This window comes from Talpa occidentalis, unplaced genomic scaffold (genome assembly GCF_014898055.3).
Source record: "Talpa occidentalis isolate TD23 unplaced genomic scaffold, MPIMG_talOcc4v2.1 talOcc4.12, whole genome shotgun sequence".
Taxonomy (NCBI): domain Eukaryota; kingdom Metazoa; phylum Chordata; class Mammalia; order Eulipotyphla; family Talpidae; genus Talpa; species Talpa occidentalis.
In genome coordinates this window covers 3434748-3561588 of record NW_023601212.1, presented here as the reverse complement: position 1 = coordinate 3561588, position 126841 = coordinate 3434748, and the positions used below count along the sequence as shown (strand labels likewise).

Here is a 126841-nt window from a genome sequence, read left to right as displayed (position 1 = left end):
TTATCCCTCAAATAATAAATACTTATAAATTTAAGTAAGTCTTTATGGAGACTGGGTTGGTTAAAATAGCAACAAACGAGAAAACAAGTAAACGAGTTATTGCATCTTCAAACAGCCCTTTTAAGATTACATGAAAGAGAGTTAAAGGTTTATAAAATTATTTAGTAGATTTGCAAGGAATATAGAGTCGTTCATGCGTGGCGGGTTCATTCGGAGTAGCTGGCCCAGTACCCGTGTCACTTCTCTCCTTGAACTCAACAGAATCTAGATTGAATGTAACACCATGGTTTCTTCAAGGGCTGGGAAAGGTTACTTGGACTGGGGAAAAATAAGGGTTGGAGACGTCTAAAATTCAGAGTAACAGGAAAATAGTACTAAGGTAATTACAACGCACAGAGTATTTGACAGGGCCTGTTGCTGTGGAGGGGGCGGAAGGTAAGTGAAAGAAACACAAGTTCATCAATGCTTAGAAAAGTCAAGATTAAGACTGTGATGCTACTGAGCTGACATGGGGAGTCTGTTTCTTTTCATCTCCATCTAAAATATGTCAGTAAGTACAGATTGCACAACGCAAGTGGCCACATACGTGTGTGTGCGTGTGTGTCTGTATACAGAGGAGGTGTTACATCAGTTAACCATCGGGTCTCAGACTCTACAGGCCCCAATGCCAAGGTGGTCTACTTAAGCATCCGAAATCTAAGCCTGCCCAGTTGTGGCCACGGTAGGGCATTTACCACTGTCCATCGTGCTCTTTCTACTTCCAAAAAACTAACATGTAAACTAATAGTACTTCAAAAAAATTTTATTTTCAAAGGTTTAACTTGTAGAAAGCTCAAGGTTATGGATGAAAATTCTAAGGACAACCAATCGCAGCCAACCAGGCTCTAAGCAACAGCCAATCTAGTGATTTTCCCCCTCTGGTGGCCCTTTCTCTGTGTATTTTCTGAGTTCTCTGTCACTTCTGGTTTGGAGCTGCTGATTGGAATTTTTTGCTCAAACCAGCACATAAAATTGTTTGTTTGTTTGTTTTTTAAATAACTGTCCATGTTTACTGAGGATATTAACACACAATCTCCATCCAACAGTACAGTCATCACCTTGTTTGAATGAGACTGATGGACTCTTACAGGAATGGATGAAAGATGGAGCACTATTAAAAGTCAGTGATCTGTAAACGTATCCTCCTTTTATAAACAGCAACACAAGATTAACAACATGACAGACATTACAAAACAGATAACCTGATACGCGAATGTTTAACCCCCTGGCCTGAATTCTCAGTTATCAATCGTACTTTCGAAAAGGTCTTTGGTGACACAGTAGAAGCATCACCCTCCAGGCTTATGACACAGTGCTAAAGAAACACATGTTTGCTTACGTATTTATTAAGCCACACTAAAACACAGTGTTTCTATTTCTTTTATAGTTCCACCAACAGTAAAGTTTGACCTCGAGTTCTTGGACAGTTTCATTAGAAAGTCTGCAGACAGTCTCAGAATTAAAGGCTTTGGTGTAAGGACGATCAGTACCTTGAAGTCCTTAAAATATTTTAAATGCCTCATTTTATGGTCTAACAAGTCATATATATGGAACGGGGAATAGAGAAGCGTGGGAAGTGGGGAGGTAAAGGGACAGAGCAGAGGCAGAGACACCTCCCCACGCCGAAATAATTCTCTTCGTGGTTTTGCTGCCAGTTCAGTTTGTCACCACAAATCTGGGGGTGAACGTGTGGATGAGAGCAGGCACTAAACACGGTTGCAGAGGAAGATGCCTTCACCCGGAGGCTGAGTCCAGCCGAGGTGTGAGGAGGGCTCTGGGCATCCAACAGCTCTCAGCCCTCACCATCTCCTTCCAGAGACTCACTCACAGTGAGAAGGGCTGCGACTCGACTTCTGTGGGTCTTTGACACCTCTGCTCCTGCAGGCACCTTCCTCCATAAAACATACCAAAAAGAAAAAAAAATGAAGCTATATGACTGTGGTAGTTTAAGGAAATAGCTATCTGGCCAAATTGGTTATTATCTACTTAGTATTTTCCTTGTTCTTCAGATTTCAAAGCTCCGAAGTTCACTTCCACAGCTTGGGCCGCTCTCGAGTTCTGGCTGGAGGCACTGTTCCTTCTGGGCCTAATTGTTAGGCTCCCTTTTGAATTTGAGATGCCTTTTACCATCTTCCTTCTCCCCCTCAACTTCCCAACCACCACAGGCCACCTTTTATGGGGTGACCGTGTATATTTGGCTCTACCCCCAGATTCCAAAGTTTTTTTTTTTTTAATGTAATTTTCTAATAGAAAGTTCCCTTTCTTCAGCAGGCAACCTTTTAATTTTCCTCTCTCAGAGTCATCAGCCTGTTATACATTTATCTTCTCAAGCAGTGCCTGGCTTGATCAGAAAGCGCCTATTGAATTGAGAGAGGGTGGTTTAATATGCTCTGAATGAGAGCAGGTGCTAATATGCTCCTTGTGCTGTTACTTAATACAAAGGAAAAGCCTGCTCTTTCTCCTGCAGTCCTGAAATGATTTTAAAAATAAATATGAGTAGCAATTTTTTTCTTACATTAAAAAAAGGCACATCAGGATATCTAGTCATTTTGAAAAATATTAATGTGTTATCTTTTTCTAGTTGTCAAACCAGGAACCATGGAAGCTGTTCATTACTGCAAAAGATGCACAGACTAATAGCACTCAGGACCACATCTCAATTTTGAGAACCTATATATGCTCCCCTCTGGCCTAGACATGGGGGCTGCACAAAGCGTGAGGACATCATAATCTCTGTCCTGGAGAAATGTGAGGTCTACATAAGGAAATAAGCAGAGCGATAAGTACTATCAATAAAATTTGTTAAATTCTATAATGGGAAATACATAAGGATGAGCATCATGTAAGCAAAGCAGGTGTCACAAGAGTCCTGGTGGCCGTGCCTGAAGGTTGTTCTCAATTGGTCCTGAAAAGATCGATGATAGACTGTAGATAGATGATTAATAGATGCATAGATAAATGATAGATAAATAGATATTGATAGATGATAGAAAATTGATAGATGATAGATAATTGATAGATGATAGATGATTGATAGGTAGGTAGATAGATGAAAGAGAGGGCAGATGATAGATTAAAGAGTGAATGAACAAATGAACAAATTAAATAATTAAACCAATTAAACTATAAGAATTCAGGAAATCTTGGTAAAAGACATGCAGATGTTACCACTTTCACATAATCTTGAAACTGTTTTAACAAATCATATACAATTATTTCTGTAGAAAGAATCAGGAAAAACTCACTGTGTGAAATTAAATATAAGTTTTCCCATCTTGGCAGTAGGATAACTCAGGCACAATTAAATCAAACCTGTCTCGATAAGATTCTTCCCCCAAGCTCTTCAAGATTACCAAAGATCAGGTTTACCTAGTCATGATCTCATTAATAAAAACTTTACCAAATACATGAATAAATAATTCACCAAGAAAGAGCCAGCAGAAATAAGCAATAAATTTAGAACTCTTAAAACCTTAGATATGGAGATTTTCAGATGAAGAATGTAACAAAAGTATATTGGTATATATAAAGAAAAGCTAGACTCAAAAAAAAAAAATGAAAAGAAATAATGTGTTTCCAAAAATAAGCAGGCATATTTGACAACACACAAAAGGTTCCTCCAGAAATAAATAAGTTATGATTGGAAATTGAAACTCAGCATAACTAATGGGAGAATTAGTTCACTACAAAGATGGATACCAAACTCTGTGGCACAAAATGCAGAGCTGTGAAAAGATAGAAGATAAGCAGACTAGAAAAGGGCCCCCCCAGTAGCACAAGGGGTTAAGACACAGCACTGTGAGGCTATCCACAGCCACTGCAGCAGTGAGTTTGATCCCCAGCCAGGGAGCTGACCCACATGGCGCAGCAGACCTCTCCTGGCTCACCTGCTGCTCCCCTCAGCAGTGGATTTCAGTGTAGCTGCCTGTTCTGCTCCACACTCTGTCTCTAGTGAATCCACTCACCCCCACCCCACACCTCTGGCCTGTACCCCAGTTCTTGTATGCATAAATAAATAAATCTTAAAAAAGAAGCCTAGAAAAGAAGATGAAAGAGCTAAACCTATAAGATAGAATAAAGTCTAACACAGGTTCAATCACAGAGACTAACAAAAAATGAGAAAAGGCAATATTGGAAGATCTACTGGCCAGTAATAAATCTCCTGCACAAAGTTGATCTAGAGGGCTAAATTGAAATAAAGCCTGGGCTTAGGTGCCAAAATTAATTTTCAGGAAAATGACGACAAATAGAAGATCATAGACAAAGCACACAGAAAATACTAATCTCCTAAAAGAAAAGTCACTTGAGCTGTCTTGCTCAAGTGGAGAAAAATAGCTTTAAAGTGCCAAGCGAAAATAAATCCCAAACTAGAACCGTGCCATTGACTGGCCTCCACACGTCGGCCCCATGCTAATGTATCCCCATCCGTCCAATCTGACCCTCCATGAAAGGCCACATTTAAATCAAACTTTGTTGCTCTAAGTTTTTTCTCAATTTTGACTTTTAATGTTTGGGATTGAAGAGCAGTTGCCTCTTCTAAGTCTATGAAGCCAAGAACAGTGGACTCTTTATGTTCCTCTTCTTTCTTGCTTGAAATTTATCCCATTTTTTTCTCGCCCATGTTTTCCCGTTAGTAACTTATTAAAGACAGACATAACAAGCCCAAACCCCAAAAAAAGGTTTGTTTTTCTCCCCAAAAACCCAAGACACCCATTTCATTGGCTGTAGCCCACCACACAGAATCAACCCTCATCTTTCCAGGGGCAATTTTCTTACCATCCACACTTGGATCATTAAGTTGATGCCAGCAACTCCATGTATTTTAGGTTGCTGCTACTCATCCCATTTTGAATACCGGTTTCTGCAGAGGTCAAGATGACCTAGGTAATAAAATCCCCAAATCTCAGGGATTCTTAAGATAGTGTAGACTTATTTCTCACTCTGCAGGTTGGCTATAGGCTGTTCCACACCGTGCTCAGTGACTCAGGATGGAAAGAATCCACCCTCAGGAATGACACTTGTGTGAGACACTGCCCAGAAACCTCTTGGAGGAGGCACTTTTTGGTGAGCCCCCGCCGCTCTCCTGTAGCCCCCTCCCAGGTCCTTCAGGGATGAAATTGAGGCAAATCAGGCCAGGGAGGCACTTGGCCCAGTGCAAAATTGAAGCAGGAGGGAATCACAAACTCCTAAATAATCAAGATAAAGCATATTTGAAACGCGTAAAAACATCAAATGTCTGGGGGATTTAAAAGATTCCAAATAGATCTACCATATGATGTAGCAATTCCAATCCTAGGTGTCTACCTGAAGAATGCAGAACCACAGACACAGAGAGATGTCTGCGCTCTCACGCTCATTGAAGCTCCATTTGCAATAGCCAAGTTATGGACACAAACTAAGGGTGTATCCACACCAGGGAAGCTGCCCAACCCTTACCTCAAGCGCTTGCACCAGTGGGAGAAGGAAAGCATCTCCCGCCCTCTACAGCTCCTGGCCTTACAAGATTTTGGGCCTCCCTGGTGGCACAAGGGGTTAAGATGCAACCTATGAAGATGTCCGCAGCCTCTGTAGCACAAGTTCGATCCCCAGACAGGGAGCTGCCCCACATGGCGCAGCAGACCTCTACTGTCTCCCCGCTGCTCCCCTCAGTAGTGGATTTCAGTGGATCTGCCTGTTCTACTCTCCACTCTGTCTCTGGTGAATCCTCTCACCACCCCCCCCATACCTCTGGCCTATCCCCAGTTCTTGTATGCATAAATAAACCTTTAAAAGAAAAAAAAGAAGCAGCTTTTGGTCTCCACCTGGGACAAGATGACTTGTCAGCTACTTCTCGTGTCACCCTAACTTTCTTACCTGTAGGGTAAGTGAAGAAGTATCAGGCTTTTCTGCCCTCCCGCCATCAGGATTGATGATGGATCCCTGTGGTCCTGAATGCAGGCCTGAGGGCAGGCACCTGGGGTAGGGTGTGGGCATGCATAAGTGGGTACACCTGGGCTAAGACTGGGCTTATAAGGGCGGCGTCAAGGGGACGCCAGTAGAGCAGAGAAGCAGAGAGAGCAAAAAGAGGGAAAGAGAAGAAGAGTCGCCCATTCTTGTCCCTATACCCACCGGCCAGCTTGCAATTTCTTTTCTCTTCAATCTTCGGACCTCTTGTCTCCAGGGTTTCACTAGCTAAAGAACATTCTATCTTCATGTTTAACCAAAAATCTGAGGCAAATCCTTTCTAGTGTATGATTTCACTTCTTTCACTTCTTGTGATTCTGACTAATTTCTTCTATTTGTGGACAGTTTCTTTCTTACGAGACATCAATATGATACATTAGGGCATTTTGATATTTAAGAATTGTCAAGGCAGATCAGACTCAGAAGACAGATAGTAGAATCTACTGAAATGCACTGGTAGTTCTTATTATTCTTCAGAAATATAACACTATTGCCCAAGGTCAGAAGCTTTGGAGAGCTGAATCTACAATTTAGCATTAGGACTAAGTGTAATCTCTTGCCATACCTTGAAATGCTAGCTTAATTGAAACTTTCAGCATTATTTTGAGAACTTGTCTCTACTGATTAAAAAAAAAACTAGTTTTCTCATTCCCCTTCATTTTGAATGTATTCTATCTTCTAAACACATTTCAAAGTCATTTCATCAGCTGTATCTCTTGGCAACCCTGCTGAATTCAACTTTTCGATTTCAATTTTTAAACATGAAGGAAAAAACCAAACCAAGTCTCTATTTTCTTCCTCTTGGGATTTACCGATGCTAAAACTTTAATCTTCCACTTACCCCCAGTTCCTATATTCATCACCCTGTTCACAGAAACACATCTCCTATCTTATTCAACAGCTGGAATCCTCAATGAAGTCTCCGCCTCAGATGAATTCTTTTTATCAGCTGCCTCTTTAATAACTCCCGCTCCCCTAAACCCTCAGGGTGGGGTCCTCTACTCATGGGGTTGTTTGTGATTGTTCCTGTCACAGCTCAGGCAGCATGGCATCAGAAACTCTAGTCAAAGGGGTTTGAATCTAGGCAAGACCCTAAGCATTTCAGTTCAACTCTCTAAGCTTGTGTTTTTTCCTTGAATATGAGGCTAACCCCTATGATCACATAGGTGTTAACACCGATGATCACATAGCTGTTACAAATATCAGGACACACACACGGAAAATGCCTAATTCAAGAGAGCTATAAAGTCATGCCTCCTTCCCTTTGAAGTGGAAGATAAATGAGCTCTGTTTTCGATGTTGAGTTTTTGGGGGAAGCCTGATGAACCAGAGAGAAGTCTGGGCTGAAGCTGTATTGTGATAACTTCCAAATCTACCACTAAATTCATAGGGGTCAATGAGACCACCAAGAAAAAACATGTTAAGAAAATAGAGGAGAGACTAAGAAAGGACTCTAAGGAACAGCAATAGTTAAGAGATGACTATTCTAATTTCCCTTTCTTCTCTGCTTCCTTTCCATGGCATTTCCCAAGGCTAGATTATGGGCATATTTCTCCCTCCTCCCCGCAGTGAGTCATTCATTCATTTAACAGTTATTACCTGGGACCTTCGAAGTCAGCAAGGCCTTGTTGCAGGCTCTAGAGATAAACTAGTGAGCCAGACAGAAAAAGTCTTTGCTTTCACAAGCCTACCATCTCCTGAATCAGCCAAGCGATTAACCAACCAACAATCAAAATATCAAAATAACCAACAAAGGAAATATCAGACAGCAGTGACTGCTGTGATGATAAGAAAAAAGGATGATGAGAGAGCAAATGAATCTGAGGCTACTTTTGGTTATTTATTCAGGGAAGAGATGGTTTTGGAGGTAAATTTAAATGAAATCTGAGTGACACCAGGGCAATAGCCTGGGAGAGAGCTGAGAGAAAGTGTTCTAGGAACAAAGGGCAATGAGGGCATAGGATGAAAATGAGAAGTCAGTTTTACCAGCTCAAGAATTGGAGAGGCCACACATTTAACATAGGCAGCTTGATGACCCTGAAGCTAGGAGATACCCACGAAAATATTATCACCATCTGTGCCATAAACATATCTGTCACGGTCAAGTGCTTCCTCCTGCCTTGTCTGTCTACCTATCAATCTTTCCATGTAGTAATGACACTGAATACCTCAATAAATTGATTTAAATTAAGAAGGAAAGGCTAGCAATACCAGAGATACTAAGGGGGAAATGAGAACAGACACCCATGCAGGAGCCAGAACATATTGTACCTTGAACACTTGAGTTTTATCATATTGTGCCTTATAGAGTGTGTACTTGATTCTCATGCAATGGAAAATGCATTGGAGGGTTTTAAATGGCCTAATCTGATATATATTTCTTAGAAAAGATCCATCCTTATCCCCTGTGAGATGAATGGATTGCAGAGAGACAGGGTCAAGAGCGTAATGATTAGCTATAAGGCTGATAAAGTAGCCCAGTGAAGAGAGGGGACTGCAGAGATGGAGCGAAAGCTACAGGTACATTTCCTGAGAGTAGGACAACAATGCGTGGTGATAGTTGCATACTCAGAAAAAAGAATGAGAGGACTCAATAATGATGACAGATGAGAAGAGGACTCTAGATTTGGGGTGCACGAGCTGGATAAATGGCACTGCTATTAAATCTCACATGGTAAATCTCACATCAATAGCATGCTTAGAGTGGGGACTTCAAATGTTGTATATTGGCTGTGATAAGTCTGAGTCACCTATTAGCATTAAATGTTACCAGATAAGCAGCTGGATATATCTGGGCTAGAGACAAAAGTTTAGGGACATCAGCATACATAATGATAAAAGCCACTTTACAAAATGACAAAATCTCCAGAGAGAGGTAACCAAGAGGAGCATTCTCCTCTTCAAGAGGAGAATAGGGAAGTAACCAATGATTTTGCCAACATAGAAGTTTCTGGTTCCAGGCCTCCCTGGTGGCCCAAGGGTTAAGCCTCAGCACTATGAAGCTGTCCGCAGCCACTGCAGCACGAGTTTGATCCCCGGCTGGCCAGGGAGCTACCCACATGGTGCAGCAGACCTCTCCTGTCTTGCCTGCTGCTCTCCTCAGCAGTGGATTTCAGTAGATCCGCCTGTTCTGCTCCCCACTCTGTCTCTGTTGAATCCTCTCACCCCCCACTGCACCTCTGGCCTACACCCCAGTTCTTGAATGCATAAATAAATCTTTTTAAAAAATGGAAGTTTAAGTAAAACTACACTGAGATGCCATTTCTCACTTCAGATTTTCAGAGATTAAAATATTTGGTAATGCTGTATTGTCAACAAAGTAGGGAAACAGGCATTCTGATATATACATTGCTACTAACCACACAGAAGGATTATAAAGGGATTTCACAAATTCAGTCAAAATTACAAACATGCCTGTCCTTGGATGCAGCAGTTAACATTTGCACAGACTTTACTAAAATTAGTTTGCAGATGTGAAAAATATCAGATGAGCAAAGTTATTTACTGAAGCAAAAAAGTTGGAATTAACCTAAACATCTCTTCATAAGCAGATTGTTAACTAAATTATCGTGTGTCCATATGACAGAATTCAGAGAATTCATGAAAAAGTATTATAAGTATGTTCCTTTATGTTAATATGTAACAAATTTTGTCATATTGAGAAATGAAGCAGAGTATACTACATGTGATGTTTATGTAAAGGAAAGGAAAACAGAAAATACATATCATGGAAATCTGTATTATGTCATAATATATGAAAATACAAAATATACATATATGCTATATTATACAAACATGCTTGGAATAGACATCATTACAAATGCATAAAATAATAAAGAATACTTAAGAAAACTGAAAAATTAGTTGCCTTTGAAGAGAGGAATTAGGGTGGAAATTTTCTTACTGTCCTTCCTATACATTTTAAATTTAGAACACGATTGAATTCCTAATTAATTAATTAAAATATATAAATTTAATTAGTATTTTGTCCAAGTTTATGCAAGGTTTCTCTCCTATGTGGGGTATAAAGAAAACAAGGAGACAAATAACACTAAACCAGCACACGCCATGGAAATCTGACTGTAGAATTGAGGCTACCAGAGGGGGGCATGGGGTTAGGGAGCAAAGGGGACTCAACAGACTATGGAGGAAGATTAGGGTGCCCTGGTGGGGACATATATCTGAAGAGGTATAAACATATTCCCCTAAATCATATACAGTGTTATGAAGCAACGTTACCTCAATTCAGAAAAGTTATAGGGAAAAATCAACCCAATCTCACCGTAATAGAACATATTCCACCTCCCCCATCATTTGCTGCCGCTTACAGGCAGTCCACCGTGATTTTGCCAAGAAAACTTCTTGGTGCATTCTCCAAAGTGACATTCCTGACCTCCAGCCTTAATACTCACCCTGAAAGATTTCACACCGCTCACGCTCACTTCCTTCCGTAATCTCTCTCTGCACTTACTACATCAGCTACCTTATCAGACCATGATACACCCTTGCAGAATGTTACTTACTCCGTGTGTTTATATCCTGTGTTTTCAACCAGACTGAGTGCTATGAGGTTTCCCGCCTGGACTATGTAGTGCAGTGCCACAGGCAGGACATGTCTGATATCATTGAATAAATAGATGGAAAAAATGATGAATAAATAAATCTTTGCCTATTCTTGATTTATAGTGAGATGATGCAGGTTTCTTTTCTGAAGTCTTAACCTACATGTCTTGCCTCTTTCCCATTTCTACTTATTCCAAAAGAATAGGAGCCATAACGTGGCAGCACAACCTAGAGCGTCACCTAGGCAACTCCATAATGACATCCTCCAGAATATTGGACACCTGTTGTTTCTCATCCTCTCATATGAAACATCCTATAAAAATAAAGGAAAAGGTATCACTGCGTGGCACAGTTCTTTGTTTTCATTCATGCAAATTTTGCAATATTAACATGGCTCTAGAAATTTAGATCATTTTAATTGGCTGCATGTTACATAATTCAGTGCAATAAAATAAGGTGCTGCATTTTTCAAATGAAATACAGGGGGGAAATCACTGCAATTTCTATTTTAGTTTTACATTCTTTAAACAAAATATAATTACATTGATTTACCAGCAGCAAGTGACATTTGGGAGTCCCTCAGGCAAGCTTATAAGTTGCTTTCACATCTATGTCTTCATTATACTGCTTACCAAAGTGGCAATTATGCCCATTTATAGATAAATAAACTCAAATGTATGAGGGGACTTACAGTGAGTGCCAGAACTGGGGAAAGTTCACAGATCTGAGTGATTTGGAATCAAAGTGCATTTTATTATTGTCTTTGGGCTTTAAAAGAGAGCTTCAACTAGATGTTAATTTTAACATCAGGAAAAATAAATTCTATGGGCCTAAGAGTCTTAGATAATCTAACCCCTGTCTGTTTTCTTTTGTGGAACAAGCCATGGGAATCTGCCAGGGGGGTTAATTAAATAAACTCCGAGGCAGAACTACCTGGGTTCGACGCCTATGTGCTGTAGGTTGCAGTAAAGTTGCTTAACCCCTCTGTGCCTCGAAATCCTAATCGATGCAATGGAGACAATAATAGCACTGATCTCATAGGCTCATGCAAACTGTTAAGCGCTCACCACATCTACCAGCGTCATCTCTTAAAGTGTTATTATTTTCCCAAGGATGACCAGCCTTCCATTATTTCCAGTGAATTTCCTTGATTATCTGTATATGAAGCACCAGGCATCTTTGCTTACCCCGTTCTGCACTTTGAAGTTCCTTTCTCCCTGTTTCCACATCATGTGGTGTTTAAGGATCCTTCCTCCTGCAACTCTAATTTCTTACATGATTTTAGCTGTACAAAATTTGATTTAAACAGATCACAAGTACAGTCACAATAGTGATAACTGTGCTCCATTAAAACTTTTATTTTTCTGTTTTTTAGTGAGAAAGAGGTATTAGCAAAAAAAAAAAATTACCCCGTTGTTTTGTTTTTTTTTTTTTAATGTCAGAAAGTAGTGATTCAAAAACCAGCAGTTCCTGAAGCTGGTTCTGCATCAGGAAGTCTAGAAAATGGCTATAACTAATGATTGCATCAGAGAGTCCATGAAGCATGTAGTACACTCATGTGGAACAAAATGGGGATTTCTTGGTGCTCATAGACAAATTTTATATACATTTTTACTATTCATTCTGTCTCACTGGGTTTTACTGACACCTTCTCTTTATATAGCTGATAACCTTTTCAGATTTTTGTCTCCTAATCTAAAATCAAGTTGTCAATGCTTATTTAAGACAATGATTTTTTTTCATCTTCATCAAAAACACAATAAAATGTGTTTTATATGTGAACAATGCAAAAAACTTCTGGAGACCTAACATCTGATCAGCCCAGTTACTAGCTTGTTGACCTCAACAACTTTATTAACATACCTGAGCTTTTGTTTACACACCTCATTTCTGAAAAAAAAAAAGGGTAACAATACCTAGTGCACAGGGTCCTTCTCAGGAATAAGTAAGGTAACTTCTACAAAGTCCCTCATAGAGTAACTGTTCAATTGAGATCAATTTGCCTTAATCTATCTCTGGAAACTTTGCCTTCTTCCAGTGAGACTTCTTCCTTCTGTGTTAGTTGCAGAATGGCTAGTCCCGTCAGAGACAAATTATCCCCAAATGTCAGTGCGCTTGTAGGGTAAGTCTTGCTCCCCTGAACATGCACCATCACCACAAAATAAGCAGGTCCTGGGTCACTCACTGGGCGAGGTGTGTGAGACACATGGACTCTAGAGTGAGCACAACCTGTAGCTCAGAATGCAGTTCAGCCAAGACCTTTATAAGGCCAACCACCAGTCACCCCAAAAACACAGGTATGAGAACAAATGACTTTTTCTCATCGCTGAGTGTTGCACGTTTGTTATGAAGCACTAATCGATACATCTTGTCACATGAAACACAGTATACTCCACAGACAACAAATGTACAAATCTGATTTAAACAGATCACATGTACCATCACAATAGTGACAGCTGAGTTCCCTTAAAACTTTTATTTTTCTATTTCTTTTTTTAAGGTTTTATTTTATTTATTTATGCATACAAGAACTGGGGTGTAGGCCAGAGGTGCAGGGGGTGAGGGGACCCACCAGAGACAGAGTGGGGGGCAGACCAGGTGGATCGACTGAACTGCACTGCTGAGGGGAGCAGCGGGTAAGACAGGAGAGGTCGGCTGTGCCATGTGGGTCAGCTCCCTGGCCGGGGATCGAACTTGTGCTGTAGTGGCAAAAGCTTTATAGTGCTGAGACTTAATCCCTTGTACCACCAGGGAGGCCCTTTTATTTTTCTGTTTCTTAATGAAGAAGTGGTATTAGCAAAGACTAAAATCCTCAGATTTTTTTTTTATGTCAGGATATCATGATTCAAAAACCAGCAGATCATGAAGTTGGTTCTGCATCGGTAAGTCTTGAAAATGGCACTGACGAACGATTGCACACAGAGTCCATGAAGCATGCACTATGCTTCTCCTTGGCAATGAGTCATGTGGAACAAAATGGGAATTCAATTTTCACTGCACTTTGAAGTTTTATGAAATCTTCGCAACAGAAATAACTTAATGTTTATTTATCAACCAGAATACTGCATACCAGATGCACAATAGATACTTATAATAAATGATGCTGTTTAAATTCAAATTATAATTTAGCCCTAAGAAGTATGTATTGTTTTCTCCCAGAGTTTAAATTTTCTTTCCCTAGTCACACACTTGGTACAGGTGAGAGTCAGGATGCAAACGCAGATAAGATTGACTCCAAAAACCAACCTCTCCACTGTGCCACCCACTGAGAAGAAAATTGAATTTATTTAGACTTAGGCAAAGGGGTGTCAAAACTAGCCTTACTTATAACTTTTGAAAAGTAAATTGTGTCAACTTCATATTTCACTTTGGTTAAACCTGCACTGAATATGTAAGCACATCTGATTAGCCAGAGGTCACTTTTTCAGCCGTATTTGGGATTCTGGTTCATTTGTTCATTTATTTATGTAACAGAAGGCCACTGACACTGAGGATGTTCCACACACTCTTTTGGAAACTTGGGAGATAAAAATGAGAACCCATTGTCCTTATCTGCAGGGAATTCACAAGTCTAAAGGGGAGACCAGACAGGCATGCAAATAAATAATAAGTCAGCCCAACAATAACTACATGCTAATGAAACAAGACTGATATACATTGGACTGGAAAAAAATTAAAATTCTGTATAATTCTGGGTGATAGATGTGGAGATAATGATGTTTTGCTTTAGATATGCTAAATTTGAAGTCAGTGTGCAAAACTGCAGGCTGCCCATAGACCCAAGGCATACAGCAGGGAGGGGCAGGAAGTGGGGTCAAAATAAGGGATATTGAGTCTCCGTGATGGCACAGGGGTTAAGTCTCAGTGCTATTAAGCAACTGCAGCAGGAGTCATGAGTTCTGCCCTCAGGTGAGGGAGGTGACCCACAGGGTGCAGCAGACCTCTCCTGTCTCCCCGCTGCTCCTCTCAACAGTGGATTTCAGTGAGTCTGCCTGTTCTGCTCCCCACCCTGTCTCTGAACTTCGGCACCTCTGGCCTGCACCCCAGTTCTTGTATGCATAAATAAATAAAATAAATCTTTAAAAAATAAAAATAAGGGCTAGAAGAGCACAAGGGGCTATGGTGATGGTGCATGGGGCTGTGGTGGTGGGAGAGCTATGGGGACTACACCGTAGGGGAGAAATCAGTTATTGTACAGAAATGAACAATGATGTAAGAACATTTTTAAAAAATAGGAAAAAAGGAAAAGTCAGCGTGAAACCCCGGAGGGTACAGCCAGTGAGAACTGGACAGAAAAGCTTTCGAGTTAGACGAGACACAGATGGAGGCGCAAGCTTAGTTTTCATCGCTAAATCCCAGGAGCCACAGTGAACATGAAAACAAGAGAACTAAAATGAATGGTCTCCGAGCAGAAATGTTCAAAGTCTGGGCACTAAGTGCATGCCTAAGGTGAAGGCTGGGCGAGTGGTGACTATGGCAACCCCATAGAAAAGCAGGAGGCAAAGTGCTGCATGAAATCTGCAAGGCCTGATGAAGGTTCGAGCCCAGCCCTGAGGCTGTGCAGTCCCTTCCTTTGGATCCTCCCTGACACGTGATAGTCATCAGTCCTTCCCCAGAGCAAAACAGAAACACAGGGGCGAGATGCCAAGAGTCACTGCAAAATGCCATGTGCACGTGCACGGACTCCTGGTTACAAGTAGCTGGGAAAGGTTGACCCAAAGGAAGTGAAAACCCTAGTTCAAAAAAGTAGCTGCAGCCCTCTGTCCACTGCTGCACTATCTCCAGGAGCCCAGCTCTGGACGCAAGCTAAGCACCCAGGACAGACGATGGCAAGGAAGATGAGGTCTGCGCACGCCAGGAAACAGTGCTCAGCGCTCAGAAGAGATGAACTCTTGCCATCTGTGGCAACATGGGTGGAACTGGAAGGGATGACACTAGGCAAAACAAGCCAGAAGGAGAAAGACAAACACTGGATGGTGTCACCCCAAGGTGGAATACAGAGGAACAAAGCAAAGGAACAAGCAAAACAAAACGAAAACAAGCCCTGGGTCTCTGACAACCCATAGTGGATTCCCAGCTGGAGAGAGGCCAGCCGCTGGGTGGTGATGGCTCCCTGGTGGTGGCCGTGGTGAGACAGTGGCCCAGGACGGGAAATACACTCTGGACACCAGTGTCACCCTGTAAACTAATGTGACTTCAATTAAAAAGTAAAAAAAACAAAGCTGGTGAAGGTTATTATTCTATGGCTCCTTCTCGTTCATTTCACCAGATCAGACTTTCCTAGTGTCTATTAGCTGGAGGCCACGGAGTTCATCGTGGGTGGTAGAGTGGCCGTGACATTGCAGGTGAATCCTCTGAGGCTCGCTCCCCCAGTTCTCCTGGTCTGTCTTATTAAGTCCAGAGTAAAAGGAAGAACTGCTCCTGCTCTTGTTCCAGAAAATCGATATCAAAGAGCCCTAAATTCCTTTTTTTGATTTTCTTGTCTCCTGTCTATATGACGTGTTAGCGGCTAAGTAAGAAGCTGAGATATCTTCCAGGCTCCGTTTCAGAGGCCAAATGGCATATTAAAAGTGACAAAGAAACTGAACTCATGTCTCCTCAATAAGGGAATTAAATGCCCATTGAGAAAAATTACATGGTAGATTTAATCCCGTTGACTGGGTGACTGCCATTCTAAGTAATGAGACAATAAAAAAAAATACTATAAAGCCTTGGTAATGAATGGTGAAAACACTCCAGATAAAAAATACTTGCCTCCTTCATAAAATGATGGTTATTAATGACAAGAAAAGATCTTTAATCCAATAAACTTGCTGATGTCAAGGAGCCTCTTACTATTGAAATTATGTTGCGATCAAGTTCAGGATTAAGTATGAAATAGTGTCTCCATTTTACCCCTTTTGAGTGGGGGTCGTTTACTTCTAAGAAGCCTGTCTAAAAATCACCCAGGCTCCATTTCCCCTTTGTCTACAGGAGAAGCAGCACCACAGATGGGACAAGATGCTGGACAGGATAGTGCATGGGGGTCAGAAATTGTGGGTCAAATCCCACTCCAGAAACAGCGGGGTGTCTTAGAACAAGTTCCTCTCCTCTCCCATTTTCTGATTTGCAAACCGAGGACAATACTTTCTCTGCCTCTGAGCAAGGATCCAATGAGGTAAAGTGAAGATAAAGCATTTTTGTCAAGTTTAAGACTCAATTTTTTAAAAAGATTTATTTTATTTAATGATGCATGCAAGAACAGGGATGTGGGCCAGAGGTGTGGGGGGTTGAGAGGACTCAACAGAGACAGAGTGGAGAGCAGAACAGGCAGATCTACTGCTGAGGGGAGCAGCAGGGAGACAGGAGAATCTGCTGCGCCATGGGGGTAGCTCCCTGGCAGGGGATCTAACTCAGGCTGCAGAGGCTGCAGATAACTTCATAATGCTGAGACTTAACCTCCTGAGCCACCAGGGAGGTCCAGGCCCTAAGACTAAATTTTTAAATGGAGAAACCAACACTTGGACAAATTGCCCTGAGTCAGCCGCATAAGGGAACTCAGACCCTGGATTGGGCTCAACAGTCCCGTGGCAGCCCCGCTGAGCCACTTTGGCACGGAGAGGAACCTGAGATGAACTGTGTGCAGGGGAGGCATGTGAGCTACTCCCTGCATCCCCAAGGACTGGCTGGGTTAAGGTTACATAGTGGGTGACCCCTTTTTTAAAGAGGGAGGATCCTAAAATTATAGGGTTTTTTGTTTTGCAAAGCATTGTTTATACATTTGAGGCCAGAGCTGCTCGCTGTTTGACTCAATGGAGATATAAAAGGCTGAGGGAAGAGACAGAAACCTAATGTTTGGCCATCAAATAAAGGACTTTAGATGAAAACAAAAATATCAAATGAAGAATTGCATTAAATTGTCTCTTCTGGATTATTTCACTCATATGTGGAATATAAACAAAGCAAAGGAACAGTCAAAATTAAACCAAAACACACCCTAGAAATCTGACTGTGGAATTGAGGCTCCCGGGGTGGGGATGGGAGAACAAAGCAGGGGCACAGGCCGCTGTGATAGGGGCTTCATGGTGGGAGGGGTGAGTGCCGTACACCTGAGGAGGCCTGAAGCTGTGCTCCTGGATTATGTACAGAGCAGTAAGTCAGCATGACCTCAATAAAAATGATGCAATTTTAATAATTATATTCTCTGCTTCGTGCCGTGAGATGTAAACTACTTTCTCAGCCTCACTTGAAATCTTTATTAGACACTCTCTTGCTCAGTGCTTTAGGAGGAGGTTGCTGGGGAAGGGAGTGTTTGGGAAATACTTCAGAGCCCCAAATTCTATGGACATCAGGGCTGAGGAGCAACCCAAGCAGGGGCTGCCCCCCTGGAGGGTCACCAGATACGAGGATAGAGTGAAAATGCTCAACACAGGGTCCAAAGTGCTAATACTTAACTGTGCTAACCACCCAGCTCTTGGGTCTGGTGCAGAATGACCAACAACTCAGCTTCTCACTGTTGCAATCACTGTCTAGCTCTCCAAAGTCACATGGGAACAAAAGAGACACACACATTCACTGGGTTCTGTTTCCATCATGAACCTTCTTTTTTCCTCTATAGTCTCTCTCAACCAAAATATATCTTAGCCATACCTTAGCATTAACCTTGGGCAACCAATCCTGCTCCCCATTACACTTAGTTATTCATTCTAACATGCCCGTGGTGGGTGAGTTTTATTCTTTGCTTAGTAGAGCAGCCTGATTCCATAACCCAGCCCCAGAGTGAACACTAAGCTGGACTTTCAGCTGCTCTGTTGGGTTAACACCAATGGAGGTGACATATCTTGGCAAATTCAATTCTGGCGATTTCTTGATTTGAAAGCCCACTGATTGTGGGGCCTCCCTTGTGGCGCAAGGGGTTGAGCACAACACTAAGAAGCTGTTCGCAGCCTCTGCAGCATGAGTTCGATCCCTGGCTGGCCAGGGTGCAACCCACATGGCACAGCAGACCTCTCCTGTCTCGCCCTCTGCTCCCCTCAGCAGTGTGTTTCAGGCAGTCTACCTATTCTGCTCCCCGCTCTGTCTCTGGTGAGTCCTCTCACCCCCACCCCCATCTCTGGCCTATACCCCAGCTCTTGCATGCATAAATAAATAACTTTAAAAAATTGCTTCTTGAAAGCCCACTGCTTGGGAGAAAGTGTCATCATACACATTCATGTCTATAAAATAAGCTGAGAGGGTCGTTTGCTTTTGCAAATGCTTGTCCCATCTTGACAACAGTTTTTCTATGTTAGCGGTTGTGAGTAAGAACCAAGGGTGGGTATGTTACTACAAATTGAATAAAACTATACATCTAGAAGGCTAAAGAGCAACAAGTTTGATCCAAATATCATTTGGTTATGGAAATGACTGATGACAAATAAGATATTATTTTTACTAGAGAGCTTCTCCCATATTGACTTAAGTGGTCATTTTGTTAGTGTCTATTAGTTATTTTGTAATCTATATACTGTTTTCCCATTGTATGCAAATTAAAAGAAAAATAAAGAGACCATTTCTCTTGATATTGTATTGTGTAGAAAGGCTGGTGAACAATTAGAAAAATAAAGATGAAAAAACTTCCTGGGGTGTTTTCTGTAGTATCTTGGGGCATTGGTATTGATAGCTAAAAGTTCACTTCCAAATAAAACTTCCTTAATACTAAAAAGAAAAGAAAAGAAAAGTATTTTGAATCTTAGGAGTTGCTTTAAATAAACAAGGTAAGTGGGTGAGACTCATCTATCAACGACTTGGGATTTTCGTGACTTTTATTTGAAAATAATTTTAATTCACTTTTGGCTATGCACTGCTTTGCCTGCAGAACAGCCAGCTCTACCCACTGTGTGCCCAGATGGAGATTTAATTCTGCCTTTGTATTCCTGATAAAAATCTCTGCTGGAGGTACTCAGTGGTTTGTGACATGCTCTGCAAGCGTCTTTAAGGGTGTGGCCAACAGAACTTCCTTTTCGTTTTGCCTGCAACCCAGAAATGGGGAGTGGGTGAACTTCTGAATTTGCACGGAGTCGAAGTACTACTGAACTTGAAGGTTAGGAGTGGGGAGGACCTATGCTTACTGTACTGGGAGGGGCCGTATTGCCCAAGAGAGACTAGTCATGGCCAAACACACACGCCCTCTGGAGAGCCAGGCCTGCATTTCACCAGATGCTTGCAGATCTGTGGGAACAGATCTGACTTCTTCATCTCTGAGTCATAGGAAGGACAGCCAAGACTAGACGGCTGTCATGGAGGCCACTTCACTCTGGAGATGAGTAGGGAGTGAGAAGAATATTGTCCAATCTGCTACAGCCAATCACACCGTCAGGCTTAGACGATGGTTCACTTAGCAGAGCAACTAAATAAACCAGCTCCCACGTCCACTGTTACTACCAAATGAATCCCAAGCTGACAGTTGTTTTTAAAGAGTCAACTGAGTTTCTACTTTCTGCTATTAAACCATTCAGTAATAGATAAAGCAAATAATTATTATGTTTTGAAAGGCAGAGACAATTGTAGACAATATTGCAAATCTCCTGATTGTGAGAAAGGACCATTAAATGCAAACAGATATTGACAAAGATTCTTCAGGGATATCTGGGGTCTGCAGGAAAGAGTTTTTGGTCAATTATCAAAGACCATCCAGGAGGCAGGGGGGGTCGCTCACAGCACATATTTAGTCTGTGATATCTTTAAAAGTTTTCTAAATTTCTTACAGAGTACATTATAATTTTAATTATAGAGAATCAATAAATTCAATAGCTGTAATATGATCAGGTATCATTGTACATTGTGTTGACAATGGGTGATGGATCCATTATTAAAACAATTTTAATTGTTCACTCAAATGTATGTTTTGATAGTGAAAATAAAACTATAAAGGATTAATTAGGGTCCTGAGAAAGAAAGAGATTGATTTATATATATTCTCGATCAATTTAATTATTGTGGCTTGGGGAGCACAACGCCCCAGAAACAAAGAACATTATTCTGAATCTATGATCCATGACTCATACTCAGGAGAAAAAAAATTTCTTTCTCTACAATATACATTTTCATTGATTCTTATCTGTCCACATCTGTAACTAAGGATTTAAAAGTAATCACTTTCACGCTTTTAAAACCTACTGGTTTAAAAATCCAGTGTAAGTTGAAAATTTAGGCTTGATAGATTTCCAGGGATCTAAAAATCATATCTTTCTGATTTTACCAGAAATACTTTTCAGACTCTTCAAAACCTGTAATTACACTAATTTTTCTTACAGTTTAAGTAAATGCCTGATTAGACCCATGATCATGATATTAAATGCCAAAAAGTTGCTCAATACACCGCTCCAATACCCAGTGAATTTATCAGTCTTACTGATGTTATAATAGATACAGTGATCGGGACACAAGCAAACACTAAGAATGCAGATATGCAGTTAGACTGAGAAAATATGGTGTGGGTTGGCAACTGTACATTGAAATCTAGAAGTACATTAGATTGCTGGCATTAAAAGATGGGTATTCTCCTGGTAAACTAATATACTTGCCAGTGCAAAACTCTTCCTATGGTTAGGCTTATTACACTTCTAACTATTCAGTAGGAGACTGCTGAACAACTGCCCCACCAGGGAGATGAAAATGTCATTGTCCTTATTTATTGTCATTTGACTGTTGGCCACATGCTCTACATATATCCAAACTGCTCCTGATTTATTCTCTCCCCTTTAGAATTTACCGTTTCTTTTAATCAGTCCAATTCTGTTTATCAAAGATAAAAATACTAGATCTTCAAGACACCAAGAAGATTTTATTAGGTGGTTATCCTAACATAAATAAGAAGTCAGAGACTTACAAGAAATATTTATCTAGGGATGACGAAAATTTGAAAAAAAATATGTAATGTATCCTGAGAATTATTTTGGAGTATGAAAGGAGTATTTTAACAAGGTTCCAGAGATTCTTTCATAAATTTAAAAATTATAAAAATTCATAGATCACATTGGGAGCAGTTTTTAACTGAAAGAATATAAAAACACAACCTGAATATAAAAAGAATATAAAATAAGAATATAAGAATATAATAAGAATATAAAAACACAAAATTCTAATTATGCATTAAAACCAAAAAAAAACCACTGCACTAACTTTTCAAATCCTATCTCTGACCCTGGTTTCTACTAACTCATAAAATTCACCTTAGAATTTTGGGGGAAAAGAAAAATACATTTATCTATTAAAACATCAGTAAACCAAATCCAAATTATGTGTTTGCCAGAATAGTCTTCAAATTATATCATGACCCTGGCTCATGTGATTGGGTTGGTCATAATATAGATTTTCCAGTATTCAATCAAATAAGCCTATGTTAATAGTATTGACAAAACAGTACTGGTAAGATGTGTTTGTATCAATATAATATCTTCCAATTAACAAAATACTCCCTCTGATTTCCCTTACTTATTCCTAACAACATTCCCAGGAGATTGTAGCACGGTTTCTAAGTGTGTATAGATGTATGTATAGATGTATGTAATTCCAAGTGTGAGATGTATGTAATTCCAATTCCAAGTGTGTGAATTCCAAGTGTACATAGACGCACTTGGAAATTGAGAATCCAAGCCATTAAGTGGTTTCACCAACACTGAAAGGTACAAAGGGGCAGGGCATGGAGATCAAAGAAAGGTAACCTACTTCTGGTATCCTGACTCATCACCTCACGGCTCTTACCTCTGGCACCTCCCATGAGCAGAAGATACCCTGATAAACATTGCAGATTTTCAACATAATGAAACAAAGCCCCGAGTGGAAAGCATTTCAATTCTCAGCTTGCTCTGTGTGTGTGTTCATTCATTAAGGCACACTTAACGAGTGCCAGCTATTTGCTTAGTACTCTTGTTGAAACTGAGGATGCAGCATGACCAGAGAACAGTCACAAATGTCACAAACCCTCCCCCTCCATTTTATGGTGGAGAGATAGATACACAATAAAAATAAAAGGGTAAATACATACGAGGCTGAAAAGTAGTAAGTTCTATAGAAGAAAAAGTCCTACAGCAAAGAAGGGAGGTAGGGAGTGGCGGGGAGTTGAGTGTGTGAAGGATGAACAGAGGATGTAAAAGCCTTCAGGATTACTTGGGAATGGAGTTCGAAGCGAAAGAAACAGAAAGTGCAAAGACTGCGGCAAGAATGTACATGGAGAGACAAAGGAATGGCAAGACGAGCCCAAACAGACAAAAACCCGAAGCAAGGTAAGAAAGAAAAGTTGTAGCAACAGCGGGACCCCATGGAAAGGAGCACTGTGGGTTATGTTAAGAACTCTGGCATTTACTCTAAGTGGAACCTCAGAGCACAACAAATATATTCTTCTTCAATCAGAGGTTAGATGGATGTACATTTCTAGTGTGGCTTCAGAAGTCTCGAAGCTAAGATTATGCCTCTGTTCTTCTACATTTCCCAAACTTTAAACAGGAAGGAGTGACAAGACATTGCAAACATTACCCATTAAAAGATAAATTATAATCTAGTCGTGGTTCTAAATATGGCAGGTTAGTAACTAGTAAATGTAAAAAAAAAATCCTATTTCACCCAACTTTTTATCCCTTGAAAATAATCAGATGCCCACACCCAAGGTGCAGCATGTAGTGGGAGGCCATAAGAATGGAGTTACCAAAATATAAGGAAAGGTTCAGCATAGGGGATGAGAGACCTAAAACTGAAGTCGAAAGATACAGTTTGAAGAGAGCCCAGAAATAATCCCATACACTAAATTTTATGGCAGTGGAGCAAAGAATACACAGTGAGGGGAAGGACAGTGTCTTCAACAAGGGGTGTCAGGGAAAACTGAATGAAGCAGAACCGGCACCTTATCCCATCCCCAAAGATATTCAACCTGGATAAAAAAGTTTGAATGTAAGATCTGAAACCATAAAACTCCTAGAAGAAAACATAGGCAGCAAGCTCCTTGCTAACCATCTGGGCAAGGATTTGCTTGGATTTGACACCAAAAGCAAGGACGTTGCTTGGACAGACTCTTTGACAGGCAAGAAAAGCAAAAAGTGAGTGGGACTAGGTCAACCCACAAAGTATCTGCAGAGCAGAAGAAACAATCAGCAGACGACAAGGAAGCCTACAGAATGAAGGAAATAGCTGCCAGTTTAAAAAATTCTTGCAAGAATGAGTGAATGTTTGACTTTTCCCATTTTGTTTCTCCATAGAGAAGTGGTTCCCAAATCTCAGGCTCTGGACAAGCGTGATGCTGAGTCCAAGGATACTCTGGATATGTGAATAAAGCCTTTCCCCATTAGAGGTTTTGGAAGCAAAGGTCTCATGTGCAGCCCAGAAATCTGCATTTTAACAAACCCCCAGGTGAAATTTCTTGTGCATGTTTTCCCTGCACAGGTATGACCGGCTGAAGGGTAGGCGTGGGAGCTGACTTCTAGCGGAGGCTCCTTTCTGTAAGTCAATTTTGTGTGCTCTGGGAGAAAGACAGCACTTCTGTGGGGGCTAGTGTGGACTTTCTCTGAGGATGCTGGCCTTAATGAAAAATAAGGGAAATTTACCGATCAGCTAAGTGACTAGCCCATAAGAGTGCACAATGCAAGCTGTGGAGATCTTTAAAAACAAGGAGGCAGACACCATTTGAGCATGTTTTAAAACAACTGCCTCGACATAGGGTTGGAAAAGATGTCCTTCTAAGGTCAGACCTACACCATACAATGGAAAAGTAACTCCAAGAAACAATGAAGTGTTCTTTTCCTTAAAACAATTCAGCTAAAATTCAGTTTTATCAGAGCAATAATACATCAAGTTTCAAAATGAAAGTAGTATAAGCCTCTGTTTAAACATTAACTAAGATTAATTATTCTTCAAGACTGCGTGGCAAAATCTCACAATGGGATTTTTCTCTCTACTGTACTTATTTTAAATGGCTCAACAGATCATTTCTCATATTTAATGACAGAAAACCTGAGAAATGCTTTTAAAAGCTTCATGTATTTTGACAATTTTGTATATCTGGACACACCAGGTGCTTCCAGACACCCATGCCTTTATATACGCATCCTGCGCTGGGGCAGGTCATTGCATTTCACTCCTCCAAGTCCAGCTCAAATATGCACTTAACTTTTAAAATATGTGTGGCATTGGTCCATTGCTTGTATTTAGCAAAATAAAAGCAAATCTCTGAGAAGAAAGAGAGAGAGAGACTTTGACCTTAAATGCCCCTGATCTAGGACTTTGACCACATTGACATATATTTTGCTAAAAAGGAAACACAGTGTCCTAGAAATGAAGAGTGGAGTGGACAGTCCAAGAGCAAGTTCAAGATGCCGCAGTGGGAAGCTGAGTTTTGGAGTGAAACAGTCTGAAGGATTAGAATATATGTCTGACATTTATGAATTATGGGAACTCAGGGAACTCACATAATCTCTCTCTATTTTCATTTCCATAAATTGAAACTCAGATTCTCATGGACCTCCCTTTACACAGGATGAAATTAGGTAATAAATGTGAAGGTGCGGGCCATAGCATACTTGATAAAAAACTGTTAATTAATAGCCTGGGGAAGATACTTAATATTATTAACTGGGAAGTGCCTGAGCAAACACACTTTCCCTGGATGGGGGGGAGGGGCAGGTCAGATGAGGAAGCAAGCATCTATTTTTAGCTCAGATTTCAACAGGTTACATTTCCCCACCAAAAAACAAAAAAGCAACAACCCAGACAAGATGCAGCATGAAGGATGCTGATCACTGCAATGCACAGAGTGCCCAAGTCAGACAGGGCAGCGTGGAACAAACAGAAAAAGGTCATTTCTGAATAATTCATGCCAGATACTTACGCAGAGCTGGATGGAAAAAAAGCAAATTTCCCCTACCCATAAAATGAATGAAGCTTCTAAAATGAACTTGGAGGAAATGCAGAAGCTAAGAACTAGAGGGTTTTATTGCGAACAAGTTTTATGTCAGAACATAACTGTGCCTGCACTTAGGTTGCCACCTGGTGTGAGGCTCTGCTGTTCAGGTGGGAAAGCTACCCGAGGCCCCAGACTACCTGAGGACAGTGAGAAAGGGCCGGCAGCACTGATCAGAGAGAGCCGTACATGGACAGGATCAGCCTGTCCCCTAAATATAAACACATCCCCGGGCCTCCCTGGTGGCGCATGGGATTAAGTCTCAGCACTATGAAGCTATCTGCAGCCTCTGCAGCATGAATTCAATCCCCCGGCCGGCCAGGGAGCTACCCACATAGTGCAGCAGACTCTCCCGCTGTTCCCCTCAGCAGCGTGTTTCAGTGGATCCACCTGTTCTGTTCCCCACTCTGTCTCCATTGAGTCCTCTCACTTCCGCACCTCTGGCCTGTACCCCAGTTCTTGGATGCATAAGTAAACAAATTTTTAAAAATTAAAACACAGCCCTGGCCCCCATGTGGCTACCACTAATTTCACATCATGGAAAGCAGCTAAAAATCAACATATGGGCAGTTTTCCCTATAGAATTTGCCTTCTTACCGTCTGGCAACGGTCTCGTGAGGGTTGGTCCAGTCTTTCTTGATCCTTTTCTGTTTTCAGAAAATTCAAAGTGTCTGCAGTTACTGTTGCAGATGGCTCTCTGAGCTCTCTGTCCACCCCTGTCCACTGCAGAGCCGTTTCTGACGCACAGGACAGCCACACCATCCAAGCAATGTCCCGTGAGAGGAGATGGCTCAGGAGAGAGATTTCCATATTCATCTACCTATGAAAGTCGTTCAGGCAATTTTGGGGAAATGTTTTACTTGCCAATGAATATTAATCAGGCTCATTCATTCATACCTTTCTCTTCTTTTTTAATGATTGTCAACTATTTTGTCCAAATTCCCCCATTCCTTAGGGTGAGATAAGGCATACGTAGGCACTAAGCTTTTAACACAGGCTGCGTATAATTGGCTAAAGATTGAAAAATGGCTTCTGCTCGACTCTATCTCTGAAAAAAGTGGGAAAGAAAAAATCTGGAAGTTGCCTGTAGTGAGCCTGAACTCACTCATAGAACACCATGACCCAGGGCACTGAAAGACAGAAATATTTTCGGTAATTTCTATGTTAGAAAAATCACCTGCCTGTTTGGTTTGAAGCAGTTTGTTCCTCCAACCTTGCTTCATACAAATAAATGCAGAGAAAAACTGAAGATTGCAAAGTAGACCAGAAGAAGTCTCAAAAGACTTTTAATGGTGTATGATGTGCTCTCGAAGACAAGGGTTTTATTAGTAGCTTAAAATGTTCCATTTACCACCCATCCCAGGGAGCAAGAGGCTCTTTCTTGTTTCTTGTCAGTTTGCTTCCTCCAAATCTTGACCAGCTGAACTATTTGTTCCAGGTCTTCAAACCCCTTAATAACTTAAATTCCCAAATTCAGACCTAGAAAGGATGGGTAAGATGGCCCCACCTTCCAAGCCACCGTACTATAGTCCTCAGGCCCTGACAACGGGTTGCCTAACACTTAATGAGATAATTCTGCTCCTTCAGAGGATTCTGGTAACATCAGTGCCTAGCAAACATGCAAAAATCTTTTTTTTAAAAAAAGAAAGATTTATTTATTTATTTATACAAGCACTGGGAAGAATCAGAAGTGCAGGAGGGTGAGAGAATTCACCAGAGCCAGAGCAGGGAACAGAACAAGCAGACTGACAAGGTACACTGCTGAGGGGAGCAGCGGGTGCAGCAGGAGAGGTCTGTGTGCCATGTGGGACCCTCTCCAGAGGCCAGGGATCGAACCGGTGCTGCAGAGGCTGCGGGCAGCTTCACAGCCCAGTGCTCAGCTGCTGCGCCACCAGGGGAGGCCCCATGCAAAGATCTTTTTAATTGGTAACAAAGAAGAGAGCACCTTCTCCAGAAATAGTATCAATAGCCTTGTGGGAAAAAAATATAGCCTGGTGGTTGCCTGCCCAGTGAGTCAAGACCTGAGAAAGAAGAAACTCCCCCCACACCTGCATGTTCCCACATTCCTTCCCTTCCCATACAATCACTCTCCCTCCCACATTGCCCAGGCATGCAGCCTTCTCTGAGCTCTGACTCCGCTGTCCTCCCCTCGTGGCAAAGTCCCACTGGAAAACAAAATGCTTCCATTGCGGGAACAATTTCATGGTTCACCAAATGCCCAAAAATAGATGACTGGATCAAGAAGATGTGGTCTAGGTACACAGTGTGATACTATTCAACAAGCAAAAAAGATAAACTCAGGCCATTTGCAGCAACGTGGACGGAGTTATAAGGGATCATGCTCAGTGAAATAAGCCAGAAGGAAAAAGAAAAATATTGGATGGTTTCACTTATAACAGGAAAATAGGGGAAGCAAATAAGACATCCGTGTAAAAATAACAGTACAAAACACAACAAAGCAAAAACAGACAATTATAAACCAGAGACATCCTGCAGGGGAGGAGGAGGGAGAGGGATCAGAGGGAGGGAGGGAGGAGCACAGGGGACTGAGGTGATGGTGCCCGGGTGCCTTGGGGAAGGAAACTCTGTGGGGACTACACCTGAGGGGGTGGGGGGAAGCAAACATTGTTTAAAAAATGAACAATGATGTAAAAAAAAATTAAAAAGCCAGGGGAAAAATCAATTTTTTGGGCCTCCCCTGGTGGCACAGTGGTTGAGCGCTGGGCTGCGAAGCTGCCCTCAGCTTCTGCAGCGCTGGTTCGATCCCGGCCACCGGCGAGGGTCCCACATGGCGCGCAGACCTCTCCTGCCGCCCGCTGCTCCCCTCAGCAGTGTACTTCGTCAGTCTGCCTGTTCTGCTCCCCGCTCTGGCTCTGGTGAATCCTCTCACCCTCCCGCGCTTCTGACTGTATCCAGTGCTTGTATAAATAAATAAATAAATCTTTTTTTTTTTTAAAAATCAATTTTGTGGTTCAGAGTTTAGCATCCTGAGCCCAGCAATACAGAGCCACATCATGCCGCCAGTTCCCGCAGCATAGAACTAACACTGCACATCAACACACAAAGGTACACGCTCAGCGTGAGAAGCACATGCATGAAACGTTCAGAAACGTGAAGAAGTCCATGCTTCCGGGGCAGCTAGAAAGAAGATCTTAACATGGAAGCCAGCACATGATGACCCTGTCCAGGTACGATTTAACTTTCAAGATTTACGTTCTTTATGATTTCATCCAGGCAAAAGCTGACTCGTCGCTGCTCCCCTTGGCTATCTGCTGGCCAATGGCCCTGCGCCTCTCTCTGCTTCTGATCACCTCCTGACCATAGACTTTCTCAGCACTGATTCTTAAAAAACTCAGTTCTATCGAAGTTAGTTGTGGGCCTCCCTGGTGGTGCAAGGGGTTAAGATGCAGCACTATGAAACCAGCCACAGCCACAGCAGCACGAGTTCGATCCCCGGCCAGGGAGCTACCCACATGGCGCAGCAGACCTCTCCTGTCTCCCCGCTCCTCCCCTCAGCAGTGGATTTCAGTAGATCTGCCTGTTCTGCTCCCCACTCTGTCTGGCGAATCCTCTCACCCCCCCGCAACTCTGGCCTGCACCCCAGTTCTTGTATGCATAAATAAATAAATCTTTTTTTTTTTTTAAAGAAGTTAGTTGTTACATAAGGGGGAAGAGCCTCATGGCCAACGCTGAGTGAAATAAAGCTTAAAGGGTTTCTGTTTTCTGTTTACTAGCTGGTAGGACTTCTCACAAATGTTAATGTGCAGTGTTGGTAAAATGTCAATGTACATTGTGAAGTGGGAATTGGATGAGGAGCCAGTGCTAAATGTGGAAGAACGCATTTCCCCGTTATTTGAACATCTCGTTGTTCTCATAGCAGTAAGGCGGCTTGGCCGGGAATGCTATGTTCTTTGCGTACAGGCCCCCCGCCCTTACCCAGTCTTTCCTTTTTAGGATCCTTTCGCTAGCCTCCTTAGCCCTAATTAGCATCCCTGCCACAGCCCCAACAAGTTTCTAGTGTCCTCATGCTGCCCTAGATACTTCTCACTGGTAAAGGTTAATAGATCTTTTTTTTTTTCCAATTTGTCCCACTTGGTCCTGGTCTCCTGTGTGTGGATACGTGTCGGCCATACACTATTTTCAGCCTTAACCTGTCCAAACATTGCCTCTCTCCTCTCTTCCCTTTTCTCGACTCTTATTTTCTGGCAGCTCTTCACCTTACATAAGGTCTTATTCTGTGCTTCATCTTTCTAAAACTTTATTTTGTATTTTCCAACTTTAGGTCTTTGCAGTATAGTGTAAATAATTTATTTAGGTCTATCTTTCCGTTCATGAATTTTGCCTTTACCTATTTTTGATCCGCTGTTTCACCTACACATTGCTTTGGTAAATTTTAACAATTATATTAAATTTATATTGGAATTATTTTTTAATTATTGTTTCCTGGTGATTTATTTTATTAACTTTTTGAATTCCTTACATAGTTGTTCACTTTTGGACAGTATTGATTTCTCCCCTCAGGTGTAGTCCCTGCAAATCTCCCACCACCAAGTCACCCATGAACCATCACCATAGTCCCTTGTGCTCTTCCCTCTCCTGTTTTGCTCCCTCTCCCTCCCCTGCTCTATGCCTCAGGTCTATAGGTGCCTGCAAGTTTTGTCTTTTTTTTTTTTTTTGACTCTTTATTTGGTTTCCCTATATTTCCCCTATAAATGGTGTCATCCTATATTTTTCTTTCTCTTTCTGACTTATTCCACTGAGCATAACCCCTCCCAGCTCCATCCATGTTGCTGCAAATGACATGAGTTTATCTTTTTGATTGCTGGGTAATATTCCACTGTGCATATAGACCATATCTTCTTGATCCATTCTTCTGTTTTGGGGCCTTTAGATTGTTTCCATAGCTTGGCTATTGTAAATAGTGCTGCAATAAACACAGGTATGTAGGTTTCCTTTAGAATTAATGTTTTCGTGTCCTTTGGGTAGATTCCTAGGAGTGAATTGCTGGGTCCTACGGTAGCTCCATTTTTAGTAATCTGTGGTTTAGAAACCACACAGGTTTCCACAGTAGTTGGAACAGTTTGCATTCCCATTTCTTGGTGATTTTTGAAGTCTCTCTGTGCATTCTGCATTTTACCTTTTTTTTTTTTTTAATGTCTTTCAAATTTTCATTCATAGTTATATTGCATTCTTTGTTTTGTTGATTTTGATTGTGACATACATATTCTTGGGTGTTTATAAAATCCTTATAGTCTAAACAGAAATTACTATCTTTCAGAGAGGATTTACACAGGCTTTTCCTAAGAGTTGGGGCTTGCTATCAATCTAGAATCACTTGAGACCATGTTAAAGACCCTACTGAGTGAATATCAGGTTTCCCATCTTATGTCTGATAGATCTGTTAGTCTCATTGATTTACTAATAGTAGCTTTTCTTTAGAGCAGACACACTTTTCCAGGTTGTTTTCCAATTACTGCTCACTGTTTCTACTCCAGTGTAAACACATAAATCTATTTGCACATTTGTTTATTTAGAAGCTATTCGTGGAAGTTTTCATGAACTCCCTTGAGTCAGCAATGCACTAGAAAAGTAGTATTATTTAGAGTATAGCTGATTTATAGCAGAAGTGCCTTCAGAATTTACCCTACTCCTAGAAGCAGAAATTTAAAGATCAGTATTTCAGCCCCTTGCACCAGAGAGATATTCAGATACCTGTGAGTATGTCTCTAGACACACACCCTGGAAGCAACTGCTGCCCCAGCCTGCACATCACAGGGTCAGCCCATCCTTTTTCTGACTTTCAAGCAGAAATTTAAGACTCATCCTTACTCAGTTCTCACAGATTTCATTCTCTGCTTTATCTGGAATTAAGTCTTTGCTAAAAATGTTATGTTTTATCTATGTTTTTGCTTTTGATTGCTTTTTTTATTTTGTTTTAGGGCATTTATCACTCTTTTCAAAAGGCCTTGGATGCTTGTAATAATTCCCAAAGAAAGACCCTCCCAAAACTGTTCTCATTTTTATAAACTTAAAAACATCATACCACACTTGAGCTTAGCCAAAAGGCAGAGAAGTGATTAAAGAAAAAAAACATTTAAAACTCTTAGCCTGGTTTTGTCAATCTGGAGATTAGTTCTGACTAAGAATTTAGTAATTACTAAATTTTCATCTAACAGGACATCTTCCCTAAGCTACAGTTTCCAACCGCTGTAATTAGCAAACAGATTTTAGAGAAGCTGTTTGCCACCTTGGTTGTTTAGCATATAACTAAAGGTTTATAATTATAACAGCAAAACAGTTTTGAAAAGCAAATTTAGTTTAGTAGCAATTATCAAAGAACCATTCCAAAGGAAGCTAACAACTGAGTTGCTCGTGAAATGGAAAATCTTCCAAACATGTTTCTGAACATCTTGAAGAAAAATAACATTTTATCTGATTTCCTGATTTTCTCACTCTAGCTACAGAGATAAATTATTGAATATTAAAATTTTACATGAAAATATCATAAAATGTTATTAACCTCACAAAAATGCCAAGGTTAACTTTTCATGTTAATGAACTCTCAAAATATAGTTCTTCATATCTCTGAAGGGCGAAAAAGCTAATTTCCATATTTCATTGATTATAACTTTTCAGGAGCAAAGCAAGATGATTTTTTTTATGATTACAATTACCAATCACTGCCTCTGCAATCTCCTATAATAATTTAAAAACTCCATGGTATAATCATTTTCCTGCCCAGTAGATTTCTGCCTTTGAATTTTATCTTCATCAAAATAAATGAATGTTGTATGAATTCGTCTTGATAAAAAGTTCCATTTCCTAATATAATGGAGTAACTGTTGGTGAGTTCAACCTTCCTGCCATAAACAACAAAAAAGGGCAGATCTGTGAAAAGAGAGGCCTGTGTGAACACCCCACTCACACGGCACCCAGACTCCAGCCCTGAGGTGCCCCACGCAGCGGAACAGAGTGACCTCTCCTGGCTGAGAAGGATGGAGGAAGCCATCGGAACTTACTGGGTTGTCACTTTGCTGATGAGTCTGCAATTTGGGCAGGACTCGGTAGAGACCCCTAATTTCTGCTCCTACTGGGGCATCTGGGGAGCTCCTAAGCTGTGCACTGGAATTATCCAAAGTGCCTTGTTCATTCAGACTCCACTGTTGGCAGCTGAACTGCAAGACCCCCCAGTCCTTGCTCTCACATCTCTAGAGGCCTCTGTGTTGTCCTGAGCTGGGCACTTCAGGGCAGCCAGACTTCTCACAGGTCAGTTTGGAGCCCCCAGCACATGTACCCAGACTGGGGACAGGCAGACAGAACAACCTTCTTCAGGCCAGCTTTAGAAATGACTCTGCTTCACGCCCAACACATCCTGTCACTAAGACTGGCCCAAATTCAAGGCAGGGGAATCAGACTGCCACCTTCGTGGGGGAATGTCAGAAAATGTGCAGACATGGCTAATAATACCTTGTGATCAAAAGTGCATACAGATTAGCCTTAGATGGAGACACAAGGCCAGTTTCACGAGGAAGAGCTAAGTAGATAGATTGAGGTGGGAAGAGGAAGCAGGAAGAAATGGTGATTCTCAGAAACATACTGCTGGGGTAGAAAGGTATACAGAATGCCAAGGTTGACCAGATTGCAAACTGTCAGCTTTGAAGAAGAGCAGGTTTAGCCCCAACTTGAAGAATATGGTGTCTGGCCTATGCCTTAAGGAGGAAGGCTATGAGGCCCTCAAGGAAGAGTTAGCAAGACAAACAGGAACAGCAGGCTGGGCCATAGTTCAGTGGGTACTAAGGATCTGGGGGGCAGGGAGCCAGGGTGTCAGGAGGAATTAAAGCCCAGGGGATAACCAGAGATGCAGAGAAATTCTGATGATGGAAACATCTGGTCTTGAATAATTTCAGTCTAGAACGGCCATCTGATTAATGATGATAAATTATAGGCTAAACTGCATGTATCCCTGGATCACGAGGTAGTTCTAAACATGTCGGCACATTTTTTGACATCCTAATACATATATTAATTTCAAGGACATCTTTAAGGAGAATAATGCAGTACCGAGGGAGGAAAGAAGACAAATCAGACACAAAAGGTCTTGCACTGGTCCATGTGGGTATGGAGACAAAAGAGAACAAGACAGAAAATCACATATGTGTATGCACACAGGGGAGAAAGAATAGACAAAGGTAAGCAGTACCAATGAAGTCTGATCCCTCCATCATTAAGCAAAAGAAAGAGTCCTTGAGGAAGAGGAGGGAGAAACTTTATTATCAAAAAGTTTCATCTAGGGACCTCCCTCGTGGTGCAAGGTGTTAAGCACAGTACCGTGAAGCTGTCCGCAGCCACTGCATCATGAGTCCCATCCCTCGGCTGGCCAGGGAGATACCCACATGGCACAGCAGACCTCTCCTATTTGCCCGCTGCTCCCCTCAGCAGTGGATTTCAGTGTATCTGCCTGTTCTGCTCCCCACTCTGTCTCTGGTGAATCCACTTACCCCCACCCCACACCTCTGGCCTATACCCCAGCTCTTGTATGCATAAATAAATAAATCTTTAAAACAAAAAGTTTCATCTGGAGAAGTGTAAAAAGAACTATTTGGCAACAGAAATAAAATTATAGATAAGGTTGGATTTTTTTTTTTTACATAAGGAAGTTTTTGGTTTTGAAGTTATTGCACTGTAAATATATGTTACAGAGTCTATCCGAAATTACTTGCTACTGTGGAAAGTACAAGGCCGCTTTCTAGTATACAGTAACATTACTTCAGTGAATAATAATATGCAAGATTGCAGCACAGCCATTGGCTAATGCGATTTGCTCAATATCTTTTATAAATTACACTATCATCACATAAGCCTGGATTCTAATCCTGGGTTCTGCAAACCATAAACAATCAGACAAGAGATTTGGGGTTGAAAACATTTCTGAGAGCACATTCTGAAGTGAGCTTTAAATATTTTTGTTATATGTTTATTATATATCTGTCGATCTAAAAAATAATGAATTCAGTGAAAAGATCGGTTTGCTATTGTATGTAGGAAACAAGGGAGTGTTTTTCAATTACTTATTCTGACACTATAACTTTGCCAAAATATTCAGGCACAGTTCAAAGCAATTTACACACACTAGTTCTAGGCAACACCATGAACTTCCCAGAATTAATGTTATTCTTATCATCTTGAGAACAATGAGTCTTGTAAAAATTTACTAACTACCAAGACAGCAGTTTAGAAGGGGCAGGATTTGAACCCAGGAATGCATTTAACCACAGTGACTAAGGCTCCTAACAAAATATAAAGCTGAAGATAAATTTAAAACTGGATATAATCACACACACACATGTGCACACACATGCATACCTGCAAAACCATGAACACAAAAGCATTCTAGCACCTGAGAGGATCAATGTTTAGTAACACATCCAGAAAGAGTCACTTAGGGGAATAAATTCACAGTAACAGAGCACACACACACACACACACACACACTTGCTTCTTGTGTGCAGAACAAGCTGCTTTACAAAAAAAAAAAAAAAAAAATTCCACACCATAGGCAGCCTCTAAAGTTCTCTTCTATCTACCATACAATGAGGCATGTTGCCCTTCGGTAGGATTACTACTCAAATGATGCCCAAAAAATTTAAAGGGGAAAGAGATCAAACTTTTTATGACTCTGATCTACATGCTCTAAGAGAGATATAGGCTGAAGAGGAAAGAAACAGCCTTTATACTGAAGCAAATAAGCTTCAAGGCCACATTTGCCGCCTGGTAGCAGTAAGACTCTCCTCTGAGAAGTGGAATAAATTACTTCATAAACCTGTTGGCTGGGAGGGTCAGCAACCACGTAATGATTGCACTAGAGAAGGGCATTGAAGTAGGGCTTTTAGTTGAATTCAGATGATATTAATAATAGTTCATATGTATGCACAACAGTATTTCTATAATTTAGGTCATAGCTCTGTACAGTTTATTATATCTAAACATAATGACCAGAGGATCTTGGTGATATATCTGTCTTCCTGCTCAATTCCCCTACTTCATGCAAAATCTGATATCAACTTTCCTACAAAGGACTCACCCAACTTGTTTGAACATTTCCAAGGAGCAGACCTTAGAAGGCTGAGTTTGTTTTCAAGGCAGAGATTCTTTCTCTCTCCCCCACCCCACCTCAAACCAAAAGGAGCATTAGCATTTTGAGAGACCCCTTCTCCTTGCTCCTTCAGGATAACTTTCATTAACTACGCTTCTTAGTTTTTACTTAACGGGTCTTCACATGAATTCTGGCCACTGCTAGGTGGCAGAAAAGAGGCATGACAGTAATTTGAGATTCCTCAACCCCATAACGCCTGGTATTCCTGATGCAATTCCTGTTCATTCTATCTCCTTAAAAACAAAACCATAAAACTTTCCAGGCACAATGTGTAACAGAATGCAGTTAAATCCGCACTATAAATTTACTTTTATGTCAGTGTAATTTATTCCCATTGTCTCCACTTAATTCAAACTTAAACCCATTAAAAACGAACAGATGATTCAAATGCTTGTTTTTTGAACAGTTCATTATTCACGTATGTTTTTAAAGATGAAGACAGTTATGTTATCTCCAAATTAGCACATTCAATAAGCAATATAATATTGAATATCTGAAGTGTTGCCACTATGGCAAGGTCAGATGTGGTATTTCCTACACTATTGATTCACATTTGTGACCCAAATGAGGTTACTGCTTATGCGCAGAGTACTATTAAATCAAGGTTAGACAAGACTTGTCTAGTACAAGATAGAGTACCCAGAAATTACAGAGCACTGTTAAAACTGGGATGTGTCATTCTCAGTAATCTATTACCTAGTTTTCATAAATATTAATAGGGTAGATTTTTATCCTACTGCTGAGTCCAACTTTCTAAACTATCCATATTGATAATGTGAAGATTTTTCTGTTGTAATGAACTATAGCTATGTAATGATTGACTTAGTACAATGGAAAACCTTCTTTTTTAGTAGCTTCCAGCCAGATGTATAAAAAGTAGTCTCAAGGGAAGACTTCAAATGTTCCTGTTAAAGGTAGCCAAGCCATAATTCTTTTATTTTTTTTCATTTTTTTTACATCATTGTTCATTTTTAAACAATATTTGCTTCCCCCCACCCCGTCAGGTGTAGTCCCCACAGAGTTTCCTTCCCCAAGGCACCCGTGCACCATCACCTCAGTCCCCTGTGCTCCTCCCTCCCTCCCTCTGATCCCTCTCCCTCCTCCTCCCCTGCGGGATGTCTCTGGTTTATAATTGTCCATTTTTGCTTTGTTGTGTTTTGTACCATTATTATTTCTTCACACTGATGTCTTATTTGCTTCCTCTATATTCCTGCTATAAGTGAAACCATGCGATATTTTTCTCTTTCCTTTTGGCTTATTTCCCTGAGCATCATTCCTTCTAGCTCCATCCATATTGCTGTGAATGGCATGAGTTTATCTTTTTTGATGGCTGAGTAATATTCCATTGTGTATGTATACCACATCTTCTTGATCCAGTCATCGATTTTTGGGCATTTGGGTTGGTTCCTTCCCTCACATTTGAGTCTTCACTGTCCAAATTATGTAAATAAGTGCTTGGTAAGTCATACTACCAAATTTTGCTTTAAAAAAGAATTAAGCTATTTTAAAAAGCAATGATAGATTTCAATTGATATAGATATATAGAGAGATTTTGTTTTTATTTATTTATTTTTTAAAGATTTACTTATTTATCCATACAAGAACTGGGGTATAGGCCAGAGGTGTGGGGGGGTGAGAGGATTCACCAGAGACAGAGTGGGGAACAGAACAGGCAGATTGACTGAAATACACTGCTGAGGGGAGCAGTGAGCAAGTCAGGAGAGGTCTGTGTCTTAACCCCTGAGCCACCAGCGAGGCCCTATAGAGAGATTTTAAATCTTACTATTTCAGTTATAATGAAGTACAAAGAAACATATCAAAGAAGGTATATGGAAATTGCATCATAGAAAATCAAAGATTTTTTTGTGGTCTCAGATCTGTGCGTGCTTGAAGAAATTCTTTCGCCTGTTGTTTTCCTACTGTTTTGAAGCATAACTACAAAAGTTACACAACTGGGTTTGCTGTTGAGTGAATAAGAGTCGTTGCTTTTCCTGAATCTACATTGTGTGTCACAGTGAGATAGCATTTTGCAGTGAGTTCATCGAATTACACTTGCATTGACCTCGTCTGTAAAGAAAACAGTCATGGAAGCAAATGACACACGTTGAACAATTTCATTGTTGTTTCCAAATCCTGGCTTTTCTGGACAGATATGTGTCAGGGGAGCTGCTGTGATGCCTGGCCGGCCGAGGGCTTATCTGAGCATTAGTTTCACATGGAAACCATCACACAGACCCCACCGCTATCAGCAGCTCTGTGCCAACTCTGACCCCAGGGGAATCATTTTGCTGCAGATTTTGAAATGATAAGGAGCATTTCCTTCAAGGTAGGCTGTCGTTTAATTCTCTATACCCCCGAAAATGTGCCTGCCTCTCTATAAGAGATTTTCTAATCTACAGGGACAGCCTTAATCATCTCCTTGAGTTCAAGGTCTGTTGCTGGGGTACTGCCATCAGATGCCCTCTGTCAAGCCAAATTCCATTTGTTAGAAACATAAAATAACACTTCGTAAAGTGCTGTTTTCCCTCCTTGGCCCCCCTCCTTTTAACAAGGTCAACAGCGTTCCCCTCATCCTTCAGGTTCAAAAGCAGCTTTCCTGTATTTTCTAAAATCCACTTCGTCCACAGCAGAGTCAAAACTCCCTCCCCGAGTATCACTGCCTCTGTGTTTTCATTGCCTTTTCCGAGTCAAGGTCTTCTGTTACTCACTCGTGTACTCATCAACACTAAGCTCCGTAGAAAAATCCCAAACTTTACTTTTACAAATAAGATCTGATTCCTGTTCAGTGTAAAGATCTCAGTGAAGAACCTTAAATTCCAGTATATGTAGGCGGCCCTTCAAAACCACAGTTAGCTCGAAGAAAAGAAACAGTGAAGAGAGTCAAACAAACGAACACACATTTTTTTCAGAGACAACATTATCTCTCCAACTGCTTTATTTGTGTTGAAATGTCAAATAGGCCAAACCACTGGAAGAAAAAGAATAGTATAGAAGTTAGGGGATAAGTAGAGGCTTTTCAGCGCTTTCTGGAAGAAGATACGCAGAACAAATGTACTGCAATAGCCGCACGACTGGCCTTCTACCCATTGGCATATCTCGAATCTGTCCTGCTCGCAAGTGCACGCTGGGTCTCCCAGAGCAACACCCTACACGTCCCACTCCTATGTGCAGTGTCTGTCAGCGGCTCCCTCTCACCTATAAAATGAAGTACACAGACCCTGATTTGGGGTGGAAGGCTCTCATAGCCTACCTTTGTGTTACCCTGTTCCTTTGGGTCATCCTGAACTGAGTTAATCTGGTTCTACTAACCCTCTTTTCTATCACATTTCCCCAATTGCAAGGCGAGTACTTCTGTTTTGCTCATCTTCTCCAACTCCACAGGCGAGGTGTCTCCTAGGAAAACACCACTTCGACCTATTTTCTTTTTTTTTTAAGATTTATTTATTTATGCATATAAGGAATAGGGTATAGGCCAGAGGTATGGGGGATGAGAGGACTCAACAGAGACAGAGTAGGGAGCAGAACAGTCGGATCTACTGAAATCCACTGCTGAGGGGAGCAGGGGGAGACAGGAGAGGTCTGCCACACCATGTGGGTAGCTCCCTGGCTGGCCGGGGATCAAACTCGTGCTGCAGTAGCTGGCGATAACTTGACAGTGCTGTCCTTAACCCTGCACCACCAGGGAGAGCCTCAACCTATTTTCTTATCTTTATTTACACTGAAACAGCACGTGTGTCCTGTGTTAAGTAGCCTTTGAGGAAGCTCCTGTTTCTTTTCATTTTCTATATGGAGTCCTAACGTTGGTTTTCTGCTCCTACCTTGAACTTTACCTGAGCCTGCAAACCTCTTTATTTTCTCCAAACATCTACCTTAAACATTCAGACCCAATTTAAATTTCCAGAACTAGAGTCTTTTATGTGTACATATTCATCCTAGCTGCCTTGGTTTCTTCATCTAGATTTAAGCTGTTGTTTTCTAAGCCGGAGTCACTGGCTTACTTCTCCTGACCTACATAATCTTGAGTGGGCAGCACACCACAGTCTTTCTAGAACCACGATCTGGCTCTACTGCTCCTGCCTTCCTTATGTTGTTCCCTTGAATGCTCCAGCATGACCAGTTGAAGCAGATTCTGAGCTCTAAGAAATCTAAAGCAGCTGCACATACAATAGCTCCCAGGCATCTACGAGGGCCTCATTGTGGACAACGCGACGTCATCTGGACACGTCATCCCTGGAATTCACTGGGGCAGGGAAGCTTTGGTTAAGCCCAGCTACAAAGGGCATACACTCTAGCAACTAAATCTTAAAATCTTGCCCAAACTCATCCACTCTTCCCTCCATCTCAATGTAAGTATGTTGAAACTTCTCTGGGTCAAGTAGACTTTATACTTCATCTTACCTAGTCATAAAAGAATGAGAAAAAGTCCACTACCAAGGATTCTAATTCAAAGAAAACACTGAGACAACTTTGCAAGTTTACAGTGGCAGAGACCAGGGTTTTGAGAAGTGCTTCTGACATGCAAATCACGTAAATTAAACATCTTGACCGAAAGTTGACATCACAATATGTTCACTCCCTAAAAAATGCACGCCCCAAAAAGGCTGAAGTAGCGGTGATGTAGCACTGCTAACAATATAGAATGTTCATTTTCTTGTCATTTTCCCTTTTTCTTCTTTTCTTTCCAAACAACTGCAACATTTTCCAACCAATTGCAATACTTTTCCTTTTTTTACTGATTTTTTTTAATGCTGTATAATCCTGGTTGTGACTAGATTCCTGATGCTTTCCTTTTGTTGGTTGTGGTAACATTCGGTGTCCTTAGTAACCATGGTTACACACCTGGCTCTGGATTTGACTCTGCAGTTTCTGGATCTCTTTTCTTTCTCTGACATCCAGTAAACAATTATTCTGCCTCCTTTTGTATGTTTGGCCTCCGAAGCCAACCAGAGAGCATGAGTAGTTTCTATTTTAGTGTTCTTCCCCATTTTACATCTCAATCTTACTGCTAGTTCATCCCTAATTACATACAGGTCATCTACAATTTTTTTGTAATGTGATGATGTGACTATACAGATGCTTTATTTCCCCTGTGAAGAAAACAGACACAGAGTTTAAGGATTTAACACATTTCACTGATGAATAAGTTAGAAGCATAGAAATACTGAAATAAAATCATAACTCAGCAAGTACTGAACAGGAATTGAGATATTGAGAGATTCTGGAAAAGAATTCTTTTTGGATATTGCAAATACCAAATCAAAACGATCTAATAAACTGATCTGATCAGACCGTGAATAAAATCCTCCCAGAAGATCAGTAAATATATTGTTTGAATGTTCTTAGTTGACATAAAACAGTGAGTCAATTTAAACTCTATATTGAGTAACCTTAATCACACAGGAGAGCTGTCAAGTTTATCTGTATTTTGTACATGGATGGCATCTAAGGTTACCAAAAGCTTCTTGATGAATCAGAACCTGAGACTTTCAGTTTTTGCATCCCAATCTACCTTAAAGAACCTTTCAACACTGAAGCCACATCCCCGGGACATGCATCTCCAGCAGTGCATCTAAGATGGTAACAGAGGTTGTTAAGGATGTGTTAAACCTCTTGCAGTGCTGTGTTATTGCTTCACAGACGTAGTAAACACCAATCCAAGCCAAAGATGCACTCCTGGGGCGATATTGACATGAATTTAAAAAGCTTTTAAGATTTTTCTTAAACTGACTCCATTGCTTGAAGGCAAAACTATCCAGTGGTCATTATTACAATAACTCCTAAACAAATGGATCTCTTGTGAGTCATCTATATGATAGTGTCATTACCAAAGAGTTAAAAGATATTCTTGTCAAATCTACCCAGGTGGTGAACTATATTCCTTATGGAATCAGCATAACATTTGCGTAGATGAAAGGCTAAAGAGGCAACTTTGGAACTTCTTTTCATTTCTCATGGTCTGATCACACCTTTAGGTCTTAGGCTTCCAAGGGCAACTGGGTTACAATTGTCTGCCTTGCATGAGGACAGACGTAAGCCTCATTGGCTCCCCTCTACACCTTTTGTGTTTAACACAGAGCATGGCACGGGAAAGGAACTCATTGAATAACTGTTGGGTGAGTATATAAATAGAAGGGCCTTGCAGCCAGCAGCCAGGATCTAGGTGGAAAGAGTCTCCTGAAACACCTATAGCACAGTTTCTAGATTTGGAGAATTGTAATTAAGAATTAAAATGAAAAGCCTGAGCTTTTCTCTAAGGCTTCGCCTTCTCTCCCACTAACTCTTGTTCCTCTTGTACCACCTTTCAATGTGTCTTCACATTGAAAGACCTTTTCTGACCCCTTGTCCAGGCTAGGCTAGGAGCTCATATGCTCTGTGAAAGTATCATGGTGTAGATGAGGTCTCAAAAGCAGTTGGGTATTATTTAAAGGAATGGGAGAGAGAGATGAGCTGAAGCCAGAGAGTTAAAAGGAAGCTGGCCCATGGCGGCTTCTGCCAGTGCTCACAGGCTATGGGGGACAGGAAGCTATTGAAGGCTTTGAGCAAGAATAGCATGGCTGTGCTTTGACATAATTTAATTCTAGTTGGTCATGTGGAGAAATCACAAAGTCAGAGGGTAGGGGGAGACAGGAGTAAATATATTATTCCAGCAGGCTAAATAAGAGATGAAAATGGCCTGAATAGAACAGGGGTGAGAAGAGGGAGCAGATTAAGTAACCAGAGAGAGAAAGGACCAGAAGGACCTGATAATGTTTCAGATATAGGGGGGGAGAAGGGTCATTTTCATTTATTAACTCAAGTATTTATTGACTAGCTCCTATATTCCAGGTATTGTACTAGGCTAGAGAGACAGGATGGTAACTAGGCATTACCTCTTCTCTCAAGGGGGTGATAGGCTAGTAGGAGACCTTCCATTGTTGAGCTGAGTAAGAAGGTGGATTTTGATGACTTCTAAGATCCTGACTTGGAACACTGAATGGATGATAACACCATCAATGTGAAAGAAAATATAATAGGAATAAGAAGGAGACAGGGTAAAAAACATTAAGTCAGTTACTAGGCAACAGTCAAATAATATATAAACTACAATGACATCTTTAAAATTAGTGTTTAAAACTAAATGATCTTCTAATATGGAAATTATATAACACATTAAATAAACATTACCGATGGTAAGGAAAGTGGGAACAAGTTGAGAAATTTAAAGAAAACTGTATTGGCTAGGGACCAAGAGATCACAAGCAACAAAAGACGTTGAAGAATCACTGTCTTGAGGGGGTCCATTGACAGAGAGCTCGGAGAGCGTGGACTGCAAAATGGTTTTAAAAAATGGCTATGCAGGATGGAGTATGCTCAGGAAGAGAGGTGGTCGGGATGCCAGTGCCATAACGTGGTCCACTGGACAACAGGAAGAGACTGGACAGTGGGCAGGTCCAATGTCTCATCCCACCCAGGAAATATTGTCCAGAGAAAAGCAGGTAAAAAGAGAGTAACTTGGTCCAGAAGTCTGCTTAGCTTTTATAGGGCTCTATAAATTTTTTTTGGAAAATGTCTCACTGGACAGATTCTCCTCCACAAAGAAGGCAACACAAAAGCTCAGGATGTTGACATTGACAAGACCGACCCCCAAGATCGGGTCCCCAGGAAGCAGCATAATGATGGAGGAAGAGCGTGATGAGCCTCACATCTGAAAGGGCTGAAAGAGTATAAAAGATTTGGAAAGGTCATCTGGAATACCATCACATTTGATGCAGAAGGGTTGAAGAATCAGAAAAACTCGAATGCCTATTGACAGAGTCATCAGTTACATCAAGAAATGCCAAGGTTTCCAGATGACCATCAGCCTCAACCAGAACAAAAGCATAAAACATGCTCCAAAGTAATAATAATTTCCCACAGCAACATGTCATAACATTGGCATTATGAGGTTAAGTTGAGCCAAGTTTCTTGTTTAGTCCAACCATGCTTGTTGAGAAAGAAATGGCAGTCTCTCGTGTGGCATTTTAGAAAAAAGGATAAAGTCAAGTTAATATGATTTGGATGCTTGATGTTAGAATCACTGTTGTCTGGACAACACCTTCCTTTGAAGAATGTCAACGCTCTGCAATGGCATAGAAGAAAAATGCAGATGATTTATAAAGTATCTACAAGGATTCGGGTCAGCCTTTTTAGGACAAGAACAAATGAAGCCGTGTTGACATGGGCTGTGTTGACAATAACACAAACAAGGCAGAAGTGAAACAGCTCTGTTGGACTCAGCCCAGATGGAGTCTGTGCTGGCCAGATGTATAAAGTACATAAAAGATAGTGAGATAAAAATACTTTTGGTATTTTCTAAAATAGTCATATGATACCATAAAAATATAGGCTGTACTAATAAGTCGGAAAATACCAGCTTCATGTGTATGTTTATATAGATTTAATTGAGTATCCAAAGTGTATTATGCAGTGATCTTAAAATGAAAGGGTTTAAAGTAAATGAATAAATTCAAGATGTGAGACAGTAAAACACTCTCCAGTGACTATGGAGAAACAGCGTCACCGTTCCGGGTGTCTGGCATTATATCAAAAGGTTTCGATACGATAAGTATCTTAAAATTCTTTAATGATGATATAACAAATATGTGACATGAATCCAACATAAAATACAATAACAATAAGCACACACTGGTAGAGGAATGGTACCAGACTGTGCTGATGGGCTGAGGCCGGGCTGTCATATGGAAAACGGTTTCTAAGTCCAGATACCTTGGCCCTGCCCCAGATTCAGTAGGTCTGGAGTGGAGCGTGGGAACCTGTATTGTTTTGAATCCCCAGTTGCTTTTTATGTTCATCCACGTCTGGGAGCCACGGACCTAGAGAACAGACTGAGTCCGTCAATAAATTTACTGGAAAGGTGAGTCTGTAGAGAAAATGGAGTCACTCAGGCCGTTGTCCACCTCCTGCTACCTGCAGGCTTACATTCCTCCCAGGTCACGTTGCATGTACATGATGCATGATGACGCAAGAAGCGCTTGGGAGTGTGAGCATGGGGTATGCACACGTAGGATTGAGGACACCTGGGCCGAGAAGCCAGGGATAAAAGCGGAGGATCGTGGGGGCTGGAGGCTAGAGGCTGCCTGCCTGCCTCCCTGTCTCCCTCTCTGCTGTTCAGCCTGTGAATCCAGTCTCCTGGTTCAGCATTAAAGGCACGTTAGAGATACTGAAGGCTCTAAAATGCTCTTTTCATCTGCCCGAATCAACCATGAACCTGCCCGGTCTGGAATGGTTGCACAGGAGAGAAAGTTCTCTGAGCACCTAAAGGAGGCCTCCTGGTTTGCACACTGGCTATTAACTCTTTTTACTTTTTTTTTTTTATCTTTTGCTTAACTTTTTTTTTTTTTTTAATAAGGGGAGCATAGTGATACAATCCACTTTCACCATCCATATAGTTACTTTTCCCCTATGCTTTTCAAGGTCTGATTGGAGATCCCACTAACAACATTCCCTTCCACCAATTTACCAACTCCCCTTACCACCAGTACAGGTGTTAGCTCTCGGACAGCCACCACACGCTCACTCACGACTGTGTGCTCCACCTGTGCCCAGAGTAGATGTAGACACTGCTGGCCAGGAGTGAAGCCACCTCACTTTCTCAGGTCTTTCTTGGAACCAATCTACTATCGCTGGTCAAGGTCTCAGACTGCTAGAGCAAAAATGCCCATCAGAGGGGTGCTGCGTTGGGTGGAAATGGCCTAGCCTTGACCTCACTGCCTCAACCAGCCCATAGACTTGGTCAACATGGAAAAGGGCCTCTTGCTGCTTTGCCAGCTTGATGATGTGGCTGTGCATGGAGAACTGGGCAGCACTCCAAGAAGGCCACCAGCAGGGGGTGCCAGTCCTCAACCAGGGCAGATTTTATATCATCTCTCCATAAGGTGCTAGGCATTTCCAACACTTGGACATGCGAGAAAATTAAAGCACAGCACTTATGCTGCTCACCTGGTGCTCTGAAATGGAGTGCTAATTATTCCACAGCTAAAAGCATATAGACCATTTGATTCCTCCTAGACCATCAAGATACCCTGTATGCTTCTGTGAAAATTTTTGACAATGCTCCTGGGATGACTTCCTCAATTTTCATTGGAAATATCTCCATTTCTACACAACCAATCCCTTCGTTCTAATGCCACATGTTGGATAATATCAACAAAAGTTCAGTGGCCAAGGAGCAATAAACATTCAGGCCACAGCACTCTTTTCAAGAGAAAAATAAACAGAGCTCAGCATTATTTCCATGTAACTCATGAATGGTATGAGTCTCCAACCCTGCAGAAGAAACAGAAAATTGGATTTTGAGCACGGCCTATTGGGTTTAGCGGCAGCACAAGCAGACAAAGATGAAACGTAGTAAATTACACATTTGCAATTTGAATTCCTACTCCTCTTCCTGTCATTTATCGCCCAAGAGAAGATGGTCTAAATCAACCTTTTCTCAACCAGGATCCTTCATTACACTGGCTCCTTTATCAGAACTTTCCTTGGCCCAGTGAGAACCACTCACCAATTCACAAAAATGCCCCAAAATTTCCTGCTTTTCCTGTGTTTTTGGTCATCCGGGGGCCATCAACTTACTTTCTGTGTGTCTCTGTCTTTGCCAGTTTGGGATATTTTAACCTCCATCCATCGAAACATCATTTATCTTTCAAAGTCTATGTCCATTCACTCCCTTCCACGAAGTCCTCTCCTGATCCCATCTATCAAGTCACGACCCCACACACAAAGCCTTCAGGGTGCAACAGTCCATGTATAATCAAGCCACAAGATTGGAGTCACCCCCAATCTATTAATAGAGATAGAGCCTCACCTACTCTACCCCAAGTCCATGGCTGTGGGGTGACAAGTCCTCTCGGTTTGCCAGGACTCACAGGCAGACTTTAGTGCTAAAGCTGACATCAAGGAGGTTCCTCAAGAGGCAGACCTTTTCAGTTTAAAAGCAGGACAGTCCGGGGTAACTCCATTGCCAAAGCCAGTATGTACAAAAATATTTTCCATTTGTCTATTATTTTCCTTCTTTGTAAAACTAGGCCACTTCTGCAATGTTGCAATAACCGAGGGTAGAATAAGTCATTAGGTCCTCACCACACCAGTTATTATGGATGCTCAATTTAACCAAGAGGGCATACCTTTAAAAATAGGGAGCCTGATAGCATTCCTCATTGGAACAGGGACTTACACACCAATTCCAGAAGAATCCCAGAAGAATCAGGAGCTCCATTTGCTTCTCCTCAGCCTGTCCTCTGCTCTTCCTGTGTCCCACATGAAGACACGTTTTCTATTGACATCTCAGCCAATTGGCACCTCCAACTGACAGTTCCACTTGGCGTCTCCAGTCAGTTATTCTACCCTAAAACTACTTTTTTGTCCTCTCCAAAATCTTTAGTTTTATTGACAAAGATAAAAATCAGCTTGGTAAATAAGGCATGAGGGAGAAAAGTTAGTGAGCAAGTAGTGTGATTATTAAAAGGTGTGACATGGGTGGACGGAGGAAAATATTTTTTTGTGATTAAAATCTTTCAAGGAAGTAGCTCTGAATACTGTGTCATATTTCTCTCAAGTATCTTTCTTTGATGAGATGGTGATTAGAACTGCTCAAGAAGATGAGAGTTGAAATTCAAATTGAAAATTGAAATACAAATGCATCTGCCAAGACCAATGAATCAGTTGGGAGATAAGTTATAAAGACACAAGATGCTATTTTTAAAACATTGTAAAATATCCAAAATGCAGGTATATTACATTAAAGTAAAAATAGGGGCCTCCCTGGTGGTGCAAGGGGTTAAGCACAACACTAGGAGCTGTCCGCAGGCTCTGCAGCACAAGTTCGATCCCCGGCCAGGGAGGTGACCTGCATGGCGCAGCAGGCCTCTCCTGACTCACCTGCTGCTCCCCTCAGCGGTGTATTTCAGTAGATTCACCTGTTCTGCTCCCCACTCTGTCTCTGGTGAATCCTCTCACTCCCCACAGCTCTGGCCTGTACCCCAGCTCTTGTATGCATAAATAAATATTTTTTAAGAATTGAAAATAGAACAGTAAGATTTAGTGGAATATGCCATCTTGGCAATGTTTGTCCCATAAGTGTGTGAGACAGTCTGTGTCAAGGCTGACAAGGGACAATGTGACGAGAGCCAGTGCCACGGCCCAGGAGGGGTATACTCAGCCACGGCTAGATGTCTTTCCCCGATGGAAGAGCAGCTTTCTGGCTCCTTCCCCGGATCATGGTGTCTCTCCTGGAGCTCAGTTAAGTCTCAGTCGTCAACATGGCCCATTCAGAGAATGGCAAGTCCTGAGAACATACTGTTCGAATGCCTGATAATTATTTTAAATACTCGGTTGTATTTTCTAAATACTGAAAAATAGGTATTTCTTCTGAATCACACCAATGTCCTCTATTAGTTTCCCACATAATTTCCAATGCCCACAGTTCAGAATACCCATCTGTATGTGGAACACTTTCCATGTGGCTAAGCAACACACCTCATTTGAGTAAGATCAGTACAAAAGGATCCCTTTTACTTGCTTTGGCAGTAACTCATTTTTATTTCAAAGTTTGATAGTAGAGGAAAACAGATGCCAAGGCAGACTGTACTTGGTACAGGAAAACAAAAGAATTTAATATCTGATGTCTAAGAAAGTACCAGTGGTTGAGTTCAGCAGGAAAGGAAAACCCCACTTGCTGTTGCCCTCAGAGGTTTACCCTTCGCGTTCTGTTCTCCGATAGAGTTCTCTGCTGACGGGCATCATCTCCACAGGAGCTGGCTGGGAACCGTGCTGTCCAGAGCTAGGAAGCATCCTACAGACTTTCCAGTCCAACTGTTTAATTCTTTAAACATAAGAACAGAGGACAGAGGGGGCAGAGTGGAGTGTGTGCCCCGGACAGAGCCTCTGCCCATGGGGTGAACACTCCCTCCGGATGAGATATCTCTTTCCTCTCTGCTTTCTCCCTCCCTCCTGTCCATGATCCCTTCCCCTGAACACATTCTCAAGTTGCTCTCTTCTTGCAAGAAAAGGAAAATTTGTCTTTGACCTTGGAGTTCGTACTGCATCCATCTGTTAACATCGAAATTCTTGAGTGATTATTTTTCCTTCCCCGAGTAGATGTTAGATGTGAAATGCCTACTATGTGCTTGGCCCTGTGATTAGACAGAGGGAGAAAGGGAGAGAGTGAGAGAGGATCCATATCTTTCTAAGAACATACAAACATATGTACATATATAAAAACAAGTCTGGATACCACGCCATGTTGGTTTCTAAATTTATACAATGAATTTTTTGAATATCAGTTTATAATGTCATATAAGCTTCAGATGTGCATTATAAAATGTGGCCTCTATATTTACAACTTTATGATCAACACCAAAAGTCTAGTTTCCATCCTCTACCTTGCACTCGACCCCGTCACCCAATTTATCCACCCCCTTCCCCATTCCCTCCTGATAATCACCATTTTGTTCCTATAGTTTGAGTTTCTTTCTATTTTTCTCATTCATTTGTTTTATTTCTTCATCTTCCGTACGAGTGAACATAGAGAGGATTTGAGTTTTTCCTGACTTATTTCATTTAGCATAATACCATCACTCCCACCCATGTTGCAGCAAAGGGCAAGATTTCTTATTTTTATAGCCAAGTAGTATTCCATTACGTAGTCTGCACCACATCTTCTTTATCCACACATACCTCCATGGGCACCGAGGTTGTTTCTGAATCTTGGCTACTGCGAGCAGTGCCGATCAACGTAGGGATGCATATGTCTCTTCAAATTAGTATTTTGATCTCTTTGGATAAATACCCAGAAGTAGAATGACTGGATCATATGACAGCTCTATTCTTAATTTTTAGAGCAGCCTCCAGACGGCTTCCCACCAGTGTATGAGGATTCCCTTCCCTCCACGTCCACCAACAGCTGCTACTTCTCACCTTTTTGATAACAGCCATTGTCACTGGTGTTAAGTGATAGATCACTTAACTGATTTTAAATCACTGATTTTAAATCAGCCATTCTAGGCACTTACAAGTTAATCACTCAGAGAAATCTAAGATATGTGTTGAACATTTTTCATTGAACTCAAAACATTGAGAAGATGTTTTGTGACTGCAGTGACAACAGTTTTATTAAATTGAAGTGACAGGGCTCTAATCGCGGGGTTGAGGAAACAATGGGAGGTAAGAATGTGTTCCCACAGCTCTCTGCTCCCCCCTTATAATGCTTTTAATGTCATGCCTTGTTTAATTGTTCTTGTCTCCCCTGTTAGAAGAAAAGCTTTGCAGGAGCAGTTATCTTAACTGCTTTCATTGCAGGACCAAGCACATAGTAGGCATTTAACATCCACTCTGGAAGAAAGAAAGGATAAACAGAGCCCAGAATTTTAACCAAAAAGGGGAGAAGCAGTAAAAACTACAAAGCCAAGGAAGATTTATTTCACCTTTCCTGCAGGAAGAGAGCAAAGCGTAATGTAATGTGTGACTGGAAGAGGAGAAAGCACCTGTGGGAGAGACTGAAAATCTTATGGGAAGAGGGAGTAAGACCCCTGGTGGTTCGGGGAGGAGATGGAGTTGATACTCCAGGGGGAGAAACGGGCTTTGATCAAGAATGAGGCCTCTTGCCAGGGTTAAAGTAAGGGAGCAAGGAAATCAGTCAAAGCTCAATTCATGTATTTATGCAACTAATATGTCCTCAGGACTTGGTAAATGCTGGAGTGTGAGAATGAGGAGGAAATAAATTTAAAGTGTACACAAAACACTGTTCTCAATAATTAGCCAAAAAATACCCAAGTATAATTAAATTGTAATTTGATGTCTCAAGAGAAAAGACAACTTTGAAAGGAAGAAAGGCTAACACACCTAAGCGTGATAACTCTGAGTGAAAATGTATATGTAATTATGTTTGTAGATATCACCATTGTTCTTCTTGGGTAAATAGTTCTTCCTCCATCTTCCTTAACTGCTATAAAGATTCCAGAATGTTTTGTTATTCTATATATGTTAATGATTTTAGTTGATTTTTATAGATGTTTGGTTTCATTATCTCTTCCTTTGGCTGGAGAAACCTATTCATTTTTAAGAACCAGTAGTTCCAAAGGGCACTGAAGAATAGATTGAAGAAATCAAAGAAAATTGTATTTTTTACTGAAGCTAAATAACCAGTTCAGTAGACTAGGTCATTACTGCTGGTGCTTCCTTCCCAATTCTGCCAATTTTCCCTTAGATGCTGTGAAGTATTGTCAGAAACAGAATGATACTCATGCTTGAGAGTTGTTTTAGTATTTATTTATGTGTGTGTTTATACACATTAAAATTCAAGTGGTTACTCAAATCAGTTTTTACTCATCTTCCTTTACTTTAAAGATATATTGAAATAGATTTTTGAAAAGTTACAAAAGTAGTACATAGGCATGATAAAAACTCAAACACTACAGAGCTGAATAAAGATAAATGTATCACCGACCCCACCCTATGCCACATATGATAGTTCCTACTTCCTACTTGAGCATCTGAATTGACAGCATAAAAACCCCATGCATCACACTCCTGTTTACTGAAGCACTAAAAACATGTGTTTATAGGGTTCTTCTCTTTTTATGAAAGTAGGATCAAATGTGAATGTTGTAGTAGAACTTTATTTTGGAGTTAATGGTACACATGAATATCTACATGCATTGGCCAAAAAAACTGAAATGCATTCTTCAAAATTTTATTAAAAAATTTTCAGATAAACCCCAAAGTTTAAATAATTTTATAGTAAACACTCATATATTCAATGTCTAGATTCAACTACCCAAATGTTCTAGATTTGATAGATCAGATACTATCTACCTATCACTCCACCAATCCATCTCTATCCATCCACCAAACATCTCATTTTTATTCAGTCCAAAGTCAACTACAGTCATCAGCACATTCCTCCCTAAGTTTTAAAGTATTCATATGATTAACTAGCATTCAATATTTGAATTTTTTTTAATTTTTGATGTTAAACTTACATTTGATAAATTGTATAAACTTGAAATATCTTTATTTTTCTAGTTTTGATGACTATAGACATTCATGTAATCCACATACCTGTCGAAGAACAGGATATTTCCATGACCCAGTTCCATATACACAACACTATTCTGACTGCTTTTTCCATCACAGGTTAGTTTTGCCTGCCACAGAATTTTATTGAAATGGAATCACATCTTCACTTTTGTATAAACTTTCTTTTATGTATAAATTTTTTAGATTAAATCATGCAGTAGCATAAATCAGTAGTTTGCTCCTTTTTCTTGCTAAGTAATATTCCATCCAATTAATATTTAATCCTACAATTAATATTTACTCCATTAAGTTGGATCATTTCACTAAGGAGCTACACAAACCTTCTCTCACTGAAAGAAGCGGTAATGTGACAGGATGCATGTCACAGCTATTTCAGGACTGTAAAAAGTAAATGGTAATAAGCAGGCTGGGGTGAAATAAGATGAAAATTCAAAGCATCACTGAATTGGAAGCAAGTTTCCCATTTTCATTTCAGTATCCTCCACCATGGATACTGGCAGCTTTAGCTCTACCATCAGATTTCTAGGTTTCATTGATAGTGTGGCTTTATCTGACCCTTGTTTTTCTGTAGTGCACATGTGACACCAACAGTGTCTGACTTTCTCCTTCTTATTTGGCTTTGTATAAGCCCTTCCAACTCCATCCATGTTGTCACAAATAGCAAGAGTTCATTTTATTTTTATTTTTGATTGCTGAGCAGTATTCCATTGAGTATACACACCCCATCTTCTTGGTCTACTCTGGCTTTGGACACCTAGGTAAGTTTCCATAGTTTGGCTACTGTATACAGTGCTACAATGAACACAGAAATGCATATTTCTTTTCAAATTAGTATATGGAGGTTTCTCAGAAGTTTAAAAATCAATCTTCTCTATGATCCAATATAGGTTATTCTTAAATTCTTGAGTTCTTTACAATACATATGATGTTTAAAAGCAAAAGTTATCAGTACTTTCCAATGGGATTTTAAGTGTGTATGTGTATATGTAAACATAATATATGTCATAATGTACATATTATATATAGTATATCTATGCAATACATAAGAAAACTAAATATTAAGTTTCTCTAAAAGGCAGAAAAGAGAAACATGAACAAAAATGAAGAGGAAATGGTTAGAAATAAAAGTCACTGTAAACTCCAACAAATAGTGTCAGAAAGCACCAATTCAAATAAGGAAACTGTCAGAATAATGAAACAAAATCAAAAAGCAAACAACCAAAAAGACCTGATCTCTAAAAGAAACACTTCAAATATAACAATGTAGGTAGCTTCAAAGTAAAAGTACAGAAAAATATATACTATGTAGTGTATATTCAAGAATTCAAAATGGTTTTATCATTCTTGGACAATGTGGGATACAGAGCAAAGGAAGTTACCAGAAGAAAGGAAAAAATTACATAAAAATAAAAGGGTCCTTCCATCAAGAAGACATATAATCCTAAACATGAATATACCTAGCAATAAAGTTGAAAATATATGAAGCAAAATCTAAAAAGCTAAAAGGAGAAATAGCTAAGACAACAATATAACTACAGACTACAAACTCCTCTGTCAATACCAGTAGACAAAGTATAAAAATAGTAAGAATGTAAAACTGAACATCAACTATCCAAAATATCATAGAGCCTTATATCTCAAAATTATGAGATACGCATTCTTTTCAATCACATATGGAATATTCATCAATACAGACCATATCTGAGTCAGAAACCTTAAATTTAGGAGGAATTAAATCAAAGGAAGTATGCTCTCTGACAAAATTAAATCAATCTACAAATAAGTAGCACTAATATAATCAGAAAATATTCAGATACTTTAATTTTAAACAACATATTTCAAAATATTCCTGGGTCAAAGAAGAAATCTTGAGGGGATACTAGAAAATATTTTGAAATGAAAATAGACTATATCAAAATTATAGGATACAGTGAAAGCAGTGTTTAAAGGGAGAGTTATACCAATAAATGCTTATATTAGAAAAGAAGAGTCACAGATGAATAACCTAAACTATAAGAAATTTAATACAAAGAAAAAAAAGAACAAAAATGGATGTATCATGTTCATGGTTGCAAATTATACTACAGAGCTACAGTAATCAAAATAGTATGGTATTGGAATAAAAACAAGCACACAGATGAATAGAGTAGAATAGAATCAAGAGCACAGAAATAAAGCTACACATATATTCACAACTAATTTATGACAAAGGAGTCAAGAGCATACAATGGAGGAATGAAAGTCTCTTCAATAAATGGTGCTGAGGAAACTGAACAGTCACATACAAAAGGTTGAAACTAGACCACTATCTCGCAGCACACACAAAAATGAATTTAAAATGAATTAAAAAGTTGAAGGTAAGACCTGAAAGCATAACATACATTGAAGAAAACACAAGTATAAAGCTATTTGACATCAGTCTTAACGATGTAGATTCCTCTCCAAAAGCATATACACAAAAAAGAGAATATAAACCAATGGAATTACATCAAACTAAAAAGCTTCTGCACAGCAAAAGAAACCATCATTAAAGGAAAGAGGCAGCCAACCGAATGGAGAAAGACTTTGCAAACCATCTATTAGAGAGAGGGTTAATATACAAAATTTATAAACAATTCAACAACAGCAAATAAAGTACAACCTGATTAAAGAATGTGCAGAGGATCTAAATAGGCATGTCAGTGATGAAAACATACTAATGACCAACGGACACTGATATGTTTATTTATTGCCGTAGCAACAGATTGCTACAGATCTATTAAAATCAGTAAAATAAAAAAAAAAAAAACTTACAACACCAAGTGTGGATAAGGATGTGGAAAGCTTGGAACTCCTACGTATTGCTGGCAGTTCTGCAAAATGGTGGACCCTTGAAAAAAAGAGAACAGGAACTTCTTATAAAGTTAAAGATAAAAATGCTCTATCAGCAATCCTACTCCCAGGTATTTATTCTAGAGAAATATCTATCAGAAAATATATCTTTACACCAAAACCCTAACACCCATGTCTACCTTCATAATCACCAAAAATTGGAAACAACCCAAATATATCACATGAGTGAATAGGATAAGCAAACTGATACACCCATGAAATGAAAGACTACTCAGTAATTTTATTTAAAAAGATTAATGACAAATACAACAACTTAGATGGATCTTGAATGCTGAGTGAAAGATGCCAGGTTCAAAACGTTGCCTATGTGTGATTCTATTAATTCAACATTTTGGGGGAAAATAGGAGAGAAAATAGGTGAGCGGTTGATTGCCTATGGGGAAAGTGAGAGGACCGCTGTGTTTTCTATTTTGTAAATGTAGCTGTGCTGCTTACCTTCTGCTTTTGCAATAATTGGTGTAAAAAGATGTGGCTCTTTCTAAGCCTAGATGTCCTCATTGTCAATGAATCAGTTGTTTGTCCTTTTCAATATTAACAACATTTATACATAGTACATCAGCAAAAGGTGTAATGCAGGTCCTGTATTAAGTGTAGATTGTCTTGAGGACAAAAAACAAGGAATGAATGTTCCTATGCAAAAATTCTGGGTGACTATACATTAAAACTGAAGAATCAAAGAAATGAGCACCCTAGCCACCAGCAATCAGTGCAAAGTTGAATTATTCGAGGTACATTAAATGACATTTTGAGTTGATCGTCTTTTTAAAATATTATATGAGAGATCAAAATCAAAAGTATGCATGTAAGTATGAAAATAATCATTCATACAAAATGTGAAAAGATAATTTTTACAAAGATACCATTAAATTTATTCACACGTGTGTGATCTTTTAGATTAAATATCACTTAGAATTTTAGGGAAATGAGACTTCATTATAAAGCCAGATACTCTTGGTTGAACTCCCCTCAGTAATATCCGTACTCCCAGCCGTGTCTAACAGAACCCCAACTTTGGGTAGCAAAGTACTTAGTGCAGTCGACTCAACTGCAGAGGATGATTCACAAGCAACCTAGTCACTTTCCCTTTACTGGCCGAGATGCCCCAGTCCCAGCCAATAAATCTTAGTAGGATATCCAAAGGATTGACTAATGGATAAAGTTTTCTTCCTTGAATTAAAAAAAGAAAAGATGGCAGGAGAAGGAGCTCCCTCCCTGGTGGTGCAGGAGTTAAAGACACAGTGCTATGAAGCTATCACCAGCCACTGCAGCAGGAGTTCAATCCCCGGCCAGGGAGCTGACCCACATGGTGCAGCAGACCTCTCCTGTTTCCCCGATGCTCCCCTCAGCAATGGATTTCAGTAGATCTGCCTGTTCTGCTCCCCAGTTTTTCTGGTGAATCCTCTCACCACCACCCCTACCCACCCCGCACCTCTGAATTATACCCCAGTTCTTGTATGCATAAATAAATAAAACTTTAAAAAAAAGATGGCGGGAGACACTCTCTAACTCCTATGTTTGATGCAATGTGGGATCTGCCACCTGCACCTTCGGTAGCTGTTTTTGGACATCAGGGGACAAGGAAGAAAATAATACTCAAGCTCCTGACATGAGCTGACTCGAAAGATGGAGAGCTTCAACCTGAGGACACTGCTGGGCCACTGACTACTGAACTCTAGAACACTTTTCTCTAAACTTCTTGACACGTGACATAAACATACCCACTATGTAGGTCACAGGGTCTTGAATACCCTGTTCCTTGAAGCCAAAATATATCCCACCTGCGAGGAAAGAAAAAGCAGGGGTTTGTTTGGGGTATGTTCAGTCCTTGGAGGGGCTGACTACTGTGGAGTAACCCAGGAAGGGCAGGTGTCCAGGACTCCAGAGACGTGACCTCTGTGTACACACATCAACTGCCATTTGTCACTTACAGTCATCTCTCCATAATGCGGTAAGCGCTTCCTCAAGCTAGCACGACAACTAGCTATGAAACGATGAAATTCAAGTTCTGCAAGTTCTGCAAACAATATAAAATCCCACAGTAACCAGGAGGGAGGTCTGGATGACAGTAGGGTCAATGGAGATTGGTCAGGTTTTTGCGCCCTTGGCCTCTGTGGCTATCGCCTGCAGCCTTGGATGCTTGGGAGTACAGGCTCAGAGTCCGCATGCCTCATGCCGGACACTGGGAGCACGGCGTGGGCATGCGTGGCTGCGCACACCTGCGCCTGGATGCTGAGCCTATAAGGGCAGAGCCACAGAGGACCGAGTGTGGCAGAGAACAGCCACAGGAGGAAGAGTCCAGAGAGAGTCAAGATTTGTGGGGGGTGGTGGGTGGGGGAGGCTGTCAGCTTCAGGGGGGCCCAGTCCCCCTGCACACCCTGCTGCCTGCACTGCAGTGACCGCACATGCCTTTCGACACGATTTCCAACTTGTCGACTACCCACTCCTTTGAACTGTACAAAATAGCAAAACACCACAGTGAGCCACCACTAAGAGGGCTTCGTAATAGGAAGACACGGTGACGAGGAAACCCACGATGGCCTCCTACCTGCACGTCCCATCTGACGCCCAGTGAACACACCCCATCTGCTTCCAGAGTTTTCTTCAGCCCTCCTATACCTGCCTAACTCCTTCATATCTGAAATGAGTCAGAGCAAGCCAATGGTTGGGACAACCAACTCCAAAATCCAGGAGCGGAACATGACAAAGGTTTATTTCTCATTCACATGGACCCTCCCCGGGACGTCAGCACCCAGACTCCACCTACCTCGGGCTCTCAGTCTCCTGCGGTGCTCCCTGTACCTGGCTGAGGGAACCAGTGGGGCATTAGCACAGATAAGAGCAAATGAATAATTCCTTCTTGCCATGGACTATTTAAGGTGGTGTCAAGACACCCAGGTTTGGCACCATTGCTAGCTAATGACTATGTCTCAGAACCTCCCCTCTCTACATAGTGTCACGACGACATGAGCTGCTTAAGAAGCTCAAACTTCTATTTTTAAGGACAATAATAATGTGGAAGGGAGCACTTTTGCTGAGGCTCTTATGAGGTAACACCGGGCTTATGGCCAAACCCTTAGTGATGTCTATTAGCTGCATCCCTGAGGACACATGGAAGCGCCACATGCAAACTTCCTGGCCAGGCGGAGAGAAGTTATCAACCACCTCCCACTCCCAGGGTTCTAGGCCACACGGGGACTCCTGGAGCAGGGCAGGTCGTGGTGCGCCCGCAGTCAGAGAAATCTGGAGGTACTCACATGGATAGAAGTCACCGGGGAGGGAACCCCTTCTAAACTCTTTGCCCTCGTCGTCCTTGATACTCTTACTCTAAAAGGTAACCACAGCCAGCTACCTGCCAGGGACAGAATCCTACCTCTGGTCATCTAGTTTTTGTTCAGTTCAATTGGGGATTATTTTTTTTCTTTTTCTTAAAGAGAAGGTGAAGGGTAGACGGGGTGTTAATGAGGGAAGACAACGTGTCAGCAGCTGTGGCTCTGCAGAGGATGTCTCTTTGTGCAAGAGTTCGCCAAAATTGTGACTTTTTGGCAGTGGTTTTAGAAAAGCTCCAATTCTGGGGAATGGGTGAATCTGGGGTTCAGAGGGCATCCTAGTTAGTGGTGCCTCTTTCCTCTGCCCGGTCTCAGCTCTTGCTCGCCGCGGTTCCATATTCCCCATTTCCCTCCATCGGCCCATCCTGGCTAAGCCAAATCCGACCCGGAGCGCGCGCCTCACCAGCCCCTCCCCGCGCTCGGGCTGCAGCCTGGCCCGCCGGGTCCTCAGCCTGGACCCGGGGCGCTCCGGACGCTGCGCCTGCCCCTGCACGTCCCCAGCGCGTCTCCGCCCGCAGCCGGGCGCTCCTGCTCTCCGGGCTCCCTTCCCAAGGCCGCCCGCAGGGCACGCCCAGCCTCACGTGCCCTCGCGTCCCGCCGCGCGGCACCTGCTGCGCCGAGCGGCATCTGGCCACGCGCGGGCGGCGGCCGCGTCTGGACTCGGGCGGCGGGCGGCGGGCACCGGGCCGGGAGGGGCTGCGGGCGGGCCCGCGCTGTCGCTGCGGGGCGAGCGCGGGGCCGGGGTGTCGGGGCGAGCGCGCCCGCAGCGTCCCCAGGGCGCACGATCAGTCGCGGCGCCGAGCATCGCCCCGGAGCCCGGAGATGCCAGGCGCCCGCGCGCGGCGGGCGCACCATGGCGGGGGCTGCGCCGAGAGGCCCGAGTAGCGCCCGCGCGCTCGCGGGAAGGGACGCGGACGCCGTCGGGACCGCGCCGGGACCACGCGCCCGGCACCTGTTGGAAGCGGGAGGGAAAGTCCGCAGGCGGCACGGCAGGGAACTGCGCCCCGCGCCGCCGCCCGCCCGGCGCCTGGCCGGTGAGTACCCGCAGCCGCCGCGCTGGGCGCCGGCCGGAGACCCGGGGCCACCGCCCCGCCGAGGAGGCCGGACCCCGCCAGCGCCTGCGGGACCCGGCCGCCGCCCCCGCGGGCCGCGCTCGGGGATGCGGGCCGAGGGCCGGCGCTGAGCGGCCGCGCCCCCTCCCGACCCCAAGTGGACCGTCCCCTCCGCGCGCCAACCACGCGGCGCTCTGCGCCCGCGGCGCCCCCACGGCGCACACCCCTCCTCCCGCCCCGTCCTCCGCCCAGACGCAGGGGTGCAGCGCAGGGAGTCGGGCCGTCATGACAGAGCCAGAGGCAAAGGATCCCCGGGCTCCCCACGTGGCCGGCGGCGCGCGCTCCCCGCCCCAGGCCCGCTCCCCTCCGCCGGGGCGCGCGGACGCCGGGCCCCTCCCGGCCGGCCCGGCCGCCGCGCTCGCGCTGGAGGGGCTGCTGTTCCCGCGGCCGGGGCCCGGCCCGGCCCCCGCGGACCAGAAGACCCTGGACCGGCCGCCGCTGCCCGACGTGGAGGGGGCGTACCCCCGAGGGGAGGCCCCCGGGGGGGCCGGGGGAGGCGGCCCGAGAGCCCCCGACAAGGACAAGGACGGAGGGCTGCTGGACAGCGTCCTGGACACGCTGCTGGCGCCCGCGGGGTGCGCGCCGGGCCGGGCCAGCCCTCCCGCCTGCGAGGCCCCCAGCCCCTGGTGCCTGTTCGGGCCCGAGCTCCCCGAGGACCCCGGGGCCGGCCCCGCCCCGCGGGCCGCGCTGTCCTCGCTCATGAGCCGGCCGGACGGCAAGGCGGGCGAGGGCTCCGGGGCGGGCCCCGCGCAGAAAGGGCTGCCCCGGGGCCTGTCGCCGTCGCGGCCGCTGCTGCCCGCCCCCTCCGGGGGCCCGCACTGGTCCCGGGGCCCCGGGAAGCCGGCCCCGCCGCCCGGCGCGCTGGACGTGGGCGCGGAGGACGAGCGCGCCGACCTGCCCAAGAGCAAGCCCCGGCCCTCGGGGGACGCGCCCGCCGGTGGCGCCCTGGTGCCCAAGGAGGACACCCGCTTCCCCGCGCCCCGGGGGGCCTGGCTGAGCCGGACGCGGCCGCGGCGCCGCCGGGGCGCTCCCCGCTGGCCAGCTCGGCCATGGACTTCCTCCACGTGCCCATCCTGCCCCTCAGCTCGGCCCTGCTGGCGGCGCGCACCCGCCAGCTGCTGGAGGCCGACGGCTTCGACGGGGCGGCGGCCGGCGCCTTCGTGCCGCCGCGGGGCGCGCCCGGCGGCGACTTCCCCGACTGCGCCTGCCCGCTGGACGCCGAGCCCCGGGACGACGCCTTCCCGCTCTACGGCGACCCGCAGCCGCCCGCGCTGAAGATCAAGGAGGAGGCGGGCGGCCCCGACGCGGCCGCGCGCTCCCCGCGCGCCTTCCTGGCGGCCGCGGCCGGCCCCGCGGGCTTCCCCGAGCTCCCGCCGCAGCCGCCGCGCGCGCCCCCCGGGGAGGCTGCGGGCCCCGCCGCGCCGTCGGGGGCCGCCCTGGAGTGCGTCCTGTACAAGGCGGAGGCCGCGCCGCCCCCGCCCGGCCCGTTCGCGCCGCCGCCCTGCAAAGCGCCGGGCCCCGGCGCCTGCCTGGCCGCCGCCGGGCGCCCCCCGCGCTCTACCCGCCGCTGGGCCTCAACGGGCTGCCGCAGCTCGGCTACCAGCCCGCGGTGCTCAAGGAGGGCCTGCCGCCCGTCTACCCGCCCTATCTCAACTACCTGAGGTGAGCCCGCGCCCCCCGCGCCCCCCGCGCGCCCCGCGCCCCCTGCGCCCCCCCGCACGCCCCGCACCGCCCCCCGCCCCCTGCGCCCCCTGCGCCCCCCGCGCGCCCCGCACCGCCCCCCGCCCCGCGCCCCCTGCGCCCCCCGCACGCCCCGCACCGCCCCCGCCCCGCGCCCCCTGCGCCCCTGCGCCCCCGCGCGCCCGGCACCGCCCCGCGCGCCCCGCGCCCCGCGGCGCCCCGGCCGGGGCAGCGCGGCCTGAGCCGCTTGGGGTGCGTCCGCCCGGGGAGCCTTATCCACCCACACTTTGCAAATCCGCGCCAGGCGGAGGCCAGAGCGGCCCCGCTTTCAATTGTGCAGCGTCACGGCCAGTCGGAGGAGCGGGGTGGGGGCTCCCCAACACACTCTCCGGAGGACGCTGTCCCGGACGGACCCCTGCTGGGGCTGGGGCTGGGGGGGGGGACCCCGGGAGGAGGGCAGGCGCACCCGGTGGGCCGCCAGAACCGAAAGCAGAAGCGCCTGGGGGGGTTGGACACGGCGGGCGGTTTCCCCTCGAGTCTCAAGATTAGCAAGTTTAAGGGGCAGGTGCCGGCTCCTGCCGTCAGACCCGGGGCCGTGGACTCGGCGCCCTGAGGTTTCCAGTCGCTGCAACTTTTTTCACCCGGGGTTTCCAAACTATCTCATTTACATACCGAAGAAATGGAATTTAAAAGGAAAAAAAAAGGTGTTGGTTGGGAATCTTGTACACTGTGAGCAGGCGAGGCTGTCCGCAGAATGAGCAGTTCTTAAAAATGACAGACACGTTTGCTTGTTTAAATGAACTATCATGAGCTTTTAAAACTAAAGCGTGGCTCAGTCGGATTGAGAGCATAGAGCAACTTTCAAAACAACAAACAGAAAGAAGCCTCGCAGCCTTGCTCCTCAGAGGCCACGGAGGGCGAAGATAAAATGGTTTCCTTGTGCAACTGATATTTTATAAAGAGTTTAGTAGAAAGATTTTTTCCTAAGCAGTGACTCCAGCTTCTCTGAACAAAATTATTCCTTAATTATTTATTGTTGTCTATGCTGGAGGTGCCTGGCCAGGGGTTTGCACAGTCAGGGGAGTCCAGCCCCAGGGAATAGGCCCCCTACCCTTTGCATGTATTTAAAAAAAAACTTCCTGCCACGCTATCAAGGCTGGGTGAGGGAACCTTTAATATTAGATAGTTGTTCCTCTAAAAATAAATGGAATGCTTTGTTTTGCATTTCAAGGCCTGATTCAGAAGCCAGCCAGAGCCCGCAATACAGCTTCGAGTCTTTACCTCAGAAGATTTGTCTGATCTGTGGGGATGAAGCTTCAGGCTGCCATTACGGGGTCCTCACCTGTGGCAGTTGTAAAGTCTTCTTTAAAAGGGCCATGGAAGGTAGGCCGCTTGCTCTGACCCTTTATTGTCGGTTGACTTGTACACAGTGACCCTCCCATATGTCTAGATTTTAATCCTTCCTTTCTTCTTTGAAGAAGTGGTGCTGTTTCCATAAACTTGTATGTCTGAGGACATTCCCAGCATGTTTTTATTGATCACTCTCAAGATGGAATGCAGTCGTTAGAACTGCTGCAACTGCATGCCCATTTGACTAAAACTGTCAGTATTAGACCCAAGTCACACTTGAGCACAGTGTTACTGTTGCTCATTATTAACTTTGTAGCTTGACCGTAAATAGCTTTATTCTTATCCCGTCTTTCATATTTCTATTATCTTATAGAATCAAAAGAAAAAAAAAGGTGAAGGTAGTTGACATATTTATGTGTGTGTGTGTGTGTGTGTATATATATATATATTCATGTGTATGATGCAGTTACAAATTTTTACATGATTTTGTCCTTCCCTACATGCATATTTATGAATTATAAGTCTAAACAAGTTTTTTCAATTCACTCTTTTTAGTATATTTTTGTAAGTGTTTAAGGGGGATAAGGGTAAAAGTTTATAGTAAATGAAAAAGCTGGACATCACTGTAATATAATTTCTTAAGTGGGATTTTGCTTTAAGTAAGATTTTCCTTGTTTTAAAATCATTGACATCATTTAATCAATTATAGATGGAAACTCTTTGTATGAAAGAGTTTGTTCTCAAATGCCTAATTTGCAGCACCATTCCCTTCCAGCTTTGATTCTGGTCTCTTGAACATTCCCTTTTGCATGAATATGATTCCTTCATTCTCAGAATAGTATAATTTATAAATGTATGATCCCCTTAGGATCCCATAAGGTCCAGTATATTCTGACTCTGCACCCTGTTTTTAAAAGCAGATATCTAGTCCCAAACACATAAGCTAGTTAGTAGCTGATTGTTACTCAAGTTAGATATTTTGTAATTGCAATGGTTACACATGAGAGATGGTATGTGCAAGTAGAGATGTCATACATGCTCCTTCATTCTTGGAAGTCAATTTTTAAAATGTGTGCATAAAACCGAGAGCACCCTGACCGTAAAATACAAGGGCTTGCACATATTTATCCTCCGAATTACATCCAAAATCATTTTAACATGCCCTCCAAAATGCACTCTTGGAAAGCATTTGTTGGCACAGTCCTATTTCAGACTTGGGTAATAGAAACGAAACGGCATTATTCTGTGATGGTTGCAAAGAGGTGTTGATGAATCATTCATGAAACTAGAGCAGAATTGCAAGACAATATGAGTAAGTTCATTGAGCAATTATTTTATACCTCTTATATTTGTGCCAAAGATACTTTTTCCCCAACTTTACCTCTCTGCCTTAGATATTAAATGAGGATAACAATAGCCACCTCTGTGTTTGTTATAAAGATTAAAGGAATTAATACAAGTGGCGTATTTAAAAGAAAGCCTGGCATGTTGTCAGCTTCAGGGGGTACTGCTTTTACCTGCAAGGAACTTAGAACAGAGGGTGAGGAGTTACCATATGTGTGTGTAAAATATATGCAGGCAGAAAAGAGATTCCCACTAAATGCCCAGAGAAGCCATTCTGTAAGTATTTAAGATTTGTGTGGTTTGTGCATTTATGTGTTTGGGCAGGAGGGACATGGTTTAGGATGGGATGTGTATGTTGTAGAATGATAAAAGAGAGCTGCAGAGAATATGTGAACTTCATGTGGTTATTAAAAGACAAGTAAGATTTTTGATCTCTAGGCATTGAGGGAGAGTATTTAAGAGTATGTGTTTAAGGAAGAATAAAAACGTTAAGAATACTCTCTCTAAAACTTTGTATTAGGAAATACAATAAAGATTTGTATTAGGAAATTGGAAGAGTTAAAGGTTAGGAATTGTAAGAGTTAGAGGTTAATATTTGAATAAACTGGGATCTAGTGATCAAGATAAGAGAACATCAAAAAGGTTCTGGGAGTTTTCAATAGTGAAAAAAATGACTGGAAAGACTTAAAGTTGGAGAGAAACACTAGGTTTGAAACCTTACAGTAAAGCCAGGCTGTGTGTTGAGCTGGTTCAGTGTGGATGCCAGGATATCCCGAAGTTGAAATAGTCACATTAATAAATAGCCACATTAATAAAATAAATAGCCACATTAATCAATAGCCACATTCATAAAATAGGAATGTTCATGTTGCCAAGGATATTAATGGTGATAAAAGCATTATAGAGTGTTTTCTGCAGGCCAATGACTAGTTAAGTGTTTTATGGGTTTTAATGCATTTAATCCTTATAAGGATAGTGCTTTTACTCTCACTTACCAATAAGGAAACTGAGACCTAGAAATGTTAAGTTGTCTTAAAGAGGGGATGTCAGGATTCAAACCCAACTGGGGTGACTCCAGAGTCCCTGATCTTGGCCACTGTACTTCCCTTCTCTTGATAGACAATGTGGTTTAAATTCAAAAAAAAAAAAAAAAAGACAGATTAATTTCACATTAAGGCAGCAATGGGAAAACATAACCAAGGGTATAGAGCAGATTCCCCATCTCTCCTCCAAGTTAAAAGTGGGAGAAGATTAAAACCATAAAACCACCCAGGAAAGCTGGTGAGGTAGAGAAAAAAGAAGCCACTTAGGAAGTTTGGGTCCAGGACTAAGGAGAGATCCTCTCTCCTAATCTGAAATAATCAAGTAACCAAATAGCAAAGGGTTGAAGAGCCATTGCAGTCTTTACCAAGGCCAGAGTGAACCAGAAAGTAGTCAGGAGGTACCTTGAGCCCCTTCAAGGAGGTGAAGTCATGATGGTCTGCCAGTTCTAGAAATGCAGGCTGTTGACCTGGTATTGAAAAGGAAAGGGTCATTTCTCATTGGCTTGCCTCTGGATGCCCTGTGGCCAGCCTGGCACTCAGAATACACTAGACATTCAATAAATAACTTTGCTGAGTAAACCATCATCTTCCCAGATAATGTCAAGCTGTTACCCTTGGGATGCTTTACATAGTGGTAGTGAACACATTTGATGGAATAGAGTTGGCCAAATATTATAACACAGTTGAAACCTATAACATTAGGCTATGTAGGTATTCATGAACTTTTAATTATATTATTGTCTTCATTTTATTCTAGCTTTATTGAGGTATAGTTGACAAATAAAATTCTAAGATATTTCAAATATACAATGTGATGATTTGATATGCACATGCATTTTTGCATCTATGTTTGTGGTCTGTAGGTTTCTTATTTCTTTTGTCTGACTTTAAATTAGGGGAACCCTGCTTTACAAATTCCTTATATTTTCTGAAAAAGATTATGGATAATTAGTATGATTTCTTCCTTGAATATTTGGTAGAAATCAGGCCTCTCTAGTGGCGCAGCGGATTGAGCACAACGCTGTAAAGCTGTCTGCAGCCTCTGCAGCGTGGGTTTGATTCCTGGCCAGCCAGGGAGATACCCACATGGTGCAGCAGACCTCTCCTGTCTCACCCGCTGCTCCCCTCAGCGGTGTTTTCGGTCCGTCTGCCTGTTCTGTTCCCCACTCTGTCTCTGGTGAATCCTCTCACCCTCCCACATTTCTGGCCTGTACCCCAGTTCTTGTATAAATTAATAAATCTTAGAAAAATATTTGGTAGAAATCAACAGTGAATCCATCAATGCCTGGTACTTTCTGTTTTGGAAAGTTATTATTGATTTCCTAATATATGTATCGACTGTTACAAATTTCCCTCTAAGCATTGCTTTGGTTGTATGCCACAAATTTTTATCATGTGTGTTTTCATTTTTCCTTCATTCAGATATTTCAAAATATTTCAAAATTGCCCTTGAGACTTGTTCTGTGAATTTTATGTTATTATAAATTGCATTGTTAAATCACCATGTATTTTGGGACTTTCCAGTAGCTTTTCTGTTATTGGTGTCTTGCTTAATTCCATCATGGGCTGAGATCAGATTCCATGTGAATTCTGTTCTCTGAGGTTGTCAAGATGGGTTTTATGTTCTGGAATGTTTTCTGTGTTGGTGAATGTTCCGGATGAGCTTAAGAAGAATGTGTATTCTGTTGCACTAGGGTGAAGTAGTCTATAGGTTTCCTGAAGCCCAGGTGATGGGTGGTGGTGTTGAGTTGACTTTTCCCTGCTGCCTCTCTCCACTTTTGGCAGGTGGGTGTGGAAATCATCAACCATCATCACAGATTCACTTATTTCCCTCGCATTTCTAGCAATCTTTGTCTCATGAGGTGTTGATGTTTTGTGGTTAGACACAAACACATTAAGGATGGGCTTGTCTACTTCGGAGACAATTGGCCCTTTTATTATTATTAACATCCTTATTTATTTCTGATAACTGCCCTTGCTTTGAAGTCTGCTGTGTGTGTGTGTGCTTTCAAACTTTCATTGACAAAATTCATGCATTATTTTTCCTTTCTTTAGAGTTCTAGCATGCTTTCTCTATCTTTTGTAGTCCATAAAATTATCTAGCAATCCCGCACACCATCATTTCTTTGACACATATGTGAGGACTTGAGAAGATATTTTGCCAATTACTTTTTAAATTTAATTTTCCCTCTAGTAGAGTCTACGTTAGGGCAGTTTTCCTGTTACCTTAAAATAAACTTTTAGAAATTCACTGGACTGTACTTCTAACCTCCATAAATAATAGTGCTAAGAAATCATAAATTGGATAATCTAGTCTCAAATGCAGGTCTCTGAATTTAACATTTAGTATTGGTTTTAGGCTCAATTTTACATTATGGTCAATTAAAGTAAGTCTCTATGGGAAAAGAAGTGGTTAGAAAGATAGCGCTTAGTGTCATCAGCACAGCATTCTGTTGTGTAGGGTTCCAAAATTATTAAAGCTCCTTCAGAACTTGCATCTTAATCCCACTGGCAGCCCTGGGATGTTGCTCTGCTGCTGGTGTGCGTGCTGGTGCGCACAGCTAGCATGGCTGCGTAGATGTGCATTGTTGTACACTTTAACCACTCATGTGACAACAATCCATTCCCCTTTAAGAGACTAAAACACTATCAGCCTCCCTGGTGGTGCAAGGGGTTCAGCATCAGCACTTTGAAGCTATCCACAGCCTCTGCACCACAAGTTTGAGCCCCAGCCAGGGAGCTGACCCACATGGCGCAGCAGACCTCTCCTGTCTCCCGCTGTTCCCCTCAGCAGTGGATTTCAGTAGATCTGCCTGTTCTGCTCCCTACTCTGTCTCTGGTGAATCCTCTCACCGCCCCCACATCTCCTGCCTATACCCCAGTTCTTGTATGCATAAATAAATAAATCTTTAAAAAATGAATAAATAAAACATTATCAATAGGCTTCAGGTCTCTTTGACCAGTACCTTTAATATGTTCCCTTTCCTACCATTTTTCTGTGTCTCTACCTTAGTTGTTTTTTTTTTTTAAGATCTGTTTATTTTTATACAAGAACTGGGGTACAGGTCAGATGCACAGGAGGGTGAGAGGATTCACCAGAGACAAAGCAGGGAGCAGAACAGGAAGATGGACCGAAATCCACTGCTGAGGGAAGCGGCGGGGAGACAGGAGAGGTCTTCCGCGCCATGTGGGTAGCTCCTGGCCAGCCAGGGATCGAATCCACGCTGCAGAGGCTGCAGACAGCTTCACAGCACTGTGCTCAATCCGCTGCACCACCAGGGAGGTCCTCTAGCTCAGTTTTTAATGTGTGTGTATGTAATCTGCCCTTTGGATAGGCTAGTGTACAGATGGCGTCACATGCCATCACTTCATCATGCTGAAGCTCTGTGTGTTCACCTGTAGCTCTAACTTGTTCTGTTAACTATTGCGTAATTTGTCATAGTCAGAAAATGCTGCCTCACTGAAGATGGCTTCTCCATCATCCCCTTACTCAAGACAGCATTTTCTATGCTGGCCTCCTTGGGTTGGGTGTGGCTCCTCTTTCCAAATAACAATGAAGTGTTTTGTTTTGTTTTTTTGCTTCTTTTTTTTTTAAGATTTATTCATTTATGCATATAAGAGCTGGGGTACAGGCCAGAGGAGTGGGGGGTGAGAGGATCCACCAGAGACACAGCGGGGAGCAGAACAGGCAGACTGACTGAAATGCACTACTGAGGGGATTAGCGGGGAGACAGGAGAGGTCTGCGGCGCCATGTGGGTTGCTCCCAGGCTGGCTGGGAATCGAACTCATGCTGCAGTGGCTGGGGATTGCCTCATAGGTTGCGTCCTAACACTTGCGCCACCAGGGAGGCCCCAACAATGAAGTGATTTGATACGGCTCTACATGATCTAGATGCTTAGCTGCCTTCGTGCTGCTCAAATAATTTCATGAATTAATTTATCCACCCCAGCTGCGCGTGCTGATACTTATTCCATGGGAAAGTTCTTGTGCTGGGACTACTAAGATGAAGATGTAGGTCAGCCCTGTCTTTGACATGTACAAAACCAGGCAGAAAACAATACGGAACATGGCTGTGTGATGCAACAAACCAATGTGACTTTGGTGTGAGTTATCACAAGGCCACGGATGACACAGCAACTTTCCCTGAGGCAAGACACGGTTGCTGTCTTCTCCACTAACATATCCTGATGGTGTAGGAGGGGCTTACTCATCTCACACACCCTTGCTAAGCGCTTTACTGTGTTAGCTCGCTTAGCCCTTCCGAGTGTCTCGTGGGGGACATGGTAGTCTTATAATCTGTACCTGACAGGTGACAATATAGAGAGGTCACGACAAAGTGTAGGGGCCAAGGTCTAAACCAGGCCTCTGACTCCACTCCTGGCTTGCGTGTTGAGTTCTGTGCCGTCCTCTAGGTTGTTGGTATTTGAACAAGCACTGATGACCTCGCAGTTGGCTGACAAGCAGGTTGTGTCCTACAGGGGACTGGTTTTTGTTGCTGCAGCCTGTCTCTCCGCCCCTCTGTCTGCTCCTCTCCTACCCACAGCCCTGCTTTTGTCTGTTTATTTGGTTGACATTTGCACTTAAGAGTTTATTTGAACAAAGGATTCTCTGCCAACATTTTTTTTTTTTTTGTATACTACTGCTTTACGACAGGAAACACTCAGGCCTCAATGACGTGTTTATCCAGGAGCATGAGCGAATTCTACACTTTACTTGCTGATACCTTTTTAACTTCTGTGCAGAGATAGGATGAACGTTTGCACAACATTCCACAGCTAATCAACTGCTTCATAATTTAACGCTATATCAATTTTGTCATCTGAAAATCACTTCTGATTATAAAGCTTTTTTCTGTCAGCAAAACAGATGCCAGAGAATTTTTCATTAGTAACATCTCTAAAAGGCTTGACTAAAACAATTGATACTTAGGTGAGAGACTCCAATACAGGCGTAACCTCACCTGCTTCCCTTGGTTGATAAACTCCATTCTCATGAGGGACACTAGAAGCCACTTGCTGTGTAGGGCTGCCCTTTGAGCCCATCCTAGTAGGGCAGATGAACACAAAATCCTCCTACTTACTGAGTGCCCTTGTGTAATAAGCCACATAATAATGCACTTCACATAATTTATTGCCCTATTGTCTTTCCCTTTTTACTTTGACTTCCACAAAACAAAGAAGTAAGTTTCCATGCTGGATTTTTTTTTAATGATTTTGCTGCTATTGCCCCTGGTGTTACGACTTGGTGGAACACCTTAAAGATGATACAGATTTTTTCTTCAAGCAAAATCCTCAACTCAATTATAATAATTTATTCAAGGAGAAAACCACTGTCATGTTTACTCTCTCTTTCATGACTAAGCAACTGATGTATGAGCATGAATCAGCAAGTAGCGAGTGAGGCCCACGGAGCTCAGGAGGCTGCTGCCGCATTTGTAGGAAATGTAAACACTGAAGTGCAGAATAAAGTGCATTTATGAACTGCTTCCTACATTCAGGTGATCTTTAATCTTGTCACCTGGACTGACTTACCTCACCCTGGCCACAATCCTCTAAGGCAGGCTCTGTGCTCCTCATTTTACAGAGAAGGTTCGTGGGTCAGTGCAAAGTAAGGTAGAAACCTGTCCCTGGAGCCCTGGGCTCTCTCCCTCCAACTGCTCCTGCCTGTCCTCCAGCAGCAGCTGTCCTGGTCTCAAGGAGCTCTCAGGGCAGGTGAAGTGACCGATAAACAGACAAGCACCACCCAGTGTGCAGTTCAGACGTGGAGTGGACCAGAAGAGAAGATTCCAGAAGCTGTCCCGACTGACAGCCCTACTAAATGCTTTCTGTTCATTGCCTCTATTTGTATCCCATCTTTTTCGGTATGACAGCAGAGACTCAGGGGTTAAGTAATGTAGCAAAAATAATCCTTAGTGCTGGAAGAGGTTATTTATTTTGGCCGGAAAATACAGAAAGCTGGTATACCAGAAATATTAGGGCTTATTCACAATCTTTTAAAAAAAATAGATAATAGTTGGGAGTTGAGGAGCATTTATTTTAAGATGGGTTATTCAATAAATGCTCTTGGGACTACTGGTTTATTATACCGAAAAAAAAAAAATTCAGATCTTAAGTGTGTAAAGTGCTTTAAAGGAAAATCACTCTTAAGAGCACAGAAAGAAAAGATAGTTAAATATTTGTAAGCTTGGGGTGGCAAGACTTTCTAATATTGATATGAAATCCAGAATTCAGTTAAATTTCATCAGCTTGCTACATAAATAAATATTGAATTTCTTTAATAAGGAAAAATACACATTAACTAAATAAACCAACCAAAACACCCACTTGCAAGTCAAAGAACAAATTGGAGACTATTTATAACACTTATTTAAATGGAAAAATGTTACTCTTAATATATGAAAATTCTTACAAACCACCAGGAAAAAAGACAGTCAAAAAGAAAAAGAAAAAGAAATAAAGATAGTTCACAAAGCACAGCTTATAGAAGTACAGAAAAGAGTTCAACTCACCAATAGATATTGTTGACTAATGCCGGGTGTTCTGCAATCAGATTGATGGAATAGCAAACAATGCCCTTTGGAGGACCTGAGGGCAAGCTGGTATCTAAGTATGCAGCAATTCTACTTCTAGAAACTGGAACTTAGAAAAGTCTAGAAATGTCTGGAGATGCTTTTAGGTGGACTTATATTATCTGCAGTGCTGAGAAACTGAAGACAACCCAAATGTCTGTTATAAGAGGCTCATAGCTTATGATACACCCTTGCACTGAAGTATTCTGTGGCTCTAAAAACAAGAGAGCTGGCTCTTTTACAGATGTGAACATGTATATACAATGTATGTTTTTAGAAAAAGCAAGTAGCCGTGTCATTTTGGGTAAAATAATGTCACCCATTTGACATTACTATGTGTAGAAGCATATCTCTCCCAAAAAATGTATGCTCCAAGACGCTGCAGGGCTGTGATGGAATCTACTTCCCTTTATGCATGAACTTCCTGAGGCCACCATGTCCAGCCAGTGCTGGACACCCTGCAGTGCCTCTCCTTAGCCTGAGCTAGAGTTTGCTCCCCAGGGCCGTCTACTGGTCACACCATCTCTTTTGACCTTCAGGTGACCTAGGAAGTTGAAAGAGACCAACAACGAGAGTCATGGCAGAACCATTCCGGAGAAAAACTTGAGGTCACCCTGCACAGTGAATTGAGGAGTTCAGCCTGGAGCCAAGAACCCAGAGATCCTCTCTAGCTCTCATTCCCAATCTCCATAGGAAAAAAACTAAATCCCTGCAGACCAGAGTTTGTGGCAGTCACTTGTCAGTAATACCCAACCTGACCCAAATGCACATAGTGGGCTGTATGCAGTTTCATGCACTTTGCTGTCTAAATATTATTGAGTTTCCTTATGAAGTTTTGTTCTCTATTATTTTTTTCCAAAATCAAAATAATCCTGAATTCTGAGCTATATCTGGCTGAAAGGTTTCAGCTAAGAGGTTTCAGACGTGTTCTAAGAAATAAATTCACAGATGGTATTGAGAGTAATGCCTGCTGGAGTTCTGCAATGTAGCAGCCCTGAAAATTATATTGAGGGCCTCTCTGGTGGCCTAGGGGTTAGATCTCAGCACTATCAAGCTATCACCAGCCACTGCAGCATGAGTTAGACCCCCAGCCAGGGAGCTGACCCACAGGGTGCAGCGGACCTCTCCTGTTTCCCTGCTGCTCCCCTCAGCAGTGGATTTCAGTAGATCTGTTTGTTCTGCTCCCCACTCTGTCTCTGGTGAATCCACTCACCCCCTGCACCTCTGGCCTACACCCCAACTCTTCTACACATAAAATAAAATAATTAAAAGAGAGAGAAATTTCCCCAAAGGACTTGGGAGTGTAGGTAGAGGAACTTTGACCTACAGAAGTAGAGAGCCCATGATTATTTTACTGGGGTGAGGGGTGCTGCTGAAAGTGGCATATAGGGAGGATTAGCCTCAGAGCAGCTTGCAAAGAGGGTTTGAACAGGTGGGCTCAGCACAGGCCTCTGGGGCTAACATGGGGGTAGTGAGAGGCAGCTTGGTCCAGCCATGTGTGTTCTAGTCCCCACAATGCCTTCCCCAGGCTCTAAGAATCTCTCCCCTTGGGTGCACAATGCAGCTTCTGAGACTTGGGACAGTCTGGTCTGCCCATTCACTCATTCCTTTGTTCATTCATTTATTCATAAAAACCCAAACATGTCTTCAACGACTGAGACGTGAGTCAGCTACATTGATAACTGTTCATAATGTTCAGGGAGGTGTGGATGCAAGGGCAGAGGCATGGGGAGCAGCTCACACTGGTGTCTAATTGCTGAGGGCCGAGGGGAGAGATGTGAACATGGCATGAGTGTTAACTGAAAACAGTGTCGGCTGGCAGCTGGGACAAGTGGGGGACACGGAGCACCTGACGCTGGACCAGGAGGCCAGGGCTCAGGCAGAGCTAAAGCCCATGAGAAACCCCGTGGCTTCCAGAAATCCCTGCAACAGTGATGTCACAGAGCAACGTGGACTGACTGACTCTTATGTTTGATTAAGCTGCCCCCAAGCCTTGAGTAAATTGCCACCATGGCGTGATCCAAGGATGTTGATTCAGGCTGGATTGGGACACTTCTTCCAAAGTGCACTAGAATACTGGGTTCTGGTAGGGTGCCCCTCTCCTGGGGGCTGTGCATTGCGGAGTGTGAAGAAAACATTTTGTGTTTACTCCCAATCAACTATAATAACTGAGGCTTTGTCATCAAAGGAATGTGTGTCCCCTGTCCCAGCACACAGGTAGGCACCGAGGGGGCAGCAGGCTTGAGAACACGCCCTGTGCCGTGCCCCCAACTCACACTTGTGTGCAAAACGCAACAGCTTTGTGCCCAGAAACCAACCACATGTTGAAAGTGAGACCAACTAAGTGAGGACTAGTGAGCAGAAAAACGGTGCCATTGAGCGGGTTCCTCCCTCCACGGAGAGCTGCGCCTCGGCTCGGTGGCTCACAGCTGACAGAGTGATCAGAGGGGCAAGAAATCGAAAAACTTGAAAATTAGCCAGAGGACACTTGGAAATGTGGATTTACATCCAGTGTCATAATAGGTGAGCCTTGGCCTGAGAATTTGTCTTGCTGGATAATGGCTCTAGGAAGCCAGAGTGTAAGCAAAACATTTCACAGCTTGGGACTGAGGATCTGAACAGCAAACTTCTGCCATTTTTCCAGCAGTGTTTAAGATCATGCGGGCCTCGATTTGCTTGTTCACAAATTTCACTTAATCTGATGAGAACTGCTCAGAAGCCTCCTTTGAGGATTCCTGGATAAAAATCCTCATGTGCAGGTTCTTGTTCTTCCTCCCAGAGTATTAAGTCACTGTAATAAAGCAGCTAAATGCAGTCACGGATAGTTATGGAGGATTCATAGAAACATTGCTCAAGATGTAAAATATATATATATATATATATATATATATATATATATAAGCATTAGGAAAAATTACAGCGTGGAGATTTACTAGGCAGACGAGAGAGCCAAGTTGTGTAGGTCTTGGTTTGCCTCACAGCGAACTACTGCCACAAGGTCTTCACCAAAACCCTCAGTTCAGCAGGCGTCAAGGTGGCATTCCTATGGGGCCAAGGAAATGACTGGTCAAGTTGGCACAGCCTGTGGCTCGGAGATCGGGGTTCCCTCTCGCAATCCAAATCCACTTAGTCCCAGTTGTGGGTTTCGCCCCTTGGATCACTCACTGATGCAGCTTCAGGACAGTCCAGGAAATCTCGCTTGTACTACTTTTCCTCTCCCGCTCCGTGCAATTGGCCCGGATAAAAGCTGATGGGTTGCCTGTTTGTTCTCACCCAGACTCATCCTCCTCTTGATTGTTGACAATAGAGCTGGTTGGCGGACAGGAGGCATTTGAGAGCTGGATTTTATCCAAGGTAATATCTCGTCATTACTAGCTGCTCGATAAGGGGGTTTGTTGATTGCCAGGTTCTGTTTCAATAACAAAATATCCCCAACCCTGTGCTTTTTATAAATCAATAAAAGCAAAGACACATAGAGAAATGTAGCCCCTGTAGCAATTGCTTTCTTTACTCTGAAGAATGTTTTTTCATAATAACATAAAGACTACATACACCATCCATAGGAATGTCCCTGTGGTGTTTAAAAAGAAGACAATTCAGGTTAAGGTTGCAGGTCCCGTCAGATATGAAATTCATTCCTGGCTGCCCTCAGAGGCACTGCCTACCGCAGCCCACAGGTGAGATCTTCCATGCAAGCCCTGCGCGATGGCCTTACTGTGGCCAGTGTTAACACAAGGACTGCAGAACACAGCAGCACCTGGAGGACACTGAACCACACCGTGAGGCATGGCCATGAAAAGCTCCCCAATCTCACAGAGCCTTCTCACCACACAGCACTTTGAAAGCGTGGTCAAATGTAAAGTGAGGGGACCTTCTCCGTGTGAAAGGACTGGCCCGGGTGATGACAGGTGGCTCGTTGCTTTGCTCCTTGGGAGATGTTCAGCAGAAGGGCTGCCTCTTCAGTGAAAGACTTTGTTTTTCACATCAGAAAGGGAATAACTCCCCTGAACATATTTGTGCTGTAAACAGCATTTGAAAGAAAGGTGTTGCCAATAATTCCATTGTCAGTTGATTTTTCTTTTTTTTTTTTTAAGATTTATTTATTTATTTATACAAGAACTGGGGTACAGGCCAGATGTGCGGGAGGGTGAGAGGATTCACCAGAGACAGAGCGGGAAACAGAACAGGCAGACTGACGAAATACACTGTTGAGGGGTGCAGCGGGCGCGGCAGGAGAGGTCTGCGCTGCCATGTGGGACCCTCGCCAGCCAGCTGGGATCGAACCTGAGCTGCAGAGGCTGCGGACAGCTTCGCAGTGCTGCACTCAACTGCCTGTGCCACCAGGGGAGGCCCCTCCATTGTCAGTTGATTTTGTGATGAAGGCATTGCAGGTACATTATAGATTTGATATAGCTTCAAAACTCCATACATTAATATTCAGAAACAGGCATTGTTAACTACTTTGAAAAGTTTGCAAAGAATCCCAATGGTTAGATTCTGAACAGACTTAACAGTTGCTATGTTTATGGAAAATATATCAGCGCACCACATCCACCAGCAAGGCCCCAGAGCCCTCCACCATAGCCCACTGGACCCCTCTGCACTTTGCTCCCATCCTACCCACTGACTTCCCCTCTGGTGGCCTCGATTTTACAGTCTAATTTCTAGAGTTTGTTCTGGTTTAGTTTTGGCTCTTGCTTTGCTGTGTTTCTTTATATTACACATGAATGAAATCACCCGATATTTGTCTTGCTCCTTCTGAGTTATGTCACTTAGCATTATCCCCACCAGTTCTGTCCATGTTGTCGCAAGTGACAAGAGATCATAGTTATTTTTAACAGCTGAGTAATATTCCATCATACACCAGTCTTTGCCTGTATCACTCACTCCCGGCCCCAGACCTCTCTGGTCAAGGATCCCACGTGGCAAAATCTGATGGCGGTTTTCAGTCTCGTCTCACTTGGTCTGTTGGTACCTCTGACAGCCGACGAGTCCCCTTCCTGGGAGTGTCCCCTCCCCCTTGCTTTTAAGCACGCTCTTGATTTTCCTTACTGGCTCTGTTCCGTCTCGTCTCCTTTCCTTTACCTTTTAACATGGCAGGGCTCGCTGCTCAGGAATTCGCTCCTTCCCTTCTGGAGAGCTTATCCGGTCTTTGGATAAGTCTTCCATTCTCTGACCTCTCCCAAATGTCTCTCCCCAGCCCAGACTTTCCCCTCACTCCATCTGCTGACTGGAAGCCTCCTAGGTGACTACCCAAACTATCACTCTCATGCACCCAGAAGTTAGCACCCCATCTACTTTGGGGTCTATTCAGTAAACCAGTGCTCCTCCCAGTTTGCTCTTCAAAATATCCTGCCTAGAATCACCCGGGTCAGGTATGAAATGAAGATTCCTGTGCATCATCTATCTTGACTCAATCAAAATATCTAGGAAGTGGCCTAGAAACCTGCATTTTGATGAACTGCTCAACCGTTTCTTAGGTAGAGTCAGCGTTTCATTCAGAAGGCAGCCAGTCTTCCTGGAGGGATCCTGCCCTGATGACCAGGGCACCTTTGCTTTTGAGAACATTAACTCCAGCAGCAAGGGTTGGGGGCAGATGGGCAGTAGAGAGGCGGGGAGGGGAGTTCTAGGATAATTAAAAACACCATTTGACCTAAACAGGGGCACCTCAGGCCTTTGCCTAGGAGAAACTGCTTTTCAGTCTCTGAAGCAGTTGGGCAGATGGACAGTTGCAAGACTTACCCTTTTTCCAGGAGGAATGCTAAAAAAAATGTAAGAGGACAGGGAGAGAAAATGGAGACTGTCATTTTGTGTCCTTATTGTATCCCAGGCACCGTAGTGGACACAGTTCCTATAGTCATTATCGTTGTTCATTTTCAACGAGGAGCTGTTTAAGGAGCTATTACCTTCATTCTCTGCAGACACTTGCCTGAGGTCGCCCAGCCAGTTGGTGGTGGAGCTGGTGATCTACCCCAGTTCTGTCAGACTCCACGGCCTGGGCTGTCTTTACTGCCCACAGCACTCAGCACTGTGTTTGACGTAAGGCTTGGCGAAGCAATAAATTAACTAAGGTGGATCAGAAAAGGCTTAAAAATCAGTGGTCGTCCTGTCCTATATTGAGGCGCTAGAAGTCAACAATGAAAAGGAAATACTCATCATTACCCACATAATGCTCCTCTTTTGCAAAGTCAGTCAGGGAAGGTGGGTGACTGGAGACTTTTGAAAGAATCTTAAGTCGCCTGAGATGCCTAGCAGACCTTTGAACACAATAATGAAGCTCGATGTTGATAAATCCAGGATCACCAGAGTCCAGAGAAAAAAAATAAACTGTATTTGTGGGAGAGAAGCATTTGCATGGGTGTAAAAAGCCATAGTCCTGCATCAGAACAGCACAGTGACTTAATCTTGTTGACTGTAATTTTTTTTCATGTTTCTTATGTAACCGTCTTAAATGCCTCCTTTCTCGATGGTACGTGAATTTTGTTAAGGTCAAATAATTGTTTTTTCTAATGCAGTCTCTTACCTGTCCTCAATGCCTTCTGCTTAGTTAAATGTATAATTTAGAGTCCTGGGTATTACTAGTTAGATGCCGCATATAATTTAGTGCTTTACACCATAAAAGACATGTGGATAATTAGGATAATAGTAGGATGATGACTATGTACCAATGGAGATTCAGAGGCATTGTTTTGTTTATAAAGAAAACTGTAGGACTAGCTTCAGGAAGGATGATGAGAAGCTGACCACAGTCAGGAAGATAAATTTAAGGGAAGAAAAATGAGCAGACAGTCTGAGCAGAAACACCGCCACCTCCGCTGACCCCTTTGGTTCAAACCAGTTACTCGCCTTTAGATTTACTCTAGCCGCCTCTTTCCTGGGTCATTTCTCTCCCTGCCCCCCTGGATCTGTGGTCAAACTGGAAGCCAGAGTGACCTGGTGATGTGTAAGCCACATCCTTTCTCTGTCAAAACTCAGCAGGGCCACAGTGTTCCCAGCTGAGAAGAATCTCAGCCTCACCATGGTGCCCACGGCCCTCCTCACCCTAACCTCTCTCCCTGACGCCTCGTTCCTGTCCTCCGCGGTGTCAGCTGTGGCCCACCTACTGCCCCTGGCAGTCGGCCGTGGCCCCGGGGTCCTGGCAGTGGGCCCCGTGCTCTGATTCCACGCCGTGACCCTCCCACGCTCGCATCTCATTCTGACCTGGAGGGAACACACAAACTTTGGTAACTGTCCAGCAGTCACCAGACAATCACATTCCCCAGTGTCGCCAGTGTTGTGCTTAATAGTCCTATGGGTACTAAGTAGGCTGGTTTTTAGGAAAAGCTGATTTTCTGAAAGAAACAGAAGAAGAATTTGGATTTGAGTTACTAAGACAAAAGACGGTGATGTCTGTGAAACAAGAGTGAGTGTCTAGGGAAGAGCCAGACAAGCAAGAATGTCAGAGAGTGTGAGCCAGCGTGTGGTTGCGGGGTTAAAGCTGTGTTGGAAGCCATAAAAAGTAGAAAATAAACTCAGTTATGAAGAGTTCATATTTAAGGAGTAAGCTCATAATGAAGAAAAAGGAGATATTGATGATAATGTGAGGCTCTCATTTATGATTTTTACTCCACCCTGTGATTAGGTTAAGCATTTCATCAAATCTAGCCCCATAAATTGACATAAGCACCTGGTAGAAATTTCTCTTGATTTCCATTTTATAGGTGGGGAAAGTAAGATTTCAATGAGATAATTTTCTCCGCATGTGACTAGTGATGGAACTGGGATGTGTGTGTAGTCTGTTTGACCAAGCTGCACCTGGTCTTCTTATTGTGCTGTTGGGTAACGGATCTGGTGAGCAGACAGCAGAAATCCAACCTGCAAGTAATCAGTGTTTCTGAAGATAAACTAACAATGTTCAGCAAAGTGCTCGCTGACTGTGGGAAGTAAGCTCCTGGGACGTTCTCAGTGCCTAGAACAACTCAGTACCTGGGGGATATTCAATGCTGGTTTCCTGAACTGTCTCATACTGCATGTATTCTGTGTCTGTCATAGTGTTACAGGATTAACCATTATTTATATTTATTATTTATAGAGGAGGGAGATGAAGCATCAAGAAGTTAAGCAATATATTCAGGGTCTTATCATTAATAGGTGGTAGATCTTAGATAACAGAAGGAAATTTATCAGTTGAATAAAATTTTCACTCTATACATCTGAAGGGTTCATTTGTCATGTGTGTGTGTGTGTGTGTGTGTGTGTGTGTGTATACATATATATTTGGTGAAAAAGCTATACCTCAGCACAGATTGAGCAAATCTTTAATGGCACATAAAAAGGTTATACACTACATGCATGTAAACAGGAAAAGAACAAGCTACTATACTAACACGACATAAAATTGAGCTGATGCTAGAGTTCCTCTGTGAAGCACTGGATTCTGAGACTGGCAAGAATCCTATCAAGGTGTTTGCCCTTTTGGGGTGAAGACAGTCTGTGTTCTTACAGCACATGTCCTCGTAGTCATGTTGGGTCAGGAAGATGCCTGGCCTCTACTGCAGTACGTTTGTCTGGTTCTTGAGTGAAATTGGGATTCCTGGGGTGACCCCTGATTGAGGGCGAAGCTTAGTCTTCCAGAAGCCCTTGATACACACCTGTGGGGAGTGACCCTGTCCTTTCAGGTAATATAAGCTCAGTCTGGTGACCTGTGCCCATGGCTCTGTTCTCCAGAGACACACTCTGTGCCCTCTTGCTTCTCAAAGACTCTTTGTCCAGCTACCCTTTGGTAATCCCATGAGCCTCACTAGCCACATCCCCTTGGGAAAATGAAACACCTGTGTAATATCTACTGTGCTATAATAACTGCATGACACAAACCGGTGCAGTCCCTACTGCACTAGCCCATGGCAATGGTTGCTCAGTGAGACTTTGTTCCTACCTTTTCCCTCTCCCCCACATTTTCTCTTCACTGAAAAAAAGAAACCCAAAACTTTGGGGTGTTATATTAAATTTTTTTAAAGATTTATTTATTTATTTATACAAGCACTGGGTACAGTCAGAAGCGCGGGAGGGTGAGAGGATTCACCAGAGCCAGAGCAGGGAACAGAACAGGCAGACTGACGAAGTACACTGCTGAGGGGAGCAGCGGGTGGCAGGAGAGGTCTTCGCACCATGTGGGACCCTCGCCTGGTGGCTGCGGATCAGAACCAGCACTGCGGAGGCTGCGGCAGCTTCTGCAGCCCAGCGCTCAACTGCTGCGCCACCGGGGAGGCCCATATTCAGTATTTTAAAATTTACTTCTTCCTAACTGGCTCTTTCATACTGTCAGACCTTCATTCTTCTCCTCACCTCACCCCAGGTTTGCATGACCAGCCCCCCATTGGCTAATATGAAAGGCTGGTCCAAACCGTTTTCTCCCTCTTTGTGTCTTTAGAGTACCTTGGCTTCTAGAAAACATGCAAACAAATTGAAAGAATAGTAAATAGCTGTACTCAACTATGTTAAAGTCGCAAACATCATCTCTCACACCTCAGGATCTAAAAATATGTTCCCTAAGGACAAGAACATTCTGCAATCTAGGCACAATATTGTTATTATTCCTAAACTTCAACACTGATACTATAACTTTAGTATAAAGCCCGTATCCAAATTTCCCCAATTGTTCCCAGAATGTACTAAATAGATTGGTTTTTCATGCAGGATCCAATCTAAAACCATATATTTCTTTTGATGAACAAATCTCTTTAATCACCTTTAATCTAAAAACATCTCCCACTTTTTTTTGGGGGGGGAGTCCATCAGGATATTAACATTTTTTGAGGATTCCATGCCAGCTATTTTATAGAAATCTGAATTTGTCTGATTTTCCCCCATAGGATTTGATTGAGCTTAAGCATTTTACAAGAATCGTACCCAGGCTAGTAGTTCTCAAACACTCTGGTTTTATGGCCATTTACATGCTTACAAACTATAGCGAGCCCAAAGAGCTTTGGTTCGTGTGGACTTACTCTATTAGAAATTAAAATTAAAGCTGATAATTGAACATTTTTTAACTGACTTAAAAAATAGCAAACCCATCAGAGGCTCATTTTCCACACCCAAAATATTTAATGACAAGAATGATATTGTTTTGCATTTTTATAAGTCATTTTAATGTCTGCCTTAACAGAATCCAGCTGCGTGTCCTGTCTCCGTCCACATTCAATCTGTTGCAATGTGTTGTTCTGGGTGAAGCCAGGGGAGAAGCCATGACGCCACCCAGACATGCAGGGGAACACGGGGTGGGGGAGGATTTTAATCGTTTTTTTCTACTTAACAAGTGGCCATAGTTTCATTAGGATTGCAAAAGGATGCTTTTCTCCTTCTGTTATTCCTTCTGATTTTATCAACTATAAATCCTTTTTATAGCCCTTTGTCTCTTCTGAGAGGCAATTTGGTGATCTTAAAATACATTTTATACTAAAAGTAATGACTCTGTGCTCTTAGCAACCTCTAGTAGATTCCAGGGAGCTGTTATGTTTTTTTCCCCTCTGCTTTCCGTCCTTACATACCACAGTACTTGTGGCTTTTCATAAAGTCAGTGTAACTTGAATCATTCGTGCTAAGTTCTTCCTGATGTTAAATTGACTTCTCTGGTCAGTGTGGCTTTGACATCTCTCCACTGACTCTGAGTAACATCAAATTTCCTGTCACGACAAGGTTCAAAGGGTACTTTTCATGCTTCAGTCCCAGGTCAGCCACTTCTCCAAAGCTCTCTGCTTCCTTTTAGATGAAAATGATACTGGGTGGGACCGGCTGCTTCTTCGTGCTAATCACAGCTGTGCTTGTCTTTGCTGCTGGACTTTCTCAATGGGCAGACCTGGGAAAAACATGTTACAGGATTTTCTCTCTCTTTCTCTTTTTAAAATGTTTATTTATTTCTGCATACAAGAACTGAGATTAGGCCAGAGGGGCGGGGGTGAGAGGTTCCACCAGAGACAGAGCAGGGAGCAGAACAGGCGGATCGACTGAAATCCACTGCTGAGGGGAGCAGCGGGGAGGCAGGAGAGGTCTGCTGTGCCCTGTGGGTCAGCTCTCTGGCCAGCCGGGGATAGAACTCATGCTGCAGAGGCTGGCAATAGCTTGATAGTGCTATCTTTAACCCCAGCACTACCAGGGAGGCCCAGTTTTTCTCTTTTGAAAAGTGGGGCACAGAGGGGTATTGTACATGCACTCACGCCTGACTATTGGGGTACAGGAGAGTGGCCTGTACCCCATGCTGATGTAGTTATTCAGCTCTAATTGGACCTGACTGGCCACCACATTTCTTAGACACAAAGACGTCTTAGAGAACATTCATCTCCAGGTATGTCCCCTACACTTTCTCTGTGATGCTGTACAGATGGCCATATCTCAGAGTGGGCTGAGCTTCCAGATTCCATCACGGGTGGTCCACAGGGACACGATTCGTGCTGACCACTCACCATAGCGGAGGAAAGGCAAAAGCTCAACTTACCAGAAGATCTCCCTCCCACTCAAGTGTCAAATCCTGAATGCTTAGCTTCTTCTGCCCCAGAGTCAGAAGAATTTCATTCTGTTTGGTAGCTATAATTTCTACATTTCTGCTTGTGTTTAAATCCATTGCCTTGCCATCCTCCGTCCCTCCTGCCAGACCCCGCTTTGTGCTTTCTCACTAGACCCTCAATTACTGTCTAACCTGCATCTTTATGCACCTCTTCAGGAAGAGTGGACCCTTATCTCCTGGCTTTATGCATATTTGAGAGTATCTTTCAGCTGCCTTTAAACCTGAATAATTTGACTAGGTACAGATTTCTCAGCTTGTGTCTCAAACCGATCGAACTATTAATATATTTGTGAGGTAGGCATTGAGTATATGCCAAGCCATTCTGAACCCTTCCATGAGTGCAATTAATCCTTAGATGCAGCCCTCGGTACTCATATTATCTTCATTTTACTTGCCAAAGGTCACTCAACTAATGGGTAGCGGGAGGGTGAATTTTGAACTAAAGCAATATTGCTCCAATATTTCTAACTCCCAGTGCTACCTCTCACATTTATTAAGCTAAAACATCTAGTTGTGTGACCTTAAGCTTATTCCTCAACGACTCCATTTACCCATTTAACTGTCTATAATACCTCCCAAGGTTGCTATGACGATTAAATGAGTGAATAACATACACGCTGCAAAAGTGGGCTTTGAACAAGCAGTCCCCAACCCTGCAGTTCAGTGTCAACAGCGTGTCATTTTAGTGGGAAAGAGGTTACAGAAAGAACAGTGTTGAGACAGAGTCAGTAAGCAACAGTTGGCGAATGCATGAGGGTTTTGTCAAGGCATTTTCCGTACCCTCTAGATCGCTACCGGCAGACGGAATGGAAATACAAAAATGAAAATAGTTGCACTGTAAGCAGATGGTAGATCCTTTTCTGTTTTTAATTCCCTTAACATGTTACAGGATTTCTCTAATTTATGAAATAAGCCATTTGGCCAGACAACCGCTACCTTCCTTCCTGTGTGCGTTGAGCTTGAGGTACCACTAGGGAGACGCCGGAAGGTGCATCAGGTTTCACCGTCTCAACTGTCTACGGTGGATCAACAGCACCTGGCTCACCTTGCAGTGACAGGCCGGTCCAGTGCTGGCACCAGAAGGAAGATGTACAGAAATCCTTGTGCACGAGGCGCCCTGGCACTGATGGCCCGGCGGGCCATTCCCCATAATATACCAACATTTTGGTGCTCACCGGGGAAGTCTCCGGTCGTCCTCAGATCTTGTGATTCATGGTCACCTTTTCTTGTTTGCTTTTTTTTTAGGACAACATAACTATTTGTGTGCTGGAAGAAACGATTGCATCGTCGATAAAATCCGCAGAAAAAACTGCCCTGCGTGTCGCCTCCGGAAGTGCTGCCAGGCGGGCATGGTCCTCGGAGGTAACGCTGACCCTGCACCACTGCTGCGCTCTGGCCTGCCCTTCTCACGCCTCTTTGCTGGTGCTTGGCTTGTTCTGTCTTGATTTGTGGTGTGTGAAAGAAGCACCTGATGCAGTCCCTTTGGCTTATCCCTGTGGCTGCCGTCCTGTGACCAGTTCTGCAGCCTGGGGACTTCTCTGCCCCTGGGGGGTTTCCTCCCATCAGCGGGCTGCCCTCTGGGGCAGTGACCTTAGGATGCGTCATCTATCTGATTGCTGAGTATTCCATTGTGTATGGAGACCAGGTCTTCTTGATCCAGTCATCTATGTTTGGGCATTTGGGTTGTTCCCATAGCTTCCCTATTGTAAATAGTCCTGCGATGAACACAAGGGTGCAGGTGTCCTTTTGAATCAATGTGTTTGTGTCCTTTGGGTAGATCCCTCAGAGTGAGATTGCTGGGTCGTATGGGAGCTCCATTTTTAGTAGTTTGTGGAATCTCCACACAGCTCTCCATGGTGGTTGGACCAGTTTGCACTCCCACCAGCAGTGCAAGAGAGTTCCTTTTCTCCACATCCTCGCCACATTTCCTGTTGCTAGTTTTTTTAATATGCACCATTCTCACTGGTGTGAGGTGGTGTCTCATTGTGGTTCTCAGCAACATGGATGGAGGTGGAAGGGATTATGGTCGGTGAAGTAAGCCCGAAGGAAAAAGGAAAATAATCAGAGGAATATAGGGAAACCAAATAAGGGATCATGAAAAAAAAAACAATAATAAATAAAAAAAATTAGCAGGCAACCATAAGGGATGTCAGAGACATCCAGCAGGGCAAAGAGAGGGATCAAAACAGGGGAGAAAAGAGCACAAGGGACTGTGGTGATGGTCACGGGACTTGGAGGTGGGGATTTTACGGGGACAGCCTCTGAGAGGAGAAAGCAAACATTGTACAAAAATAAACAATGCTGTAAAAAGCATATAAACAAATATATTAATTAATTTTTTGAAATGTGTCATCTGAGTCAGGACACTCCTGAGAAGGTGACGGAGCACGATCCATGATTAAACTGCACCAATTTCCCCAATTAAAAGATGCTGAAGTGATGGGGAAAGATGCTAATGTCTTCCCGCCAAAAGGACCACCCTGAACTTCTGGGGATGTGAGGGAAATAGTCAAGTGTTTACATACTTGGTGATTAATTTAGTGCAATAAGATGTTTAAGTCACAACCAAAAATCTCTAGTTTCAGAAGTGTTGTGTTTCTGCTCTCACTTTTCGTGAAGTTTCCTTAAAACCAATTTCACAAACCTGTAACAGGAGGTTGTTTGCTTTGGTAGAACCACCTCATAAGCCAGCTGTTCCTTTTCCGGAGTTCATCCTCTAAACACTTGCTGTACAGCCCTTTTTGAATCCTTGGGTATTGCTGTCATGGAAGATCTATCCTAAGCCAAAAATACCTATCCTATAATACTAAGTTTTGTGCTTGGTATTAAATAAAAATGTAACAGTTTTAATACATATTCTGTAAGGGGATTTTTTCGGTGTGATTCCCCATAATATAACAACACGCCACATTGTGTAATTATGAAATAAATCAAGGCTACCAAAAATACTAAACATATAAACACCTGTGTATCCATCGCTCAATTGTCCATCTCAGATCCTTTTTCACATTTTCATCTTTGTTATATTTTATAAAGGATAAGACATTACAGATATTTTCAAGCTTCTCTGCACCCTATCAGACTCCTATCTTCCTCACAAATTACTAGTCTGCTGAATTATTGGCTTCATACTTACAGTGCACATCTATGGATCCTCAAATAAAATGCTATTGTTTTGAATATTTTAAGACTTTATATAGGGCCTCCCTGGTGGCACAAGGGTTAAGCACCACACTATGAAGCAACCTGCAGCCTCTGCAGCATGAGTTTGATCCCTGGCCGGCCAGGGAGCAACCCACATGGCGCAGCAGACCTCTCCTGTCTCCCTGCTGCTCCCCTCAGCAGTGTATTTCGTCAATCTGCATGTTCTGTTCCCCACTCTTGTCTCTGGTGGATCCTCTCAACCCCCACATCTCTGGCCTGTACCCCAGCACTTGTATGCATGAATAAATAAATCTTTAAAAAAAAAAAGACTTTATATAAATGGCACCTTGCTGGCCATGTACTTCAATTTGCTTTCTTTCACTGGATGTTATCTGAGTTGGCTGAGGGGAGATATTTTGTTCTAACCTCTCTCTGATCTTCACCTTGAGGACTTTTCCTGGTGCTTCTCTCTCCTGTGTTAATGGGTATTTATTTCTAAGTGCTCGTAATTACCGAAAGTGCCACAGTAAACATTCCGGTACCTGTATCTTTGTGCTCATTTTCAAGATGTGCTCTCGGCTCTTTTTAGAAAGGGAACTTCTGCCTCGTTTCCATACTGTGTATCTTCAGCCTTACTACAGGTGCCTAATCACACCACTCTCTGGATGTTTGTCCCCAGGGGTGTGTAAGACTTCTTGCTTACACAAGAGGATCTTGCTACCACCTGTACTCATTTGTACTCAGTATTTTCAGACTTTTTAATTTTTTTGAATGGATGGACTGAAAATTGGTGTTGAATTTTGATTTAGTTTGTATGTCCTTCATTCGGTGAGGCCAAACCTGTGTCATCTATTTATTGGCCATTTTTATTTCCTCTTCCATGAATTGCCTGTTCATATCTATTGCACATTTTTAAACTGAGTTGTCTTCTTTCCTGTTGATGCCTAGAAGTTACCTATCTCCTCTGCTAATTCTTGTTAGTTACATGCATTCTGTGTCTTTACTTTTTACCTTGTCTGGGATGTCTTTTTTCTCATCTTTATATATAATTGCTTATATCAAAATTCCCCCTTTCTATCCTTTTCCACCCTGAAGTCATATAGATAATGTAAAAATCCTCAAAAATTTTAGAAGTTTGTTTTTCACATTCATGTTCTTATCCAACCTGTGAGTATTTTTAATCGCAGAGAGGCAGGAATATAATTATATTTTCCAGCGGGATGCCCAGTGTATTAAGACAATGGTCATCTTTGTTTTGACGGTGGTCTCCTATACAAGTGGAAATTCCCCACCGTGAACATAGGTCTATTTACAGATAAGTCATCCGTACACACTACTACTAAATGCATGTTTGTTAAGCTTGCTTCTTTTTTATTTCCTTACTAAAAATATAATGTAATGCTACTTTCTGTTAAATATCAAAATCCATGTGCATTTGCTTCTCCTCCTGCTTTCTCCGTTCTGGTCCCTTGTGTAACAGTACCAGCGCCACACTGTCTGAAATAGCAGCTTTATCCATCCTGGTACTTGGTAGAATAAGTATCTCTACGTTATATTCTTCAAATTCGTTATCTTTTCTTGCCTCTCTGATCTGTTCTTATAAAGTGAAACATAAAAAGATTATTCATAATGGTTTCTAACACTTAGAGCTATCTCAGTTCTGGGAATAGTTAGATGTACATTAATTTCTTTTGTTCTTTTTTTTTTTTCAATCAAATAATCTCTACCAGCATCCCAAACTACCACTGCTTGAAGTAATTTCATGTTAACTTGTTTTTCCCAAATAACATATTGTCATTAAAAATAACTCAGAGCTTTGTGATAGTAGACATCTAGTGAGGCCTTCTCTGTGATACAGCCTCTGCTTTTTCGAGGAAGAATTCTAAATTAAAACAAAACAAAACCCCCATATTACAGATGAAAGTAGGGCTAATTCACTGCTCATCCCATCCAGAGGTCAGCTTCACATGGCAAACGGAGCAATAGGATAGCAGGGCCCTTGGTTAGTCCACAGGTGGGTTTGCACACAGGTTCATAGGAAGATGCCAGCGGCACCCTCTGACGTGGCATTTTCCTGATCGGTCACTGCCTGGGACAGTCAGTGGCCAATGCTGGGGGGTCAATAATCGGCCTGTGATAAGCCAGGAAGAAGGCAGTGAGGCCATGAAGTGAGATTCCAGTCGCTTGTCCTGTGTTAAATGCCTGGAGTAAGTGTCCTGAGGTCTTCCTTGAGAATAAGACCTTCCCTGGAGTGACACCCAGGGTTGTTCATGTTGGATTCTTCAGTAACTAGAAGATTTTACTGCAGTAATAATCGCCTGCACACACTGAAAATGGGGCCTCTGTGCCCACCTGCCCTCTTCTCCTTGCTTCCTTCCTGCTTAGGACTCCTGGATGGTTTGCATTTCTGATAGAGACTATTTCAATGACAAAGGATGAAACAAGTGAGAACACTGAAACACTTGTGAAAGACTGAGTGCAATTTTCTGGTGAAATATCGAGGTCAGAAATAGAAATGTTTTTGACAGGTCATGACAGGCTCTGCAGGTTCTCCTTTCCTGCTTCTGCAGCGGCGCTCTGACTGCAAGAAGATGCTGAAGCTGTTTATTCTCTTGGCTGCCTGTATGAGTCTGGCTTTTTGTGAGTCACTTCCCTTACCTTCACCAGGTCACGCTGAACTTTTGCATTTTGTCACTGCTGTACAGTACTGAGTCGGGGAGATAGTTACATCCCGAGGAAGGGTAATTTATCTTCTCTCTTAGGTGTCCTGCTTCTAACTTACTTCTTTAGAAAATATTTTTTGTGTGATGAGTCACACACAGAAAATTCTGGAATTAATACTGCTCTTATTTCACCTTTGTGCTAAAAATGCTAAACTGTTTTGATGAATTTTTTTCAAGCTGAGCATTATTTTTATAGGGTTGTTTTTGTTTTGGTTTTGGTAGAGCCTTATCTTGCAAATTTAAATTTTTTTTTAATAGAGGCATGTTTTATTTATTTATTTGTTTGTTTGTTTTGTTTATACAAGCACTGGGTACAGTCAGAAGCGCGGGAGGGTGAGAGAATTCACCAGAGCCAGAGCGGGGAGCAGAGCAGGCAGAAGGACCAAAGTACACTGCTGAGGGGAGCAGCGGGCAGCAGGAGAGGTCTGCACACCATGCGGGACCCTCCTCCAGTGGCCGGGGAGCAGCCGGGGATCGAACCGGCGCCGCAGAGGCTGCGGGCAGCTTCGCAACCCAGCGCTCAACCGCTGCGCCACCGGGGAGGCCCTATCTTGCAAATTTAAAAGGCTGTGTTAGAATACCAGTCCCTCTCACATCTCCTCCTACACTTAGATCACCCCACTTCTTTTGGCAAAGAGAATACCCTTCTGGGCTACAGAGTATAGACTGTGCAGTGAAGTATTTTATTTTCTCCTATTCACAAAGCCAACAAAGTCTCAATTCCTTCTCTGAAGAATTCCAAAATTCCTGAAATTGGGACACTGTACAGTAAGTACCTTTCTTGGCAGTCTGGAAACCTAGTCTGTGCCTTTAATGACTGTAAAGTGGGAAATCATCTGCCCTCCCTAAAACCAGGGCTATGGCGCCGCCTGCCACCGACTTTCAGACCTCTCTCTTCTTCCTTTTGAGGCATCTCCTACACTCCCCAGTTGTGCCCCCTCTCTAAACAGAAAGGGAATTTATTTCATTATGTCACTGTGTATCTTCAACCTGCTGCCTATCAGCAAATTACTCTCCAAAAGGCTGGCTTTTACCCATGTAGTAGAGTAGGTGATGATGTACTTTAGACCCTCTGTTCTGGCTCCTTTGTTTAGTTGGTTTTGGGGGGGGGGGCAGAGGGCATCATGGAAACTGCTGTTTTGGCTGCCAGCTGCAACTGTTCATCAGTATCTACCTTTTTCCAGGCGCTGTAAGAAGTCAGGGCTGAGGGCTAGAAAGCTTTCCTCCATTTGCTGTCTTACTTTATGTGAATGATTGAGAGATTTACTCTTTATCTTCCCTAGTATAGTTTCCTGGGAAAATTTCTATTTTAATTTTATATTTCCTATTATCTAGTGTCTGTATGTTTTGAAGTATAACTACAGACACACTGTTTTGATCTGGGGAGGAGAGGTGGATCTTAAAAAAAAAAAAAGAAAAAAAGAAAAAAACAAGCTACACCAGCGCCACAGTGGGTGTTAATTAAATCCTAGTACCTATAGGGCCTCCCCTGGTGGCGAAGCAGTTGAGTGCTGGGCTGCGAGTCTGCCCGCAGCCTCTGCAGCGCAGGTTTGTTCCCTGGCCGCCTGGCAAGGGTCCCACAAAAAAAAAAAAAGGCCTAGTACCTATAGACCAGGCCCAGCATCATCGTTCCTTTGCTAACTTGAGGTAGCAATGCCTAGCAAGTCATCCTTTCTTATAGCCGCTGTTGAAACTTGCCTGTCAATTAACAGCCATGATGTCACAGGAGGTTCGCATCAGTCCTTACTGACTTCTGATGTTTACCCTCCAGTTCCTCGACGATTCTGGAAAGCTTTCTGGCAGCCACACAAGTTACAATTTAATATCCAACATAATATTCTTCTGTTGCTTCTATGCAGCTGGCCCAGCATTATTCCATGAACCTTATTTGGCCCATTCAATGTAAAAAAGTTTTTTTTACCATAAATAAAAACAAACAGAAAGAGGCCATGGCAAAGTGAACAGCACTCAAGCCAGGACACAACTCACATTAGTATCATTATTATTTTATTAAGTCTGATTGATTGGCCTGTCTGCTCAACTTTCCCCCCAACTCAACACTTCCCTTGGTTTCCTTATTTTGGAAATATTTTTTTATAAATTCCTTCTGTGGAAATATGTTAATGATAACAAAATATCTTTGCTGGTTATAAAGTTTTAATTGACTTTTTTCCCCCTCACACCTTAAAGATGTTAGTATTATTGTGGCTTGTATTATTGTGTTATTTTTATGAGCCTTCTCCTGTAGTTGTTTCTTTGAGGCTATCTTATTTCTGTATTTTATAAAATGTTTTTTATACTTGGCTCTCCAATTTCACTGTAAAGTTATTATTTGTTACGGTTATTATTTTAGTTTTATTTGTTCTACTTGAAAGTCACCATGATTCCTAAATCTGAGAATTTGTGTCTTTCAAAAACTGCCAGGAGGATTGAAAGCATCCCAGTATTCTTCAGAGTGCTTCCTGCCTCATCTTCTCTTTTTATCTGTCATGTTAGACACCCTAGGTCAGCCTTCTCTCTCTCCCATATCTCTTTATCTTTTTTAACAGTTCCCATGTTAATATTTGCCTGCTGTAGTCTGTGTAATTAGGTCAGTTCTGTTTTTCCAGTTCACCATTCTTCTCAGGTGGGCTGAGTCCTATAATTTTTTTTTTTTTATTTTTGTGGTTCCTGCTGCTTCTGCCTGAACGTACATCTCCTTTTTTCATAATAATTAATTTATTTTTGACTGATCTACTATTGGGGTACCCCCATCAAGTATTACCACTATACTGTGCCCACCAACCTAAGTGCCCCAGAACAGATGTGTGGACCAAGAGGATGTGGTATATATACATAATGGAATACTACTCAGCCATCAAAAATGAATGTTTCTTAATCCTTGAATTTCAGTAACTTCACAAAATTTAGCTCTATCTTAATGTAATAATTTTTTGCTACAAATTAAGCCCTTTTTGAGTTGAAAATTCAAGTCGTCTTTTATACCGGCAGAGTATTCTCTTAATATTACCTTCACAGGTTTTGTTCTGTTTAATGTTTTTCCTCTTTTCCATGCTGTCTTCCATACCTGTCATCTTTTCTCTACCCACTTTGGTTATAGTCCTTTACCCTTCATTTGATGATTTTTCTAAAAAATCTCAGCATCTGAGCTCAAGTCACTAATTTGGCTTTTTACACTACCAGATATTTTTATTTCTTCTAACATGGTTTTAAAGTTCATAATGACTTTGTTTATCTTATTCTATTTTGTAATTTATTTCCTCTTTAATTTGATGTTATGTTTCTCTCATTAGATTTACTGAAACTTAAATGCGGCTTTATCTTTGAAATACGGTTTATCAGATTAAGGCAATTTACTACACTAATTCTTCCTCCAACTTTTATTCATCTGATTTTTACCTTTACGCTGCCTTTTTATTACTTCTAAAAATATTTCTGCTTAAATTCCTTGCCATGTATCTGCTATTTATCACACATTTAAGTCTATATAATTCTTGCTGGGCCTGCTATTTGACTTGGTAATTGTTAACTGGTACCACTTGCCTTCCTCCTGTCTGGATTATTCCTTTATAATTTGAGCTAGAAGAATTGAGATCTCAGCTATTTGTCTTGTTACAGAGGGAAGGGAAACAATGACTGGGCACGCACTGTAGTCAGTGGGGGAAGGGGTCAGCAGCTGAAGCGTGCAGGTATGTAGGAACCCCAGCATCCTTCTGTGAGATCTGCTAGGCCCTCTGTCTTAGACTGTGTCTTTTATTGGACGGGGATCCCCTCCAGGTTTCTTCCGATTCTTCAGGAGCAGAAGCTGTTTGACAGGAGGCCATTAATTGTTGGAGACCTTCTGGGAAACAGATCTATTGTTGTATAATTGTTGATTGGTTTGACAAGGTTACCAGGTATTATTATACACAAATTGTTATTCCATCCCCAAGGAGCATATGTTTTAGTAGAACACGGAGACATTAAATAATATTTAGGGTCAAATATTATGGTCTGGTAGAAAATAGCAAATGCTAGGGAGAAAACAGAGGAGCAAGATAGAATGGGTTAGATGTTAACATATATTCATCTCTGCAGGTTAAATAAGATCAGTCTTTCCAACTTTCCATTATTTCTCTCTAACTCTTATTTGAGTTGCCCCTCAAATTTAGAGGGCCAGGTCGCTGGAGGACAGAAGTGTGACCAAATGGTCCTCATTTGACTGTTAGGGTGATGGGCCCTGAAAACTTACATGCTCTAATTTCCCTGTAGCCTTTATATGACCCCTGTGAGCACCCTCTCACCTAGAGTTTTTACCACCCTGAGACACTGCCCGGATTGGCGTGTGTTCCTGAGGCCAGTATCTGTTCTGTGGCTTGATATGTTCATTCACATGCAAACGTTAATATAACATCATCATGTTTGGATTATGATAGTGTTGCAATTTTTAGCACCTAGCCTAGCATATAGAAAAATCACCTTTGCTCTTATAAAAAAGTTCTGGCCATTCTTACACATGTTTATTCTCAAGGAACAGTGAAACCATTTCTACTTCCAAAACATGCTTGATTCTGACTGAAATGGAAAATATATGCATTCGTCTGAGCAGGATTAACGGTCATAGGCAAATAGGCCTTTTCATTAATTCACATTTTTTTATTTTGTGTCCTTTGATAGAGTGTATGGTTTTAATATTGGATACTCATCTTGAATTTATTCTTGAATATTTTATAGCGCTCATGTGTGGAATATTGCTTTTTATCAGCTACTGATTTCTATAATTACCTTCTTTCTAGCTATATGATTAAATTATCTCAATAACTTGATGGATTTTCAGTAATATCCTGTAAGTTTTCTAGATATATCATCATATTATCTGCAAATAAAGTAGTCAATATTAATGTAGTATTTGCTGTTGGGTTTGGTCGATGGTTTTGCGACATTCCTATTTTTATTTTACTTTGCAGTTTTTCCTTTTTAAGTAATGCCTTCTGGATTTTAACAGAAAGCCTTTGCATTTGTGTCCTATTGCTTCTGCAACAAAGCATCATAAATTTAATAGCTTAAAACAAATGTATTATCCCATGGTTCTGGAGATGGGAGTCTGAGATGGATCTCTGTGCTAAAATCATGGCGTCGGCAGGATCTCACACCTTCCCAGGAGAAGAGCTGGGCCTTGCATTTTCCCCTACACCAGGCCCCCAGCTTCCATGGGACTGACATCCATGGTATCTGCAGCGAACAGCGTGGAGACGCCTCCTCCCGCAGACTCTCTGCCTGCCTCTTCCCGGGCACTCCCTGTGATCGGTCCACCTGGATGATCCTGCTTCTCTTTATAGCCTAGTGCCGGCTGATTAGCAATCTTAATTCCAACTGTGACTATAACCCCTGCCCTTATCTACATGTCTTTAAGAGTAGAACCCGGACATCTGCACAAGGGGGGAGCCGTTATTTCACCTTTCACAGCCTATAAGCCTGCTGATAAAAATGGTGTGACTTTTGTGCTTTGGCCTGTGTGAGGACTGGGGTGGCACATTTTCCAGCTGATATCTCCCTTCTCAGAACAGGCTCTGCCCCCCGCCCCGGGTAAAGGTGTCCTATTTTTAATCCTACAAAATTTAATTTGTTGGCAGCTTATTTAGAATGTTTAGCTATGTAATCCTAAAACAGTTTAATCTCCATTTCTGCTGTGATGTTTTAAGTTAAACCTTGAGCTGTCATATACATAGGAACTCCACTTTTTCCTCCACCTGAGTGTTGTCATTAAAGGAGCCAAGGCTTAGGCAATGAAGCTATCAGTGACAATTTTGATAATTTATACTCTCCTAGAATAATCTCCATTTCCTGAATTTATCAAATTTAGTTCAGGAGAGTTGCACTTCCTTTCCTGGCATAATCTTCTAATTATTTTAGTATCTACAGTCATAGCTCCTTATTACACACCATATACATTTTCCCTCTACACCTTAATGGTTTGACTTTTTCTCTTGTACTAATATCTTTTTTTTAAAAGATTTATTTATTTATTTATACATACATACAAGCACTGGGTACAGTCAGAAGCGGGGGAGGGTGAGAGAATTCACCAGAGCCAGATTGGGGAATAGTACAGGCAGGCCAATGATACACTGCTGAGGGGAGCAGCGGGCGGCAGGAGAGGTCTGCGCGCCATGTGGGACCCTTGCCGGTGTCCAGGAATCGAACCGGCGCTGCACAGGCTGCAGGCAGCTTCGCAGCCCAGCGCTCAACCGCTGCGCCACCGGGGAAGCCCTGTTGTACTAATGTCTTAATGGATGCTTAGCTCATTTGTTTTATCTTTACCCACAACAAAATTATAAGATATGCATATATACGCTAGAAAATACTTTTGCAGGTAGCTTTATCTCAGAGATTTAGATTTGTTGTTTTTTTGTCAATGTCTAGACAACTCATAATTTTTACATTCATAATTTTTACATTCATTTCCTCTTTGGTCAAGGACTTAATTAGGACAATGCTGATTTCCAAGTTAATTTTGATTTTTAATAAAATGTCTCATCATCAAAGACTATATTAAATTTTTGTTGGGAAACTTATTAAGGCTTTCTTTTTTTACTTTCATTTTTAAGTTCTCTCCATCTGCGTTTATTGTCCACTTGATCCATAAACTCTGAAAGAAATATATGCACACTCACTGTGTCCATTTTTAGGGCTTTTCTAAGATTTGGCTGCTATGTTGTTTGCTGTGAAAGGGTGAGTGTTTAGTATCTTCGAAGCAGTTACCTTTTATCCATCTTCACATCCCCTCATTGTCTCTTACAATGTCTCTGGACTTCTGTTCTATCTGTCACTGACAAGGCCGTTCCCACTTTGCACGTGTGTTAGCCTCTTTGCTCTCTTCTCAGCTTTCACTTTTCAATTTATTTTCCTGTTTCTGTTGGGTTCCTTGTAAACGAAAATAGAATTGTGTTTTCTGACCCAACCTGACTTTCTTTGACTTGGGCACGTGAAGTCCACCCATTGACATGCGTTGGGATGATCCGTGCATCAGCTTTCATCTCTTCTCACACAGTTTGTGTTCTCTGCTTGTGAGCCTTCCTCTTTACTGCCCCTTCTCCCAGATTTACTGAGCTGGCTCCATGTTTCCTTTCATTTTCTTTTCCTCATTTCATCCTCTTTGTTAAAGTATAAGTGTTATTCTGCTTTTCTACTTTGCCCCCATAATACAAGCTCCATGAAGGCAGGCACCTTCCTTGGTCATGTGCTGCTTTAGTTTCAGAAACTTAAACTGCACCTGGCACATAAAAACCCTCAATAAATGTTTTATGAATGAGTGAAAGAAAGAATTAAAGAAGAAGTGGGCCTCCCTGGTGGCCTAGGGGTTCAGTCTCAGCCATGGACTGAGTTTGATCCCCAGCCAGGGACCTACCCACAGGGTGCAGCAGACCTCTCCTGTCTCCCTGCAGCTCCCCTCAGCAGTGGATTTCAGTCGATCCACCTGTTCTGTTCCCCACTGTCTCTGGTGAATCCTCTCATCTCCCATACCTCTGGCCTGCACCCCAGTTCTTGTATGCATAAATAAATAAATCTTTAATAAAAAATGAAAATATTAAAAAAAAAAAGAAAGAAGACCCAACATCTTGTTTCCGTGAATGTGGACTGCAGCACTAGCTTCTGGAAAGCAGGCCTGAGAGAGCACTGAGCAACCCTGAACCTAGACCCGACCAAACCCATCTGTCTTCTCATACAAGTTGCTACAAAGCCCCATAGCCTCCCCCGCTGGATGCAGCATCCCAGAGAGTGCTGTGTTGGTGGTTCTTTGAGCCGAGTCTGGAACCTACGATATTCATTTATTCCATTTCATCTCATTAGATTGAAGCAAAAACCTATGATGCCATGATTCGAAAACTTAACAAAAATAACACTCCCCTCAAAGAGTGACCTGAACTTCCCTCAAAGATTCAGTTAATGTGCATTGATCTGAACTTCTGTCTTTTTATCCCTCACTGTAGGTCGGAAGTTTAAAAAGTTTAATAAAGTCAGAGTGATGCGAGCCCTGGACGCTGTCGCCCTGCCCCAGCCGGTGGGCCTCCCGAGTGAGGGCCAAGCCTTGGGCCAGAGGATCACCTTTTCTCCAACCCAAGACATACAGCTGGTTCCGCCACTGATCAACCTGCTGATGAGCATCGAGCCCGACGTGGTATATGCTGGTCACGACAACACCAAGCCCGATACGTCCAGCTCTGTGCTCACCAGCCTCAACCAGCTGGGCGAGAGGCAGCTCCTCTCAGTGGTCAAGTGGTCCAAATCGCTCCCAGGTAAGCAGAGTGTGCAGAATCGCGTGGCCTGAGGCCGTCCTATGTGGGTTGTATTGGTAGATGGCTGGATACAAGATGGCGTGTAAAGAGCTGGCTGTGGTATGCGCTTCTGCAGTTCAAAATGTTGATCCTGGACCTTCTATTCTCCGCTACTTGCCTAGGACCTAGTGTGTGCTGTGGACATACAGAAAAGGCAGGTAACACGATGAGTCTTGTTGCTGGATCGAGAATGACACTCACAAAACTGCTAAGGAATAGGATCAGAGTGAGTGTCCACAGCGGTTCTGGTTCAGAGAACCACAGTTCAGAGAAAGACTGTAGCCATTCTGAAAAGTGTCGGGTTCATTCCAAATCCTATTTTAGCCAATTTCAATGCGTTGAAAATAAAAATGAAAGTATCTAGTCAAAATAATTCAAAATTCAGGGGCCTCCCTGGTGTCTCAAGGGGTTAAAAGCAGCACTATGAAGCTATCCGCAGTCTCTGCAGCAGAACAAGTTTGATCGCCAGCCAGGGAGCTACCCACATGGTGCAGCAGACCTCTCCTGTCTCCCTGCTGCTCCCCTCAGCCAGGGAACTCAGTAGATCTGCCTGTTCTGCTGCTCCCCACTCTGTCTCTAGTGAATCCTCTCACCCCCGCACCTCTGGTCTGTCCGCCAGTTCTTTTTTTTTTTTTTTTTAAGATTTATTTATTTATTTACACAAGCACTGGGTACAGTCAGAACTGCTGGAGGGCGAGAGAATTCACCAGAGACAGAGCGGGGAACAGAACAGGCAGAAGGACCGAAGTACACTGCTGAGGGGAGCAGCGGGCGGCAGGAGAGGTCTGCGCACCATGCGGGACCCTTGCCCAGTGGCCGGGGATCGAACCAGCGCTGCAGAGGCTGCAGGCAGCTTCGCAGCCCAGCACTTAACCGCTGCGCCACCAGGGGAGGCCCTGTCCCCCAGTTCTTGTATGCATAAATAAATAAATCTTAAAAAAGAAAAAATAAAAATAAATCAAAATTCAGAGTATGTACAAACGTACATACTTACATAAAAAAATAATAATTTGTACATAGAAAAATGAACCTCCAGTTACTATTTTTTCTCACTGATACCCAAAGGGGTAACAATGAGAATTTCAATTATATTGTTGTGAAAGGATATTAGTCACTTCATCAATAAGGTATTTTTGCTCCCTCAGCACAGCCCCCAGGGGCAAAGAGGCTGATAGGGCAAGGATGCAGCTCTTGGCAAGAGGCTGACAGGGAGCAAGGATGCAGCTCTTGGCTAAGGCTGTGATGGCCGCGCCAGGAGAACACGTGGGTGGCTGCTGCCGGGGAGGTGCTACTCCCGTAATTAGAAACAGAACATAATGAATTACATCCTCTTCACACCCATGATATCCGTCTAGTCCTTTATACCAATATTTCTTCCAATATCTGGTCAAGAATTAAACATAGTGTGCCATTTTAATCTCCAACGAAATTCAATAGCATTTTTTAAAAAAGAATTTCTTTTCCAATTTGCCTTAGTGTATTTCTTGGTTATTATTCTGTTTGAAAGGTTTGAAGTACAATAGACAAATTATCACTGAAAATTCAAGGCTTCGTGAAAGAGAAGGAAAGTAGATTCCTGCTTGTTGAATCTTTCAAAAAGTGCATGTTGAGGAAAGTGAATAAAATTCACGCTTCTAATGGAGATGAAGTACTTTTATATAAAAAGCAAAATGTCTAGGTTCTTAATAGCTTCATTCTTGCTGAAAGACCTTGGACAGGTAATATTTTTTCCATTAGAAAAGTTCTGAATGTTTAAAACTTACTGTAAAGTGATTATCAACGCTTTGTTAATGAAGCTGTTGCAATAACATTGATGAACTTTTTCTGTTTAAAAATTGGAATGTTTAAACACATGTTTTACTTTTCTGTTTTTCAATTACTTGACAAAGCTAACTTCTTTGATTCTTTTGCTGTAGTTCGTATTTCTTTGGTTTTCATTTTGGAATCCTTTGCTTGTTTAGAAAGATTCTATCTGTTGACAAAGTTTACAATTACCAATATAGTTAAAAAGGTAATTTATTCATTTGGATGAAAGCTAAATGAGCTTTGTAAGTTGAAAAAATGGTTATCTGTCAAGATTTGTGACACCCACATCTCTCAATAGGAGTGAAAGGAAATTTTTAAATTGAATTCAGTGGCAACTTTTTTAATATTGCAAAATGTAACTCTCTTGTAAGTAAGTAAGAATGGATGGCTTCAAGGATTTCCTATCTGCCCTTTCAAATTAAGGGAGGTGTTAACTTTAGAAAAGCATTGTGTGTCCGTGGGCCTGTTCTGCAAGGAACGCTAATAAATGATGAAAAGGGTCACCGAACCAGAGAGACGGTATTTACCTCTGCTAGGGACCCAGGGGCCGGTGGCAAGGTCACCCAAGGCCATTCACTGCTCAGAGCCTTTCAGCTGACTTGAACCCAGAGTGCAGGTGTCACTGAATTCACTCAGTGTGTGTATTGCACACCTGCTGTGTGCAAGTCCTGAGGCATAGATGCTGGCGGCGACAGCGGAGCCAGCAGGCTGGGCTCAGGGTGCAGCCTTGCATCCCAGCATCTGGCCATCGAATTATTTTATCCATTCACTCACTTATTATTGGTCTGTGACAATGGACTTTTGTTAAATGAGGCTTACTAATAGTGTGATGGATGTCGTTGACTTATTTACAGTACCAGACAACCCCCCCCCCCAAAAAAAAAGCTACTACTGAGGAAACACATTGGCTGGTCAGGTCATTCTTTCACAGCAGGCAAGCGTGTGGGGAAGTGGGATTCAGGTCCAGGCAGAGTGACAGCGTAACAAAGGCGTCTGCTGGCTGCAGTGCCCTAGGCCATTGTCTTGGCCCCTGGTAGAATTCTTGTCCTTGTCCCAGGTCTCGCTTCTAATTTCTTCTTTGTGTCCTTCTATTGTCTTGGACATTACCTAATTGCAGCTTATCTTATGGGCCTCAGAATATTGCAGGGATTCCTTTGTTTTCATTTCCTGGAGACTAGGAAGGGACTTTTGTGAGCTCTAGACCTCTGACTGTCACCTCTGCATGCAGAATGAATCGACTTTTAGCCATAATGACAGTGGGTAAGATTGTCTTATTTGGAGTCTGAATCAACATAATATTTGCAAAATTTTAAAAGAAACAGGACTCATTTCTCGGTTTAGGGATGTCTGATCCAGTGGGAAAGGCAAGGGACCTAAACAGCTATAGGACATGTGCAAGTGACATAGGGGCAGTTCAAAAGAAAATGAAGGAAAAATATGGTTTTTGATTTAAGGGCCTAGAAGGGACTTCAGCGCCAAGGTGTCAGTTAAACTGCGTCTTGAAGGAGGTGAGACTTTGACAAATCAGGATTAAAAAGAAAAGGCGTTCCAGGTAGAAGGAATAGGGTGATGCATGATGTAAAATATGGAAAGTATGAGGGATGTTTGTGATTGATGAAGTGGGCCAACCTAGGAATGGTTCTTTGCAATGGTGCCAGGACCTTTGCAAAATACAAAATAATATTATATTTATTTAGTAACTTATAAAATTAATTAAATAATACAAATATGCAAAATTCTATTTTATTTGATGATATACGAATATTAAATTATCATAAATATTGTAGTTATTACTATTATATGCCCCCCTACAGCATAGTAATTAAAACCCTTTAGAAGTGGCTGATTGAGAAAATGCATTTATATGAAGGATTTCTCAAACATTGCTGCAATAAGAACTGGCCCCCTGGGGGCTTCATCACAAAAATACTGACAATAAATTTCTTTGGAGGCAAGTTGTAGGAAGTAAATTTAGAGGGATAAGTTATGGGCTGATCAAGGAGGTTCTTGACAGTCAGGGAAGGCTTGAGAAATCAAGAAATTCTCATTCCAAATTCAGTTTCACTCTTAATATTTTTCAGTCAGTAGATCAATGTGTTGTAGCAGAACTGAAGTGAGTGACAGGTTTGGGGAAAATACTTCCTTTTTGTATATTTTGTCTTTATTCTTCTACTTATTTGATGAAATATCTACTAGGGCCAATGCTTTGATATTTTTAAACACTACATTTTTAATCCCTACCTTACTTGTTGGTCCTCACTAGTCAGTGCACTGGCCAGCAGCATCTAAAAACCAGAACTTTGCCTCATTTTCTGGTTTTGAAGCCGGACGAAGAATCTTTTAAGTCAGTGACAGCCATTGTAAATGTGACAAAAGAATTTTGCCCCAAATCAAATGAAAAAATCAAATTACTTCCCCTCAAAAAAAAAAAAAAATAATGGGAAAGAATTAGATCAGCCTACTGGGAATAAGTGAGATCTGGTGAATACTTTTAGGAAGACTTTTTTAAATGAAAATTTTTTAGCATCTATTCCCTGGACATTACCGTTGCCAATGTGAACAAATTGTCCTATTTGTCAGATCAAATGACTATTTCCAGCCTTCCCACATTTCACGTATTTCTGGGGCTATTGAAAAAGTGCTTCCTGTCAAACCTCTCTGGCATCCATCACGGCCCTTCCAGTTAGAAATGTTCTCTCAGGGCCTGGCTGGTGGCACAAAGGGTTTAGACGCAGCACCATGAAGCTATCTGCAGCCTCTGCAGCATGAGTTCAATCCCCAGCCAGGGAGCTACCCACATGGCACAGCAGACCTCTCCTGTCTCCCCGCTGCTCCCCTCAGCAGTGCTTTTCAGTGGATCTGCCTGTTCTGCTCCCCACTCTGTCTCTGATGAGTCCTCTTACCCTCCCCCCATCTCTGGCCTGTACCCCAGCTCTTGTATGTATAAATAAATATTTAAAAAAGGGGCATGTTTCCCGCCTCTTTGGTGGGTTTGTTCATCCACTCACGCTATAAGCTTTGCCTCTCCTGGGCATGGTCTCTTACTGCAGTAGCTTCTCATGCTGCACAGCCGGGCAAGGTCGCTGTGAGCCTGGTTTCCTGATGACTCCTGAACACACTGTGTCCACCCGGTCCTGTGTGGTACATGGGATGTGCACTTCAGCTGCGCGTTGCACACTCCCACCTGGATGACCTTCAAGTCATCACAACCACCTACTCCAGACACTAGCTCTCATTTCTGTCTTAAAACACTGCCTCAGACAGAACCTCGCTCACTTTTTTAAAAAGATTTATTTATTTATTCAAGAATTGGGGTACAGTCAGAGGTGCAGAGGGTTAGAGGATTCACCAGAAGCAGAGCAGGGAGCAGTGCAGGTGGAAGGACCAAAATCCACTGCTGAGGGGAGCAGCGGGCGAGACAGGAGAGGTCTGCTGTGACCATGTGGGTATCTCCCTGGCCAGCCGGGAATTGAACCCGCGCTGCAGAGGCTGTGGACAGCTTCGCAGCCCTGCACTCAACCCGCTGCGCCACCGGGGAAGCCTTAGAACCTCACTCACTTTTCTCCTTCCCTCCCGCCCAGTTAGTCATCAAATTCTGGCAACTCTGCTTATTAAACAGATGCTTCACTCTGTTCGCTTGCTCGGCTGCTGCCCAGACTTACTGTGGGTTCCGCCACTTTGTCCTGGATCTCCATCAAGCCCCTGACTGTGCAATTGTGTCCACCCACAACGGTCAAGCCCTTGCCCGAGTCCCCAGCCTGTTTCCTTAAGGGGAGTCATGTCTCCCCTTAACGTGACTTAGAAAATGTAGATTGGGAGCGGGGTGGGGGTCGGGTCTCCTGGTCAACCCCAGGCGTAGGTTGCCCAGAGAACATGTTCTCTCTCTCTGAGAATCTCATTTTACTCTCAGAGTGAAGGCAAAGCTGCCCCTCCCTGTCCTGTGAAGTCTCCCCGTCTCTCTCCTTGATGTCCCAGTTCACTAAATGCTGGACAAATACCCCCGTCTGCTCTATTCTCTCCAGAATTTACAGCAGCGTGAATTCTCCACACACATATTACTAAATTGTGGTCCTTTCTCCTCCTAATCTGTCTGATGTGAATTTGTTTGTGCATCCAAGCACAGAAGAACCCAGATGGGGTGGGAAATTTTCTCCTGCTACCCCAAAACAGGCACAATGCTTCATTCCAAGGACATGCTAAAGAACATTTAGAGAATGTGAATGATGGTGTTGATAGGAGGTGATTAACCAAGTTCTCAGTCATAAGTCATCCAACATTGGTTATTCTTTTTGTGCTGAAGTTTCTTGGTGTTCCTTGAAGCTCTTACTTGGTGTGAGAAAAGGGCTGAGGTATTTAACATTCTGGATGAATTGTTTCAATGCAGCAGACTTTTTGCAGGCGTACAACGTAGGTATTTCACCAGAACTCAGGAAGTCAGATAGGAGACCCAGAAGGTCACACAGGCTGTTACAATCCACTTTTTTAAAATTTGTTTTAAGCTTTAAGCTTGGGACATTTTGTAATGGGACTTTTTGTCAGAAATTATCAGGTTAATTCGCTTAAAAGGAAAGGGCATTTTTCTTTACTGCTTATTAAACACAATTAGGGGGCGTCTATCACCTCTCTGTGAAGGTTTTCATTTGATCATCATCTCAAATGTACTGCATTTACCTGATCTTTATCACGGATGGGGATCTGCTCTCGGTGTTCCTGCCTTTGTTTCAGTGTAAAGTAATGAATGATATTACAGTTAATGGGAGAAAAAAAAAACGGCTTCTCTGTACCAGGCGTGTTCAAGTCCATTTAACACTGTACATTTATAGAGATAAGCCCTCTGGAAGATGGAATAAATAAAGCTGTTTTCTGAACTGTACTCCTTTCTGTTAAATGGAAATAATACACTTTCTACTATAAATGTTGGTGATATCTACCTGAACTTAGAGATGCATATGCTTCTATGGAGCGACAGAAAAAAATATGAAAGTTGCATGCCAGAACTTTCTCGGCTATTTGTACAGGACAATCGTTCTGCACTGACTGCATAAACCAGGATGTGGGCAATGAAAAGAAATGTGATAAATTTTCTAAAAAAAATAAATAGAACCCATTGGCTATCAAAAACTCAATGAAAAGAAAAATAATATTTTTTTGGAATGACACCAGGGCGTCATGGAATAGAAACTAGAGCACTAGCTTAAAGAAGCAGCCAGGCATTTGTGCAGGTCAGTGAAGAACCATTACAGAATCTCCCTAGCCAGCCTCCCTCTCCCCAGGCACCATAAAAATGGAGCCTAATCATAGCTTTTTCTTTCCTTTTCAACCTCAGTTAGTCCAAGTCCAGGTAGTGTGTGTTCCACAGACCAAATCCAGGACCCAAGCCCAGGGGAGCAGAAGACTTACCCAGTTTCCATGGTGGGAGGTGGGGTACATGTCCCCCCACAACCTGGGAGACTGTCAACATAGCAAAAGATAAAAGGGCTGGGGTTGGAGTGGGGGGCAGTTAGACACTGAAGAGTGAACCCCTCAAAAAAGGCCAGTGTCTGCTGTGACATCCTTCTTATGACTACGGCAAACGTTATTTTCAGTCCCTGCAGCTACACTTCTTATGTTCTTCAGATCTGAGGAATTAAGTTTCGTTTTGGTTTTACTTTTGAAAAGTGGACATTTGTATGTGGACTTGGCCAGTAGATGTGGTTAAAATGGCTCTGTGCAAAGTGGCTGGGGTTCCCGCCATAATCCTCACTTCTCTCTGTACCTTTAATAGAAGATTCCATCCAAGCTCATTGTTTCAGTGACTCTCAGGGACAGATCATTTCCAAATGTGTATTTCTACCCAGGTTGCTTTTCGTATTTCTAATTTGTCTGCCCACCTGCTCTCTGGGTATCCCAGAGGCTCCTCAGATATATCCAAAGCTTACTGTTTTGGGCCTCCCTGGTGGTACAAGGGGTTGAGCACCACACTATGAAGCAATCTGCAGCCTCTGCAGGGAGCAACACACATGGCACAGCAGACCTCTCCTGACTCACCCCCTGCTCCCCTCAGCAGTGGATTTCAGTCAGTCTGCCTGTTCTGCTCCCCACTCTGTCTCTGGTGAATCCTCTCACCCTCCCGCACATCTGGCCTGTACCCCGGTTCTTGTATGCATGAATAAATAATCTTAAAAAAAAACAAAGAAACAAAGCTTACTGTTTTCTTTTAACCTGTTTCTCCTGCTTATTCGATGTCATCTGTGCTATTGTCATTCCCCACCCCTCAAGCAACAGTCCTGAAAAGTTCACTTGACTCCTTCCTGCCACATGCACAGTCATTTGCCAAAATTCTTTGATTTCACTCTAAGTATTTTTTTGTTGCTCCCCATCCTGTCTGCTGCTCCCCATTGACTTACCACAGCCTTTCCATGCATCTCCAGCCTTTGACATTCGCTCTCAACTTCCATAAATGCAGATCCACCCCCTTTAGATTCATCCTGCACCAGACACCCCGAGATAGGTGATGACGCGAAGAAGGCTGTGTCATTCCCTACTTACTAGACCCCAGGACCACCCATGGTGGCACAAACTTCCCTCCTTGCCTGTCCCTCCTTTAACTTCTTCAGTCCTGAGCTGGCGATGCTTCCCACACAGGCAAACAGAACGAGAAAGTGGCACAGACAAGATGCATTTGCTTTTCCTTGTCATTATCCCTCTGCCAGCAATGCCAGCAATGCCAGCAATGCCTGAGACAGAACCTGGAAGAAGGAGGCTATTGCCAAAGACCAGCGCATTCATTCCCATTCATGAAAACACACACATGCACACACACAAACACACACCACACGTGCACACACTGTAAACCTCCTAAGCCACATGGAAGTTTAAAACAGGACTGGATTAAGGTTCACATGCAAGTGACCAGATAATGATGAAATCCACCCAAGGCACAATTTGAGCATGTTAAGGAAAAGTGAGAGCATTTGAAAGCAGTGTTTAAAAACATTTAAAACCCAGTGTATGTGTAAATCCCAAAGAACGGCGATTCCTCCACAAATTGATTCTATTTCACTCAGGCATTATCTCTTTATTTCAGAGCATTTTTCCTGCTCTCCCAGTTTCTGGGGTGTTCTGTCTCAACCTTCTCTGCCCCAGTGCTTGGGTGCTCTTCCTTCTGCTTTTTTTTTTTTTTTTTTTTACAAGCAAGGGCTCTGCCTTACTCATTTTTGAGTTGTGCATTTCAGCACAGCGCCTGGCGCAGGAATGGTTCTCAATTATGGTCACTGCCCGGATGAGTGATCAACACTGCTTCGGCCGCTAAGTTCCCAGAAATGCTAAATCACGTTGACTGATTTCAATGACTTTCAAAGTTGTGGCTCCTTTTACATATCCCAAGCCCTATTGTTTATTAACATCTCCTGCCTTTTAGTGTAAAATATATATATTAAGGTTGAAAACATTAACTCTTTTCCAATGTCTACTTATTGTCAACATTTTGACATGAGTGATTTTCACATTCATTTTATCTTCATTTGTCTTGTAGGTTTCCGAAACTTACACATTGATGACCAGATAACCCTCATCCAGTACTCGTGGATGAGCCTGATGGTGTTTGGACTAGGCTGGAGATCCTATAAGCATGTCAGTGGGCAGATGCTCTATTTTGCACCTGATCTGATACTAAATGAGTAAGTAGTAGTTTGACTTTTGTTGTTCTTATGAGTTTCAAAAGAGTACACTCTTGATAATTATTTCAATAGATGATCATCTACTGTCCTAAATAATAGAATTTCCCTGAAGGATGTCTCAGAATCTCCCCAAGATACAGCCTGTGCTATAGTAGAAATTAAATCAAATCATTGCACTAGGGGATCTGCTGCTCATAGGTTCCCCTTTTGTTTCAATGTATCTTGTAGTCTCAAGTTCAAGGTTCTGAATTACAAAAATGTATCAAGCAATATTCTTCAAGACAAAATTAAATGTTTACTTGGTCAAGTTAAAATTAAAAGAAATAAAATAGAATTCTTTGGTAGGAAGATAATAAGGTAAATTAGAAATATTTTTACCTAAAAGTACTGAGTTGCCTTCAAAAAGTAAAATATCTCTTTTCCTAAAGGAAAAAGCAGACTGGTAATTTATTTTAAAAATTGAAAGATAAATATTTCAATTTGCTTGATTCCATTTCAATGACTACAACTCATTTTCTACATAGACTCTTAAGCTGTAGGAATTTTTTCCTGGAATTATTTATACTATCTTAATGGTGAAGGCTACTAGCACAGAGTTATGTAACATAATAACTCAAACTTGTAGAAGTCTTTATGATTTAATTTAATTTCCATGCATTTTATTGTATTTTACCCTGTGATCCCTTGAAATTTGTAAGGAATCAGCAGCCTTCATTGCACAGCTCAGGAAACAGACTCAGAATTGCATCTGAGTGACAAATGCAAAGAATCTGAGTGAGAGTCAGAATTAATCTTTGATCATCTGGGTCAAAATTTAGTTTTCTTTTCACTTTCCCTTTAGCTTCATTTGACAAATGCAGATGTCACAAAGTAGCACGTAGCTGAGGGACGGCCATAAATAAATGTCCCTAACCAGTTCATAACTGGGGATCCATCTTGTATTACTTAATGGTTGGGGTCATCCCTTTTCCATGTCACCATTCATTACCCCTAGAAGAGTTCACAGTGTGATTTTCCCACCTGTGCAGTTTTGCACACCGAATGTGGTCCCTCACTGAACTGCAAACACATTTTTAGATAACCTTTTTACAGGAAAAAAAAAATCAGTAAAAAAAGTGTTTCCTGTGCATTCTTCAGCTTCACTTTGCTCTCTTTCCTCAGCTTAGGCTTTTACAACATAATGGTGAGAACAACCTGAATCTTGGTCAAATGTATTTCCTATGATTATCTTGCTTTAAAATTCCATGACCTCAAAAATTCAGTATTGCAAGTGCATTTAGAAGAGATTTAAAATTCCAAATACTGAGTCTGCTGGTAAAAAAGTTATTCCCGATAAGAAGTGCTAAATCTTGCGTTCTCTAACAAAGTGCCTAAAGTGACTGACACGCTGTGTGTGCCTCTTTCTCTTGGCTGCTTTCTCTTTGGTGCGCGTGTGGGGCGCAAGACAGCGGATGAAGGAGTTGTCCTTCTACTCGCTGTGCCTGACCATGTGGCAGATCCCCCAGGAGTTCGTGAAGCTGCAGGTCAGCCAGGAGGAGTACCTGTGCATGAAGGTGCTGCTGCTTCTCAACACAAGTGAGTGGGCGCGTCACGTCGGGCGATTTCCTAACCATCCGCTCCTTGGAAAGCCCCAGCAATGTGGTCAATGTTTATAGCAGGCATGAGTCTTAGTGTAGCTACAATGGAGAAATGCCTGGAACACTGACATAAACTCAGAAACTTGCTTCTAGGTCTCAGGTAGTAATTGTCACAAATGGTAAAATAGCCCATCGATTCAGCTGATTTGTTTCTTTTTTTTTTAGGTAACAGATGATGAAATGAGTTTTTCAGATTCACCCAAGGAGCAATTATACACTAATTAATATTGTGGCAACACACACTATACTTCCCTCCACCCTCATCCCACAGAGGATTTACTGTGTGGAATCCAGAGATTGGTTCAGGGCTATTCCCTCTGTCAGGGCAGGCTCAAGGTTGTCACGAGTGCCTGCAGAGAGCTGCAGCATAACTCAGTAACGGATTGCCTGTCCCCTGTCACGCACAGTCACGGGCCAGCGGCCTGGCGAGAGAACACAGGCTCCCTCCAGCCGGGAGCTCCACCCTCTGGCTGCGCTTGCAGTCCTGGGTCGATCTGATCGAAGATAGGCTGGAGTGGCAAAGGTTTGGAGGCGCCACCTGGGATGCCCTGTGTGGTTTCCACCCACCTGCAGCTACTTTAGCCACAGGAGAGGCTGGGAAGTGCCCACGAGCTGCTGACCCAGAGGGAGAAGGAAATGGCACAGGTGGCGCATCACCAGGCTCACTGCACAGACAGGTGGCCTCCTTCCCTGTCTTTCTTGTAGACCAAGAGCTCATATGCCCCTGCACTCCAGGGATCCGAGTGGGAAAAACCCCAAAACTGCTTTTACCTCTTCCCCTTTTCTGTGCCTTTCTCTTGCATGGGGAGGCTCAGCTCTGGATGTCTGAACTGCTCCCTCTTTCACTCAGACAGCTTGGAAGGAGAGAGCTGTGGCCTCCGGGGGATGATGGGCCAAGGGTCTCCATCAAGAGCATCTTGGCAGGGAATTCTTTTTTAGGGGTGTGCATCTTAAATGGTGGAGGGTGAGGGGTGCCCCTCAAGAAGAAAGGCTCTATTCTGGGGAGCTAAACACACTAAAATGGGAGGGCCCTGCTAGGCGTTGGGGAGCTCAGTTACCGACAGTATAAAGAAAAGACTAGGAAGACAACTTCATAGGAAGACTAGGAAGTTGTGCCTGATTTCCGTATTTATGAATCTAAATTTTCAGAGCTAAATAGCTACCTTACCCGTTAACAGCATTCCCATTAAAATCAGTGGGGATATTTGTCTTCACTATTATTACTGAATGTTGTTCTGAGAGTCCTGAATAATCGATGAATAGTGATGAAGCAGAAATCAAAGTTACAGCTAGTGGAAACAGGGAAATGAAAGTATTACTTGAACATAATGTGGTTGTATAAAAGGCAATCAACCAAAAACTGTGAGAATTTAAAATAGAAATTAAATAAAGAAGCACACAGAGAAGCAGCCAGTGGCTAGATAGCAGAGAACCATCCAAGCACCAATGGTTTTGTCCTCTATCATCAGAAAAAAGAAAATCTGTTGAAGGAATGTTAAATTACAACAATAAAGATAAATTTGACATAAATAACCTAAATGACAAACACTTGCAATTTATGTGAAGAAAAAACTTTACAGAAAGACACAGATATTTGCTAAAAAGAAAAGAAAAAGGACAAGGCCTAACATACATGCAGGTATAAACTAAATCAAACCAAGTTTTGGAGATGGGATTTAGAAAGATGTTGGGCATGTTGCTGAGCAAGTATTCAGGTAAATGCGTCATCTGTTGACACAGCTCTAAAATAGGTAAGCTGAAATGTTCTTAATTCATCTAATTGTTTTAATTATATTCCTCCAGAAAACCAGAAGTTTGTATGTCCTACCGTGATCAATAGCTCTCTTTCCTAGTTCAGATGTTTGTATCTAGAGCTGCATAGCAAAAGAATTCTTTATACTGCTCAGAGATTCAAATTATAAACTGCTCATGTCATTTTTTTAAAACCACCATTCCCATTTATAATTGTCTTTTTACAGTTCCTTTGGAAGGACTGAGAAGTCAAAGCCAGTTTGAAGAGATGAGATCAAGTTACATTAGAGAACTTATCAAAGCAATTGGTTTGAGACAAAAGGGGGTGGTCTCCAGTTCACAGCGGTTCTACCAACTCACAAAACTTCTTGATAGCTTGCATGATGTAAGTATTTTGTTTTCCAGAATATCATTGATTAATTTCTGAATGTTCACAACTTTTTAAAATGTCAAACCTAACCTTTTCTCTTTTTCTTGTGGATAACCCAAATATTCTTTTACTAGCATTTGTGTCTTTTGAGAATAGTTTAATGGCAGATAGGAATTGAGATACATTTTCCTGAATTATTTCTAAAATATTGTTGCCTTAAAATATACAGTATTTTATATATACAACAAAATCAAATGTATGGATATGAAAAAAAAAGACTCTCATACCACTTTGGATAGAATAATAAATTAATAACAGTGCTAATCATAAGCTGGCAATATATAGAAAAGGTTAAAATTTACTTTTTAAATTTCCATTTTTCAGAATTTACCTTAAAGAAATAACTAGGCAAGTATTTAAGATATATATGCAGGAATGTTTACCACTGTGTTGGTTATACAAAAGAAAAGGAAGGAAAAATGCGCAACACCAGAACTGGATTTATAAACAAGATATATGTAGTTATTGAAGACACTGAACACAAACTTATAGTTCTACTATATTCAAAAATCACGCTAAAATGAGTTGAGGCTTTAAAAGCTGTCCACTTGCCAGGCCAACTTTTGAGATCTTTTTCCTGTATGTGAAAAGCTAGCCAAGGAGTATTAGTCATTTTGGTAAATAAAGCCTCTAAAATGAAAGGTAGAAAGCAAAACAAACAGTAAAAATGTGACTTGGGGGGAAAAGCACCAGTGCAGAGAATGTTTCAAAAGAAAGTTTCCAAAAAATTAAGATATTTAGAGAAATAAGTATGATATTGTCCCCATGAAAGAATAGAAAACAGTTAAAATGAAACATTTGCATAAAGATATAAAAATATAGACAAGAGATACTAAATTTCAGGAAGTAATCCAGAGGACTCCATTTTGTAATTAAAAGGAATTTTTAGAAGAATAGATAAAATCAAAACAAAATTATGTAAAAACAAAAAAGAGGGGCCTTCCTGGTAGCTCAAGGGGTTATGCATCAACACTATGAGGCAATCTGCAGCTACTGCTGCACAAGTTCGATCCTCAGCCAGGGAGGTGACCCACAGGGCGCTGCAGACCTCTCCTGTCTCCCTGCTGCTCCCCTCAGCAGTGTATTTCAGTGGATCTGCCTGTTCTGCTCCCCACTCTCTCTGTGAATCCTCTCGCCACCTGCACCTCTGGCTTGTACCCCAACTCCTGTATGCATAAATAAATAAACCTTAAAAAAAAAGAAAATTTGCTTACATGGAAGAATATGAGTTTTAGGGACCCAGCATGTGAGCATAGCACTGCTGAATCAAGCCGTGTTAATGTGAAATTCTAGCACACCAATCTTGAAGAGAACTGCTGTAAACTACAACACCATCAGAACAACACCATCAGAGTGCAGGATGCCGTTGAGATTCTCAACCGCAGACCACAAAGCAATGCCTTCAGAATTGTGAAGGAAAGGAGAACCTCCAAGAATTTTATATCCAGCCAGACTATCAAGCGAGTCTGATGACATCACAAAAGTGTTCATATCTGCAAGGTCTCATAGAGCTTACCTCAAATTTAAAATATTGTATGTCCATTACATTGACAAAAATTAAAATTACACTAAAATGAGTTATGTCATGTTGTTTGCATTGACATGGGACAAGTCCAATATATTGTTATATGAAAATGCCAGGCTCACAAATAGACTTTGTAACTCAAGAAGACATTGAACACAAGCTTTTATTACTACTATGTTCAAAAGTTTTTGGAAAGGTATATATGTTTACCTGGTGTGTATACCGGGGTATGTCTCTATACATATGTGACAAGGAAGACGGACTTGAAGGACATCCCCCATAATGTCCATACTGAATATCCTGTGGGATTATGAATTACTTTCATTTCTTTAGCTCATCCCAGAGTATCAGAGTGCTGTATCATGAGAATATAGTTTACTCTAGAGATTGAAGGGAGTTATTTCCATCTTGATAGGAAAGCATTTGGTGACCTTAATATTGTTAGAAAAAATTAACTGCCTTAAGATAAACAGCTGGGACTACATCAAATTAAAGAGCTTCTGCACAGCAAAAGAGACAGTAACCAAAACAAAGAGAAACCCCACCGACTGGGAGAAAATTTTTGCACACAACACTAACGATAAAGGACTGATCACAAAAATCTACAAAGAGCTGATGAGACTCAACAAAAACAAAGAAAATAATCCAGTCAAAAAATGGGCAGAAGAGCTAAAAAGAAACTTCTCTGAAGAAGAAATGCAAATGGGCAACAGGAATATGAAAAAATGTTTAACATCACTTGTAATCAGGGAAATGCAAATCAAAACTACCATGAGATACCATCTCACACCAGTGAGAATGGCACATATTAAAAAACTAGCAACAACCAATGTTGGCGAGGGTGTGGAGAAAAAGGAACTCTCCTGCACTGCTGGTGGGAGTGCAAACTGGTTCAACCACTATGGAGAGCTGTGTGGAGATTTCTGGACCTACTAAACATAGAGCTTCCATAGGATCCAGCAATTCCACTCCTAGGTATTTACCCAAAGGACACAGAAACAGTAATTCCAAAGGGCACCTGCACCCCTATGTTTATAGCAGCACTATTTACAATAGCTAAGCTTTGGAAACAACCCAAATGCCTAAAAATAGATGACTGGACCAAGAAGATGTGGTACATATACACCATGGAATATTACTCAGCAATCAAAAAGATAAACTCATGCCATTTGCAGCAACATGGATGGAGCTGGAAGGAATCATGCTCAGCGAAATAAGCCAGAAAGAAAAGAAAAATACCGGATGGTCTCACTCATAGCAGGAATCTAGAAAACCTAAATAAGAGACCAGGAAAAAGACTAATCAATACAAAGTAAAAATCAAAATCAACAAGCAACTATAAACCAGAGACACACTACGGGGACGGGGGCAAGGAAAGGAAGGACTAGTGTCAGAATAGGGGGGGGTGCAATTGTTTGGGGAATATAACCAAAATGAAAATGCATACATTGTGCAAAGATGAAAAAAGATGTAAGAATTATATAAAATAAAATATTTAAATAAAAAAAGAAAAAAATTAACTGCCTTGTTTCCATAGTATACAAGTTCATTCTCTTCTCATGTGTTGCTTATCCATTTGTTCAACAGCTTGTCAAGCAGCTTCATCTGTACTGCCTGAACACATTCATCCAGTCCCGGTCACTGAGTGTTGAATTTCCAGAAATGATGTCCGAAGTTATTGCTGCACAGTTACCCAAGATCTTGGCAGGGATGGTGAAACCTCTTCTCTTTCATAAAAAGTGAATGCTATTTTTATCTTAGAACAAAATAAGTTTTGTGGTGTGTTTTTGTTTAGGTCAGGATAATGAGGTCTTGCATTTTTACAATGTTCTTCTTGAAGCCTTACATTGATAACATATCATACTGTGTAAATTTCAGAGAAAATTGTGAGGTTTTGGTTTTCTTTTTTAAAGCATAATCAGCATTTTAAAATGTTTTTGTGTACCATATTTTCTTTAAGAGTTTGCAAGATTGAAAAGGTACTAGAATTGATTGTCAAAGCAAATTTAATCTTATCCATATTATTTCATACCATTTAAGTGAAGATTTTTAACTTTTGCCTCTAACAAATCTTTCTCTGAAGGAAAGACTCTTACGCGTAATATAAAAAACAAAAAAACAAACCTTGGCGTATCTGTCCCTTCTAGGTAGCCCCCTCTGTCTCCTTGACTATATTTATGCAAAAAATATTAAGACTTTAAAATCCCTGAAATAAATTGATTTTTTCTGATTAGGAAAAACCCTTTATGTTAAGATTGTTTCCCAGATTGGAAACACAAACATTTAAAGAGGTTATTAAGTATAGAGCCCTGTCATCACAACAGCAGTATGAAGAGGACTGGAGATTTTTGCTGCCCTTTTGAGGAGTTGTCCTCTGGTAAGGTTTTCTGCATCAGGATTGAAAGTGAGGCGAGGCTGTGCCCTAACTCCACTCCCCCCACCGGGGCAGGTGGAGGTCACCTCCCCTCACAGATGCTCAGTTGCACAGGGCACTTTGGTGCAATAATGTCTTTCCTGCAAAATGTTCCTTCTGCTCAGAGCTTCTTATTAACATCTCACATTAAAGAAGAAAGGAAGGAAGGAAGTCAGGAAGGGAAGTCAGGAAAGAGGCAGGGAAGAGAAAAAAAGAGAAATATTCTCTTTCTCCACTCAGTGGAATTTAATAGGTGAATCTCAGGTTGAAAGTTTTTGAGTGCCTTTGATCTAATTCTAAGAGATAATTTAAGAACTACTAGATAGCAGCTCAAGAGAAACAACCAATTACAATAGTCAACACAATTCACATGATTTATAAACTGAAAATAACCCATCAGAAGAAATTTTCACTCAGGTGAGTCACTGGAGATCTGTATGTTTTTGTAGATACATATGAACATAAGAGAGAGAACCAAGTTTGTACCACTGATAAAATTCAATTGAAATTGCTCGTTGTTTTCTAAATAAAATTTATGCCAGTTTTAGGCATACATAGCACACACAGAAACACACACACATATATTTTATATTACACATATGTAATTTTTAACAGCTCAGAGAAACTAGTAGACCAAATTCCCTGTCTAAAATTCCTTAACATTGAACATTGTCTTACAAATAAACATACCATATTATGCAAATTAATAGTTGTTAATGAGAAGATCAAAGTAACTTTGAAATCATACAGAAAACATTTACTGAAGTCTTTGATTTCTTACTGCATTTTCATTATCCACACCCTTCAGCTGTTAAATGCTTGCAATTTATGAAAGGATAAAAACAGAATAATCTTACTGATTATTAACATGTTTCCCCTAAACAGGATAAACTTGGTTTTATCTCATTTAAAAAAAATTGGCTTCATAATATGACTGTAACTTCCTTACTAATGACTTCTTTTTTTTTAATATACTATAACCAAGTAGAATTTATTACAAGTATGCAATGATGGTTGGCATTCGAACATTTGAAAATCAGTTAATGTTATCCATTGTATCAATATGCTAAAGAATAAAAAAAATCACAGGAGCATGATCAAAAATGCTGAAAAAACATGACAAAATCCAACTTCTTTATTCTGCAAGAACAATTAGAATACATATAAATAGTAAATTCTCATAAGGCATTTGAAATAGGGTTTAAGCCAATACTAACCAGGGCTCCTGACTTGTATTCCTTAGGTCTACGTGGCAAAATAACAATATACAAATTTGATAACACTGGGTGTAGCATTCAATAGGACTTTAATCCAAGTACTCCATGTATCTTAGCATTAATATATAAAAATGGCCTCTTATTTAGTATGTCCCTGTCCATATATTTTTCTGTGAATATATATTTTTACAATAGACTCTTGGTATTCAGTTCTTCAGAGGGAAAGAAGAATGGGCTCTTCAGGCCAATGGGATCTTAAAAAGATCTAATTTTACCATATCCTGACTTTAAAATATTATCTCATTCCAGTAAACAGTTGCAGTGATTCTTAGATATAGCTGTGTGTACATTGGAATCTCCATGTGAGCTTTTTTAAAAAGGAGAGAGAGAGTGCTCTATCCTCTGAGATGTGGCTTTCCCTGGCCCATTATTACCGATGTGGGCACAAGTAGGTACTTGGAAATGGTGTTCAGGCATGAATTTCTGTAAGTTTACTCTAATCTCCATTGTCAAACGTTCATGCATTCCAGTCATGCAAATCTTGTTCCCACCAATGCCAGGCTTCTCTGTACCGTCAAGCCTCAGCCACACATCCATTCTCTAATGTCTTTTCTGCCTCCTTTAGACAGTGATTTGCTTCCTCCTAAGTTCCCCAGCGATTGTGTGCACGTGTGAGTTAGAGTAGTGCACTGTGTTACAGTCTGATTCTCCCACGAGTCTGGGAGCCACTTGGAGATGCGAAAAGAGCATTTCTTGACTCAGAGTTGACTGGGATGGGCTCTCGCTGTTCCTGTCACCCCGTGGAGCTCAGTCATTGGCTCCATCACCACATGTCTGTAAGTCTGAACCTTCTCTCTCCCAGCTCCATCTCTTTAAATTTTCCTCCTTTTTTTCCTACTTTGCGAGATCTCTCCTTGTACTGACGATAATAGAGGAGAGAATAAGTACATTTTATATTGAGTAAAAACAATTCTTTATGTCTGTCCCTTGCTCTGAATTTAAAAAAATGAGTAAGTGGAATGTTATCTCCCTAAGAAAAAGTCTACAAATGTAATTGTGTCTTATATTTCAGTAGCAGTAAATTGTTTTGTATGTTAAACTTCAAATTTTCCTCATTTCATTTCTGATTTCATTCAACAAATATTTATTGAGGGCCTGTTAGGAGAACAAGAAAATGTGCTAACGAGATTAGCATCATGAGAAGTGGAAGCTGAAGGAAATATAGACTCTAGAAAGTCGCGATTGAGTGGTAGGTATAGGTCACAGTGAATACAAAATAGCCAGCACTCAAATATTTGTTGAACACACAAATGAAGATGCAATTTAGATTTGATAGATGCAAAGCGTTATTTCATGTAACACTTCTGAGATAAACGCAGCACAAAGATACTAACTGTAAAATGAATCTCAACTAACTCCATTTATTCATGTAACTCCTTTGCGTTTAATCTGTATGTACACTTGTTTATTGAAAAAAGCTTTATCTTTTTCCCCTACAAATGTGACTTCAATAAATGCATTTTGAATTTCTTCTCATTTACAATTATTAAATCGATCGCTGTACAAATGGTTTCTCTCAGAATGGGTTATGTGACACAAGTCGGTGAATGTAGGTGTGCTCAAGAAAATAAAACCATGTCATTAGCCTTTCACAGTCAAGGACTGAACCCAGAGGATGGTAATGACATCATCTTTTTATTATCCGATTCTTGTTACTTTGAATGAAGACCATATTTTGATGACACAAATCCTTTCCCACCAGTACAGATTCAATTTCTAACATTTCTAAATTTCTTTATTTTGCCCAACTACCAGGCAACAGAATATGGTGGCCGACAGATTGTATTTGTTGTAGCGGTGGTTTTGCAACCTCATAAGAATATTTGATATTCTTCATGTTTATCTTGATTCACAATGTAGATCTGTAAATACAACAATTTAATAGTTCAGGGTTAGTTTAAAAAAAAAAGAACAAAAGCTTTTGGAAAAGATCTTGACATCATCAAATGGAAAATATCTAATCTCTCTTTTTCTCCACAAATCCCTGCCTATTAATTTTATTTTTGGTGTCGAGTTCATTATGATTTCAGGATCCATTGTTCCCTTTTGTGGAATTCGTACCATTATAAAAATTATCTGAGCATGCAGCGTACAGCAGAGTTTCCTATGCTATATATATGTCTCCATTTCTATTAGTCATCCTCACCATTATCTTTATTTTGTAAAGATAGTGTTCTTTCTTTTTTTTTTAAAAGATTTATTTATTTATTTATTTTTTATGGAGTCATATTTATTTATTTATTTGTTTGTTTGTTTGTTTTGTTTATACATGCACTGGGTACAGGCAGAAGCGCGGGAGGGTGAGAGGATTCACCAGAGCCAGAGCGGGGAGCAGAGCAGGCAGAAGGACCGAAGTACACTGCTGAGGGGAGCAGCGGGCGGCAGGAGAGGTCTGCGCGCCATGTGGGACCCTCCTCTGGTGGCGGGGTAGCAGCTGGGGATCGAACCGGTGCTGCAGAGGCAGCGGGCAGCTTTGCAACCCAGCGCTCAACCGCTGCGCCACTGGGGAGGCCCAAGATAGTGTTCTTTCTGGTAGCTCGAAAGTAAGCTTCGATCATGAGAAGACAGGTTATAGAACAGGAAATTCTTGAAGGTTCTATAGCTCCCAGAAAGGTTGGACAAGTCATTTCCATCTGAAGCAATTACACCATCAATATCAGTTGCTGTATCACAAAATTTCTTGTGTTTTCATTAAAAACATTGCACTGTTTAATTAGGCAGTGATATTATTTTTCATATTCAACATTAAAAGCATCTATTGCTACACAGATAATATGCAAATATGCTAGGCAATATATTTTCTGCAAAGACAACGAATTTCAAGTAACCAAGAATGTCAGCCTGTGACTGCTGAGTTGTGACAGCTACGGTGAGAGTTGATAGTGGCTGCTATGCAGAGGGCTGGCCTAGGCTTGTCAATGACCTCTGCCACTTACCAGTTGGATGACCTTGAACAAGTTATTTAATATCTTGGATTAAACCAGCATTTGCCAAATTGCTTTGTGATTAATAGACATGGAATTTTTATGAAAAATTATGTAAGAAATATACAAAATAAAAAAATAATAAAAATAGAAATGGAATTTTTCAAAAAACATACAAGTGTTCAGAAATAGTAACTGTTGTTATTATGTTTTCATGAAGCCATCATTCTGGCTATGGTTTTCTGAGATTAATACAGAATACTCTATAGTTAACCCATGGAATCTACAAAATGTATTTACTTTAATGCTTTCTCTGTGTATATTTGAATATATGATGGATTTGATTGGAAATTGGAACTGCAAGAATTCCATTCATTTGTTTCCCCTGGAAAGACAGTCTTTTGAGTCTTGGGCTTGTTTCATCAAAAGTCTAAAGAGCTTATCATCTTTTAATTATAAATATATTATGCTATTTTCTTTTTTTTTTTTATTTGTTTGTTTGTTTTTTTTTTTTTTTTTTGTTTATACATGCACTGGGTACAGTCAGAAGCGCGGGGAGGTGAGAGAATTCACCAGAGCCAGAGTGGGGAGCAGAGCAGGCAGAAGGACTGAAGTACACTGCTGAGGGGAGCAGCGGGTGGCAGGAGAGATCTGCGCACCATGTGGGATCCTCCTCCGGTGGCCGGGGAGCAGCCGGGGATCGAACCGGCGCCGCCGAGGCCGCGGGCAGCTTCGCAACCCAGCGCTCAACCGCTGCGCCACCGGGGAGGCCCATTATGCTATTTTCTTAATGGGACCGAATGGGACTTACTATTTCCCTTAAGTATAGAGAACTTAATGAGAACATAGCCCTTCCAAAAATATATATATTTACATATATATTTGGAATATATTATATATACATATATAGGTGTATACATAATATACATAGGCATATATATTATATATATATTACATGCTGAGAACATTTTTATTCAGGTAAAACTTCCACAAAAGGGAACAGTGGGGCCAATGGAATCATGATGAACTCAACCCCCAAAATAACATTCTCATGCTGCAGAAGATCCCGAGACAAAATGCCCACTAGAACTCCGTGTCTGCCTTGACCTGTCCACCCCACGTGGCTTGGGTGAGGTAGCTATTAAAAATTTCATTTCCACTGTGAATACCCGAGCCATTTCCTGCAACACTAACCCTTTACACATCTTTGGGCTCTCGAGAGCATTTTGTATAGAAGCACACAAAAGTCGAAATTTTTTTTTCTTACGTTTTAAAAATATTTCTCATTTGTTTCAAGAAGTCAACTACTAAGAAAAAGTGAAATGGACAAGCTGCCACCCCAAAGGACTTAACTTTCCCTTTCAATGCATGTGTTTTAAATAGACATAAGACATGGGGAATTTTCACATCTCTTGACTGTTACAGGCAATACATAGGCAGATAATCTAGCAGAAGCTTGCCAAGTCCTAATTGTTTATCGTCACAATACCAAGTCATGGAATGCTTTTAATGCAAAGAATACTGCTTGGATTTCACTGTGTTCCTTGCTTGCGATTTGCTGAAAATGATGGTTTTCCTCTACCTGACATCTCTATGTATTGAAGGTGCTGTTACTCCCTGCTTCTTACCAAATCCAAAAATTGACCACAGCACAGCAAAACGACTCCCTGGCCCATATTACAAAATGCCATCTAACCTGGGTTGCTTGACACGGGTGATGAGCCCACAGGGGGACCGGGACATGGACTGTTGCACTCAGGTTGAACCACCTCATTACTGATGCTCAGGGGGAAGTGGACCTTCAGGCCAGTCTCGGGAATTAAGCCCCAAACAACATGGGCTTAACATTTTGAAAATAAGAAACCAAGAGCAGTTTTCCTTTTACAATGTATCCTCCCAGTCACTGGAGAAGACAGAAACATCTTAAGGACAGTTCTGACCAGTTAGTAGCAGCAGCTCCTACCAGCAGCAGTGAGCACAGACATCCTCGGAATACCCCAAAGCAAAGCAGAGAACACAGAGGGTGGGTGTGTGTGTGTGTGTGTGTGTGGAGGGCCCCCCCCCCCCGCAGCTGTCCACATTCCACAGCAGAGCTGGGGGCACAGCCAGAAGCGGGGCCAGGCGTGTCTGAAGCCTCCAGCAGCTGTGCAGTGGGGACACTCCTAGAGCATCCCTGGACTCATCCCAGAATGTCAACCTCCTTCTCAGTTACTGGCTCTTGTTGCTTTATGTCACGCTGACCTTATTGTTAAACATGCTTTTGTTTGCTTTCTTTACGCCCATGCAGATGGGAAAGCATTACTTTTGAGTTACTTGGAAGGCTTAACTGACAAAGCACTTTCAGAGAAATGAGAATTATGCAGCTAAGAAAGCCCACCGACCACTGCTTTGAGAAGATATTGGTGGTGTGACATGAGCGTCAGATGTAGCTAGGACACCTCCCTGACTGGACCTGCATTCGCCCAGTTTAATGGATGAATTGAAATGAAAACAAGAAAATCTGTGCATGAACAAAATATTTTAAGACATTAATAGAAAAGAAAAAGTATATGTGAGTAAGATATTTTAATGGTATTGTAACTAGTTCTCAAGACACTTGAGCTTATTTTTATGAACTTTGGAAATTGTTCTTAAGACAGCAAATCCTATGTAGCAAACCTGAGTTATTTCACATAAAACCCACTTGTTTTGCAACCATCCCAGCCAGGTGGGGTAGGTGCACTGTTGTCAGTTCTAACAGCTTAAACGAGAACTTTGGAGCTCTTGGCGTGATTGTCACAGGTTTTAATGGTAAGCATGGAACAAGCCAGCAGGGAGACAGCACCTTTCAGCTCCCTGCCCCAGGGTGGCACCGCCTTATAGCCCCTCCCTCCTAGGCACAGGTGTGTACCTTGTACATGCACGCACGTGTGCCCCAGGTGTCCACCACCAGGCATGCTTGCCCCAAACCCATGTGCCTTCTGCATTAACTCCATCAAGGTCACAGATGATAGCCACAGAAGCTAGTGCGTAACACATCTGATTACCTACCTCATTTACCCTACACCCCTCAAGGAAACGTGTACTTTCCTTTAGTCAATTATATGTGAAGATTAACATCTCTGCTTCTATGATGTTTTCTTGCCCGTGAGGGTTTGTTGGGAATTATTTCTAGAAAGATTTGGTTAAAATTTTGCCACTAAAAATAGTTTATACTGGGAAAAAGTTGAAGCCATGATCGAAAATGGGTTGAGGAATTGATTGAACGTGCAGCCAGAAGAAGCCACAGGCAACAAAAGAAGCAGAGCGCCCCCATCAGGAGGTAGCAGGCAGTACACAGATCTCAAGGTGAGAGAGTATGTCTGGGGGCTGATGGTGAGGGCAGAAGACAGGGTCCTTAAGAGATGTTAAATGAATAAGGAAATTAAGAAATATGATTGAATGAGAAAAGAACATTTAGAACTTACAAAAACTTAAAGGTACTATTACATTAAAATGCCACAATAAATACTGTCATTGCAGACATATGCAAGGCCATTTCAGTATTTAATAGCTGATACTTTCTAAAACTTCGATTGCTACTATGACTTATTTTTATGTTTCCAATTATAAATAAAAATTTATAGTTCTTCGGGTGTTGAAATTTTTATTTATAGAACTCAGACTAATGTAAATCAGAAAGCAAGTCCAGACTGTCAGCAGTTTGGTTCAGCATGTAAGGCTGTGTGGTCTTGATTCTGTTGCAAGTAGGAGAGAAACATAACTCAAATTGATAAGAAAGCTTGTTCTCACTAAAATGTGGAGAGTAGAGTTAGAGATGACTAATCATGGAACCAGACCATTTTTGAAAAAGTGGCATTGTTTCGTGAAAATTATTATCATACATATGAGAAGCTGGTGCTAATCATGTCATCCGCCTAATTTTCCAGAGGCTTTGTAAAAACATAACTTAGAAACACTGACAGGACTTAGGAAAGTGGGTAAAGTGTGCTATGTAACTCGTCAAATGTAAGGTCTGATGTCTTTATTCTGCAAATGTTTCATGAGGAAAGACTTTGAAAATCAATGGACCTTAGTTTACCAAGTATGGAATCCTATCTATTCAAATGACCTCCAACCCTCTATCAGTATGTCCACCTTTGCATGTCTATGGAATGTCCAGATCTTGTTCTGTGGATAAAGGTAAGGTTGGAACAGCTCATGATTCAGCAAATGGGAAAGAAAAGAGAAAATATTGTGTGTTAAGCTAATAAAAACACATCCTTTGTGTACCTGCTTCTACAGGTGCCAGTAGCCATTATATTTACAAAATGATTTTCACACCTGAAAAATGCTTAACTCTGTGAGGGGTCTTGACTTCTTCCAGATCCCCTTCCCAGAGTGTGGGGACATGAGGAATGAGGTGCAGGTAGTGCAGGTGACTGGGAAGCAAACTGGGCCGTTAGGAATCCAGCCATCACCTGGGCACCTCACAAGTCCACCATAAACATACGTGCAATCTAATGTTCAAGATTCCATCTCTCTTTTTGAACTAAAGGTGGATTTTGGAGGAAATATTTTGTGATTCATTTGAGAAAATTGAATCAGTCAGCTCCCCTGGCCAGGTGTCTTGCATTCAATTAGCTGGCGATTTGAAATGAATCACCTTCAAAGTGTTTTTATTGAAAACAATTTACCATCACAGTTCATTGTGGCACCCCCCCCCTCATTTTTCCACCCACTCCCCTGGCCCCATTGCTTCAAATCTACACTCAAATTTCTAGGGTTTGTGGTTGGTTTGGTTTTTATGGTGGAGGACTGTGGCTGCCTTGGAGGTGGGTGTGATGTGGTAACCCTAACCCTATACCTCCTAATCATACGCATGTTGTAAATCAATGTTGCCTCAATAAGAAAAAAATTTAAAACAACTTACGAATAATCTTACTGTTCTTATCAGTATTCTGTGATAATAGTGAAACTCATTGCTAGTTATCTCTTTATTAATGGATTAGAGCACTCAAAATCTCAATACAGTTATATACAAGGCACAATGGAATCATCAATGTGTTACTAGTCACTTTAAATTCACAACGAAAATTTCAGTTTTTACAATAGTATGCAGCATAGAAGGGACATTCATCTGGACGATTTAGCACTAGGTAGACAGTGTGCTTGGCTATATGCATTTTAATGAAGCAAGGAATGATTCTCAAGCAGTTAAATTGGATAACTTTTCTCTCTCTTGCTTCATTTTTCTGGCTAGACTTGCCATAGTATGTTAGATAAAAGTGATACATGCGGACATCCTTATCTTACTCCTGGTCTTGGAGAAGACGTGCTCATTATGTCACCAAACAACGGATTTGTCATGTATGGCCTTTATTATGTTGTTTTTTACACGTGTTAGTTTTTACCATAAATGCATGTTGAATCTTGTCAAACACCTTCTGCATTGAGACGGCCATAAAATTGCAATCTTCTATTTCTTAATGTGGTAATATATCATGGCGACCCATGTGTGGGTGTCTTGCAATCCCTGCACCCGTGGGAAAAACGGCACTTGTTCAAGGTGTGTCATCCTTTTACTGTCCTGTTGACCTCAGGGGCTAACAGTCTGTCTATGCCCACGAAGACAGTGACTCCCAACTTTCTTTTTGGCCATGTCCCCGTCAGTTTGGAATCAGGGCAATGCTGGCCTCAGAAGAAGAAGCGTTCCTACCTCTTCACCTTTGGGGGCCAGTCTGAGAAGGCCAGGTGTTACACCTCCCGGCCCCGGCCACGCACCCCGGGTCTGGCCTGCTGAGGGGCCACTGCTTCCTACTTCAGTCTCCTTCTCGGCCTATTCAGACCTTCCACTTCCTTACGATTCAGCCTGGAAAGGTTATGCCTCTATAAGTTTATCCATCTCATCTGCTCTCCGATGGGGGGGGGGGCACGTGGAGTCACAGCAGCCCCCCCAGGAGCGCAGGCCGCGATGCGGTGGGGACCCCGCCACCCTGTCTGGAAGGGCCCCGGGACGCTCCGCTGCAGGAGCCCCGCAGCCCCTGCGGCCCTGCTCCCGGGGTTCTCCGGTGGTGCCTCCCGCACAGGTCTGGCCATGGCTCTGCGAGCGCTCCGGGCGGCACACCTGTGCAAGGCCTGGCCCACGCGAAGGCAGCACATCCGCGCAGGACTCAGGTGTGCAGCGCGGCACGCAGGACACGCAGGGAGGCCACAGGTGCGCGGTTTCCAGCTGCGCAGGCGCAGTGAGGCCAAGCGCGGGATTCCAGCTGCGCAGGCGCAATGAGGCCACATGTGCTCGGGAGTCCAGCTGCGCAGGCGCAGGGAGGCCACGCGGGCGCGGGATTCCAGCTGCGCAGGCGCAGGGAGGCCACACGTGCTCGGAATTCCAGCTGCGCAGGCGCAGGGAGGCCACTCTGGGCCTCGAGGACAGCGCGGAAGCTAAGATGGCCCCCGCCAGTCCCTCCGAGAGCCCCCGCGGGTCCCGGCCCTCCACTGCCGCCCTCAGGTCAGCAAGTGCGTCCTCCGCGGCCACGCTGTGGGGTCTCCGAGCCTGCTTTCCCGCGGGCCCGCGAATGTGGCCTCAAGTGACCCGCGGCCGCCGCGCCCCGGGCGCAGGGCTCGTCCGCGTGGGAGGCCGCGTCCTCAGGGGCGCCGGGTTTGAGGCCCGCAGCCCCGGGGCGGTGCGGGCTGGGCTGCGGGGCGCCTGCCTCGGCGCTGCTCGTCCCGGACCTGTCTGCTCTTCGTCCCCGAGCTTTGGGGTCGGCCGCCCTGGGGTGTCTTGGGGTGCTCTGCGCGTGAGGGGCCCCGCGTGTCCTGGCGGGTTGCCCCCCCCCCCGCCTGCGGGGATGCCCGTGTGGGGCTGCGCCTGGACTCCCCGCGGTCCCCGCCGGCCCTGAGCCACCCTGAGGGGTCGCTTGTCGCCAAGCGCTGCGCGCCCGCGGGTTTTCAGCTTCGGTGCTGGCGGGAGGAGCCTCGAGCAGGTGGGCTAGTCAAGATGATGCGTGTCGTGGCACCTGCTTTCTTTTATTTATTATTATCTTTTAAATCTTATATATTTTGACATCATTTTTCATTTTTGCACAATGCATGCATTTTTATCTTGGTTACAGTTCCCGCACTATCCCCACCCCCCTTGTTTTGACCCTACTCCCTCCTCTCTCCCCCCACCCCGTAGTGCGTCTCTGGTTTATAGTTGCTTGTTGATTTTGCTTTTTTACTTCATTATAATCAGTCTTTTTCCTGGTCCCTTATTTAGGTTTTCTAAGTTCCTGCTATGAGTGAGACCATCCGGTATTTTTCTTTTTCTTTCTGGCTTATTTCGCTGAGCATGATCCCTTCCAGCGCCATCCATGTTGCTGCAAATGGCTTGAGCTTATCTTTTTTGATGGCTGAGTAATATTCTACCTAGTTTTTACAAGCAAAATTTCATTAAAGTGGTAAGAGGTTATAGTTACCTGATGAGGCGAGCTCACATTTCATCTTCTGAGTGATCTAGGTCAAAGATACAGAGTGTTTTGTGAAGAGCAGAGGGTTGTGATCACTGATTCGTCAGCAGTTTGGAAATCATTCAATATAAACAACCGATGCTGTGAAAAAGTGAACTAGTTTCTTTCCTGAATTGTCGCCTGGCCAGGAACCCGTCCTGCAGGGCAGCAGGGGCGCTGTCCGCGTGGGAGCTCGTGTTCTCAAGTCAGACCCTCTCAGTTTGTCTGCAGGCAGCACCGAGCTGTGCCTCAGTTCCCTTAGCTGTAAGCGGGCATGCCCGCGGTACCGCCTTCAGGGGCTGATGGGGGATTAAGGAGTTCCTGTGGGTACAAGTTTGTACACGTGCTTGGCATAGTACATGCTGCCTGGGTGTTTCATCCAACTTGTGTCTATCTTTTTCTAAAGAAGCTTCTTCTTGAAACTTTTTAATTGAAGTAGCTCTGCTGTGTAACATGTGATAGTGCTTCCTCACAGCTGAATTGTGTGAAATCAGACTTTGCAAGCCCAAAGAGATAAGCCATTCACTTACAACAAGAGAAAGAAGTATTAGTTTCTTTCTTTTTTCTTTCTAAGATTTATTTATTTATGTGTACAAGAACTCAGATACAGGCCAGAGGTGCAGGGGGTGAGAGGACTCAACCAGAGACAGAGTGGGGAGCGGAACAGGCTGACCGACTGAAGTTCACTGCTAAGGGGAGCAGTGGGGATTAATCTGAGGAGAGGTCTGCTGCACCATGTGAGCAGCTCCCTGGCCAGGGATTGAACTCCTGCTGCAGAGGCTGTAGACAGCTTCACAGTGAGGTGTTCAACCCCTTAGTATTAGTTTCTTTCTTAAGCTGCTTTTTCTGATGACTTTCTTATAGTCAATAAACCTAGAAGAGGGGTTTCCTTTTTTTTTTTTTATTGAAGTAACATGGCATTATGACATGTTTCATGTATGTGTGCATCATTGATATTAACCATTAAAATTAACCATATTAACCATTAAAATTAACCCAGTTCTCTCCTTTACCGTGCACTTAATCCCTTTCGCATGTATTTGCCCATACCCCCTTCACCCGTTCTCACTGATAACTACTAATTGGCCTTCCAGTGTAAATGTTTTTGTTGTGTATAGTTCATGTTTTGTTTTCTCTAGACACCACACGAGTGAAACCATATGCTGTTTGTCCTTCTGTCCAACTCATTTCACTAAGCATCACACCCCCAGGCCCATCCTCTGTCACTGCACATGGAGGGAGTTCACCCTTTTAAAA

General features: G+C 42.5%; 1 protein-coding gene and 1 long non-coding RNA gene across 2 annotated transcripts; one reads left to right on the top strand and one right to left on the bottom strand.

Moving 5' to 3' along the window:
* Positions 1-48596: 48596 nt before the first annotated feature.
* LOC129145546 (uncharacterized) lies at positions 48597-55273 on the bottom strand. The gene is made up of 3 exons (XR_008551285.1): positions 55008-55273; positions 54474-54549; positions 48597-48775 (listed from the first exon to the last, which is right to left on the bottom strand). It is a non-coding gene; the product is annotated as an uncharacterized LOC129145546 (long non-coding RNA).
* A 3944-nt stretch (positions 55274-59217) lies between these two features.
* Positions 59218-116909, top strand: PGR (progesterone receptor). Its single transcript, XM_037504783.2, is given in 10 exon segments — positions 59218-59998; positions 60001-60552; positions 60555-60672; positions 61922-62073; positions 83781-83897; positions 96373-96678; positions 106037-106181; positions 107626-107756; positions 109798-109955; positions 113113-116909. Coding segments are annotated over 10 exon segments (2598 nt in total). The 5' UTR covers positions 59218-59235; the 3' UTR covers positions 113269-116909.
* Positions 116910-126841: the final 9932 nt, after the last annotated feature.